The sequence below is a fragment of the Lycium barbarum genome, chromosome 9 (genome assembly GCF_019175385.1).
Source record: "Lycium barbarum isolate Lr01 chromosome 9, ASM1917538v2, whole genome shotgun sequence".
Lineage (NCBI taxonomy): Eukaryota > Viridiplantae > Streptophyta > Magnoliopsida > Solanales > Solanaceae > Lycium > Lycium barbarum.
The window spans coordinates 52,639,784-52,783,962 of record NC_083345.1 but is presented as its reverse complement, the minus strand read 5'-3'; positions in this window follow the sequence as shown (position 1 = coordinate 52,783,962).

The following is a 144,179-nucleotide window of genomic DNA, read 5'->3' as shown; positions in this document are numbered from 1 at the left end:
TGCTGCTGCTCCAATCTCCTCTACATGTGGCGCTGTGGAAGAGCCCTCTGCCGGGGGAAAAACACCAGGAGCAATATGAGCATGGGCCCTGGTAACCCTCTGGGCCCGACTAGTCTCTCCCACAACAGCTGCTTTGGCCTTTTGGGCCGCTGTCGCCTTTTTTGGAGGCATAACTGCAAATGTAACAATTCATTAGGGAGGAATCATCCTGATAACACAGCTCTATCGCACGATCTAAGACAGAAAGAAGGGTAGTATCCTAAATGCCCTGTAGCCTCCTGTTTATAGGTGTGGTGCACAACACACCGATAAACAAGACTCTACTAGACACGGTCTGTAGACATTCCGAGGACAAACCGCTCTGATACCACTTTTGTCACGACCCAACCCCGTAGGCCGTGACTAGTACCCGATCTGGGCACCCGAACGCATCAACCAAATGCTATCTCAAATTGTATCAAACGCATTCTAGTATATAGCAGAAGCCGACAAGGCTTTATTTCCAATTTAGAAAATCTCCAGAAAAATTTCGGCAGAGTTTCCTTTGTTTTACGGACTATCCCATATACCCTGCACGCAGAAAATACCAACAAAGGCCACACAGGGCCAACAAAGCAACATTTAAATATATGCGGACCGGCCGCCGCGGCGAATGGGATCGCCCAAACACAACATAAGCACACAACTGTACAGAAAGACCCCAACCCACAACCATGTCCACAGACCTCTAAACAGACCGACAAAATCATATGACTGGACAGGGCCCCGCCGTACCCATGAACGAGAATATACATATGTAGAAGTGACAGACTATACCAAAAGATGGCTCTGAATAAGAGAGCACTCCAAATGGCAGAATAAGATCCTAAGCGGACGGATCAGCAAACCTGTCGTCTGTACCTGCGCCGCATGAAAACGTAGCCCCCGAAGAAAGGGGATCAGTACGAAATAGGTACTGAATATGTAAAGCCTGAATTACAGAAACAAACCCATAACTGGTGCAGAACATACAGAAAGTAAACGGAAAACCAAAAGTATCAGATACATAATTCCAAAACATGCAGAGTGTGTACAAAATATATGTCATATCAAATCCGGCCCCTGCCAAGGGACTCGGCAGACAGAACGTGGCCACCCTCCCGACGCTGGTGCCACAACACAGAAGAATCAGAATAGGGCATAACCCCGTAGCATAGTATGTCATATCAAATGGACATAGCAAATCATATAGGAACAAGCGGACATGGCACATCATACTCCACAAACCCATGTACGCAAATACCTGCCCCCTCACATCGAGGCACGGCGAACAATGCAGAGGATCACGCTTGACAACACATCCTGGTCCGGGCTCAGTGTGGGAAACATTGGGGCATCCACGAATGGAGTAGTGAGAGACTAATGCAATTTAAAAAATATCATAAATATTTTCAAAGACTCGGTGAAGCGTATCAAAGCCAAACAAATCCAATGGAGTTGGACGGGATCATAATAGATGCATTTCGGATATCATAATAAATTACAGAAGTATAACCTTCCTGAAGTCGTTCCGGGTGTCAGAATAATTTACAAGACTTAATAGGATATTTAAAACAATATTCGTTAGGTAATTAAAAAGGGTAGTCAAACGTTTCTTTCAAAAATCGCTTAAAAGGAAAGCTTTAGTACATTAAGGGCAAAACTGGGAATAGTGGGCCCGCCTTGGGACAAACAAGGCGGCGGGCTCAAATTGTGCCCTCTAAGCTTATGGGGTCACCTAAAAAGGTTCTACAAACATTCTATGACTTTCCAAGTAATTTAGAGCATAGTTGCATTATTTCATGCAAAGCGTACTGAAATGATTCAATTCTACTGAAGGAAAAACTGAAATTTTCTCTTGCGGATTCCGAGGGCCAAGAAGTCTTTCGAGGCCCGAATCCGATTCTAATACACTCAGGCATGCCAAAAGAAGGATCGGAGTAGCTTCACATAACTTTTGAGCTTTGCACGCCTCTCCAAGCTCACTTCCTGTTTCGTCAAAAATCTGCAAATGGTCAAGTTTACCAATTGTGAGTTATAGATTCTACGAATTCAACTTAACTCATATATATCTACCGAAATTTCGGCAGCACCTCCCCTATACATATAACACCCCCAAGAATTCAACTCGGCTCAAAACCATCAACAACAACCCAAACAACAACATCAACACCAACAATAAATATTAGAAACACAATATGGCACCACTAGTTCTACTTGCCGACAATTGCCATAACCTTCTCTCCAACCCAAACTTTCAAACTAATATCAATGATTTCACATCATTATCAATCAAGATTATCACAGTATAGATTTAGAAACATTTCATATCATTTCCTCAAGTTATACACACGATATACATAATACACAACTTTCCGCCAAAGTCATAACTTGCTTAAAACATCAAATCTTTGGCATACATATTCATAACATGTTTCCAACTTCCCAATCCATCGGTGATCATTACAATTGACCACTACATAACTTCATTTTCCTAACATCGGAAAGTCATACTAAAACGACATAAGTTTCTACATTCCATTTCAATACAAACTTATATCATTCTATCTTCATTTACATTGTAAACATCACAATAACACACTATCATACTAAACAACTTAATTCATTACCATTCCAAGTCCACATACCATACGGCCATATGCCCAATTCATCAACTTCAACCAAATTCTTTTCACTTCCAATTCCCATATGCATTTCATCACAACCATAACTAGAATATAACATGAATTCAACACATTATGGCTATTTAATTTATACTTACACACAGCTACACATCATATTCCAAACCCACTTTACAAACTTCCATTTTTCCATACAATCAACACATATCTATATGCTACAACACAAACAAGACTTTATAACACAAGAATAAGGAATAAATTCTCACCTTTTCCTCAAGTCTTCTTCACTTGAACTTGTGTTCACTTTGACGAAATAAGGTCTCCTTTCTCCAAACCAACTACACCAAGTTAACAAGGGTACTAAACTTAGTAGAAATTCAACAAGACAAGAATTTTTGGAGCAATATTTTTAATGGTGAATTTTCCCTAGGGTCACCCGAAACCCCTTTCTCTTGCTCTCTCTTTGTTTTGTTCTTTCTCTTCTAATTTTTCTTGAACTTTCCTATGTATATAATAGTCCCTTAATTAAAATGTCACATGCTTACCATGTGACTTGGGTTTGGGCCAAGTATGTTGGCCGGCCACCCCCTTTGTGTTGGGCCCAAATTTCCTTCATTCATTTTGGGCCCAATGACGTATGGCTCACCTTTTGTAATTCCCGAAACTAATTTCTAAAATTCCAAATTTGCCCTTAGCCTTCCTTATTCAACACTTCCACATTAATATTCTTTCATACACAACTCCTATGTCAAATAAAAATTAATTATGACCTTATTTCTTACAAGTCAAGAATATTTCCAAATGTTTCCAACGTGTTAAAACACGGGATATAACAGGTTAGCCCAAAAGACATCACCCTAAACTCATAATGCCCGTACCGGGTCCTGAACGCAGTCTTTGGAATATCCGCCTCTCTTACCCGCACCTGGTGATAGCCTGATCGTAGGTCTATTTTCGAGAACCACTTAGCACCCACAACTGGTCAAATAAATCATCAATCCTGGGGAGAGGGTACCTGTTCTTTACTGTCACTTTATTCAGTTGCCTATAATCAATACACATCCGCAGCGACCTATCTTTCTTTCTGACAAATAATATCGGTGCTCCCCAAGGTGATGTACTGGGCCTGATGAAGCCCTTCTATATTAAATCTCTCAGTTGCTCCATCAATTCTTTCAGTTCTGCAGGTGCCATTCTGTAAGGAGGAATAGATATGGGCTGAGTGTCTGGCAATACGTCTATAGTGAACTCTATCTCACGCTCAGGAGGAAGGTCTGAAAGTTCATCTGGAAATACATCTCGAAATTCATTAACCACCGGGACTGACTGAAGAGTCGGTACTTCTGCTTTCAAGTCATGCACACGGACCAGATGACAGATATAGCCCTTTCTAACCATCTTCCTTGCCTTGAGGTATGAAATAAACTTACCTCTTGGCGATGCTGTATTTCCCTTCCATTCTATAATTGGCTCCCCTGGGAACTGAAACTGAACTACCTTGCCTCTGCAATTAACTTTAGCATAACAGGAAGCTAACCAATCCATCCCCATAATAACATCGAACTCAATCATATCTAGCTCTATCAAATCTGCCTTGGTACAACGATTATATATGACCACCGAACAATTTCTATACACTTGTCTTGCTATAACAGAATCCCCTACTGGTGTAGCTACCTCGAATGGTTCTATAAATTCAGATTCTATCCCAATTTTACTAGCAACAAAGGGAGAAATATATGATAATGTGGAGCCTGGGTCTATCAATGCATATACATCTCGGGAGAAAATCGATAGTATACCTGTTACCACATTTGGCGAGGACTCCTGATCCTGTCTGCTAGCTAAAGCATATATGCGGTTCGAAGGACCGCTAGAACTGGAAACTCCACCTTGGCCTCTGCCACGGCCTGCTGGTGTCGGAATACCTTGCCCCATAGGGCGCATAGCTACCGAAGAGGATGAACCCGCAACTGATCCAGTAGGCTGAGCTGCGCCACCTGCACCACCCCCAAATCGACACTCCCTCATAGTATGGCCTTGACAGCCACAAGAGAAACAAGCACCAGTAATGCGACGGCATTCCCCCGGATGGCACCTGCCATATCGAGGGCACTGAGATATAGATGGCCTCGTCTGGCCTGAATCCCTGTGCATCTGGAAACCTGAAGTCATGGAGCTTTGACCAGCTCCTGAATATCTTGTGCTATCAAACCTCCTACCAGTGAATCGTGGAGGTGCACTCCGTGCCGGCTGAAAAGGATATCTGTTATGCTGCTGCTGGGGCTGCCCGCCTCGAAACTCACCAGAATACCCAGCTGATCTAACTCTCTTATGATGACCCCTGTCATGCTCTCTATCAGGTCGACTCCCTCTACGTCAGTCCTCAAATCCCTGCGCATATGCCTGTACTCGAGCGATGTCCATACCGGGCTGAGAAGCCATTGCCATACAGCTATCAATCAAGTAATGATCCAGCCCCATCACATAATGATGCACCCTATCAGCCATGTCAGCTACAATAGTGGGCGCGTACCTAGCTAGCGAATCAAATTCGAGACTATAATCTCGAACACTTCTGCCATCCTGTCTCAGGTGTAGAAATCTATCCACTCTGGCCCGCCTCATCTCCGGACGCAGGAAATGGCCCAGAAAGGCCTCCACGAACTCGTCCCATACTGCTGGAGGGGCGTCCTCACCTCTAGATAACTCCCAGGACTCATACCAATTAACCGCTACATCACGCAACCGATATGAAGCCAATTCAACCGACTCAGTCTCGGAAGCTCTAATTATCCGCAACGTACGCAGCATCTGTCAAATAAAATCCTGTGGATCCTCTACGGGCTTTGAACCATAGAACTCTGGGGGGGTTACAAGTCAAGAAATCACGGACCCTCAAACTATCATGTCTGTCTGTATAATCACCTCCAAATCCGTGTCTGTGAGCCTGCCCCGACACTATCCCGGTCAATAACTGGACTGCGTCTCTCATAGCCCTGTCCTCCGCCCCTGGCTCGGGAGCTGGAGGCTCGGGTGCTGGAATTCCAAGAGCTGGCGGTTGAGCTGTCCCCTGATCTGCAGCTGCTGCTGCCCCAGGCTCCTCTGGTAATGGTGGTGTAGCGGAGCTTGCTGACTGGAGCCTAATCTCAGGCGCGGATTGGGCATAAGCCCTAGTGATCCTCCGGGTCTGACTGGTCTCTCCAGCTACTGACTTGCCCTTCTGGGCGGCTGTCGCCTTCTTTGGAGGCATCACTGTAAACATAACAATCCTTTAGGGAGGAATTATCCTGATAATACAACTCTATCGCACGATCTTGAATAAGAAGGGAAGATGACATCCTAAATGTCCTATAGCTTTCTATTTATAGATGTGGTGCACAACACATCGATAAACAAGACTCTACTAGACACGGTCTGTAGACACTCCGAGGATGAACCGCTCTGATACCACTTTTGTCACGACCCAACCCCGTAGGCCGTGACTAGTGCCCGAGTTGGACACTCACACACCTGTTATCTATAATCATCTACAGCTAGCATAGCAAGAACTTATTTATATATAAGGCAAGACGTTATTCTAAAGCTGTCGTATATATGCATATCAAAGCCACCTGTCTCTTGAGGAGTTACAACTTTCAATAGTTTATATCGCACGTAAGCCGGCAAGGCTATTATATATAGGGGAACGTCCCAGTAATATATAAGCCGACAAGACTACCATTATACACAGCTCCCACAGCAAATATATATATCTACGCAAGCCGACAAGGCTACCACTACACACAACATCCCAAACATATATATATACGCAAGCCGACAAGGCTGCCACTACAAATGGGTACGGCCCAAACATAAGCCAGGTCCACACAATGAAACATCAACTATATACAGACCCACACATATGTCTACAGACCTCTAAGAGTAACGACAATATCATATGACGGGACAGGGCCCCGCCGTACCCTGAACAAACATACATATATAACAAAAAGGATCTATACCACAAAGCTAGGCTCCGGAACAAAAGAGCACTCCAAAATAGCTGAATAGATACCCTAGGCTGGCGGATCTCCGAAACGAGCGTCTGTACCTGCGGGCATGAAACGCAGCCCCCCGAAGAAAGGGGGTCAGTACAGAATATGTACTGAGCATGTAAGCATGAAGTACTGTAAAAATCATATCTGAAATGAGGAGTGTAGGACCCAGTGCAACAACCAGAAAGTTATAAGACTTACCTTTGAACATAAATCATATGTGTCATCATCATACCCATATCATTATAGAATTTAATAATCATAGCTAGATAATCGCACTGTATATAAACATATATAACGTGTCCCGGCCCTCTAGTGAGGGGCTCGGTAAATAAAATCATCACATACATGTACATATAACGTGTCCCGGCCCTCTAGTGAGGGACTCGGTGAATAATGATCATATGCCATCCTAGCCATCATCCCCATATCATCACGTCATCATATATATATATATATATATATATATATATATATAACGTGTCCCGGTCCTCTAGTGAGGGACTCGGTGAGTAATGCAGTAAATATACGCACGAAAACGTGTCATGGCCCGGGACTCATTGAAGGATGTAACGGTAAGCACGAGCAGAGTAATAAGCAACCACATACATACAAATCATCTTTTGAGACTCAATAGATGAGTAAACTAATCAGCTCTCAAGTATCAGGATAATAATCATATTAAGTTCTTTCCAAATGTCATTACAAACTATAACAAGGGACATTTCAGGATTCATATACATGTATCAATTAATATAAGATAGCTTGTGAATGTCAAGTACACCTCTAATTATGGAATTTTAGACATCATATATTAGCCAATCATATACTAGGCTCAAGACAATAGCTCGACTATCCTAAAAGTTCTAACATCAAGGAGACGAATAAAAATGATAAGTCATGCTTGGAACTAGAGAGTAGAATTACCCCAAGGCTCATATTATATCTTACCTACATCTAGGACATGCCAAAAGAAAGAAGGGATAGGCTTTACATACCTTTAACGTTTAGTCGTAATACAACTCGTACATGCTGCCCGGTAGTACTTTATCCTATATTAAGATACCAAAACTACGATTAGGCTACGAGGGAATTCAATACGTATTTTAACGTTAATAATCCCTTTTAAACAATTTGACGGCATTTCGTTCGTATTAAAACCAACTACTACCATTAAGCCAATATTGCTAGTCATGCATTCAAGTGTCAACCCAAGACTATTTAAACAAGATGCGAGGGAACTTCGGACAGCCCGTACATTATTCAAAAACAGTCCGACCAACATACCATACAACTCACAATTGTCCAACTCCAACCAAAACAACAACACGTTTAGCAACATACTAACTTCTACAACAGCCCATAATGACTTCACTCCAATTTTTAACCATCAATATGCTCATTCTTATTTTAGAACCTTTTGAAAACAACAATCAACATTCAAAATAAATTAACCCATCCTTTTTACTAAAACAGTCCACGGTTTGGACTGTTTTCCTACTTCAACATATACCATTTCTTTTACTCCTTAACTCACATATTCACGATGCATACAATGCACCACAATGTCCATAACAACAACAACTAAAGCATCAATTAAATCTGTCCACTAATTCTCCTAAACCAGCCCCTACACGGCCTCAACATAACCACATACAAAATTCCATAATTTTCATTCCTTTCATACACACTACAACATTCTAACCATCCTCAATACATGTACAAGAAATTTGAGCATTACTTCATATAAGCCTATCACACACGACTCACTTTGAACTTCAACAACAACAATCCAATACCAACATGCAAAATTATCTACATTCAATTCATCATAAAACACAAGAAAATGATCAACTCTTACCTTGGATACTTTGCCTTTCAACTTGTTCTCAATTTGTACCTTGACTTCTAACACTTGTTCTTGCTATATCAATGGATGCTCCACGTTATTATACACCTCCTAAGGAGTTAAATTGCTTGAGAAACTTAATTTTTTTGATCAATTGGAGCAGCTTCATTCTCGGCCAGCTATGGCCGAGACTCTCCCTCTCTATCTCTTAATTTTTTTGGCTTGTGAAGATGAAATGACTTAGTAGTTGAAGTGTGAATCAACATTTTAATATATATATGCAGTCCATGGGTTGGACATGTGTCCCACCCAAGGTTTAAGCCAATCACATTTGGCCAACTCACGGGTGGGGCCCATACGGCCTACTAAGTGCCTAATTGTGAGGTGATTAAATTTTACTCCCTCTTAATAACCTAATCATGGTAAATTAATCCCAAACGTTCATTAATATTTCTATGCCAAACGAAATTTATAGGCAACTTGTGACGTGAAACAAAATTGGGAGTTAAAGTCTCTACCTCGTACCTTAAAATAGTCTTGTCTTTAACTTGTCGCGTTTAGCTTAAAATATCCCAATGTATAAAAATACGGGATATAACAGCTACCCTGCCTTAAATTTAAGAATTTATCGACCCTAGCTCGCCGAAGTTCTGGAGGCATATAATGATGGAGAAAAGTATCAACAAACTTTTTCCATACCAGGGGAGGTGCATTGGCTCCCGGTGAAGCCATCCAAACCGTGTACCATTGGATCGATACATCTCTCAATATATATGACGCTAGCTCCACCGACTCGGTGTCTGAAACATGTATCAATCGAAGTGTCCTCAACATACCATCTATGAAATCCTAAGGATCCTCCTCCGGCTTTGACCCAAAGAATTCCGGAGGGTTTAAAGTAACGAAGTCACGGGCCCTTGTACTAACAGTCCTATCACCTTGCCCTGAACTTTGCCTCTGAGTCTGGGCCGCAACCAATTGAGTCAACAAATTAATGGCCTCTTTCACATCTTGGCCCGAAGCATCTGGTGGAGGAGCTGGAGCTGGGGCTGAGGCTCCCTCACGCTCCTCAGTAATAGGCACTGTCTGCGAGGACTGAGATTGAGACGCACTCTGGGACTCACTTTCCTCTACTACTGGTGGCAGTGCTCTTTCACCCTGCTTTTCTGCCATTGTCTTGCCCTTTTGGGCTGCTGTAGTCTTTCTCTTTCTAGGCATCTCTGAAATATACAACACACGATTAAGGAACAAGAATTTCTTATATCTTAGCTCTATCGCACGATTCTTATGAAGAAAGAAGGTCATTTATTCCTAATATATCCGCAGCTTCTTGTTTATAAGTGTGGCGCGCAACACACCTATAACCAAGACTCTACTAGACACGGCTCGTAGACACACCCTAGGACTGAACTGCTCTGATATCACTTTTGTCACGACCCGACTAGGGGGCCGTGACGAGCACCCGGTGCTAGCCCACCCGGGCACCCCTTAGCTTACACTTATGCTTACATTGAGGTGAGCCACATAATTAGACATACATTTCCTCTCATCCATCAAACTAGTCCCACTTGGACAATAACATCTTTATATCATCATAGGTATCTATGCCACATCAATGTACATGGGCCGACGAGGACGACAAAATGATTTACAAAACATAGGCCGACAAGGCCAGACATATCTAACCACATACACGTGACTACGAGCCTCTAAGAGGAGTATAAATTATCACATGAGCGGGACAGGACCCCGCTATGCCCATAAATATGTACACAAAAGAATCTATACCAAAAGCTGCGGCTCCGGATGAGATGGAGCTCCGCAATGTAGTCCTTGAATAATAAAGCTATGGATCGAGTCTATCTCCCTGGCCACCTGCGGGCATGACACAGCGTCTACAAACAAAAGGAAGTCAGTACGAAGAATGTACTGAGTATGTAAAGCATGATCAACATCAATAAGAAAGCGTAATAGACAGCATAAACGATAACATAAGATGGGAGATAATAATATCATTGTCATAGCACTTACTTGCTTTCCATAGGGACATTCCATTTCCATCATGTATCCGTATACAAAATCTTCTTCATTCGTATTCACACTCCTATTCATATCGTCTACATTTCATATACATTGCTTATACATAGCCTTTGCACAACATTTACATATCCTTAGCATATTCGTACTCATATTGATGTCATATATATATATATATATATATATATATATATATATATATATATATGTATATATACATACTTATAGCCTTTATATAGCTTTTGTATAGCGTACCCGACCATAAAGGATCGGTGTTTCATACATACTTGGCCAACCAAGGCTCAAGGTCATACATACCTGGCCCTACCAAGGCTTCAGGGTTATCCATACCTTCTGCAGAAGTGCGCGCGCGTTACGTAGTCATATACATACTCTATGCATATTCATATACATACATTCTACCCGGCATCATAAGCTCAGGGTTTTATCATATCCCTTCATAGGCAAACATACATATAATAGCCCATAGGCATCTTAATCATCACATTATTCTCATCATTATTACTATCATTATCACTATCTTCGTTGTTATCATTACATCTATCTTATAGGCCTACTCGTCATACGAGGAACTTAGTACTATCGTAGCACATCAAGCATCGTGAGCTTATTAGCTCGGAAGGCCACTCATTTGAAGAAATCATGGACTTATAGAAGATTTAGACGTTAGGCCAAAGAACCATGCCTTATGAAAGAAGGGTTATCGTTACATACCTTTTCGTTCGACTATATAGCACTTGCGCGTTCTCTTTCAATACTTGCGTTTATACCTTCATCAAGGTCATACTATCGTTAGAATCGACAACTAGCATAAATGGCTAAAGCTAGAGAAAATCGGACAACATCTCCTTTATTTACACAACATTCCTCCATATCGTAATTCAACTCCCAAACGTCAACAATACATTTACAATGTCATAACAATAGCCTTTTATCATTTACACTAACCACATTCTCAATTCACTTCCAATTATCCATATTCAAGATCATAACACACGATTTCGTCCATTCACATACAATGTCCATTTCATGATCTTAACGTCATTTATAACCCATTCATGTCACAACACAACAACAATCATGATTCAATTCAAACTATTTCTCAAAACGTCACTATTTATCATTCATGACCCATTTTGCTATACTCTTCTAAAATCCAAGTATTTCAACTTCGAAATACCTTAAACAACATATAAATACCATAAATCTTACCTTAGATGTTGTAGGAAAAATCCTTAGTTGTTAATACTCCACTTGAACAAAAACCCTAGTTTATCTCCAATGAGATTTCTTGACTTGAATGATCTTTAATGGGTTTGCTTACACTTGATTCACTTGTTTTGTGTTGTTGATCACTAAAAACCCTTGAAACCTTGTGGAATATATGTAGAGAGATTTTTTATAGAGAAGGGGTGTGAAGTAGAAATGAATTGAAATAACCTTGGTCCCTTACATTTATTGAACAAAATCTGTCCCGACCAAATATACGGACCAACATACGGTCCGTATAAATTGTACGGGCGGTATGTTTGGTCGTACATTTTGTCCAGAATCTTTTGCCTTGCTGGGCTGGTTATACGGTTCCAAACATACGGACCATATAAATTATACGGCCAGTATGTTTGGCCGTATAACTCCCAGGGGTTCCGAAGTTCGTTTTGTTGATTCGTTCGATCTCCAATCCTTATGGAACCTTCTTAACACTTGTTCAACAATTCAATACCAATCCAAGGGACATTATCACTCTTCTCCAAGACATCATTCAGCCCTTACTAACTTGTCACTCGTAATTTCATTCCGATGCTTATCAAATACTTTGCCTTCTCTTGGCAATCCTCTTCCCCCATCTCTAACATCTTTGAACTCTCATCTAGAATCATCGAATGTCATCGCTCGCTCATGAAAACATCGTATACTCATACTTCTTACTAGTTCATTCACTTGCGTACCAACGGAAGAGTTTTTGAGGTGTAACATATATGGATCGGGCCGTACGTTCCTCGGCACTATTATATTATATATGGATCGGGCCATACGTTCCTCGGCACTATTATATTATATATGGAACGGGCTGTACGTTCCACAGCACTATCAGTTATATTATGATCTATGCCTAACATACGCCGTAGAGTCAATTTCAGTCATATAGAGTTACGCAGATATTCTCAAATGTTAGCCACACATGCATTCAATTATTGAAACTGGTTTTCATGATTCGTCTGTACTTGATGTTCTTATGCTTTATATACTCAGTACATATTCCGTACTGACCCCCTTTCTACGAGGGGCTACTTTTGATGCCCGCAGGTACAGACGCTTGATTCGGTGATCCTCCAGCTTAGGATTTCCTGTCAGCTACCTTGGAGAGCTCCGTTGTTCTGGAGCCTAGACTTTTGGTACAGATCTTCTGATGTATTTATAGATGGTTGTCCAGGGGTACGACGGGGCCCTGTCCCGTCATATTTCACTGTTAGTACTCTTAGAGGTCTGTAGACATGTGTGTGGGTTGTAAATAGATTATGATCAGCTGTGTCTATATAGTTGTTGCGGATGTTTCTGTTGGTTGTTGCAGCCTTGCCGGCTTGCATATGTTATCGATATGTGGTGACAGCCTTGTCGGCTTGCGTATTATAATGATATATAGAGGCAGCCTCGTTGGCTTGTGTATTTGATTACGTTGTGATTGGTTAAGACTCTGCAGGGGACATATTATCTTGATATTTGACGTTGAGAACCTTTGGGTCTATACCGATTCCTATGCTGTCTATAGTATTAGTCTAATTATGTCTAACAGGTACATGTGGGTGTCCAGCTCGGGCCCACGAGGTTGGGTCGTGACAAATATATTCCATAAACATCCCACTCTATGTTTTATCCAATTTCTCAACCCATAAATTCATTATACGATCATTTAATAACTTTTCTTCCGTAAATGAGCTTAAATCAATATTTATAAGGGAAGATTCATACCTCACTTCCACTAGGACCGTCATCTCCTCAATATTCACCTTGAATCCAAGCCAAGTTTCGTCGCAATACGATATTATAATTATAACTATACGTTGTCCGGACCTAAATCCAGAGATTTCACTTAATTTGCGTGAAAATTTGATAAATGGAAGTTGGGGAACTCTCCAAAATATTTGGGAACTTTTAGGGTGTATTTGGTTTGAAACTAAGAGGGTAAACCCTCTTTTATACTTGGCTAGAGTCGGTTAGCACGACTCAAAAATTGCTCAGCGTGATCGCACGTCATTGTGGCGCGTTCGCGTTGAGTTGTTGGGTTCTCTTCTGTGCGTTCGCGCCACCTTCTTGCACATTCGCGCAGGTTTTATTCCCTACTCTAACAACCCATCTTAAAATGCTCATAATTCTCTATTCCGATGTTGGATCGCGCACGGTTTGTTGTGTTTGAAACTACACTGCATGAACTTCACTTTAGGCTTTTGCTTTGCTTCAAAACTTCACATATAATAAAAGATATTCTTTCCCCAAGTTGGGCCAAAATTGCCCTTCATATTTTCTCGAAAGTTTCGACAAACTTAATTTCCTTAAATCACTTGTCCCCCATTCCTTCCATAGCTTATCATATGAACTTAAACTCTCATAGCCATAAGATAAACACATACAATCTAACATACCTCCTGAAAGGTAGCTCAAATCTCAGTATTAGAAACTACGGGGCGTGACATCTTTCTCCCCATTAAAAACATTCATCCTCGAATGTTAAATTCTCAGGGATCTCTATTGAAATTTCTACATAGTTTCCCCGGTACCTATAATACTACCAACTTGTGACACAGCAAGCTAAAATACACAATACCACACCGGCCACCACAAGTAATAATAACTTTTTAACCACACATAAATAGTAATTCTACCTGTATTATCGGAGGGAAACTGCTCCTGATTCTGATGCCTAGGCAAAGCATATATGCGGTTCTGACCACCGCCAGAGCTAGACGCTCCTCCTCTAACTTTGCCTTTGATAACTGATGTCTAAGGGCCTCATTTTGGGAAGTATACCGAGGAAGCTGAAGCAGCTACTGATCCAGTGGGCCGAGCCATACCACCTCTATCATTCATCGGACAATCCCTCATATAGTGACCTGAACCCCACATGTATAACATGCATCAGAGCCCTGGTGACATCATCCAGAATGTGCTCTACCACACTGACTGCATCGTGGAGGGGTCATCCTCATCTGCACTGATTCTCTCCGGTGCTGAAAACTCGAAGCCCTCGAATTCGGGCCTAACTCAGAATAAGCTGACCTCTCATAACGCGACCTCCGCGATGGTGAAGGAATACTAGTAGCTGATAGTGGGGGCCTAAAACTACCCCTGACATCCTCTAACCGACTAGAAGATCTAGCTCTTTTAGAATGACCCTCATTCAAATCCTCAGACTGCCGTCTCTTTTGATCTTCTAGATTCTGAGCATATGCCTGGATACGGGCGATGTCTATACTGTTAAGTAAAGCAGCTGTTGAACATTCATTAATTAAATGTGGCTCGAGTCCCACCATAAACCGGTGCACTTGATCTTCCATTTCTGCTACAACAGTGGGAGCATACCTAGCTAATGAGTTAAACTGGAGACTGTACTCCCGCACACTTCTGTTCCCTTACCTAAGATTCAACAATCTGTCTACTCTCGCCCGACAAACCTCTGGTGGCAAATAAAGTCAAAGAAAAGCAACTACGAACTTCTACCACATGGGTGAAGGTGCATTAGCCCCTCTGGAAGACATCTAAGCATTTTACCAATACACAGCCACATCCTGTAATCTGTAGGAAGATAACTCTACTAACTCGGTGTCTGAAGCATGCATCACTCGCAACGTTCTCAGCATTTCATCTATAACATTCTGTGGGTTTGCCTCCGATTTTGACCCAAAGAACTCTGGAGGATCCAAATTAAGAAACTCTCGGACTCTGGCACTAACAGCTTTGTCAGTGTAACCTGTACCCTGCCGCTGGGCCTGAGCGGCTCCTATCTGAGTCAACAACCGAATGGCCTCTCGTACCTCCTGGCCTGAGGCATCAGGTGGGGAAACTGGGGTTAATGGAGTTTCGGTATGCTCCTCTGGAGCGGTTGAGGTATATGAGGTCCGAGATGAAACTTTATTCTGGGACCCGCCTTTCTCTATATCTGCCATTGGCTCCCGCTCAATCCTTCTTTCCACCAATTCCTTGCCCTTCTGGGCCGCTGCAGCTTTTCTCTTCATAGGTATTATTGAAATCACAACATATGGTCAGGAAAAAAAGGGAATCCTCATAACATGGTTCTATCGCACGATCTAAGATAAGAAAGAAAGAAAATCTTCCTAAATGCCTTACGCCCCCCGTGTTTATAAGTGTGGTGCACTGCACACTATAAATAAGACTCTGTGACACACGGCTTGCAAACAACCCTAGGAAAGACCTGCTCTGATACCACTTTATCACACCCCAACCCTGGGTAAGGGGTGACTGGCAGCCGGCATCTTACGAAAACCGAGCGAACCAACTTATAACTCGTATTTGCTATGTCTCAAATGGAAAAATAAGACCAAGGGGCTAAATACAAACATAATATCATGCATAAGTATGTATATATATATATATATATATATATACACATACATATATATATATATACAATGGGCCCACGAAGCCGATATAACAACTGGCAAGACATAACTAAGCGGTATACACGACGCTGTCTGCAAAGCCTCTATGAACCAGACTGAAGTATACAAGTCGGGATAGGGCCCTCGACACCAAGTACATATACGACCCAGACTCGGCAATGCTCCCGGAAGCAGGGAGCCCATGTCACGACCCAACCCCGTGGGCCATGACTAGTGCCCGCGCTGGACACTCGTATATGTACCTGTTAGATATAGTCAGACTGACACTATAGTGAATATGGGAATTGACCAGACCCAAAGGTTCACAACGTCACGTATCATGATAATCTGTCTCATGAGGAGTCACAACCAATCACAACATAATAAAATACACAAGCCGACAAGGCTGCCACTATATATCATTATAATACGCAAGCCGACAAGGCTGCCACTACATGTCGATATCATATGCAAGCCTGCAAGGCTACCACAACAAACAAAAATATCCACAACGGACCATATAGCCACAGCTGATCATAATCCATATACAACCCACACACATGTCTACGGACCTATAAGAGTATAGATAGTGAAATATGACGGGATAGGGCCCCATCGTACCCCTGGATAGACATATATATATATATATATATATATATATCAAAACATCTGTACCAAAAGTCTAGGCTCCGGGACAATGGAGCTCTCCAAGACAGCTGACTGGAAATCCTAAGCTGGGGGATCACCGAATCGAGTGTCTGTACCTGCGGGCATGAAACCCAGCCCCCCCGAAGAAAGGGGGGTCAGTACGAGATATGTACTGAGTATATAAAACATGAAATACAATAAAGAGGATCATGACTGAATAGGGATTACAGGAGACAAGTATAATATCCAGAATACCAAAACACTTGCCTTATGAAACATAAATCATGCATGTCAATATCATATATCATACCCGACCCATTACGGGACTCGGTGAATAAATCCATCATATGCCATTCTTGGCGCCATAATCACATCATCATATAATCATGTCATCATGTAATCATATCATATATATATATATACACCGTACCCGGCCCTCTAGTGACGGACTCGGTGAACAATGCAGTGAAACTGTGCACGATAACATACCCGGCCCGGGACTAGGTGAAAGACATATTGAAGCATGCACGAGCAGAGTAGTGAGCAACCATCAACTAAATCATATCTGAGACTCAATATAGTAATCAAAACGAACTACCATTTGGAAATCAAGACAATAGTCACATCAAGTACCTTTCGATTGTCACTATGGATTATATCAAAATGGAACTTCTGGATCATATACACGTCGTCTATTTATTTCATAAAGATCATGCCAAGAGAAAGAAAGGATAACTTTACATACCTGTTATAGGTTAACCATAACCAAGTTCGCTTCGTCGCCCCTTTAGCCTATTTAATATGAAAGTAACGCTATCGTTAGTAAACTATACTTTCTAGCTTATAAATCTACAACCAATCGCTTATAGGAATCATTCTTTAGTTCATACTTTCTTGATTAGGATTCTGTTAGTTAAGAACTTAGCGGAAATCAGGCAGCATTTACCCTATATAACTCGCCTAACCCGAACTTTCAATTAATCTCCTGTTATCACAGCAATACCAACAACGACAGTAATAGAAATATTCATATCAAATCCTTAAAATGCAGCCCATATACAAATCAAACAACCCAATAACCTTTCTTAATCCTTTTCCAATCCAAATCATTAACATCTAAGGTTATACACCAAACAGAACAACATACGCTTTGTATATGATACGTTATACACTTCTTTCTTCAAAATTTAGAAGCCATATCAACGACAACACGACAACAACACGAACAACAACATATGAACATAAACCACACTTTTAATCTTTCAATTCAACCATTCCATATAACAACCACAACTCCTAGTATCAACGAATTCATGCAATTTCTTACTCCTAATTTCATGTAATACAATTTTAATCTTTCAATTACAACACCATTAATCCAATTATACCATAAAATGAGAAAATCTTACCTTAATTTAATCGGAGCAAATTCTACACCCACTTGCACCAATTGCACTATTTCTTCTTCCTCAATTCAATACCCAATGTTGCTATCACCTCCTTGGACTTTCAAATCACCTTAGAATTTAATCTAAACAAGAATAAATGTTATTTTATGGACCATGGCTGGCCGAGAGCTTGCCAGCCATGGTTTTACTCTTCTTTCTCTTTCTCTTAAGTTTTCAATTTTTAGAATTAAAATGATAACCTAAGTTGATCATTAACATAATTTTATATATGGTGTCCCTCCCTTGCACACGTGCCCCCCCCCCCCCCCCCCCCCCGTAATGACTCATCAATTTGTTTTGATTTATATTTTTTTAATTAAAAACTGGTGGGGCCCACTCAAGGTATAATTAACTTAATTAACCTTAATTAATCACTAATCCCTACTTAATAATCTAATCATAGTTAATTAGTCCCTAATCTCCAATAATATTTCTATTCTAATTGAAATATATAAACAAATCGTGCACTAATTAAAATCGAGAATTAAAGGCACTTATTTCATATCGCAAAAATAATCCCGTCCTTAACTTATGTCGATTAGCTTACGAATGATTCGACGTATAAAAATACGGGATATAACAGCCCACCAATCAAAACTAGGACCTGAAAGTAGCCTACTGGGGAAGATCCTCATCTCGTCTGTCTATACCTGCGGGCATAAATGCAATGTCCACAAGAAAGGACGTCATTACGAATAATGTATCGATTATGTAAGGCGGAAATGTAGCATAATAAACATATACTAAAAAGAAGATGGATTAGAATCAACTTGACATTTCTTAGCCACTGATGTAAATATACCTCTTCATACTCTTGCAATCTTCACTATGTCTATGTATTCAACCATGGCCCTGGTTAGATTATTATCATAACGTTATCGAAACATCTGTTGCGGCGTGCAACCCGATCCATGTATAATGCATGTCTCTCTATACTCTCGTACGCTTAACTACATCTATGTACAATACTGTGTCTCTAACTTACTTATCATCCTGGTGCTAACTGCCCAACTGATCAGTGGAAACTACCTGACCAGCCATAGCATGGTGGTAACTGCCAGTCCGATTATCACCTGATAGCAGAGCGCAACTGCCTGACTGATCAATGGTAACTGCCTAACCGGCCGTAGCTCAGTGGTAATAACTGCCCAACTAACTGTAGCATGGTGGTAAACACATATCTGCCCAACCGGCCATAGCCTGGTGGTAATATCTGCCTCACTGGTCGTAGACCAGTGGTAATTATAATCGACAGCATAAAAAAAACTTCTACAAGTAATCTCTATGCACTTCTCATGGTCATCACTTAACCCGTAGGGTCTGCATAATCACATAAGACTTATAAGCACAACTTAGGCCATTAGTACTTCTTCCCGATTAACTAAACCTCAGACAAATCCTGAGATACATCAGAACCCTCTCTTCGAACATTCAATACCTCATTAGGGATCCAATACTACCACTCTATTCATGTCCTATAAAACATTCCTTAAGAACCTGTTCCTAAACATGTTGGATTATTATTATGGAACCATCATCATGAACACATCTCACCTTGATGGAACAAAATTATAAGGTGCGATCAACATCAATGAATAACATCAATAGCCATGAAACAAGTTCAATGATATCATAGGAACATCGGGAAATATGAGCTTTGGTATTTTAGAGATAGGGTAATTTAGAATATCATATATAGGTTCACAACAAAAGAATCATGCCTTATGAAATAAGGGTTTAGCCTTAACATACCTGGAAACTTACTTTCCAACTTTCCAACCTAGGTCCTATCTTGCAATCTATTTACGATCGTTCGTAGTCTTGTAATCTAAATATAAAACCATTCATACTATTGTTAGGCTCACCATCATACACTTGTCTCAAGCCTTTAATTAAAATCCTTTTAGAATCTATCGAAATTTGGGCAGCATCTCCCCTGTTTATATGCCCAGTCCGAAACCACAATCTAGCAACAAACAATAATAACAGCAATACCAGCATCAACAATAATATCATTAATACCAATATATTCCATACACATCCCACATGATGTTTTATTTAATTTCTCAACCCATAAATTCATTATACGATCATTTAATAACTTTTCTTTCTAAATAAGGTTAAATCAATATTTATAAAGAAGATTCATACCTCACTTCCACTAGGACTGCAATCTCCTCAATATTCACCTTGAATCCATGCCAATTTTCGCCACAATACGATATTATAATCACAACTATACGCTGTCCGGACCTAAATTCGTAGATTTACTTAATTTGCGTTAAAATTTGATAAATGGAAGTTGGGGGAACTCTCAAGAATATTGGGGAATTTTTAGGTGGTATTTGGTCTGAAAATAAGGGGGTAAACCCCCTACTCTGCTAGAGTCAGTTAGCACCGACTCAAAAGTTGCTCAGCGTAAACGCACTGCTTTGTGGCGCGTTCGCGCTGAGTTGCTTGGTTCTCCACTCCCCGTTCGCTCAGGGTTAATTCCCTGCTCTGTGGTTTCGGATCAACGTGCGGTTTGTTGTGTTGGAAACTACACTTCATGAACATCACTTTAGGTTTTTTCTTTGCTTCAAAATTTCACATATACTAAAAGATATTCTTCCTCCAAGTTGGGACAAAATTTCCCTTCCTATTTTCTCCAAAGTTGCCACAAACTTAATTTCCTTAAATCACTTCTCCCCCAATCCTTCCATAGCTTATTGTATGAACTTAAAATCTCATAGCCATAACATAAACACATATAATCTCACATACCTCCTGAAAAGTAGCTCGAATCTCTACATATAAAACTACGGGGTGTAACAATAAGCACCAGCGGAGGATAGACCGTGAGCGTGATTGGGGCCATTGTAAGAGGGCTAGATCTTTTGATATTGATGCTGAGTTTAAAGGAAGGTAGAGGCAGCAGCATTCTCGGTATCCATTTCATTCAGCAGGGAGTGCAGCTCTGCGATTTTCAGGTCAAAGATTTGATCGGTACTCTTATTCCAGAGCTGGCCAGAGTTCTAGAACATCAGGTTCTCAGTATAGACTAGAGTCAGGCCAGGTGAGACCGCCTTTAGCACGGTGTGCCCAGTGTGGTAGACTACACTCGGGGCCGTGTCGATTTGGGTCAGATGCTTGTTATGCTTGTGGCCGGCCAAGCCATTTGACGCGGGAGTGTCCGCTGAGGGTTGGTGTAGGTATTGTTTAGCATACAGGATCCATAGCTGGTTCTTCTTCATCTGTACGTCCTCCAGGGCACAGTTTCCAGGCACTAGTAGGACGTGGTAGAGGAAGGAGTGGAGCATCTATTTCTAGCAGTCCTTAGAATCGCATTTATGAATTAGCTGGTAGACAGGATAGTGAGTCGTCTCCTGATGTTGTCACAGGTATATTATTAGTCTCCTCCTACGGTGTGTATGAACTGATTGACCAAGGCTCTGTCTTATCATACGTTACCCCATTTGTTGTTGGCAAGCTTGGGATAGAACTTGAATCGATTAAACTGTTTGAGGTATCTACGCCAGTTGGGGATCCAGTTATAGCTAGGCGAGTGTATCGGGGTTGTGCAGTGGTAGTTTGTAATCACCATACCGTATCAGATTTGATTGAGTTAGACATGATAGATTTTGATGTTATTATGTGTATGGATTGGCTGGCTTCCTGATATGCTAACGTTGATTGCAGAATAAGGATAGTTCGATTCTAGTTTCCTGACAAGCCATTCTTAGAGTGGAAGGGTAATGCTGCTTCGCCGAGGGGCAGGTTTATTTCCTACCTTATTGCAAAAAGGATGATCAGAAAAGGTTATATTTATTACCTAGTTCTGGTCCGGAATGTGCAAGCAGAATCACCGACCCTTCAGCCTATCCCTGTGGTCAATGAGTTCCCAGAGGTGTTTCTGGATGAGCTTCCAGGCATTCTGCGAGAATGGGAGATTGATTTTACAATTGATCTATTTGCAGATACTCAGCCAATATCCATTCCTCCTTATAGAATGGCACCTGCAGAGTTGAAAGAATTGAAGGAGCAACTGTGGGATTTACTTTAGACAAGCTTTATGTCGTGGGGAGCGCCGGTATTATTTGTAAGAAAGAAGGATAGCTCTTTGCGAATGTGTTTTCAGTACATGCAATTGAATAATGTGACCATAAAGAATAAATATGAGCTTCCGAGGATTGATGATTTATTTGACCAGCTGCAGGGTGCCAGTTATTTCTCAAAGATAGATTTCAGATCAGGGTATTATCAGGTGAGGGTGAAGGAGAAAGATATTTCGAAGACGACATTCAGGACTAGATATGGGCATTATGAGTTCCGTCTCATGTCATTTGGGTTAACTAATGCCCTAGCTGTATTCATGGATTTGATGAACCGTGTATTCAGACCCTTCCTAGATCGGTTTTCGTGATTGTATTTATAGATGATATCTTGGTCTATTCATCGTCAGAGGCTGAATACGCAGACCATCTATGTGTAGCGTTTGGATTACTTCGAGACAGAGAGCTATATGAGATGTTTTCTGAGTGTGAGTTCTGGCTGAATTCTGTTTCTTTTCTTGGTCACATTATTTCGGATGAAGGCATTAGAGTGGATACTCAAAAGATTGAAGCTATGAAGAATTGGCCAAGGCCCATGACACCAACGGAGATACGTAGTTTCTTAGGCTTAGCAGGGTATTATAGAAGGTTTGTGGAAGGATTTGCTTCTCTTTCAGCCCCATTGACCAAGCTGACTCAGAAATCTGCTAAGTTTCAGTGGACGGATGCATGTGAGTGGAGTTTTCAGATATTGAAGGACAAGTTGACCTCAGCGCCCGTGTTGACTCTTCAGGAAGGAACAAATGGCTATGTGATTTATTGTGATGCTTCTAGTGTTAGGCTAGGCTGTGTATTATGTAACATGGCAAGGTTATTGCTTATGCTTCTAGACAGCTGAAAAAGCACGAGCAAAATTATCCAATTCATGACCTTGAGTTAGCTGCGGTGATCCATGCCTTTAAGATGTGGAGGCATTACTTATATGGTGTCCATGTTGATGTCTATACCAACCACAAGAGCCTCCAGTATATCTTTAAGCAGATGGACTTGAATCTACGTCAAAGAAGATAGCTGCAGTTGCTGAAAGATTGTGACGTTGATATTTTGTACCATCCTAGAAAGGCTAATGTAGTAGCTGATGCTCTTAGTCGTAAATCTATGGGTAGTTTATCATATGTGCAGCCAGAGAAAAGGGAGATAGCTCATGAAGTTTGTCAGCTAGCCAGTCTTGGAGTTCGATTGATAGACTCAGGTGATACGAGGGTCACTGTCCAGAATACTCTGATGTCATCTTTTGTAGCCGAGATAAAGGAGCGTCAGTATGAAGATCCTGTTTTAGTTCATTATGGGGGTACAACTCCTCAGAAAGAAAAGACACCCTTCGTGATCAGAAGAGATAGACTACTCAAGTAACGAGGTAGATGGTGTGTTCCTAATGTTGCAGGGCTTCGTCCGCAGGTTATGGGGAAAGCTCACTAATCCCGCTATCCTACTCACCCAGGCATAACAAAAATGTACCATTATCTCAAGGAAGTTTATTGGTGGGATGGCATGAAAAGAGACATATATCAGTATTTGTCGCTCAGTGTCCGAATTGTCAGCAAGTCAAGATAGAGCACCAGAAACCCAGAGGGTTATTGCAGGCAATGGAAATTTCGACATGGAAATGAGAGATAATCAATATTGATTTCATTATAGGTTTGCCTCGTACTCAGCGGAAGTATGATTCAATATGGGTCATAGTTGATAGGCTTACAAAGTCAGCCCACTTCATGCCTATCAAAACTACTTATTCAACTGAAGATTTTGCTAAACTCTACCTTAAAGAGATTTTCCCACTCCATGGTGTTCCTACAACCATTATTTCAGATAGAGGAGCGCAGTTCACAGCTAACTTTTAGTGATCTTTTCAGAATGGATTGGGGACTCAGGTGAGTCTTAGTACTGCGTTTCATCCGCAGACAGATGGAAAAGCGGAATGTACTATATAGACACTTGAGGACAATGTGAGAGCTTGTGTTATTGATTTCCGAGGTAGTTTGTTACACCTTGGGAAATTTTCCATTAACGTACAGTGAATAGGCTAGCGAAGGGCACGACGTATACGATGTTTTGATAAGTAATAAATAACATTTGAGGATCCTAATCGAGATCCTAGGACATTTGACGTAAGGGAAGAAGGTTGTCAAAGAAAGTAAAAGATATGTTACGTGTCGGGTAATAATTATGAGCGACAATTTAATGATGGTTTAAAGATGTTTTAGGGACGAGTGATAATGTCCCTTATATTGGTATTGAGGTGTTGAACAAGTGTCAAGAAGGTTCCATAAGGATTAGAGATCAAACGAGTCGACGAGAACGAAATCGGAACTGCTGGGCATTATACGGCCCAACATACTGGCCGTATGTTAGGCCGTATATTTAGCCAAGAGGGGCATCATTCACTGGACAAACATACGGCCATACATACGGCCCGTATAAAATGTACGGACCGTATGTTGGTCCGTATATATCGGTCGGGACAGATTTCATGATTTAATATAAGGACCCCTCTCTCATTTTATTTCATTTCATTTCCACTCTGCTCTCTTCAAGAAACCTCTAGAACCCTCTCCATTATTCATCCACAAGAAACCCAGGGAAATCCATGATCAACTACATCAAAACCACGAAATCAGGTGTATGAAACCTAACAAAAGTTCATCTACAACAAGAAAACTCAAGGGAAGTGAGTTAGGGTTTTGGTGCAAGAACAGAAGTCCCACTTAAGGGTTGTTCATCCATCATCCAAGGTGATTTTTACGATCATTCCATGTTGTTTAAGGTATTGGAAGGCTAAGACACTTGAATTGTAGAAAGATATAGAAAATGGGTTATAAATGTGGGAATAGTGACATTGTTGGGTAAAGGTTTGGATTGAGTCATGATTATAGATGTGTTGTGATAGTAAATATGTTATGAATGACATTTAGAAAATGGAATAAGTATTATATGTGAGAAAATGTAATAATGAACTATGACCATGATTATGGAGAAATTGGAGTGAAATGGCGAAATGCGGATAATGTAGATGAATGATGATTGTTGTCTATTATATTTTGAATGCTATTATGAGTGTTTGGGAGTTGATATAGAATATGGGAAAAGGTGTATAAACAAAGGAAATGCTGCACAATTTTCTTTAGCTTTAGCAAGCGCGTTTAAGCAATCGATTAGCTAATGTTAATGCGACTTCTCTTGAGGGTAGAAACGTGGGCATTGAAGGAGAACAAGAAAGCGATACATTAGTTAAACGTAAAAGGTATGTGAGGCTAGTCCTTTCTTTCTATGGCATGAATCCTATGGCATGACTTTTCCTTGCTCATCATGATTCTCCTACTTTCCGAAAAACTAAGAGTCTATGTTCATGAATAGCTATATGAGATAAGAGATATATTTTGAGCCCAATGATGATGAGGATGAATTTGAGTCTAAAGATTCTAGAGTTCATGATATGATGTTCCTATGAAGTTGATGATATCGTCTATTGTATACACTCACCTTATACACTATTTCCTTCAAGGTGAGGCAGAATGCTTATAAATGCTCCATAATGGAATCGGGGGTTCACGACCTTACGTCACCCTGATAGAGTATAATTGTCTTAAGTTTCCGGTCATGCATTATGGTAATAGTATGACGATAATATGATATGTACATGATGCTATCACACCGGGCCTATATGGCCGGGCAAACACCGCTAAGACGGGCAGCGTATAAACCATGTCCAGATGGCATGAGCAGACACCACTAGTAGGCGGCATGAGATGATACCCCGGACGCGGGAGACCTGGATGTAGGCTAATGGTTATCACACCGTACCTATATGGACGGGCAGATTATACGTTTATGCATACATGATATGATGATGATTATGAAGTAAGCAGCATGCATTATTTCTTTTATAATTGACAGTCAGTTACAGTTGCTCCTCATATGATGCTTCCTTTCTCTCATTGACGTATTATTATTATTTATGCCTCTCATACTCAGTACGATGTTCGTACTGATGTCCGTATTCTTTGGACGTTGTGTTCATGCCCACAGGTAGACAGGGAGGTGAGCTTGATCCTGACTCGTAGGAGCTAGTAGCTGATTTGAGAGCACTCCCTTGTTTCGGAGGTGCTACTTAGTTCATTATTTTGTGTATATGTATACGTATATGTATTTTGGGCACGACGGGGTCTTGTCCCGTCCATATGACTAGTAGTCCAGTAGAGGCTCGTAGATGTGCAGGTGTGGGTAGTATGGTCTCACAATGTTACTATTAGATATGTTTGTATTATTTTGATAGCCGAAGGGCGTATGTATGTACTTATAATATTAATTATATTTCTAAATGAAAAATGAGTTCCTTATGGTTTAAGTATGAATTTGACAAAAGAGCGCTTAATGAGTAGGAGGTGTGACACCTCGGAAATTTCCCCGTAAACGTACAATGAATAGACTAACGAAGAATACGAGTATACGATGTTTTAATCAGAAGGGAATGACGTTTGACGACCCTAAGTAAGATTTCAAAGGCAATGGGAATAAGAGATAGGTTATGCTCCACAATGACTAATTATAGTTTCTGAAGACGTGAAAGTTACAGATTTGCACTATGGCCCAGTCGATCGTAAAATGAAATACGGACCGTAAAGTGGTATACGACCCATAAACTAACATATCGTATTTCAACTTACAAAACATCAACTTTCTGCCAAAGACTTGATTGGTTAAAAACGACTTGAAATACGGACCGTAAACTAAAATAAGGCCCGTAAACTGAGTCGTAAACCACCATGTCCTCAGCCTGACTTTCTTGTTCTGTTATGCTTAAATACGCCCGCAAAATACGGACCGTAAACTGGGTTTACGACCACTGTGCACATCAACTACTGTTCATTTCGGATAAGATTTTAAGTCATTAAAAAGGAGACCCAAGCTCATTAATTCATTTCATTTCCACGATACTCCTCTCTAGAAACCTCTAGAATATTCTCCACTCTTCATCTACAATAAAACAAAGGAAATCAAAGATCAATATCAAGAATCCAAGTGAATCAAGTGTATGAAACTCATCAAAGTTCATCTAAGTTGAGAAATTTCAAGAGAAGCAAACTAGGGTTTTGGTGCAAGAAGAGTAATACCACTCAAGGCTTGTTCCTACAACATCTAAGGTAAGTTATATGGAATTTACATGGTATTTAGGGTATGGAAGAGTTGAAACACTTGGATTATAGAAGGATGTAAGAAATGGGTCATGAAAGTTTGAATAGTAGCAATGTTGAGTAAAGGTTTGAATTGAGCCATGATCATTGACAATTTGTGATTATAAAAAAAGTTATGAGTGACATTTAGAACATGGAATAAGTATCCTATGTGAGAAAATGCAACAATGAACCATGTACATGATTATGGAGAAATTGAAGACAAATTGTGAAATACAGATATTGTAAATGAATGATGAGTATTGTCTATCATATTGAGAATGTTGTTATGAACGTTTGAGAGTTGATATAGAATATGGGAAGAGTTGCATAAGTGAAAGGAAATGTTGTCCAATTTTCTCTAGCGTTACTAAGTTGTTTTTATAACCGCTAGCTAATGATAATACAAATTCTCTTAAAGGTAGAATGTACGCACTAAAGGAGAACAAGCAAGCGACAGATCAGGAAACGACAAAGGTATGTGAGGCTAGTCCTTTCTTTCTAATGGCATGAATCCTATAACATGAATATCTTCCCTCTTCATGAGTTCCTATATCCCAGAGAGTTAAAAGCCTATGTCTATGAATAGCTATATAAGATAAGAGACATGTTATGAACACTATAGTGATGGTGATGAGTTAAAGTATAAAGATTCTAAAATGTATGATATGAGGATCCTAAAATGATAATGATGTTATTTATTTCTCACACTCACCTTTTATGTTAGTTCCTTCAAGGTGAAGCAGAATGTCAAAGAATGCTCCATAATGCAATCGAGGGATCACGACCTTACGTCACCCTGATAGAGTATAATTGTCCTTGAGCCTTATGCATGTACTATGATTAACATATTATGATGAGTATTTTATGATGAGCATATTGTAATATAACACCGCGCCTATATGGCCGGGCAGTCACCGCTAAGGCGGGCAGCATATACACCATGGCCAGATGGCATGGGCAGACACCACTAGTAGGCGGCATGAGATGATACCCCGGACGCGGGCGGCCTGAACGCAGGCTAATGTTATGATTATCACACCGTACCTATATGTACGGGCAACTTATACATTTATGCATTCATGACATGATGATGATTATGAGTAAGCCACCATGCATTATTTGCTTTATACTTGACAGTCAGATACAGATGTTCCATATTGATATTTCTTTTATATCATTGTCTTATTTCATTTTTTATGCCTCTCATACTCAGTACAATGTTCGTACTGACGTCCGTTTTCTTTGGACGCTGTGTTCATGCCCACAGGTAGACAGGGAAGTGAGCTTGATCCTGATCTGTAGTAGCTGCTAGCTGATTGAAAGCACTCCTTTGTTCCGGAGATGCTTGATTATTCTTTTGTGTACATTTGTATATGTATTTTGGGCATGAAGGGGTCTTGTCCCGTCCTTTTGTTTAGCACTCCAGTAGAGGCTCGTAGATACGCAGTGCGGGTTAGATGGTCTCACGATAGGTTATTATGTAGATATATATTATTTTGATGGCCGAGAGGAATATGTATATAAAACTATTTATGTTTCCATATGAAATATGATTTTCCTACCATTTGTGTATAAATGTGATAAAAGAGCTAAATGAGCATGATGAGAAATAGAACGAGCGGTGCTCGGTGGTTAGCCCCGGGTACCCGTCGCGGCCCCCTATCTGGGTCGTGACAAAAGTGATATCAGAGCAGTTCAGTCCTAGAAAGTGTCTACGAGACGTGTCTAGTAGAGTCTTGTTTATGATGTGTTGTGCGCCACATCAATAAACAAACGTCTACAGGCCATTTAGGAAAAATGACCATCTCTTTTCCTATGAGATCGTCTGATAGAGCCATGTATAAGATTTTATCCTCCCTAATTGTGTGTTGTGATTTCAGAATGCCGCCAAAGGGAAAGGTTACAGCCGCCCAGAAAGGCAAGACTACGACAAAGAGGCGGCTAAAAAGAGAGTCTCTGATGAATATTGAAGAGGGTGAATCGCATAATGAGGCCTTGTCTAATGCTTCCTCCACCCTGCCTAATGTGGAAGAAAAAGGAGGAGCTCCAGCTCCAATTCCTCCAGCGGGTGCTTCGGGTCAACAAGTGACCGAGGCCATTCAGTTATTAACACAGTTGTTTGCCGCCCAGGCACAGCGGCAAAATAAGGGCCCAAGTGATCGGTCAGCCAGTACTAGAGCCCATGATTTCATGACTTTAAATCCTCCAAAGTTCTTCGGGTCGAAGCTGGATGAAGATCCGCAAGGCTTTATTGATGAGATGTTGAGGACCCTAAAGATTATTCATGCCTTTGAGACTGAATCCGTGGAGTTGGCCTCTTATAGACTTCGAGATCTGGCGGCATTGTGGTATAATAACTGGGTATTATTGTCACGACCCAACTAGGGGCCCCGACGGGTACGCGATACTTGTACCGAACACCCCCTATCCCGTATCGTACTCTTACTACTAAGTGGGCCGTATAAATAAATATCGTCATGTCTTTTATTAACACTATCATTAATAGCATTATTATAAAGATACGTTAATAAACTTTACTAACTTAATATACAACGACGGGGACAAACAAGGTTATGAACCATCTGACTGTACATATCTGTCTTCGAGCCTCTAAACAAAATACATATGGTAACAAGATGGGTCGGGTGCTGCCGTGCCCGAACATGTACACAAAAAGTACGGTGTAATGCTGCCTGAACATATCATGAGATAGAAGGTAGTCTGTACATCTGAGTGCCCCTTAGGGCGGATGCCATGCATGCTAGCTTTCTAAAAAATATATATATAAGTATCTGTAAGTAAGCTGCCCGACCATATAGGTACGGTGTAAGACTGCCCCGCCATTTAGGCACGGTGTGATCATCATTTGCCCGCGTCCGGGGTAATCATAATCTGCCCACTGCAGTGGTGTGTCTGCCCGGCCACCCATTGGATGGCGCAGTGTTATAAAAAAAAACATACATAATTATAAAGCATGCATGAGAGCCCAAGTGAAAGCTACAACTCTATCGGAGTGACGTAAGGTCGGTAACCTCCTATTACATTATGGAATAATCAGGATCGTCCTGCCTCACCTTGAAGGAACTAGTATTATAAGGCGAGACTGTCAAGGAAGAATGGCATTAAGAGAAAACGTAGAATAAGGTCATAAGCCTTATAAAACATTTATTCATACACTTTAGAGTCTTTAGAAAATAGAGTCGTATATAAGGAATAAAGTTAAAGATCAAGAACTAACTCCATATTCTTATATTCATATTGACTCCTTAACTTAAAACTTTTAGACATAAAACCATTCTTGTTTTAATCATCCTAAACATATTCTCGTCTTTGACATCATCATTATCATTACAAAAACATGTCCGTCGTTGTAGTCATAAAGCTTACAAAATCATAAACCTTTGTTTGGAAAGGTATAGACACTTGGAAAACATTTACGGGTTACTAGTAAGAGATTCATGCCATAAACTCATAAATATCTATCTTTTGAAAACAAGTAAAATACGGGAGCGATCATGAAATCATAGCCACGGGATCATAACATCTAACTTTCGAGGTCAAGGAGATATGGAAACAAATGTGAAATCTTAACGTCGGAATCATGCCTTGAAAGAAAGGGACGAGCCTTACATACCTTGTTCGCCTCCTTAGTCAATTCAACTTAACTCTTGGACTCCTCAAAATCTACGACAATGTTAATGAATACAAACATTAGCTATGAATATCCAAGAATCTCATCCTAAATTAACACTTTGTCTACCGAAATTTCGGCAGCACTTCCCATGTAAATACACCATCCCCAAAATATAACTTGGCCAATTTTTAATCGACAACAATCCGGGAATTCAACCCGGCCAAACTATCAACAACAATGCCAACAATCATACTAATAACTTTAACAATTATCCAAAATACATTCTAACATTAATAATCCTTGCCACACAATTCATTGGCACTTCTTTCACATTCAATTCAATTCGCATGACATTCAAAATAACTCAATCGACATACTACTCAACCCAACACATTAGCAATATCATTACTACAATTATAAGAAACCATACTAATGCCATTCTAACTTTTTCCATAATTCACAAACAACCACAACTTCATTTCTAACCATTGAATCCTCATTTTTCATCATAGAATCTACCATAACAACAATTAAAATTCTACATAAAATCAATTCATCACACCCTACCATTGCACCACTCCATTCGGCCACTACACAAACATCTATATTTCATGAGTTTCACCCATCTTTGTATACCACAACATACTCAAGCACCCATAACATATAAGAAAAGGATTAAACCTTACCTTTTTCCTTTGATTCCTCAGTTGGCTAAAATTGTAAGCTTGCAAAGATATGTATTCTTCTTGCTCCAAAGAACCCTTCACCTTGCCAAGGACCCTTCAATGGATTATTTAGCTAGGAGAAATAATTTAAACAACCTCTTTTTTTTTTTTTTTTGAAAGGGCCGAATGGCCTTTGGCTTATTTTCTCCTTCTCTTCTTGCCTTCTTAGGTTCTTGAAATTTCTAGAGAGCAATATGAGAATTAAGATGACTTAGTCATCTTTTATTACCCATTCATTAACTCTTTTGTGGGCCTAAGCCCACCCATGAGGATGACCAAGTGGCCCATTTTAATTTCCAAGCCCATATATTTTTTTTGGTCTTACAACTCATGAAAAATGATTATTATTATTATTATTATTATTATTATTATTATTATTTTAAATTCCAAATTTACCTTTCGCCTTCCTCCATATTTTCCACGAGTCATATTGCGAATTTCCCTTTTTGCCCCTAACCTTCCCTAATATTTTCCACTTCAAAAACTTCCATACTCAATTTGTATGCTAAGCCAAAATTAAAATATGACCTCGTACTTAACTCCTCGCGATTATCTTAAATTGTCCGAACGTACAACAAAAATGCGGGATATAACAATTATCAAGTGGAGAAAATGCGCCTCCTCCTGTTTTGCAAGAATTCGTAGATGCTTTTATCCGTCACTACTTGCCACCCGAGGTCCGCCGAGCTAGAGCGAATAGATTTCTAAATTTGAGGCAAGGAAACATGAGTGCCCGGGAATATAACCTTCAATTTAATTCATTGGCTAGGTATGCCCCAACTATGGTGGCCGACATGGGAGACTGGGTACATAGATTCGTGAGTGGCTTAGGGCTACATTTATTAAAAAATTGCTTGACAGCTTCGCTACAAGATGGGATGGATATTTCCCGGATACAGGCTCTTGCTCAGAACTTTGAGGGGCGACATCAACCACAAAGGAGTGACCGCGACATTGATAGGAGGAAAAGCAAGAGGGCCAGATCTATGGGAGCGGGCAGTGATTATAGAGGGGGATCAATAAAGACATATTCCAGGTACTCCGGCGAGTCAGTGACTAGTGCACCTTCTCGATTCGCAGGTAGGAGATTTGATCGCTCCTTCCGTTCAGGACAGAGCTAGAGTTCGAGGGCCTCAGATTCCCAGTTCAGGGAAGATTATAGTCAAAGGAGACCCCCCGTACCGCGATGCAGCCAGTGCGGTAGATTATATTCTGGACAGTGTCGCCAAGGTTCGGATGCTTGTTATACTTGTGGCCAAGTTGGGCACATGATGAGAGATTGCCCGTCGATGAGTGGTATAGTTGGGATTCAGCCTACAGGTTCAGCAGCTGGTTCTTCCTCAGTGCGCCCGGTAGGGCAGACTCCTCAGATGTCAGCAGGTCGAGGTAGAGGTAGAGGGGCAGCGTCTACTTCAGGTGCCACTCAACCCCGTGTATATGTTTTAGCCGAGCGGCAGGATCTTGAGTCCTCCCCAGATGTGGTTACAGGTACATTATCTATATTTTCCCGTGATGTGTATGCATTGATAGATCCGGGTTCTACATTCTCTTATATTACTCCATATGTTGCTGGTTGTATTGGGGTGAAACTTGAGCCCATTAAACCTTTTGAGGTGTCTACTCCGGTTGGTTATCCCGTGATAGCAAGACAAGTGTATAAAAATTATGTAATTGTGATATGTGATCGCCAAACCAAAGCTGATTTGATTGAATTGGAAATGTTAGATTTCGATGTAATTATGGGTATGAGTTGGTTGGCATCATGTTATGCTAATGTCGATTGCCGAACGAAAGTGGTTCAATTCCAATTTCCGGGGGAGCCCGTGCTGGAATGGAAGGGTAATGCAGCATCCCCGAAAGGTAGGTTTATTTCCTACCTTAAGGCAAGAAAGATGATAGCAAAAGGCTATATTTATCATCTAGTCCGAGTTCAGGATATCGAAGCAAAGTCGCCAGCTTTCCAATCTGTTTCGGTAGTAAATGAATTTCCAGATGTATTCCCAGATGAACTTCCAGGACTTCCTCCTGAAAGAGAGATTGATTTTTCTATTGATGTGTTACCGGACACCAAGCCTATTTCTATTCCTCCGTATCGAATGGCTCCGGCAGAATTGGAAGAGCTAAAGGCACAGCTGAAAGATTTGCTTGAAAAGGGGTTTATTAAAGCCAGTTCATCACCGTGGGGAGCCCCAGTCTTGTTCATGAAAAAGAAAGACAGATCTCTACAAATGTGTATCAACTATAGGCAATTGAACAAAGTGACGGTAAATAACAAATATCCTCTTCCGAGGATTGATGATTTATTTGATCAACTACATGGTGCCAAATGGTTTTCAAAAATAGACTTGAGATCGGGTTATCATCAAGTGAGAGTTAGAGAAGCGGATATTCCCAAAACAGCCTTTAAAACGAGATATGTCCACTATCACTTCCGGGTGATGTCGTTTGGATTAACCAATGCTCCAGCCGTGTTTATGAATTTGATGAATAATGTATTTAGGCCACTCCTGGATTTAATCGTGATAGTGTTCATAGATGACATCTTGGTGTATTCCTGCACAGAATCAGAGCATGCAGATCATTTGAGAATTATTCTTGGCATTCTCCGAGCTCAAGAATTATATGCAAAATTTTCAAAGTGCGAGTTTTGGCTAAATTCTGTAACATTTCTGGGCCATGTTATTTCAGATGACAGCATTCGAGTCGACACTCAGAAAATTGAAGCTGTGAAGACTTGGCCAAGGCCTACGACGCCTACAGAAGTCCATAGTTTTTTGGGTTTAGCGGGTTATTATAGAAGATTCGTAGAGGGCTTTTCATCTATTTCAGCCCCATTGACGAAGCTAACCCAGAAGTCGGCTAAATTTCAATGGAGAGATGCTTGTGAATGCAGTTTCCAGGAGTTGAAAGACAGATTAACCTCAGCTCCGATCTTAACACTTCCAGAAGGGTCAGATGGCTATGTGATGTATTGTGACGCTTCCGGTGTTGGATTAGAATGTGTCTTAATGCAGCACGGTAGAGTTATTGCATATGCTTTGAGGCAGCTGCGGAAACATGAAAAGAACTACCCAACTCATGATCTCGAATTGGCTGCGGTTATTCATGCTTTAAAAATGTGGAGACATTACTTGTATGGTGTGCATGTTGACATTTACACCGATCACAAGAGTCTTCAATATATTTTCAAGCAAAAGGAGTTGAACCTGCGGCAAAGGCGGTGGTTAGAATTGCTAAAAGATTATGATGTGAATATTTTGTACCACCCCGGAAAAGCGAATGTAGTAGCCGATGCGCTTAGCCGCCGATCAATGAGCAGTTTATACGAAGTTCCTCCGGAAAAGAAAGAGATGGTTCATGAGCTCCGTCAACTAGCTAATCTTGGAGTGCGTGTAATTGATTCGGGTAGTGCAGGGATTGGCATTAACGATCCTACAGTTTCATCTTTGAATATAGAAGTGAAAGAGCACCAATATGAGGATCCTAAACTGTGCCATTACAGAGACATATCCCATGGAAAGGAGAAGTCTCCATTTGAAGTTTCTAGGGATGGAATTCTTAGATACCGAAGTAGGTTATGTGTGCCGAATGTGGCAGAATTACGCCGAGATTAACCCAGGTGCAACCAAGATGTTTCATGACCTTAAACAAATATATTGGTGGGATGGCATGAAGAGAGACATAGCGGAATTTGTAGCACAATGTCCAAATTGCCAACAAGTAAAGATTGAACATCAAAAGCCAGGAGGCTTATTACAAGCAATGGAAATACCTACTTGGAAATCGAAAGTAATCAACATGGATTTTATTGTGGGGTTACCCTGTTCCCATGGCATGTATGATTCTATATGGTGTAATCGTGGATAGATTGATGAAATCAGCCCATTTTCTTTCAGTTAGAACTATGTACTCAAGAGAAGACTATGCGAGGTTATATCTCAAAGAAATTGTGCGACTTCATGGTATTCCATTATCTATTATCACGAATAGAGGAGCACAGTTTACAGCCAAGTTCTGGAAGTCCTTCCAAGAAGGTCTAGGCACTCAAGTGAAGCTTAGCACGACATTTCATCCGCAGACCGATGGACAAGCCGAACGTACTATTCAGACCTTGGAAGATATGCTACGAGCATGTGTGCTGGATTTCGGTGGTAGTTGGGACGACCATTTTCCGCTAATTGAATTCGCATACAACAATAGCTACCATTCCAGTATCCAAATGGCTCTGTATGAAGCTTTATATGGGAGGAAATATAGATCCCCAATCAGATGGTTTGAAATAGGAGAAGCACAGCTAGTAGGCCCCGAATTCATTCAGCAAGCGGTGGAAAAAGTTAAGGTGATCCGCGATCGATTGTTGACAACCCAAAGTCGCCAAAAGTCTTATGCGGACAATCGCCGACGAGACTTAGAATTCCAGGCTGATGATTGGGTATTTTTGAAAGTGTCGCCAATAAAAGGGGTGATGAGATTTGGCAAGAGAGGGAAGTTAAGTCCTAGATATATTGGACCCTATAAAATTATCCGCAAGGTGGGTCATGTCGCCTATGAATTGGACTTGCCTTCGGAGCTTGAATCAGTCCATCCAGTCTTCCATGTTTCGATGCTCCGCAAGTGTATTGCGGATCCCAATACACTTGCGGAGAGATTCAAGATGAAACGCCAACGATATAAGGTATATATATGCTTACTTTTCATGCTTTTGGCCGTGTGTGGCCATAGATATGTTGATATTGTGATGTATCCCTATGAGGCAAAGATATTATGGGTTGTTGTGACAGGATGGTAGTGCCATATTACAGGAAAAACTCTGCTGAAATTTTTCTAGAATCCCCGATGACTTAACATTCGAAGACGAATGTTCCAAAAGGGGGGAAAAATGTTACACCTCGAAATTTTCCCGGTGAACGTACAATGAATAGACTAACGAAGAATACGAGTATACGATGTTTTAATCAGAAGGGAATGACGTTTGACGAACCTAAGTAATATTTCAAAGGCAATGGGAATAAGAGATAGGTTGTGCTCCACAATGACTAATTATTGATTCTGAAGACGTGAAAGTTGCAGATTTACACTTTGGCCCAGTCGATTGTAAAATGAAATACGGACCGTAAAGTGGTATACGGCCCCTAAACTACCATGTCATATTTCAGCTTACAAAACTTCAACTTTCTGCCAAAGACTTGAATGGTTAAAAACGACTTGAAATACGGACCGTAAACTGAAATACGGCCCGTAAACTGAGTCGTAAACCACAATGTCCTCAACCTGACTTTCTGGTTCTGTTATGCTTAAATACGCCCGCAGAATACAGACCGTAAATTGGAATACGGACCGTAAACTGGATTTACAACCAGTGTGCATTTCAACTACTGTTCATTTCAGATCAAATTTTAAGTCATTAAAAAGGAGACCCAAGCTCATTAATTCATTTCATTTCCATGATACTCCTCTCCAGAAAACTCTAGAATATTCTCCACTCTTCATCTACAATAAAACAAAGGAAATCAAAGATCAATATCAAGAATCCTAGTGAATCAAGTGTGTGAAACTCATCAAATTTCATCCAAGTTAAGAAATTTCAAGAGAAGCAAACTAGGGTTTTGGTGCAAGAAGAGTAATACCACTCAAGGCTTGTTCCTACAACATCTAAGGTAATTTTATGGCATTTAAATATTATTTAGGGTATGGAAGAGTTGAAACACTTGGATTATAGAAGGATGTAAGAAATGGGTCATGAAAGTATGAATTGTAGCAATGTTGAGTAAAGGTTTGAATTGAGCCATGATCATTGATAATTTGTGATTATACAAAAGGTTATGAGTGACTTTTAGAACATGGAATAAGTATCCTATGTGAGAAAATGCAACAATTAACCATGGCCATGATTATGGAGAAATTGAAGACAAATTGTGAAATACGGATATTGTAAATGAATGATGAGTGTTGTCTATCATATTGAGAATGTTGTTATGAACGTTTGAGAGTTGATATAGAATATGAGAAGAGTTGCATAAGCGAAAGGAAATGTTGTCCAATTTTCTCTAGCGTTAGTAAGCTGTTTTTATAATAGCTAGCTAATGACGATACAAATTCTCTTGAAGGTAGAACGTACACACTAAAGGAGAACAAGCAAGCGATATATTAGTAAACGACAAAGGTATGTGAGGCTAGTCCTTTCTTTATAATGGCATGAATCCTATAGCATGACTCTCATCCATCTTCATGAGTTCCTATATCCCAGAGAGCTAAAAGCCTATGTTTATGAATAGCTATATAAGATAAGAGACATGTTATGAGCCCTATAATGATGGTGATGAGTTAAAGTATAAAGATTCTAAAATGTATGATATGAGGATCCTAAAATGATAATGATGTTATTTATTGCTCACACTCACCTTATATGTTAGTTCCTTCAAGGTGAGGCAGAATGTCAATGAATGCTCCATAATGCAATCGGCGGTGTTATACCCCGTATTTTATACGTCGAATTATTCGCAAAGAGAATCTACTCAAGTTAAAGACGGGATCATTTTCGGATACGAAATAGGAACCTTTAATTTTCAATTTTTAAATAAAACATAAGTTGTTTATAAATTTATTTAGCATAGAAATATTATTAGAGATTAGGGAATAATTAATTATGATTAGATTATTAAGTAATAATTAGGGATTAATTAATTATCCTAATTATTATTGTGGGCCCTACCCGATTTAAATAAAAAAATAAAAAGAAAAAGAAAAAGAGATGAGTCATACGGGGTGAGGGTACGTGTCCAAATTGGAAGCTTAAGAAAAGGAACAAAATATGCATAACCATGGCAGCCATGGTTCGGCCAGCCATGGTTTTTAAGAAAAAAATTTGCTTTCATGTTGTTGACTGAGTTTCAAATTGAATTACAAGTTCAAGGAGGTGATAGCAACATTGGATATTAAGTTGGAGAAGAAGAAATTGCAAAATTGGAGCAATTGAGCGTAGAAATTCCTCCGAGAAAAATTTGGTAAGATTTTCTTATTTTATGGTGTAATTGTGTTAATAGTATTGGAATGGAATTATTGAAATTGGATTGGACGAAATTGGAATTAGGAAAATGTACGAAATTGTTGTTATATAAAATTATGGGTTGAAATGGATTCAGAAAGGTTGTTGGGTTGTTAGAATTGTTATGGGCTGAATTGTGCGAATTATGTACGTATATCTCTATTGTTGGTATTTCTGTGTTAACAGGAGGATAATTGGAAATTCGGGTTAGGCAAATATACAGAGGAAATGCTGCCCGATTTTCGTTAAGTCCTTAACTAATGAAAAATCATAAACGAGAAAATATGAGTTAAAGAATAAGTTCTATAAGTGATGGGCTACGGGTTTACGAACTAGAAAGTATAGTTACTAACGATAGGCTAAAGGAGCAACGAAGCGAACGAGATTACGATAAATCGTTTACAGGTATGTAAAGTTAACCCTTCTTTCTTTTTGGCATGATCTTTATGAAACGAACAGACGATGTGTATATGGTTCCAAAGAAATTCCTATTCTTAGAGCTACTAGGATGGCTAATATTCTTGATTCCCAGAACTTACTTTATTATGTTTTGATACGTACATATGGTTCCATAGTTCTATTTTGATATAATTCACAGTGACATTCGAAAGGTATTTCATATAACTATTGTGTTGATTTGAAAATGATGTTCGTTTTGATTATTACATTGAGTCTCGGATATGATTTAAATTGCATATAGTTGCTCACTACTCTTCTCGTGCATGCCTTAATATGTCTTTCACTGAGTCCCGGGCTAGGACACGTTTTCGTTCATAGTTTCACTGCATTGTTCACCGAGTCCCTCACTAGAGGGCCGAGACACGTTATATATATATATATATATATGATGTGATGATAAGATGGTGTGATGATGTGATGGTATGATGATGTGATGGTGTGATAATGTGATTATGGCGCCAAGGATGGTATGTGGCGACCTTATTCACCGAGTCCCTCACTAGAGGGACAGGACACGTTATATACATGATATATGATATTGATATGCATGAGTTTCATTTCATAAGGCAAATGTATTGATGTTTTAAAAGTCATACTTGTTTCTGGTAATCTCTATTTCAGTTATGATCCTCTTTACTATATTTCATGCTTTATATACTCAGTACATATTCCGTACTGACCCCCTTTCTTCGGGGGGCTGCGTTTCATGCCCGCAGGTACAGATACTCGCTTTGGTGATCCTCCAGCTTAGGATTCCCTTTCAGCTGTCTTGGAGAGCTCCGTTGTTCCGAAGCCTAGACTTTTGGTACAACCCTTTTGATGTATATATATGTATATGTTTGTCCAGGGGTACGACGGGGCCCTGGCCCATCATATTTCACAGTTGATACTCTTAGAGGTATGTAGACATATATGGGTTATGTATAAGTTTTGTTCAGCTGTGTCTAAACGATGTGTTGTGGATATGTTCGTATATAGTGGCAGCCTCGTCGGCTTGCGTATGATATTGATATGTAATGGCAGCCTTGTCAGCTTGCATATGATATTCATGCGTAGTGGCAGCCTGGTCGGCTTGCGTATCATTTTATGATTTGACTAGTCGTGACTCCTCAGGAGAAAGTTTATCTGGGTATATATATATGAGGACGTTATAAACCTTCAGGGTTCTTCATAAGTTTCCATATTGTTCGTAGTTTCAGTTTGACTATGTCTAACAGGTATGTATACGGGTGTCCAGGTCGGGCACTAGTCATGGCCCACAGGGTTGGCTCGTGACAAAAGTGGTATCAGAGCAGTTCATCCTCGGAGTGTCTACAGACTAAGTCGAGTAGAGTCTTATTTATCGGTGTGTTGTGCACCATATCTATAAACAGGAAGCTATAGGACATTTAGGATGTCATCCTTCCTTCTTATCCTAGATCGTGCGATAGAGCTGAATTATCAGGACAATCCCTTTCTAACAGACTATTATGTTTACAGCTATGCCTCCAAAGAAAGCGACAGCTGCCCAGAAGGGAAAATCGGTAGCAGGGGATACTAGCCAGACTGGGAGAGTTACTAGGGCTCGTGCCCAGTTTATGCCTGAGATTGTGTTCCAGTCCGCGAGTTCTGCTACACCGCCACTTCCAGAGGAACCTAGGGCAGCGACAGCTCCGGGTCAGGGGGCGGCTCCACCGCCTGCTCCTGAGGTTCCAGCACCTGAGCCTCCAGCTCCTCAGCCAGGGGCGGAGGATAGAGCCATGAGATATGCAGTTCAGTTGCTGACCAGTTTAGTGGCAGGACAGGCTCACAGGCATGGACTAGGGGTTGACCAGGCGGATAGACATGATAGTTTGAGGGCCCGTGACTTCTTAAGTTGTAATCCTCCAGAATTTTTCGGGTCAAAGCCCGAGGAGGACCCGCAGGAGTTCATTCAGCAGATGCAGCGTACGTTGAGGATAATTAAGGCTTCTGAGACTGAGTCTATCGAGTTGGCTTCGTATCGATTGCGGGATTTAGCTGTTAATTGGTATGAGTCGTGGGAGTTATGTAGGGGCGAGGATGCTACTCCAGTAGTATGGGATGAGTTTGTCGAGGCTTTCCTTGGCCATTTCCTGCCTCCAGAGATGCGGCGAGCTAGAGTTGATAGATTCTTACAATTGAAGCAGAGGGGCAGGAGTGTTCGGGATTATAGCCTTGAGTTTGACTCGTTGGGTAGATATGCACCTACTATTGTAGCCGATATGGCTGATAGAGTGCATCGCTATGTGATGGGGTTAGATCGTTATTTGATTGATGGTTGTATGGCAGTGGATCTTCAGCCAGGTATGGATATTACTCGGGTACAGGCATATGCACAGGGGGTAGAGGATCGACACAGAGGACGCCAACCAGATATAGATTATGATATGGGCCAGCATAAAAGGGCTAGATCGGCTGGCTATCCTAGCGAGTATCGAGGCGGGCAGCCTCAGCAGCATATCAGGTATCCGTCCCAGCCAGCACAGAGTGCACCTCCACAGTTCACAGGTAGAAGGTTTGACAGCACGGGGTATTCAGGAGCCGGTCAGAGCTCCAAGGCTTCGGTTTCGCAGTCAAACAGAGGTTTGAGTCAGTCGAGGCCATCTATGCCTCAGTGTTCTCGGTGTGGTAGGCTCCATCCTGGGGAATGCCGTCTCGTTACAGGTGCTTGCTTTTTTTGCGGCCGTCAAGGCCATATTATGAGAGAGTGTCTGTATGGGGGCGGTTCAGGTGGTAGGGCTCAGCCTACTGGGTCGGTTGCTGGTTCATCTTCTTCTATAGCTATGCGCCCTATGGGGCAGGGTGCTCAGGTACCAGCAGGCCGTGGTAGAGGTCGTGGCGGAGCCTTTAGTTCTAGCAGTCTTTCGAACCGCATATATGCTTTGGCTAGTAGACAGGATCAGGAGACGTCACCAAATGTGGTTACAGGTATACTATCGATTTACTCCCGGGACGTAGATGCATTAATAGACCCAGGCTCCACCTTCTCATATAAATATCCCTTTGTTGCTAGTAGAATTGGGATAAAACCCAAACCGATAGAACCATTTGAGGTAAGCATTTCATCATATCTTTATGTCCTTAGTTTAGTAGTTCCTAATCAACTATTTGGAAAGGGAATTTGTGGAAGGAAAACTCAAACTTGTGGGCGGTCTTAGATCATGTGTTTCACATGTCGATGATGAAATGCTAAGATAACTTTGTCACGACCCAGCCCCGTGGGTCGCGACTGGTGCCCTACTTGGGCACCCAAACGGACAAACATACCAAATCGTCATATAATAGCTTAGGTCAATTTTCAAATTCATCATTATAAACATATCTGAAAATCATTATCATCTAAAGCGGTCACGTGTACAGAGATATCATATCAGAACAAAAAGGGGCGGCGGAATACACATCGCCGAATATATACACACATATACGAACATACAGGCCATTTAGGCCGCATCAAAATCTGATAGATTGGCGGAATGTACATCGTCGGGCACAAATATCACACGCTGCCTCAAATTGTATCAAACTGTCTCAGACACATTTCAAACACAACCATATATATACATATATATCAGCAACCGACAAGGCTATCAAATGGCGCAACAGCCCAAAATATATACAAATGCGCGCCGACAAAGCGGCCATGGCGAGTGGGATCATACAAATACACCTGTACAAAAGTAGGCACAACCCACATATACTTCTACAGACCTCTAAACAGACCAACCGAATCATATGGCGGGACAGGGCCCCGCCGTACCCCTGAACAAATACATACATATGTAGCGAACGAAGATATATACCAAAATGTAGGCTCCGGAATAAGAGGAGCACTCCAAATGGCAAAAGAGGGTGTCCTAAACTGGTGGATCACCAAACTGTGCATCTGTACCTGCGGGCATGAAACGCAGACCCCCCCCCCCCCCGAAGAAAGGGGGTCAGTACGAAATATGTACTGAGTATGCAAAGCAGAAGATACAAAAAACAAAACTGAGGCATAAACGAAATAGAAGTACAGAACATAAGTGCAAACCCAAAATATCAAAATGTTTACTCTCAAAATATAAGTCATGCATAGGGCACAGAGAATATGGTCACCCGCCTGTCGATGGCGCCATAACACAGCATAACACCAGAAGGTTTCATATCTTCGTATCCCCGTCACATATCATCACAACATATCATAAGCCATATCACAGCATAATTCCATAAACGGAACCCGACCCTATGGCGAGGTCTCGGGAACCGTAACACAGCATACTGCCGAATATATCATAGTGCGCACAATCACAAAACCGGCCCGGGAACCGGCGAACGATATCATAATAATGGGCACGAGCAGAGTAGTGCGGAAACTAATGCAATTTACATATCAAAACATTTATGAAACTGGACATAATCATATGACAACCCGTTAGGCAAACTAGTCCGGACAACTGATCAATACGGAGTTTATCTCACAAAAGTACTTCTGAAATCGTATTCATAGTTCAAAATGTAAATCAGAATATCATGGAGTAATCAAAACACTATTCTTTAATAGCTAAAGTGTCACGACCCGGCTAGGGGGCCGCGACGAGCACCCGGTGCTACCCCACCCGAGCACCCCCTTATCGTACATAACATAACATCTAGGTGAACCATAAGTCAATTCGTGCTTTTCTTATCGTTAATCATATTGATTCCATTAGACGACCATCATCATTTAACATATCATAGGCATTTTTACCACATCATAAGTACAAGGTCGACGTGGCTAACAAAAGATATACAAAACATGGGCCGACATGGCCAAACATCTCTACCCACATACACATGACTACGAGCCTCTAAGAGTATGACATATCGTATGAGCAGGACAAGACCCCGTTATGCCCGTAATTATATACACAAAAGAATAAGTACCCAAAAGCTACGGCTCCGAAAGAAATGGAGCTCTGCTATGCAATCTCTGAATAAGCAGCTATGGATCAAGTCTGTCTCCCTGCGCACCTGCGGGCATGACGTAGCGTCCACAAACAAAAAGGACGTCAGTACGAAGAATGTACTGAGTATGTAAAGCATGATCAACATCAATATAGAAGCATAATAGATATCATATGAAATAGCATAGGAGGGGAGACAGTAATATCATCATCATCATGTCGCTTACTTGCATACATCATCGTTCGTATCCCATAATAATACTCGTACCATACTTGTGCTCATATTCGTATACATGTCCTTATTCGTATTCTTATACATAGTCTTATCACATTCATATTCATATTATATACATAGTCATTTCATATACATAGCATACCTGACCTCATAGGATCGGTGTCTTATACATGCTTGGCCAACCAAGGCTCAAGGTCATACATACCTGGCCCTACCACGGCATCAGGGTTATTCGTACCATCTGTAGAGGTGTGCGCATGTTTCGTAATCGTATACATAATTTATACATAGTCATATACATATAGTCTTACCCGGCATCATAAGCTCGGGGCCTTATCATAGCCCTTCATAGGCATACATATACATATATCGTAGCTCGTAAGCATCTCTAGTCTCGTTTTACTCTCATCATCATTACTATCCTCATCATTATCACTACATTTACATTATAGACTTACTCGTCATACGAGGAATGTAGTATAATCATAGTACATATCAAGGGTCGTGAGCTTATGAGCTCGGAATGTCAACCATGTGAAGACAAAATACTCTTATAGAGAAATTTAGGAATTTGGCCAAGAACCATGCCTTATGAAAGAAGGGTTAGCCTTACATACCTTTCCGTCGAACTATTCTACACTTGCACGTTCCCTTCCAATGCTAGCGTTTATACCTTCATTAATATCATAACAATGACCATTAGTCATTCACATTATCCACATTATCTAGATTCCTCAATTTGCCTCTAATTCACCCACATTCATGGTCATTACACCCATCTCCGACCATTCGTCTAAAGTGTTTAGTTCATGAGCTTAATACCATTTATAACACATTCATATCACAACACAACAACATTCATAACTCAATTCAACTATATCTCAAAATGTCACTATTCATCCTTCATGACCTAGTTGACCTCATTTTCTACAATCCATGTATTTTAATTCTCCAATACCTTAAACATCTTGTAAAAATCATGAATCTTACCTTAGAAGTTGTAGGAACAAGCTTTGGCTGATAATATTCTTCTTTGAGCAAAACCCTAGTTTTTCTCCATTTGGATTTCTTGACTTGGATGATCCTTGATGATTCCCTTATCCTTGATTCACTTGTCTTAATGTTATTGATGGCTTATAATCCTTGATAACTCATATAATAAATGTAGAGAGAATTTTTAGAGAGAAGTGGTGTAATGTTGTAATGAAATAAAATAAGTCTTGATCCTCATATTTAATGAATTGGAAAATCTGTGCTGGGTGAACAGTGGTCGTCTATGGAGGTTTATGGTTCGTATTCCACTTTACGGACCGTCCCTCGTGGTCGTATTTAAGCTTAAGTAGGACCAGAGACTTTGGCCTGCATGCATGGTGATTTACGACCATGGTTTACGGGCCGTAAATCACTTTACGGTCCATCCACCAGGTCGTATTATACCTCTTCCTCAGCTGGCAGAAAGGTGAAGTTGGACATGCCAGTTTACGACTTCAAGTTTACGGACCGTATTGCACTTTACGGTCCGTATTTTGCACTATACGACCACTGGCAGAAGGCTGAAGCTTTTGCATGGCAGTTTACGACCGCCAGTTTACGGACCGTATTGTACTTTACGGTCCGTATTTTGCAATATACGACCACTGGGCAGTTTTTGCCAACTTTCAATTTTTCTTATTTCTCGACTTTTCATTCTAATCATCCACATCCCTTCACATACATTTCCCGTGAAACATTATACACTCGCACTCCTCGCACACATCATTAGTCCATTTACTTGCGTACCAACGAAAAATTTCCGAGGTGTAACATAAAGTCATAAGCAAAAGTCTCTTTTCGATATCGAACAAAGTTAAGTCAATTAGGGAAACGAAGGAGACTCGGGGCTAGAGGGCCCACCTTGGTCCAAGTCGAGGCGGCGTACAAATTTGTACAGACATTTGACCTTATGGAATCAACCATGAAAGCTTAGGGGTGATTCGATCATGTTTACGAAAGTTACGAATGTTTGAACGTTTCTTTTCAACAAAGCATAAGTTTCTAATTCAATTTCACTGAATGGAATAGTGCTAAAAGTAAGCTCGGATTTCAATGAATAGAATGATCCCCGAGGTTCAAACTCAAACCTAGTACATCTAGGACATGCCAAGAGAAGAAAAGTGATAGCTTTACATACCTCACTTGCGCCTTACGCTCGTCCAAACTCAATCCCCGTTTCGTCCAAAATCTACAATTGGTCATAGTTGCCAAATATAAGTTCCAAGCTTTTATGAATTCAAACTTAAATTCATATTGTCTACCGAAATTTTGGCAGCATTTCCCCTATACATATAGCATCCCCGAGACTTAGCTCGGCTCAATATATCAACAACAACAACCCAACAATCCAACAACACCAACAATTACCACAAAACGCACTATAACACAAATAGTCGTCTTTTCATCATAGTTCAACGACTTCCATTCCAACTTCACACTATCAAACTAATATCAACATTTTCCATATCCATTAACTAATTCAAGATTATTCAAACATATTTCCATAGCATTCCAAACAATATTCATGAATTCAAGTGTTTCCGTCAATTCCATATTCCATCCGAAACTCCTACAAATGCGACAAAACCATCACAACACATTTTTCTACTTACAAATTCATAACCAACAACAATAATCCACACTTAGAATCTTACTTCCATAATTATATAAAAATCACATAATTTCCCATAACAACCCACAACCATTTTCAATACCAACTTGATTCATTAAACTCTTATTTACATCACAAACACCACAACAACACAACTAACAAACTAAATGGAACTTAATTCATCTCCTCCCTGCATCACCATGGCTAGACACATACACATCACAACTCCATAATTCTCATCCAATTCTCATCATCATAACATATATACTTATTCCATAACACCAAAGAATAGAAATCTTACCTTTTTCTTCAAACATCCACTTGCCAACACAAGCACTTTCTTGCCTTAAAAATTATACCATGTTGAAGAGCATCCTTGAGTTAGTAGAAATACATGAAGAAACAAATTTTCGGATCAAGATTGAAGAGCTTGGAAATTTTTTCTCTTCTTCTTGAAGGGGCCGAAACCCCCTCCCTTTGTTCTTGCTCTTCTTTCTTTTGTTTTCAAGAATAGTCTAGAATGAACAATGGTCCCTTTATTTATTTAATCATCACATCATGATAACGTCCAAATCCACCCTATTAATTAGAATGGGCACGGTCGTATGCAAATATAATTACCCAACTATGAGTCGGGGTCGAATCCCACAGAGAACAATATGTAGGCGATTAGGAAAAGTAGGAATTTTCACCAATAATAGCTAAAGCCAAACGATGGATAATATTTTGGTTTTGAAGAAAATTATAACTAATGCAAAAATGTAAACTAACCTAGAAAGCAAGTAAAATGATCAATGACCACAAGCATGGATACAAGGGAAACTACGCTCAAGTAACGATCCAATGTACTTCATGATTTACAAATAATGGTGAGTTTATATTACTTAGCCTCGGATAATGACTCTAAATTAGCTTCTTCCGAAGACTAACTAGACTACCTAATTGAATATCCCTAAAGCAATTAGGAGCATTAAGAACACCCGAATATGGCTACAAGTGGTGTCGCCTATCCCTAGGTCGATTTCCATTAGATGAGGGTTAACACCCCAAATTCTTGTTAATTAATCTTTCCCAATCCCGAGTTTGCCTCTTCCAAGTTTAAATCGAAATAAATGGGCAAGTCTTAGGGTTAGCTACTCCCTTAAGAATCATTCAAAATGAGATTAATTAAAGAAACAATAACCCACTTCATTAGGAATAAAATCATTCAACACATAAGCAAAACAAGAGATTCAATCCAAACTTAAACAATATATACTTCCATAAACAAGGTTCAAGTATTGAAATGAAATACTACACACATAAATATTCAATACAAAGCAAGAGTAGAAGAAATGGGTAAAGAATTTCTCATTGGGTGCTTCCAAATCTTCTCTTCCAAGGTGTTGGTGATGAACCCTAGCCTCCAAGAACTTGTGTGTTGTGCCAAAGATGATAATGTTTTTGCCCTAAGCCTCTCTTTTATGCCTCATATTTCAGATTTGCAATTCTGCCCATTTTTTGCGAATCTGTCCCGTTTTTGCAAAACTGTCCAGTTTTGACAGTTTTGCAAATCTGTCCAATTTGACCTCTTTTTGACTTTATTTTCACTTGGTTTCTTCCGATCACTTTTAAATCACATAAACCTGTAAAATAGATGTAAATGATATTAAATGCACTATTTTCTCAAGCAAACATAGCAAAAATATAAGATTAAAGAAGAGATAAGTTGGTAAAATACCAACTTATCAAACCCCCAAACTTAAACTATTGTTTGTCCTCAAGCAATTCAAAACATACAATCTCTTTCGAAGAAATCGACTCAATAGTGCACCAACATCATACCAAGTTAAAAAGTCTACTTTAAGCACAAAAACTTGACTTTGATTGGTACAAACAATTAATTCAAAACATATGAATCACCAACTTCTTAAAAACTCTTCTTTTTTATTTCAAGTGTTCAAACACCACGTTAATCAAAGAGCAATAACGTCATGACACTAAAGCTTCAAAATTTGCCTCATTATCACAAAACAACTTTCTTTTGTTCATTCATCTCAATTGGAAAATGGAACAAATTCACAACTTAAATTCTCATGTGCCCTCACACTCAAGAGAGAATCCCACACTTAGAAATTGTAATTCAAATGAGATATCAAATAGAAAGAATTAACTCTCTCTCTCACAAAAAGATGTTCAAATGCACACAAGTAGTACCATAAGCTTGCCCTTCATGTATTTCTCCACTAATGTAGACACACTTGGTTCAGAATCAATTAGGACTTAAAGGGTTGTAACTTAGGCTTTTGGTTAAGGTAGGGCACAATTTGGGTAAAAGTGACTCAAAACCTCCCTAAGCACTACAATTTTCAACATTCAACGCACACTTCCTTTGAAACTTTTCCACCCCTTTCTTCATTTTTTTCATTTCACCACTTAGTCTTCCCATTAATCACAACTCTTTATTCTTCCTTCATTTTGTTTTCTTTTTTCAAAATAACAAAGAAGTTTTCAATTTTTTTTTCTTTAACCTTTTCACCTTTAAAGTAACTCCCACATAACAACTTTTCCAACCATCACCCCCAAACTTATGCTTTTAGCCTATGTTTGTACTTTCAACGCACTTAAGGAGGTAGAGTACCAAAAGATGGATCAATGAAGAACAAGGTAAAGCTTGTAACATGGTTGTCAAAGAAAAGGTTAAAGGCTCAAAAGGGGTTAACTAGGGAAAACATGCAAAGGTAGGATATTTAAGGCGCAAAAACAGTCCAAGGAAGGCCTAACATCATTTTTTAAACCAAGTGTAGTCTAGGATTTCGCCTTGAAACATATTCCGGGCAAGTTCTAGACCACAAGTAATGCAAAAGAACTCACAAAACCTCACCACACATGGCACATGCAAACTCAAGTGAAATATGTATCCAAAAACCAATTGAACAAATTGAACTCACAAAGTCAATCATAGCCTAAAGAGACTAATTAGTGAAAGTAAGAGCCAAAAATTTAGTCTAAAAGTCACAACAAGAATACTTACTTCAATCGTTTTTTTTTTTTTTAAACCAAGAATTCATACGCCAAGGTTTAAATAAGTTGGTACCAAGCAAGCCAAAATTGGTCAAGGGGAACACCATTTTTACTCCTAAACCACCTAACTAAGAACGGAAATAAAATAATAAAAGTGACTAATCCACAACATGCCAACAAAAAAAAAAAAAATTCAAAACTTTGAGCAAGTTCCATTTATAACAACAACTATCCATAGCTAAACCAACAGTCACAAAATAAGCCCGGCAAGGGCACACAATTAAGCATAACCAAAATATAATGTGTTACCACATGCCACCCCCAACTAAAAATATTGCAGTGTCCTCATTGCACATAATCAAAACAAAACATAAAAATAGATTATTTTTTTTTTGCAACTGGACAGTTTTGCAAAAAAACTGGACAGTTCTGCAGAAACTGGACAGTTCTGCAGAAACTGGACAGTTCTGCAGAAACTGTTCAATTTTGCAAAAAACTGGACAGTTTTGCAAAAACTGTGCAAAACAGTTCTATTAACAGTGCTGTAATTTTCAGGAGCTACTGGTTTGGGGCTGTCCGGAAATCCGACCTGCTCAAAACAACTCCAAAAATTCTTAAACTTTGCAGATTAGTCAAAAACCATAAACTAAACTATTCTAAAAAATAAAATTTCAAAAACGATTTAAATTTTTTAAAACGATGGGTTGCCTCCCACCAAGCGCTTAAGTTAACGTCGCGGCACGACGGTTACCTTTACCGCTTTTCTCGCCATTTGGAGCTTATGAATTGGGCACCCAACTTGGACTCAAGTTTGTGACCACGAGCGGTGGGGGGTGGTAAATATCTGATCACGCCAAGTAAAATATTGTTCATTCTACACTTCTTGGCTTTCAAGTGAGGAATGTCATTTTGCCTTGTTGAATTTTCAAATTGCAGAATATAAGGCTCTTGAACTTTTTGAACTATGACATCCTCTTTTTCCCCCGGATTGGGGTCAACACCAACAATATTGTACAGAACAATGGTTGACTCCCGTTCATTTTTTTCTTTGGCATTCCCAATAAACTCATCTTCATGATTTACCCTTTTATCTTGAGCATTGGGTAGTTCATAATGATTTGCCCGTGGAGGATTTTATTCTTCTTTCATCAAACCAAGTTGGAGACTAGTTTCCAAGTACTCTTCAAAAGCTTTTTGGTTTTCATTACCCTCACCTAGTAGACACTCCATCATGAATTTGAACTCACCAATTTGGCCATGCTCACAATAAAAGTCATTACTAAACAAGTTTTCATGGAAAGATGCCATTTTTTTTATATAAAATAAAACACAGAAAACAACTACACAAATATTTACGGGTTCGGATCAAAGCAAGTTAGCTTATTTCCTAGATTAGCCCAAATACGCCAAATTGTTCCCCGGCAGCGGCGCCATTTTTGATAACGTCCAAATCCACCCTATTAATTAGAATGGGCACGGTCGTATGCAAATATAATTTACCCAACTATGAGTCGGGGTCGAATCCCACAGAGAACAATATGTAGGTGATTTAAGTAGATTAGGAATTATCACTAACAATAGCTATGCCCGAACGCATCAATGGTTGTTTTTGATAAGGTTTTTATAAAATATGGAAATATAAATTCTAATCTACAAAGCAAGTAAATTGATCAATGGCAACAAGAATGGAAGAAGGGAAACTACTTCTCAAGTAACGATCCAATCTATTTCACGAATTGTAAATAATAGCAAGTTTATGTTATTTAGCCTCGGATAATGACTCTAAATTAACTTCTTCCGAAGATTAACTAGACTACCCAATTGAAGATCCCTCAAGCAATTAGGAGCATTAAGAACACCCGAATATGGCTACAAGTGGTATTGCCTATTCCTAGGTCAACTTCCATTAGATGAGGGTTAACGCCCCAAATTCATGTTAATTATTCTATCCCAACTCCGTTCTTCCTCTTCCGAGTTTCAAACAAAGTAAATGGGCGAGTTCAAAGGTTAGCTAATCCAATGAAAACATTCAAGAACAAGAATAATTAAAATAGCAAACACTTACTTGATTAAGAACAATGCAAATGAATAAATAAGCACAACAAGAGTATCAATCTTAATTGTCACCAAGAGATTTCCATCAACAAGGATTAAAAAGAAGAGAGAACATTTTTTGTAGGAACCCTAGCCTCCAACTTGTGGGAGCTGCCAAAGATAATCTGATATTTTGCCCTAGTTTTCTATTTATATGAACTGGGATGGAAGGCATCGTCAAAATCCGAGTTCTGGTCGAAAACGCTGAAAAATCCTTCAATGCGATCGCGCCACGTCACTGCGCGATCGCGTGTAATTGCTTCGTTTACGAATCGCGAACGCGCGAAGAGGAACCGCGATCGCGCAGGGTCACGGACGCGCGTGACCGCGACCGCGTGAACTAACTGCGCGTTCGCGTAGTGTCACGGACGCGCGTCACCGCGAGCGCGTGATCTTGCCGCGCGATCGCGAAGAGCAATATTTCGCGAAAATTTCCAGAACTTCCAGTTATCCCCAGTTTTGCAACTTTTTTGCTTGTTTTCCACACTTAGGCTCTAGGGACCTCGTATAACCTGAAACATGACAAAAACCATGTAAAATAATACAGACTTGCTTAAAAACAAGTAAAACTTATAGTTAAAAAGCATCGATTATGGTGTAAATTCACGCCACATCACATCACTTGAACTAAAACATGGGCTTGGGCTCCTCTTAATGGGCTATGGCCGGCCACCCCCTCACTTTGGGCCTCATTTTTCTCTTATTAGGTTTGAGCCCAATTCATTAGAAATCTTATTTTGTAATTCCCGAACTAATTTCCAAAATTCCAAATTTTGCCCTTGGCCTTTCTGCAACAATATTTCTCATAAATATCACACACATATGTTAGATAAAATAAACATAGCCTTATTTCTTTCAAGTCAAACTCATTTCTAATTTTCCGAATGCACAAAACACGGGATATAACATTCTCCCCCCCCCCCTTTAGAACATTCGTCCTCGAATGTTGGATTGGCCTTATAGGGTCCCACAAGCATTTCGGGGGAGTTTCTTTTTATGAGGCGATGAAAACTCTCGATCACATAGTACAAAATCTTATCTGATAGCTGGTCCTCAAATAATATAATTAACGTAGCAATTTATCTTTTAGTAATCATATCGTTCCTCCATACATGTTCCTTATCTGTCGTTCTGTTTTCTCGATAATTGAATTACTTGGTATTCACATGATTCATCATTCCATACCATAGGTTTCCCTTTTTCCCTGCACTATTACATTCCAGTTCCTTTTTGCAAATAATTTCGTGCTTTGCCCGTCGGCTCTTTTTGAGGCTCTGCTTACTTACGTTTCTTACTTTTCACCTTTCTGACATTTTGATCTCCTTATCTTCCACTCAGTTACTCTCTTTCCTTTTTATAAATTTGGAAAAAAAATTGGGCAGAGGTTCCTCTGTACTTCTTACTATCCCAACAATGCCTCACAGGGCCAACATATATACGTATGTATCATATTGTATCATAGCCACACAAGGCTAATAATTTCCAAGTAGAAGTATGAATATATCGAGACTTACCTCACATACATAACCCAGACGGCACTGGTGGCACTTTCCTTTTTACTTTCCTTTTCGATCTTCACTTTACATTTCAATCATACTTCAAATAACTTCCCCAACATACATCTTTCATACCATTGCTTACCTGTGTACTATGTACCTTCCAATATCATCAGTCGCTGTCCTTTGTCGATACCGTTCTCCAGCTGAAATCAAAGGTTAGTAGAAAGAATTCATTTCCTACGGCTGGCTCTATCGTACGATCTAAGATTCAAAGAAAGGTAACACCCTAAATGTCCTGTAGCCTCCTGTTTATAGATGTGGTGCACAACACACCGATAAACAAGACTCTACGAGACACGGCCTGTAGACATTCCGAGGACAAACCGCTCTGATACCAATTTTGTCACGACCCAGCCCCGTGGGCCGCGACTGGTGTCCTACTTGGGCACCCAAACGGACAAACATACCAAATCGTCATATAATAGCTTAGGTCAATTTTCAAATTCATCATTATAAACAGATCTGAAAATCATTATCATCTGAAGCGGTCACGTGTAAAGAGATATCATATCAGAACAAAAATTCCAAATTTTGCCCTTGGCTTTCCTCCGTATTTCCGCAACAATATTTCTCATAAATATCACACAAATATGTTAGATAAAATAAACATAGCCTTATTTCTTTCAAGTCAAACTCATTTCTAATTTTCCGAATGCACAAAACACGAGATATAACAAACTTGGAAGGGCTTGTTACACTAAAGAATGATTTAGAAAAAGGTGACAAATATGAAGGTATTAATAAGACAGCTTGTGAGATATTAAGGATAAGACTGATCAGAAAAGGTGAAAGGTTAGGTACACCTGCTCCATAGTGTTAGATTAAACCGTAATAAGAATCGTGAATCCTTAAGAATAAAAAGTGTACGCTATAGGATTGGTCACAAATAGGATGTAATGTGAATACCATAGGGATTGTTATAGAAATGAGTAAAGCCTAGCGAGGAAGTAACTAAAGGATATGATGTGTTCAGCGTGAAATGGAAAATCAAATGTAGAATGAATAAGAAAGACTTACAAAGTACTATAGAGAAAGTTCAGAATAAAGATTATATGATAACGAAAATGAAAGCGATCCCAGGAAAAGAAGGAGTTAAGTGAAAAAAGAAATAAGAAGAAAGCGGGTGAGATAGCAGTGTAGTAACAGGTTATGACGTAGCCGAGAACACGAGTAATATAAATGGCATAACTTGTGAAAGACCAAGCTACAGAAAGATGAGCAACAAGGCAGAATGAGTGCCATAAATGACTGGTATGATGAGAACAAATAGGGATGAACAAAATGTGTTTTGAAAGTGAGAAAGGGATTATGTAGAGGTAGTGTTTTCCAAAGGATACAGGAGTAGCATGAGATTTCTCATGCATAAAATAAAAGATGGACATAGACTGGAGAAATGAAAGGAATACTAAAGGAAGTACCCAAGACGGACGTAATTAATTGAATTATGAGTATAGGATGAAAGGGAAATATATAACAACAAACTTAAGGTGTAGTACGATGAAAAGGTGATAAGACAAGACCACTATTAAAATGGATTTGATATGATGTTGAGTAAGTTAGAAGTTAGCGTTGGGTATACAACAAGGGTGAAAGCACATAAGGCATAAAGGAGTACTGCATATATGTGACTTCACCTCGAAAATAGTGAAATCCTTAAAGGACAAGGATTGTGGATTTGCGAAATAACTGATGTAATGTGAGTTTATTAGAGGAAACAGATGATATCTGTTGGGAAAAAGATAGTGTCAGAGGAAAGCTTGGGGCACTTATGATCAGATTATAAGTGCTACCTAATAGAGAATTTGAAACGACTATAAGCACTAGCTAATTACCTATTGGAATGAATGGAATGTGGCTTCGAATAAATTGCTACATTAATTATATTACTCGAGTACCAACCATCAGATAAGATTTTGTACTATATATCGAGAGTTCTCGTCGGCTCGTGATTGTGTTGGGGTTTCATACATGGGTAATTTAAGTTATGGGTGATATAAAGGAAGACATGGATATGGTGCAGTAACCAAATGTATTGGAAAAGAATCATACGAATTTAAAAATTGGAGATGGGGACATAGAGTATAATATAAATAGATAATGATGTGGGTACACCCCAAAGGGAGGAAGCGGATGAGAGAAATGCAAGTGTAAGGTGAAACCAACTGACACTGCAATACATTTAATGTGAAAACTTAAACTTTAAGTGAGATCCCTTGCTGAAACAAGTTAGTAAGATTTGAAAGCCAACAATAAACGGATAGAAGCCCAGATGGTATTTGAGACAGTGCTGAGAATTATTGGTAAAAGATCTTGGATAATATGACATCAGAAGGCGGGATGGTTATAAAAAGGAAGAATACGACAAGAGAATGCAAACGAGTAACGTAAAAGATATTACAACGGATAGCAAGACTATACTGGATTAGAGGTTAAGATGTTGGCAATGGAGTTATTGGCTAAGGATATTTTGACACATAAGTAGCAAAGGAAAAGGGATAGAAAGCCTCTCCTATAGTAGGATATGAGAAAACCAAATGGGGAATAAAGGAACGGAAAGGAGTATGACAAGAAAGGCCACAAACGAGTTTTAGTACGGATATGTGAAGCATAATGAACCAGGAGAAAGAAGGACTACAACTAAGATTGGGCATACTTTATACGAGTTGTACAAGAATAGTTATGCGACCTACGAATATTTGTATGCCAAGGATGAGACCAAGGGAGTACTTGATAAGAAGAGTAAGAATTCAGTAAAACAATGCGGTTGCGATATTTTGGATGCATCAAGGAAAGGTGTAAGATGGTTCGAGGCAAAACTACTGAGATAGAATTAGCACTAAGGGCAAAAGCCATAGTAGAGCCTTGATATCAATTGAAAGAGATAAGAGAAGAATATAGGGTCTGCATAAAGACTAGTGTGGCGACGCTAAGGTATTTTCCGAGCAGATTAGAACACCTACACATACTCGGGTAAAGATTGCAATAGGATGCGTGATAGGAGAACTAAGAGAAAATTTGAGTAATGGGGCAATAGAAGAGTTTGAGTCACAAATAGAGAAACGACACGAGATAATATGTCTAAAGTATTGCCAATTAGGGTAAGGGAAATTACGAAATGACTTAACCGAGACAATCAGAACAAGCGGGTTACTAGTTACTGGATGACAGTAAGGTTATAACATGAAGGGACCATAGCGCTATCTGATAGCCAATCCTAAAGATCGAGATCAAGAAGTAAAAGAAAGTGATAGTTAAATACCTTTAAAAGAAACTCAGAAAGTGAGACATGATGCTGAGGATTTCAGAATACAGACATGTCACGACCCGACTCGGGGCCGCGACGAGCACCCGGTGCTAGCCCACCCGGGCACCCTCTTAGCCTACTCTTATGCTTACATCTAGTTGAGCCACATAATTATACATGCATTTCCATTCATTCGTCAACTAGTCCCATTTGGACAACATCACATTTATATCATCAAAGGCATCTATGCCACATCAATGTACATGGGCCAACGTGGCCGACAAAATGATATACAAAACATAGGCCGACAAGTCCAAACACGTCTACCCACATACACACATGCCTACGAGCCTCTAAGAGTATAACATATCACATTAGCGGGACAGGACCCCGCTATGCCCATAATTATATACACAAAAGAATGAGTACCCAAAAGATATGGCTCCGAAGGAAATGGAGCTCTCTAGGTAATCTCCGAATAGGCAGCTATGGATCAAGTCTGTCTCCCTGTGCACTTGCGGGCATGACGCAGCGTCCACAAACAAAAGGACGTCAGTACGAAGAATGTACTGAGCATGTAAAGCATGAGCAACATCCATAAATAAGCATCGTGAACAACATATGAAATGGCATAGGAGGGGGGGGGGGGGGGGGGGGGGGAGACAATAATATCATCGTCATAGCACTTACCTGCCTTTCGTAGGACTTTCCATTTTTCATACGTATTTGCACACCTACGTCATCATCTGTATTCCATAATAGTACTCATACCATACTTGTGCTCATATTCGTATACATGTCCTTATTCGTATTCTTATACATAGTCTTATCACATTCATATTCATATTATATAAATAGTCATTTCATATACATAACATTTACATAGCATACCCGACCTCATAGGGTCGGTGTTTCATACATACTTGGCCAACCAAGGCTCAAGGTTACTCATACCTGGTCCTACCAAGGCTTCAGGGTTATCCGTACCATCTGCAGAGGTGTGCGCGCGTTTCGTAATCGTATACATACTTTATACATATTCATATACATATATCTTACCCGGCGTTATAAGCTCGGGGTGTCATTATAGCCCTTCATAGGCACATGTAAGTATAATAGCCCATAGGCACCTTTAGCATCATTATTATTATCATCATTTTCGCTACATCTATATCTTATGCTTACTCGTCATATGGGGTGCGTAGTACAATCGTAGCACATATCGAGGATCGTGAGCTTATGAGCTCGGAGTGTCAATCATTTGAATACAACGTACTCATATAGAGGATTTAAGAGTTTGGCCAAGGAACCATGCCTTATGAAAGAAGGGTTAGCCTTACATACCTTTTCGTCGGACTATTCTACACTTGCACGTTTCCTTCCAATGCTAGCGTCTATACCTTCATTAATATCATAACAATGGCCATTAGTCATTCACATTATCCACATTATCTAGATTCCTTAATTTGCCTCTAATTCACCCATATTTATGGTCATAACATCCTACTTCGTCCATTCGTCTAAAGTGTCTAGTTCATGATCTTAGTACCATTTATAATACATTCATATCACAACACAACAACATTCATGATTCAATTCAAACTATTCCTCAAAATGTCACTATTCATCAGTCATGACCTACTTGACCATATTTTCTACAATCCATGTATTTTAACTCTTCAATACCTCAAACATCATGTAAAAATCATGCATCTTACCTTAGAAGTTGTAGGAACAAGCTTTGGTTTATAATACTCCACTTGAGCAAAACCCTAGTTTTCCTCCATTTGGATTTCTTGACCTAGATGATCTTTGATGATGTTCTTGCTCTTGATTCACCTTGTTTTATGTTGTTGATCCTTAAATATCCTTGAAAACTTGTATAATAAATGTAGAGAGAGGTTTTAGAGAGAAGTGGTGTAATGTTGTAATGAAATAAAATAAGTGTTGGTTCCCTTATTTAATGAATTGCAAAAATCTGTGTCGGGTGAACAGTGGTCGTCCATGGAGGTTTACGGTCCGTATTCCACTTTACGGACCGTCCCTCGTGGTCGTCTTTAACCATTTCCAGAACCAGAAACTTTGGATGCATGCATGGTGATTTACGACCTTGGTTTACGGGCCGTAAATCACTTTACGGTCTGTCCTCCTGGTCGTATTTTACCATTTCTCAACTGGGCAGAAAGTTGAAGTCTTGCAAGGTAATTTACGACTGCCAGTTTACGGACCGTATACCAATTTACGGTCCGTATTTTGTAATTTACGACCACTGGGCAGATTTCAAATCTGTAACTTTTCATATTTCTTAGACTTCTCATTTTAATCATCCACATCCATGCACATGCATTGCTCACCTCACCTTGCCTTATCTTAACCAACTTTCTCGTCTTACGTCGGATTCCTTTGAAATTTCGCCTAAGGTTATCAAACGTCGTTTCTTGCTCATGGACATCATGCACCCATACCTATCACTAGTTCATTCACTTGCGTACCAACGGAGAATTTTCCGAGGTGTAACAGGACAGTCACAGCGGAGTAAAGCAAGGATATTAGAGTACAAAAATGATACCCTCTGGGAAATTTCGTTTTACTCGTAGAACCTGTGAAGGGTCTACAGGTTACCAGAGGCATGCAATACTCCAGGGATATTAAAGTCTAATGAATCGATGGAGGATGTCTGAGCGTCACAAGATCGTGTTTAAAGATAAGAAGGTAAAGTGAAGTGAATGATACATCATCTTAAAGGGGTAAGTATAGAAAGAAAAAGAGTCGAGTTATGACTATGTGCACCATGAGTACAAGTTTGAAACAATCAGTGACAATACAACTGAACAGTATGCAGACAAGAAAGACAGTAACATTTCAGCAGAAAAGCTCGCAAAACAACTGACACCCAACTGTGAAATAAAGAGAAGAGTAAAGACAATGACGTAGAATTATTACCTCGGGAAGCAACATAAAGAGGAAATATTACAGGAATGACTATGTAGAGACCTGGAATGTGTTATAGTGAATTATAGTGAATCGATCAATGGAAGAGGTATGTGAAGGGCATAACTAAATAAGAGAACACGTGAGAAAGTATTGGGAATTCAAGACCAGTTTAACAATCGAGGACGAATGTTCTAAAGGGGGGGAGGATGTTATACCCCGTATTTTTATACGTCGAATTATTCGCAAAGTGAATCGACTCAAGTTAAATACGGGATCATTTTCGGATACGAAATAGGAACCTTTAATTTTCAATTTTTAATTAAAACATAAGTTGTTTATAAATTTTATTTAGCATAGAAATATTATTAGAGATTAGGGACTAATTAATTGTGATTAGATTATTAATTAAGAATTAGGGATTAATTAATTAGCCTAATTATTATTGTGGGCCCCACCCGATTTAAATAAAAAAAGAAAAAGAAAAAGAAAAAGAGATGAGTCATAAGGGGTGAGGGTACGTGTCCAATATAAGGACACCATATATATATATGTGTGTGTCAATGACTAAAGTGAACAACTGACTTTCATTTCCAAATTGGAAGCTTAAGAAAAGGAAAAAAATATGCATAACCATGGCAGCCATGGTTCGGCCAGCCACGGTTTTTAAGAAAAAAATTTGCTTTCTTGTTATTGATTGAGTTTCAAATTGAATTACAAGTTCAAGGAGGTGATAGCAACATTGGATATTAAGTTGGGGAAGAAGAAATTGTAAAATTTGAGCAATTGAGCGTAGAAATTCCTCCGAGAAAAATTTGGTAAGATTTTCTTATTTTATGGTGTAATTGTGTTAATAGTATTGGAATGGAATTATTAAAATTGGATTGGACGAAATTGGAATTAGGAAAATGCATGAAATTGTTGTTATATAAAATTGTGGGTTGAAATGGATTCAGAAAGGTTGTTGGGTTGTTAGAATTGTTATGGGCTGAATTGTGCGAATTATGTACGTATATCTCTATTGTTGTTATTTCTGTGTTAACAGGAGGATAATTTGAAATTCGGGTTAGGCGAATATACAGGGGAAATGCTGCCCGATTTTCGTTAAGTCCTTAACTAATGAAAAAGCATAAACGAGAAAGTATGAGTTAAAGAATAAGTTCTATAAGCGATGGGCTATGGGTTTACGAACTAGAAATTATAGTTACTAACGGTAGCGTTACTTTTATGTTAAATAGGCTAAAGGAGCAACGAAGCGAACGAGATTACGATTAATCGTTTACAGGTATGTAAAGTTAACCCTTCTTTCTTTTTGGCATGATCTTTATGAAACGAATAGACGATGTGTATATGGTTCCAAAGAAATTCCTATTCTTAGAGCCACTAGGATGGTTAATGTTCTTGATTCCCAGAACTTACTTTATTATGTTTTGATATGTACATATGGTTCCAGAGTTCTATTTCGATATAATTCACAGTGACATTCGAAAGGTATTTGATATGACTATTGTCTTGATTTGCAAATGATGGTTCGTATTGATTATTCCATTGAGTCTCAGATATGATTTAAATTGCATATAGTTGCTCACTACTCTGCTCGTGCGTGCCTCAATATGTCTTTCACTGAGTCCTGGGCCAGGACATGTTTTCGTGCATAGTTTCACTGCATTGTTCACCGAGTCCCTCACTATAGGGTCGGGACACATCATATATATATATATATGATGATGATGATGTGATGGTGTGATGATGTGATTATGGCGCCAAGGATGGTATGTGGCGACCTTATTCACCGAGTCCCTCACTAGAAGGCCGGGACACATTATATACCTGATATATGATATTGCTATGCATGATTTTCATTTCATAAGGAAAGTGTATTGATGTTTTAAAAGTCATAATTGTTTCTGGTAATCTCTATTTCAGTTATGATCCTCTTTACTGTATTTCATGCTTTATATACTCAGTACATATTCCGTATTGACCCCCTTTCTTCGGGGGGCTGCGTTTCATGCCCGCAGGTACAGATACTCGCTTTGGTGATCCTCCAGCTTAGGATTCCCTTTCAGTTGTCTTGGAGAGCTCCGTTGTTCCGGAGCCTAGACTTTTGGTACAAGCCTTTTGATGTATATATACGTATATGTTTGTCCAGGGGTACGACGGGGCCCTGTCCCGTCATATTTCACAGTTGATACTCTTGGAGGTCTGTAGACATATGTGTGGGTTATGTATAAGTTTTGTATAGATGTGTCTAAACGATGTGCTGTGGATATGTTCGTATATAGTGGCAGCCTCGTCGGCTTGCGTATGATATTGATATGTAATGGCAACCTTGTCGGCTTGCATATGATATTGATGCGTAGTGGCAGTCTGGTCGGCTTGCGTATCATTTTATGATTTGACTTGTCGTGACTCCTCAGGAGACAGTTTATCTGGGTATATATATATATGACGACGTTATGAACCTTCGGAGTTATTCATAATTTTCCATATTGTTCGTAGTTTCATCTTGACTATGTCTAACAAGTATGAATTCGGGTGTCCAGGTTGGGCACTAGTCATGGCCCACGGGGTTGGGTCGTGACAGGGGGATCACGACCTTACGTCACCCCGATAAAGTTTAGTTGTCCTTGAGCCTTATGCGTGTACTATGATAAACATATTATGATGAGTATTTTATGATGAGCATATTGTGATATAACACTGCGCCTATATGGTCGGGCCGTCACCGCTAAGGCGGGCAGCGTATACACCATGGCCAGATGGCATGGCCAGACACCACTAGTGGGAGGCATGAGATGATACCCCGGACGCGGGAGGCCTGGACACAGGCTAATGTTATGATTATCACACCGTACCTATATGGATGAGCAGCATATACATTTATGCATTCATGACATGATGATGATTATGAGTAAGCCAGCATGCATTATTTCCTTTGTACTTGACAGTCAGATACATATGTTCCATAGTGATATTTCTTTTATATCATTGTCTTATTTCATTGTTTATGCCTCTCATACTCAGTACAATGTTCGTACTGACGTCCGTTTTCTTTGGACACTATGTTCATGCCCACAGGTAGACAGGGAGGTGAGCTTGATCCTGATCCGTAGTAGCTGCTAGCTAATTGAAAGCACTCTTTTGTTCCGGAGGTGCTTGATTATTCTTTTGTGTACATTTGTATATGTATTTTGGGCATGATGGGGTCTTGTGTCATCCTTATGTTTAGCACTCCAGTAGAGGCTCGTAGATACGCAGTGTGAGTTAGATGGTCTCACGAGAGGTTATTATGTATATATACATTATTTTGATGGCCGAGAGGCATATGTATATAAAACTATTTATGTTTCCATATGAAATATGATTTTCCTACCATTTGAGTATAAATGTGATAAAAGAGCTAAATGAGCATGATGAGAAATAGAACGAGCAGTGCTCGGTGGTTAGCCCCTAGTACCCGTCGCGGCCCCCTAGCTGGGTCGTGACATAGTGGGGATGATCATTTGCCTCTTATGAGTTTTCATATAATAACAGTTACCATTCCAGTATCCAGATAGCTCCTTATGAGGCTTTATACGGGCGGAGATGTAGATCACCTATATGATGGTTTGATGTTAGAGAGAATCAGTTAGTAGGCCCAGACTTAATATAGCAAGCAATTGACAAAGTGAAAATGATTCAAGAAAGGTTGCTAGCGGCACAGAGTAGACAAAAATCCTATGCAGATAATCGGCATCACAAGCTAGAGTTCGAGGTAGGAGATTGGGTCTTTCTGAAGATCACACCTATGAATGGAGTGATGATATTTGGCAAGAAGGGTAAGTTGACCCCTCGATATATCGGGCCCTATAGAATCATCCATACAGTAGGTAGAGTAGCATATGAGCTGGAAGTACCTTCTGAGTTGGAGTCTGTACATCCAGTATTCCATGTGTACATGCTCCGTAAGTGTATAGGAGATCCCTCAAGAATTATACCGGTAGAAGATATCCAGGTGACCGAGCAGCTATCGTACGAAGATGTCCCAACGGCTATATTGGATAGATAGGTTCGTCGATTGCGAACTAAGGATGTGGCTTCTGTTAAAGTTCTGTGGAGAAATAATAATGTTGAAGAAATGACTTGGGAAGCTAAAGAGGAAATGAAGGCTAAATAGTCGTACTTATTTTTATCATCTCAGGAGGCTCAGACTGAGGCATCATCTCCCCCAGGTATTGGTTTCATTTATAGTTATCGTGATTGGTCGTGTGAGGCCATAGTGTTATATATTTTAGTATGTGGCCCTGTGTCGCATTATTTTGGGTTGCTGTGTACAGGTTGGATGGGATATTTACAGGGGAGACTCTGCCAAATTTTTTATAGGCCATGACTTTTATGACCATTCGGGGACGAATGTTTTTAAGGGGGGAGAATATTACGCCTCTCATTTTCGTTGTAAGAAACCTATGGTTTCATAGTTGAGTATGCCCTTGGAATGGAGATCTGTACCCAAGTTTTCAGATACTAAGTGTATTACCCCGTGTACCAAAGTACCAGCGTGTGTTCCTTGCAATATACAGGATTAAGAGTTAAACGAATCGAATCGATGCGAACCTGAATGACTCAGAAAAATTTGCAAAAACCAGTCATTGTAGACGGACTGTTGTTTCGCACCGTCAACCATGACGCCATCTCTGAATCTCTAGGTGGAAATTGACGGAGCAAGTCGACGGGCCGTTGAGACGTCGACGGTTCATCGACCCACTCGTCGAACCGCACTACTGGAACTTTCTAGTTCCCTCTATAATAATGAAGTCCCACAATTTATTATTCATTTTCCCCATTTCCAAGCTAGATAAAACCCTCAAATATTCCTTCTAATACCTTCCATTGATTTAGTGAAGATTTAGTAAGATCTGAGCCGTAAACAAGAGCTAGTGAAGAAAAAGATTGTTCTTAGGGTTTCGTCAAAGTTTTTGAGCTTTGCAATTGGAGTTTGAGTTTGATCCATGGAATCCTAGACCCCTCATGGTATGTATATGATTCCTACCTTTGTATTTAAATTAATCACCAAGAGTTTTAGTGGTTTTACGTAAAGGGAAGATAGTTATGGAAATGGTAAGTTGATGAAGGGTAAAATTGTGATTAGGGACTGTTTTAAGAGATGATTTGGAATGGATTTGATTATATCTTGATATGTCAGTGTTGATATTGTTGTTTTTAATATTGTGGTTGATGTTGGATTGAATTGGAAGTGGAAGGATTGCTAAGTTTACAAGGGAAATGTTGCCCGCAAATCGTTAAGCTCTTTTTGTACTTAAAATAGTTAGTAAGTGAGGTAAACAATCTAATTATGGCCTATGTTATCTTGATTGTAGACTTAAGAGTTCGAGAAGTAGAAGTTGGACGATTATATACACTTCAAGGTATGTTAAGGCTGCCATTTCTTACATTTTGACATGATATTATGACATGAGCGAACAAACGTGTAACTGAGCTTCCATATTACTCTATTCTTAGAAGAACTAGGAACACCTCAGTCTTTGATGATCCTATACCCCTTGTTATGATTGTGCTTCGGTTCATGGGTCCTAAGATTTCGTGTAGTGATGATGTTAGCTTATACTCATGCATTGCATTCATATATATATATATATATATATATACGCACATTGACCCAAGACCAGCAGGCGTTATATACGCGTTTATCGTATATATATGGGGTATGGGGAAAGGGATAGGTGTTATATACACATTACCATCTGATCAGCTGGTACACAGTGATGATGATTTATGGATCGGGCCGTTCGTTCCTCGGCACTACTATATGGGATATGGATCGGGTCGTTCGTTCCTTGGAACTATCAGTTATATTATGACCTATGCATATTATACGCCATCAGAGGCATCTTCAGTTAAGCAGAGTTATACAGATATGTTCAAATATTCAGTTATACAGGTGCATTCAGACAGTCAGTTTAGCTTATGAGTTTCAGATTTCCTTGATGATTCCTATGTGTATGTTACTCTTGTGCCTTACATACTCGGTATATTATTCGTACTGACTTCCCTATTGTTCGGGGGAGGGGGGTCTGCGTTCTTGCCCGCAGGTACAAGTAAACAGACAAACGGTCCAGCACAGTTGGACCTCCTTTCAACTATAGTCAGTGCGCTCCACTTGATCCATAGATGTAGTCTATTTTGGTATGCCATTTTGAGATGTATATGAATATATGGGTATGGCGGGGCCCTGTCCGATCCTTTCTACAGCTTTATGTTCCGTTAGAGGTCTGTAGATAGTTATACGTAGTTGACACTTGATGTAGCCTCGTCAGCTCTTATTCTTTTGTTGTACAACATATGTGGCGGCCTAGTCGGCTTGCATTGTTATCTTCAGTATATATATACATATGATTTTAATGTATATCTTATGGTATTGTTTTGGTTTAAGTCAGCATAATTTAGTCATCAGTTGTGTATGGGCCACCCTATGTCCAGTGAGCTTCAGGTACAACTATAAGGGTGCTTGGTCGATAGTGGTTAGGCACTCGTCATGACTCATTGGCTTGGGTCGTGATAGAAAGATGGCTCCTTGCGAATGTGTATTGATTACAGACAACTAAATAAGGTGACGATCAAGAATAAATATCCACTTCCAAGGATTGATGATTTCTTTGATCAATTGCAGGGTGCCAAGCGGTTTTCAAAGATCTACTTAAGATCTGGGTATCATCAGGTGAGAGTGAGGGAGGAAGATATTCCTAAGACGGCTTTCAGAACGAGATATGGTCATTTTGCGTTCCGGGTAATGTCATTTAGACTAACTAATGCACTGGCAGTATTGATAGATTTGATGAAGAATGTGTTCAAGCCTTTCATAGATTTGTTTGTGATTGTTTTCATTTATGATATCCTGGTATATTCTCGATCTGAGGCAGAACATGCATATCATTTACGTACCGCTCTTAGAGTTCTTACGACACGGGAGCTTTTTGCAAAATTTTCAAAGTGTGAGTTTTGGTTGAATTCGGAGACCTTTTTGGGGCATATTATTTCAGCTGATAGTATTCGGGTGGATACCCAGAAGATTGATGCTGTGAAGACTTGGCCAAGGCCTACAACACCTACGGAGGTTCGTAGTTTTCTAGGCTTGGCATGTCAGTACAGAAGATTTGTAGAAGGTTTTTCTTCTATCTCTACACTACTGACAAAGTTAACTCAGAAATTAGCTAAATTTCAATGGACGGATGTTTTTGAAAGCAATTTTCAAGAGTTAAAGAATAAATTAACTTCTACCCCAGTTCTGACATTTCTAGAAGGATAAGAAGGGTGTGTTGTCTATTGTGATACTTCAGGCATTGGGTTAGGATGTGTGTTGATGCAGCATGGCAAGGTGAATGCTTAAGCCGTAAGGCAGCTGCGAAAACATGAGAAAAACTGTCCAACCTATGATCTTGAGTTACCTGCGGTGATTCATGCATTGAAGATGTGGAGACATTATTTGTATGGTATCCATGTTGATATTTATATGGATCATAAGATCCTTCAGTATATTTTCAAGCAAAAAGAATTGAATTTACGGCAAAGATAATGGTTGGAATTTTTGAAGAATTGAAGTATATTTTCAAAAGCTCGACGGATTGTTGCAAGCTATGGAAAATCTGACTTAGAAATGGGAAGTGATTAATATGGACTTCATCGCAGTCTTACCTCGTTCTCAGCTTAATTATGATTCTATATGGGTGATTATGGATAGACTTACGAAGTCAGCTCATTTCCTGCCAGTCAGAACTACATACGCAATGGAAGATTATGCAAAGCTTTATGTCAAAGAGATAGTACGGCTCCATGGTGTCCCAGTATTTATTATTTCCAATAGAGGGACACAATTTATCGCCAATTTCTGGAGGTCTTTTCACAAAGGTTTGGGGACTCAGGTGAGTCTTAGTACAACATTTCATCCACAGACTGATAAGCAAGCTGAGCATACCATCCAGTCTCTCAAATATATGCTACGGGCATATGTGTTGGATTTTAGAGGTAGTTGGTATGATCACTTACAGCTTATTGAGTTTGCTTATAACAACAGTTATCATTCCAGCATCCAAATGGCCCCGTATGAGGCTTTATATGGGCGCAAGTGCAGATCGCCAATTGGGTGGTGCGAAGTGGGAGAAACCAAACTAATAGGGCCAGACTTGATCCAGCAAGCCATAGAAAAGTTCAAGCTTATACAGGATTGATTATTAACAGCTTAGAGTCGTCAGAAATCCTATGCAGATAATTATCGACGAGACTTAGAGTTCCAATCTGTTATACCCCGTATATTTCCACGTCAAAATATCCGTAAGAAAACTTAAATCAAGTTAAAGATGGAATTATTTTTCGGACGCCAAGAAAAAAATATAGGAACAATTAATTCCCCAGTTTAATTATCACATATATTATTTATAAATTTTAATTGGGGTAAAATATTATTATTAGAGATTAAGAATTAGTAAATTGTTGCGGAAACTGTATATTATGGTAGCCTTGTTGGCTTGTGCGTAGCTGGGACGTTCCCCTATATATGACAGCGTTGCCGGCTTATGTGCGATATAATCTGTTGAAAGTTGTAACTCCTCAGGAGACAGGTGGCTATGACATGCATATATGCGACAGCTTTAAAGTAACGTCTTGTCTTTATATATATATATATATATATATATATATATATATATATATATATATATATATATATATATATATAAGTTCTTGTTATGCTAGCTGTAGATGATTATAGTTAACAGGGGTATACGAGTGTCCAGGTCGGGCACTAGTCACGGCCTACGGGGTTGGGTCGTGACAAAAGTGGTATCAGAGCGGTTCATCCTTGGAGTGTCTATAGACCGTGTCTAGTAGAGTCTTGTTGATCGGTGTGTTGTGCACCACATCTATAAACAGGAAGCTACAGGACATTTAGGATGTTACCTTTCTTTCATATCTAAGATCGTGTGATAGAGCCGAGACATAGGAAATGAAATTCCTTATACTAACATTTGATTTCAGCTGAACAACGACATTGACAGAAGAAATCGACTGAAGATATTGGAGGTTACACAATATACAGGTAAGAATATTGAAATATGATTGAGATGTAAAGTTGGAAAAATGAAAGAGAAGGTAGATAGGAAGGTATAGCAGGATGGATCGTTAAGGAATCAGGTACGTCTCGAGATGCGATATGACAGGTAAGTCTCGACACCTTTACACCCTCATTTCAAATTGGGAGCCCTGTGTGGCTACGATACGATATGATATATGTGTATATATGTTGGCCATGTGAGGCATTGTTGGTATTTCCTACGTGCAAATTCTGGGATAGTATGAAGTACAGAGGAAACTCTGCCCAAATTTTCCCAGAAATAGGAAAAATAAGGGAATGAGATAAATTCATAATATGTTTGGAGGGTTGATACCGACAAGGTAAATTTATTATGTTGGACTAAAGCTTTAAGAAATACCCCCACGTCATCCATAAGAGGCATCATTCTTATTTAGGAGACCTTGTTTTGAAGAAGCATATACGAGCAGCAGAGTTTGGAATTCATTTGAATGGACCAGAATACCTTTCAGCCATATTTTTGCCTTAGAAAAAGGCTCACGTTAAAGGGAGAAAATGTCCAGCAATTAAGTTTCCCTTTATTGGAAGAGTACAAAGTATACAACAAGTAGTTGGTGAACTAAATGGTTCGCTCACGACCCCAGGACAAATATGGAGGTAAATTATGCGAATCAAGCACTAAGGAGTCCTGTGGTTCTAGTTTCTTCTGCTGGTGGTTGGAGGATGTTTCATAGTAAACTTTTATTAGTTTTTAATCAACTAATGTAAGATAGAATTTGTGGAAGGAAAACTTAAACTTGTGAGCTGTTATGGATTATGTGTTCCACGTGTGGTTGATGAAACGCTAGGACAATTCGGAAGGGCTTGTAATACTAAGGGGTGATTTGGAAAAAAGGTGGCAAATTTGAACAAGACATTTTATTGAAGTATCGGGTGAACTGAGAAGTAGGAGATTCTGTTATAGCAAGGCAAGTGTATAGAGATTGTTCGGTGATCTTATACAGTCGTTGCACCAAGGCAGATCTGATAGAGCAAGATATGATTGAATTTGATGTTATTATGGGTATGGATTGGTTAGCTTCTTGTTATACTAACGCTGATGGTAGAGGTAAGATAGTTCGATTTCAGTTTCCAGGAGAGTCACTTATAGAGTGGATAAGAAATATAGCATCGCCGAGGGGTAGGTTTATTTCATACCTCAAGGTAAAGAGGATGGTCAGAAAAGGTTATATTGAAGTATCGACCGAGCTGATAAGCAAGGATAAGTCACGGCGAGTTTACAATTAAAAGGAATAGTAGTATGATTAAGATAAAAGTACGGAGGAGGAAGAGTTATTACAAGTCATGAAAGTATTGATAAGATAGCTGGTGAGATGTTAAAGGGTAAGATTGATCAGAAGGGGTGAAGCGTTAAAGTACGCCTAATCTACAGAGTGAAATTAAAATATAGTAAGCATCGTGAATAAGATTAAAAAGTGATACGTTATAGGATGGATTACGAACAGGATGTAATGTGAACACCATAAGGATTGCCATAGAAATGAGTTAAGCCTAGCAAGGAAGTAGCTAAAGAATACGATATGATTAGTGTGAAACGGAAAAGCAAATGTAGAACGAACAAGAAAGACTTGCAGAGTTCAATAGGGAAAGTCCAGAATAAAAGTCAAGTGGTAACGAAAGTGAAATCGAGCACAGGAAGAGAAAGAGTTAATAGCAAGAGGAAGATAAGCAGAAAGCGAGTGGGATTATAGTATAGCGATGCGTTATGACATGTATGGCTTGGAAAAACGAGTAATACAAGTGACAGAACTGGGAAAGACCACCCTAAAGAAAGATGAGCAACAAGACAGGATGAATGCCAGAAATGACTGGTATGATAAGAACAAATAGGAATGAGCAGAATATATTCTAAAAACAAGAAAGGGATTATGTAGAAGTAGTGTTTTCCGAAAGATATAGGGGTACCATGAGATTGCTCATGCACAAATAAAAGATGGACATAAATTGAAAAAATGGAAGGGATACTAAAGGAAGCATCCAAGACAGACGTAACTAATTGGGTATGAGTATAGGACAAAAGGGAAATATATAGCTATGAATTTAAGGTGTAGTATGACGAGAAGGTGATAAGACAAGACCACTAGTAAGACAAATTCAACCTGATTTTGAGCAAGTTAGAAGTTAGCATTGGGTATACGATAGGGATGAAAGAGCATGAGGCATAAAGAAGTACTACGGGTATGTGACCTCACCTCGGAATTGGTGAAATCCTTAAAGGATAAGGATTTCGAATTTGCAAAGCAACTGATGTACTGTAAATATAATAGAAGAAACAGACGATATCTGTTGAGATAAAGATGGTGTATAAGAAAGCTTGGACATTTATCACCAGAATATAAGTCCTACCGAATGGAGAATTTGAAACAACTATAAGCACTAGCTAATCACTGATCGGAATAAATGGAATGTGGATTTGGATAAATTGCTACATTAATTATATTACTCGAGTACCAACCATCAGATAAGATTTTGTACTATATATCGAGAGTTCTCGTCGCCTCGTGATTGTGTTGGAGCTTCATACATGGGTAAACTAAATTATAGATGATATAAAGGAAGACATGGATATGGTGATATGAATTTGAAAATTTGAAATGGAGACATAGCGTAGAATAAAAATAGATAATGGTGTGGGTACACCCTAAAGGGGGGAAGCGGATGAAAGAAATGCAAATATAAGATGAAATCAACTGACACGACAACACGATTAATGTGAAAACTTAAACTTTAAGTGAGATCCCATGTTGAAACAAGTTGGTAAGATCTGAAAGCCAACAATAAACGGATAGAAGTCAAGATGGTATTTGAGACAGTGCTGAGAATTGTTGGTAAAGACCATGGATAATATGACATCAGAAGGTGGATGTTTATAAAAAGGAAGAATACGACAAGAGAACAGTAACAAGTAACTTACGAGATATTATAAAGGATAGCAAGGCTATACTGGGTTAGAGGTTACGATGTTAGCAATGGAGTTATTGGCTAATGATGTTGTGACCTATAACTAGCAAAGGAAAAAGGATAGGAAATCTCTCCTATAGTAGGATACGAGAAAACCAAATGGTAAATACAGGAAGGGAAAGGAGTATAGCGAAATAGACAGTAAGTGAGTGAGAGTACAATAAGATATGTCGAGCAGGATAAGCCGGGAGAACGAAAGACTATAACTAAGATTGGATGCACTTGTACAAATTGTACAAGAATAATTATGCAACCTACGAATACTTGTATACTAAGAACGAGGCCAAGTGAGCACTTGAAAGAAGAGTAAGAATTCAGTAACAACAATATGGTTGTGATATTTCGGATTCCTCAAAGAAAGGTATAAGATGGTTTGAGGCAAAACTACGGAAATATAATTAGTACTGAGGGCAAAAGTCGTAGTTGAGACTTTATATCAATTGAAAGATATGAGAGAATAATATAGGGTCAGCATAAAGACCAGAAGGCAACGCTAAGGTATTTTCCGGGCTGATTTGAGCACCTACACATGCTCGCGTAAAGATTGCAATAAGATACGTGATAGGAGAGCTAAGGGAAAATGGAGTAAAAGGGCAATAGAAGAGTTGAGGCAAAAATAGAGAAACGACACGAGATAATATGCCTAAAACATTGCCAATCAGAGTGAAGGAAATTACAAAATGATCTAACCGAGACAATCAGAACAAGCGAGTCACTGGTTGCTGGAGAATAGTAAAGTTGTGACATGAAGGAATCCTAGAACTATTTGATAGCCAATCCTAAAGATCAAAGATCAAGAAGTAAAAGCAAGTGATAGCTAAAACATCTTTAAAAGAAAGTCAGAAAGTGACACAGGATGTTGAGGATTGTAGAGTACGGACTGTTACAGCGGAGTAAAGCAAGGATATTAGAGTACAAAGATGTTACCCTCTGGGAAGTTTCGTTTTACTCGTAGAACCGGCGAAGGGTCCACAGTTGACCAGAGGCATGCGATACTCCAGGGATATTAAAGTCTAATGAACCAATGATGGACGTCTACGCGTTATGAAAATCTTATTTAAAGATTGAGAGGTAAAATCAACGAAACGATACCTTAAGGGAATAACTATAGGAGAAAAAGAACTCAAGTTAAGATTAAGCACACAAGGAAGGAAGTAAGATTTCTACAGCAGGGCTCGCAATACAACTGACAACGGACTGCGAAGTAAGGAGAAAGTGAAGGCAATGACGTGGAATTATTACCTCGGAAACAAACAGGTAGAGGAGATATTATCGGAATGACTATGTAGAGGCCTGGGATGCGTTATAATGAACTAAAGCGAGTCGACAAACGGAAAAGGTATAAAAAGGACATAATTAGGTAAGAGACCACCAGAGAAAGTATTGGGAGCTCAGGATCAGTTCAACATTCGAGGACGAATGCTTTAAAGGGGGGAAGGATGTTATACCCCGTATATTTCCACGTCAAAATATCCGCAAGAAAAATTAAATCAAGTTAAAGATGGAATTATTTTTCGGACGCAAATAAAAAAATATAGGAACAATTAATTCCCCAGTTTAATTATCACATAAATTATTTATAAATTTTATTTAGGGTAAAATATTATTATTAGAGATTAAGAATTAGTAAATTGTGATTGGATTATTTAAGTAGGGATTAGTGATTAATTAATTTAATTATTGAAAGTGGGCCCCACAACACGTGGCAAGCGTTGATTGGCCAACAACAAAGATGGACACATGTCATGGCAAGGGACACGTGTCCACTTTGTGGATGACATATAGAAAGAAAGGCATGACTAGGATCAACATTTTCTTTTCTCTCATTTCATTTTCGTGAAAAGGCAACAAAAGGAAATATGTCCAAGATTGTACATGTAGGGGTGGTTCGGCCATGGCTTCTTTTCAGCCATGGAAGCCTGTTATAAAAAGAAGGGAAGGTTTTTGATTTGCTTAAATTAAATTCCAAGTGAAATACAAGTTCGAGGAGATGATAGCAACATTGGATGTTGAATCGGGGAAGAAGAAATTGCGAAATTGGAGCAATTAAGAGTAGAAATTCCTCCGAGAAAAATTTGGTAAGATTTTCGTATTTTATAGTGTAATTATGTTAATGGTGTTTTAAGGGAAATATTAAAATTAGATTGGACAAAATTGGAATTAAGAAAGTGCCTGAAATCGATGTTATAGGAAATTGTGGGTTGAAATGAATTAAGGAAAATTGGTGGGTTGGTAGAATGTTTATGGGCTGAATTGGGAGAATTTATTATATGTATTGTTATTATTGGTATTTCTGTGTCAACAGGAGGGCAATTGGAATTTCGGGATAGGTGAATATATAGGGGAAGTGCTGCCTGATTTTCATTAAGTCCTTAACTAATAGAAAACCCTAAACGAGAATATATAAACTGAAATATAGGTTCTATAAGAAATGGGCTACAGATTGTGAACTAGAAAAATATAGTCACTAATGATAACGTTATTCTTATATTAAATAGGCTAAAAGAGCGATGAGAAGAACGGGTTACGAATAGCCGCCAACAGGTATGTAAAGCCTATCCCTTCTTTCTTTTGGCATGTCCTAGATATAAGTAAGACATGATATGAGCCTTGGGGTAATTCTACTCACTATTTCCAAGCATGACTCATGATTTTTATTCGTTCTTGATGTTAGAACTTTCAGGATAGTCGAGCTATTGTCTCGAGTCTATTATATGGTTGACTAATATATGATGTATAGGAGTTTTTATTCTTAAAGAATTCCATAATTAGAGGTGTCCTTGACTTTCATAAGCTAACTCATGGTAATTTGATACATGTATATGATCCTTGAAACGTTCCTTGTTATAGTTTGTAACGACATTTAAAAAGAACTTAATATGATTGTTATCCTGATACTTGAGAGCTGTTTAGTTTACTTATCTATTGAGTCTCAAAAGATGGTTTGTATGTATATGGTTGCTTATCACTCTGCTCGTGCTTACCGTTACATCCTTCACTGAGTCCCGGGCCAGGACATGTTTTCGTGCGCAGATCCACTGCATTATTCACCGAGTCCCTCACTAGAGGGCCGGGACACGTTATATATATATATATGTATATGATGATATGATGACATGATGATATGGGGATGGCGGCCAGGATGGCATATGATCATTTTATTCACCGAGTCCCTCACTAGAGGTCCGGGACACGTTATATGTACATGTATATGATGATTTTATTTACCGAGTCCCTCACTAGATGGCCGGGACACGTTATATATGCATATGTACAGGATGATTAGCTAGTTATGTCATTAAGTCCTATAATGATCTGGGTATGATGTTGACACGTATGATTTATATTCAAAGGTAAGCCTTGTGGTTTTCTTGTTATTGTACTGGTTTCAACACTCCTTGTTTCAGTATGAGTCTATTTACTACATTCCATGCTTTACATGCTCAGTACATATTCCGTACTGACCCCCTTTCTTCGGGGGGCTGCGTTTCATGCCCGCAGGTACAGACGCTCGCTTTGGTGATCCGCCAGCATAGGATATCTATTCAGGTATCTTGGAGTGCTCCCTTGTTCCGGAGCCTAGCTTTGTGGTGCAGATCCTCTTTGTTATATATATGTGTTTGTTCAGGGTACAACGGGGACCTGTCCCGTCATATGATATTGTCGTTACTCTTAGAGGTCTGTAGACATATGTGTGGGTCTGTATATGGTTGTCGTTTTATTGTGTAGACGTGACTTATGTTTGGGGTGTACCCATTCGTAGTGGCAGCCTTGTCGGCTCGTGTAAATATATATATTTGTTGCAGAAACTGTATATTATTGTAGCCTTGTTGGCTTGTGCGTAGCTGGGACGTTCCCTTATATATGACAGCCTTGCCGGCTTATGTGCGATATAATCTATTGAAAGTTGTAACTCCTCAGGAGACAGGTGGCTATGACATGCATATATGCGACAGCTTTAAAGTAACGTCTTGTCTTTATATATATATAGAAGTTCTTGTTATGCTAGCTGTAGATGATTATAGTTAACAGGGGTATACGAGTGTCTAGGTCGGGCACTAGCCACGGCCTATGGGGTTGGGTCGTGACACAATCGAAGGACTGGGTATTCTTTAAGGTGTCGCCAATGAAGAGAATCATGAGATTTGGCAAAAAAGGGCAATCTTAGTCCTCGGTATATTGGCCCTTATGAGATTGTACGCAAGGTGGACCAAATGGCTTATGAATTAGATCTACCTTCAGATTTGGAGTTGGTCCATCCGGTTTTCCATGTATTGATGCTTCGTAAGTGCATTGGAGATCGTTCCAGAATTTTACCTGTAGTTGATGTCCATGTCACCAAACAATTATCCTACGAAGAAGTTCCCATTGCCATTCTAGATAGACAAGTTCGGAGACTCAGAACCAAAGATGTAACTTCTGTAAAAGTCTTATGGAGAAACAATAATAGAGAGGAAATGACCTAGGAAGCTGAAGAAGACATGAAATTTAGGTATCCACATTTACTTCCACTCCCAGAAGAGACTCAGGCAGAGACGCCATTGTCCTCAGGTATGTAATGCTTTCTTTTGATGATTTCTTGGTCGTGTCTGGCCATTATTGTTGCTGTTGTTGTTGTTGTAGCCCTGTGAGGCAATATATTTTGGGTTGATTTGATAGGGTAGTAGTGCCATATTACAGGGGAAACTCTGGCGAAATTTTTGTAGAATCCCTAAGAGTCTAACATTCGAGGACGAATGTTCCTAAGGGGGGAGGAATGTTACATCTCGGAAATTTTGAGTCGTCGCATTATGAGTAGACTAATGTAAGCCTAAGGTGGACATGAAGTCCTTATGAGATTAAGGAGAGTATTTGATAACTTTAAGTGTGCACCATAAGATTTCGAAGTCATATGAATCGGGAGAATTAAGTTCGTCGAAGGAAGTAGAATGTGAGTCATGTTTGGGAATATTTCACAACAATTGAGTTATACTTTATTTTAGTGATGTCTTGAAGGGGAGTTTTAGGACCCCCTTAGATGGTTAACGAAGTGTTACACCAGTTCCATGAAGGTTCTATAAGGATTAGAGGTCAAACGAATCGAAGGGAGCAACTTATCGGATGGGAGCAATTTGACGGACCGTAGGGAATTTGATGGACAGTAAAATGGTGGTGCTATACCGTGAAATAGTCACAGTAAGGCCCGCTTAGCTGGGCTGTTTAACGGTGCATTTTGACGAACCGTAGGAATTTTGACGGTCCGTCCAAGTGGGCGTCAGAATGCCCAACGGGGTTTTAAGTGACACTTTATATATTTCATTTTATTTCATTTGGACACATTATTTCCCCAAATCAGATTCTAGAACTCTCCAAAACCCTCTCTCCAAGTCCATAAAGTAATCCAAGCCAAATCTAAGAGAATCAAGAGATTCAAGTGCTAAGAAACTTGCTAGTAACAATATACCCGACTTTTTAATTTAGTTTGTTGATTTGCGTATAGTCAATTTCTATCTTACACTGATTCTAGCAGTTTCTTGACTTCACCACTAATGATTCTTGTTTCTAGCTCCGTACATGCTCTAAAAGATTGCTATTGCTCCGTGATCTGTTTGACATGTGTGTTTGTCATTTCTATTTTTTACCTTGTTTCTCTAGCATATCAGATCTATTTCAGCTTATTTGTGATACCTGGTCATGGTTGGGCTGTATTTGAGATCTAATCTTTAATATAAGTGGTGATGCCTTAAATTCTTGTGTGCACAATTAAGAAGTGCATACAGGAGTACTGAAGAGTTTTCATTAAGTCAGTTACAGCTTTACAGTGCAAAATAAATGCTTTTATTGAAGAATTTTGAGGAAGACTGATAGCTTTCTTTTATGGTTCGCGTTTGCTGCGTCTTTAAGTTCAAAGTTCATTTATTCTTTTATATATAGTTGGTGCTACTGTTATCCTTTTCACAGTTCCTATATATTTGTGGCTATTTCGGTTCAAAGTCTATAACATTTGTTGTTTGCTTCAGATGAACATAATAGTTATTTTACTGTTTAAACTTCGGTTATAAAGGTAGCAAACAGAACCGTGAACACCCTTAACTCTAGCTCTAAATCTAAGGAATTACTAGTGGAATTGCTGCTATGATGATAGAAAAAGCTTTATTGAAGGTAGATAAAAAATAATTTTCTACCAAATGGAAAAAGTCTTAGTGTTGTTAAATCTTGTTGCCTATATATGTGTTTCCAGTTTAGTTTTTGTAATGCCTGGTTTGGAACCAAAAAGAGTTCAAAGTCTCATTTGATTTGGAATACTTCTTGATTTACAAGAGACTTTAATGGAAGTTTAAAAGAATTAACACCTACAGTCGATGGAATTTTTTTTAGTTGGGAACATATAATAGATGGTATTGCCACTGGTAAATTTTTTTGAGGCTTTGCAAGAATACCTTGTTGTTGTTGTTGCTAAGTAATTGCCTTAAGAATACCTCTTGTTGTTGCTACTGCTTGCAAATTTCCACCTGAAGCCTGAACTTGTGAATTAGCACTAAGCTGATCTAACTGACTAGTACCATGTATTTTACCACCTGTAGGAGTGCCATCATGTTTCTTAGTATTGGATTGCTTTTTACAGTGAGAACTTGCCTTTGGAGTTGCATTATCCTTGTGCAACTCCAGCCCTACAGTTCTATTGGGATCTTGATATGCAAAATATATGTCAACCACTTGCTCCTTGTGCTGCTGCTTTTGTGTATTGTCATCAGTTGATGTAACAACCTGCAAATTTCCTTTAGCCTTAGGATCAACCACCTGAATGCCATGCTTTTTAGAAGGCTGCTGTTGTTGAACTACTTATGAAGTCTGAGTGTGTATATCAACATGCAGAGGATCCTGCACAAGATCATGTTCAACATTCTTGCCAGGAACCTTATATTCCTCCACTTGATCACTCTATAACACTCTTTCCTCACTTTCAGTACCAACTTTATTAGTAGTACTAATATCAGTAGCAACAAAGGTATTGGAAGGAATTTCTTGACAAGTCTGATTAGTACGGACAACAATTGGATTAGAAAATGCCTTTTCAACCTAAGTTTTCGTGCCCCCAGGTGGCATGATAATCTTCTTTGGAATGAATACCTTGGCATTCACTTTAAGCTGCTTCATAGTAATGTTCTCATCAATAGGAACTGCAGCCTCAATATCTGCAGTATTACCAACCACAAGAACACCCTCAACCTCTATATGATCTCCACTTCCACCAGTAACACCAGGAGAAACATCCTTTACCAGTGGTGCAACATTGCCTTGCACACCATGCACTGCTTGATTTTTAATAACTGTAGTCGACTTAGTATTATTATTAGTCGACTTGGGATCTGTATGAACTTGAGCCACAAAAGTATCAGGTACTTGAACTAATTGCTTCTGCACAACATCTGCATTTGTCTTCACTGATTCCTTCAATGCAATAAGTTGCTTTGAAGTACCTGCCTCCTCCACATGATATTCATTCCCTTTCTCTATAGCAGCAAACTTATTAGTAGTTTGCACATCATTAGCATTAGGAACTACTGTTCGCACTTCCTTTCCTGTACCACCCGAGACAAGTGCTGCATCTGCAGTTTGTGCACCTTGTTTTTGTCCATCACCATTGCTCTTCACCTGCTTCTTTCCCTTAGCATCTTTCCACTTGTACAAATCGTTAACAATTCAAGATGAATTTTCCAGTAGCCTGCCTCATCATGCCCTTGTAAACAACAATTCTTGCAATCCTTGGGCATGAAATCATATTGTATTCTCACCCATTTAGCCTTGATTGCACCAGTTGTATAGGAATAACCTCAATCTGTACCCTTTTAGGATGATTAACAAGCAAGTCAACTTCTACCTCTACTTTAGCACAACTTGGCCTTGTCTTATTCTTAGTAGCCATATCCAACTTTAAAGGCTTCCCTATTGCTGCTGCCATAGAAAAGGGCAGAGATTGGCCAAAATAAATAGGTGGTAGGGTTGGAAACGAGATCCATTGAACGGTTATAGTAGTCTCTTCCTCAGGATTAAACCAAGGATCCCACTTCAATGTACACATAGGATAATACCATTGCTGCTCGTAGGCCTAAGAGGCCATGAAAGGCCGAAAAGAGCTCAAAGATCTATGGGAGCCGTCAAGGTTTTTTCTTTATATTTCTAACTTTGCCATGGGAAACAACGCCTTAAGTTGAAACACTTCCATTATGCTTGTCACAGTTATTGTTTTAGTTGCGTTTTAAAATAGACTTTGATTCTTTGTTAATGCATCCCGAAACTTTTCTAATTAATTTTTCTTATACTCTTGCAGCCTCGATGATTTTGCTGGATAACACCTAATGAATTTATTAGATTGCTTTTGGGGTAAGCGGTATAACTACTACTAGTGTAGAATTTATATATCTTAACTTACTAATAGTTATTCAAGTCTTTCCGAAATGTTGTACTTACATGTTTTGAAGATTGAATTTGAAAAGTCAAGACGGAAGTTTAGAAGATGCACGAGCTCATTATTTTGCTAGGAATGTTATGCACTCCCTATCGTAGTCTAGCTCGAGTGTTAGCGATGTTTTTTTTCTTAAGGTGTCAAGCAAATATTGAAACTAACATCATGGGATGTTAACAATTTTACTGTAATTAATAACTCTATCTTCCTATTTATATATATAACGCTTTTGTATCTAGATGTTTTAGTAGGAATCCGATATTTATTGATAAAATAATTTTTTTGTGACATCGAGCTTTCGGGACGACTTGTGGTCAATAAGAGACCAGAAATATGGTCGTGAAAATTAGTACAATTATTACAAATAAGCACCAGAAATGCTCGTCTCTAAAGATAATCTAGGACCAGTAACATTTGGTCGTAAAAAGGTTTAACGACTAGAAATCATTTATTTATGATGATATTAATCATCCATTAGGGATGAGATATGTAGTCTCTAAAAGTTTTTAACGACCAGATATATTACCCGTCTCAAAAGACTTTAACGAGCAGATTATTGAACCCGTCGCGGTTGACCTTTAGCGGCGGAGGCTATTACGACGGGTGGCGACCAGCTTTTTCCCGTCGTAATTGCCCCTTTTAGGACCAGATTTGGACTATTAGGGACCAGATTTCCCTTCCTTAAAGGCCATTTTTCTTGTAGTGTGTATGGGTGCTCACTAGGGTTTGAAGAAGTCAAGGATTCCTTTTTGTGTTGATATTGGGGTTTTCTCAAGTGCAGTATCATTATCCAAAGTCCATTCCTACATAATCGAAGGTGATTTTTACACGTATTTCATGTTACTAAAGGTATTGAGTGGTTGAAAGACTTGGATTAGAGAAGAATATAGAATATGAGCTCAAATATGGAAATAAGGGCCTTTTGAGTAGTAAGCTAATTTGAGTCACGATTCCTACTATAAGATGAGTATAATATTTTTATGAACGACGCTAATGACATTAAGGAAGTGTTAGGTGAAGAACGAATATGATGTTGTATTGTACTCACAGTTATGGATGGTTTGAAGGTGAATTTGAGAAGGGAACAATATTTAACTTGGGAAATCTATTGCTTATGATATTATGAGTGTCACTATTGATGTTTGGGAGTTGTTATATTATATGAAGAAATTTGTCGAAACAAACGAAACGCTGCCCTATTTTCGTTAGCCTTTTAGTCGCTTTAGCTTAGCTTAGGCATGTTTCCGATTGGCCTAACCATGGTGCAGATTCCCTTGAATGTAGAATTGTGAGCTCAGAAGGAGAACATTTGCCATTAAGAGTACGCAAAGGTATGTAAGGATATTCCCCTTCTTTCAAAGGCATGACTTCCACATTATGACTGCTTTTCTATATTTCCATGACCTTCTTACATCCCAAAAGATGAAAGTTAAAGATTCTTAAGAGCTTCTTATGAGACAGATTTGAGATATGTTCTATGATAATGATGATGATAATGGTGCTATTATGAGCTTGATAATCTTATCTTTATGATTTCATTGATGTTATTTCTTGTTGTTGCCTCACCTCGTGATATTAGTTCCTTCAAGGTGAGACATAGCGATGATGATTATTCCATAATGTAATCGGAGGTACCCGACCTTACGTCACTCTGATATAGTAACAACTTTTATTTGAGCTCTCATGCATGCCTCATATTTTGTATATGCAAGATTACACCGTGCCAAGTTGACTGGGCAGTCACTACTACGATAGGCGTAGTGGGCAACAATGATGATGATTACACCGTGCCTAATTGGCTGGGTAGACACCACAAGTAGGCGGCTTGAGATGTTTACCCTGGACGCAGGAGGCCCGGATGCGGGCTAATGATGATCACACCGTACCTATATGGTCGGGTAGTTTATATATATGTATGCATGATAAGATGTTTTTCTTTGTTAGCATGCATGACTCTTCCTTAAGAGGCAATCAGTTACATGTTATCTCTTTATCCTGTGTGCTGTTATTTCTCTATTATGTAATTGTACATGCCTTGCATACTCAGTACATTGTTCGTATTGACGTCCTTTTCTTTTATGGACGCTTAGTTCATGCCCACAGGTAGACAGGGGGAAAGACCGGATTCCTAGGAGCCTTATCAGCAGTTGTACAGGAGCACCCCACTACTCCAGAGGTGCAGCCTATTGGTATATTCTTTTGTGTACATATTTTGGGCATGGCGGGGTCCTTTCGCGTCCTTATGATTTCAGTGCTCCAGTTAGTGGATCGTAGATACTGATGTGTGGGTAATAGATGTTATGTGACCTTCTTAGCCTAAATTTTGTACATCCTTTTTATAGCCTTATGGGCCTATGGTTATATATATGTTTTTGGGAGGTATTTGGTGATCATTCATAGTAAGTCTTGATTTGAGAAATTGCATATATATGTTCAGGTTAGGTATCATAGTTAGCATGATGAGTGGTGCTCGGTAGCCAGCTCCGGGTACCCGTCATGGCCCACTAGTTGGGCCGTGACAAAAGTGATATCAGAGCAGTTCCGGCATAGGATGTGTCTACGAGCCGTGTCCAGTAGAGTCTTTTTTATGGGTGTGAAGAGTGCCACACTTATAAACAAAAGGATGCGGGGCATTTAGGAATAACGATCGTCCTTTTTCTTCATAGATCGTGTGCTAGATCCATAATGTAAGATTCCTCTTTCTCTCTAATTGTGCGTTATGATTTTAGCTATGTCGGTGAAGAAGAAAGCGACAGCTGCCTAGAAGGGCAAGACAGCGGCAGGAAAGCGGACTGAACGGGAGTCCCCGGTACAGTCAGGCAGGCTTATACCATTACACTCACGAGCAGAATCTTAGCTTGACCCTACCTTCGCACACATCCGTTACTTTTTAAGAGCCATCCGCCCCACATATATTAAGAAGGGTGAGTCGCATGATAAGGCTCCGTGTCGTACCTTTCACACACCACCAATTTCAGAGGAGCATGAAGGGGCCTCCACTCTAGCTCCAATGCCTCCAGTTCCTCCACCGGGTGCTTCGGGTCAACAGATGACCGAGGCTATTCAGCTATTGACTCAGCTAGTTGCCGCCTAGGCTCAGGGGCAGAGTGCGGGTCCGGGTGACAGAGCCAGCAGTGCTAGAGCCCATGATTTTATGAATTTGAACCCACAAGAATTTTTCGGGTCAAAGCCAGATGAAGAACCGTAGGGTTATATAGATTGGATGTTGAGGACGCTGAGGATTATACATGCTTCAAATACCGAGTCAGTGGAGTTGGCGTCCTATAGATGCGGGATGTAGCCGTTCTTTGGTATAATAACTGGGTTTCTTCAAGAGGGGAAAATGCACCTCGCTCGGTCTGGCAGGAGTTTGTAGATGCTTTTATTCGCCATTAATTGCCACCCGAAGTCCATCGAGCTCAAGCTGATAGGCTTTTGAATCTAAAGCAAGGGAATATGAGTGCTCGGGAATATAGTCTTCGTTTCAATTCATTGGCCCGGTATGCTATGGCCATGGTGGCTGATATGGTAGACCGAGTACATCGATTTGTGAGTGGCTTAGGGCCACATTTGATCAAAGATTGCTTGACAGCTTCACTGCAGGAGGGGATGGACATCTCCTATATTCAGGCTCATGCTAAGAATCTAGAAGAGCAACAGTAGCCGCAAAGGGGTGAGCGTGATATGGATAGAGGGCAAAGCAAGAGGGCCAGATCTGCCGGTGCTAGTAGCGAGTATAGAGGGGGTCAGAGATAGTTATATTCCATATATTCAGGCTAGTCTACGACTAGTGCACCTCCTCAGTTTGCGGGCAGGAGATTTGACCGCCCCATTTATTCAAGACAGGGTCAGAGCTCGAGAGTTTTGGGTTCCCAGTTTTGAGGTGATCCTAGTCAGAGGAGACCACCGTTACCACGATGCAGCCAGTGCTGTAGATTTTATTCTGGTCCGTATCACCAAGGCTCCGATGCTTATTATGCCTGTGGTCAGATTAGGCACATGATACGTGATTGTCCCGCGATGAGTGGTAGAGATAGGGACCAACCTGCAGGATCAGCAGCGGATTCTTCTTCGTCTATGCGCCCCGTAGGGCAGACCCTCTAGACTTCAGCAGGCAGTGGTAGGGGCAGAAGGGTAGCATCCAGTTCAGGTGGCCCTCAGCCCCGTATATATGCATTTGCCAGACGATAGGACCTTGAGTCCTCCTCTAACGTTTTCACTAGTATCCTATCAGTATTCTCTCATGATGATTATGCACTGATTTATCCGGGTTCTACCTTTTCGTATATTACTCCGTATATTGCTGATCATATCGGGGTGAAACCCGAATAATTAAACCTTTTGATATATCTACTCTGGGTGGTGATCTGGTAATAGCTAGACAAGTACACAAAAATTGTACGATTGTGGTATGTGATCGTCAGACTATAACTGATTTGATTGAGCTGGAAATGTTAGATTTTTATGTGATTATAGGCATGGATTGGTTGGCCTCTTGTTATGCTATTGTGGATTGCAGAACAAAAATAGTTCGATTTCAATTCCCGGGAGAACAAGTGCTTGAATTGAAAGGTAATAAAGCATCTCCAAGGGCTAGGTTTATTTCCTATCTCAAAGCGAGGAAGATGATTGGAAAAGGCTATATTTATCATTTGGTCCGGGTTCATGACCCTGAAGCAAAGCTACTGACTCTTCAATCCGTTCTGGTAGTAAATGAGTTTCTGGATGTATTTCCGGATGAACCTCCAGGCCTTCCACCAGAACGGGAAAATTATTTTTACTATTGATGTGCTGTCGGACATTGAACCTATATCTATTCCTCCTTACAGAATTTCCCCTACGGAGTCAAAAGAGTTAAAAGCACAACTGAAGGATTTACTCGAGAAGGGATTCATTAGACCCAGTTCATCGCCATGGGGAGCACCTGTCTTGTTTCTAAGAAAGAAAGATGGTTCTTTGTGAACGTGGATTGACTATAGGCAGTTGAACAAGGTGACGATAAAGAATAGGTATCCACTTCTGAGAATCGATGATTTGTTTGATCAATTGTAAGGTGCTAAGTGGTTTTCAAAGATTAATCTGAGATCGGGGTATCACCAAGTGAGAGTCAAGGAAGAAGACATTCCGAAAGCAGCTTTCAGAACTAGATATGGTCATTATGAATTTCGGGTAATGTTTATGAATTTGATGAACAATGTATTTAGGCCTTTTCTAGACTAATTTGTGATCGTGTTAATTGATGACATTTTGGTATATTCTCGGTCAGAAATGGAGCATGCAGATCATCTACATACTTGTTACACCCCTCGTTTTCATAGTGGTAGAACTTATGATTTCCCATTCGGTAGGCCTTGGGAATTGAGACCCGAGCCCGAGTTTTGGATATAGAAAGTGTCCTACCCCATGTACAATGGTATCAGCAGGTATTCTGGGTGATTTACAGGATTAGAAGTTGAACGAATCGAATCGACGCGATCTGAACTGAATTAGAAAAGTCTGCAGACACCAGTCACGATCGACGGGTCGTCGAACCTGTTGATGGGCCATCGTTGTGTGGCGTCGACAGGGTTTCGCAGCCCTGCATTCTGCAGGCGCAGGTCGACGAGCAGTTAATTCTCCAATTATAAATATGTGGGTCACGAATTCATTTCATATTTTCCTCCTTCGAAAAATCAGAAAACCCTAATACATTCTCTCCTAATATTTTCCATCACATTAGTGAAGATTTGACAAGACCCGGACCTCGTAAACCCGAGATAGTGAAGAAGAAAGGTTTCTTCTAGGGTTTCTTCAAGTTGTGGAGCTTAAGGAATTAAAGTAAAGTGATTCTTGGGATTCTTGACCCCTCAAGGTATGTAAATGATTTCGACCTTTATATTTAAGTTGATTATCAAGAGTTTTAGTGATTCTAAGTCAGGAGGGGGTAGTTGTGAAAGTGGTAAGTGACGAAAGACAAAAGAGTAACTTAGGGTTATTTTAAGAGATGACTGGGAATGGATTGGAATATATTTTGATATATAAGTGTTGTTATCGTTGTTATGGTTTGGTATTAAAGTGAATGAGAAGTTGAGGAGTTGTTAAGCTTATGAGAGAAATATTGTTCATGATTCGTTAAGCTCTCTATGCATCTAAAGGAGGTTAGCAAGTGAAGTACCTAGACTAATGAAGGTCTATGTTTTCATAATTGTAGACTTACAAGTCAAGAAGTAGGAGTTGGACGATTTGATATACGTCAAGGTATGTTAAGGCTATCCTTACCTTCTTTTGGCATGATCCTATGATGTGATCCAACAAACGAGTAAGCGAGATTTCATATTACTCTACTCTTAGAAGTATAGGAGTATTTCAGTCCTTGATGTTCATGTACCCCCTTTATGATTATTCCTTCATTTCATGATGGGTCCAGTTTTATGTATACAGTTATTCATTCATTACATTCATTTATATATATCTATATATATATATATATATATATATATATATATATATATATATATATATATATGTATGTATGTATGTTGACCCGTGACCAGAAGGCGTTATATACGCAATTATTATATGTATATAGGGTATGGAAAGGAGTAGGTATTATATACGCATTACCACCTGATCAGCTGGTGCAGTATTATGATGATATGAGAATCAGGATGCAAGTATCGCAGCAATGTACATGATGATGGCCGCAGAGAGGCCGTTATGATATGAGAAAAGAGACAGGCATTATATACGCGCATATATCAAGCGTTATATACGCACCTATATATAGATGTATGACCTTCGTTGATAGGCACGAGCATGCATATTAAGCGCCCACAGAGGCATTGTTAGATATACAGATTCATGCAGATACTAGTTCATACAAGTACATGCAGATACTAGTTCATACAAGCACATGTAGTCAGTCAATTCAGCTTATGAGTTCATATCTTATCCATGATTCCCATGTGTATATATATATATATATGATGTTGCTCTTATGCTTTACATGATCAATACATTATCCGTACTAACTCCCCGTTGCTCGGGGGGCTGCGTTCATGCCCGCAGGTACAAGGAAACAGACAGGTGATCCAGTTCAGTAGGACCTCTAGATTTAGCAGTGGTCAGTACGCTCCATTAGATCCGGAGCTACAGTCAGTTTTGGTATGCCCCTTTTGAGATGTGTATTCATGTGGGTATGACGGGGCCCCATCCCGTCCTTTCTACAGTTTTTTTTCCAGTAGAGGTCATTAGACAGTTGTATGTATTAGTCAGATGATGTAGCCTTATCGGCCTCTATTCTTTTGTGTACAGTATATGTAGCAGCCTAGATGGTTTGCACTATTCTTCCGCATGATTGTGTATATATGTATGTAGATTGTATAGAGTTTTGATGTTTCCTTTTTATGAGATTAGTTGTGCCATTCATGGGCCTTTGATGTTCAGTATATTTCAGATACGAGTATAGGGGTGTTTGGTCGCTAGAGATCAGACCCCCGTCACAGCTCATCGGTTCGGTCGTGACAGAAGTGGCATCAGAGTTATTTCGTCCTAGGGTTGTCTACAGATCGTGTCTTGTAGAGTCTTGTTTATTGGCATATTGTGCACCACACTTATAAATAGGAGGCAACAGGACATTTAGGATGATGTCATTCTTTCCCTCCTAGATTGTGCGATAAAGCCATGTGTTAGGCGTTTGCTTTCTGATAAATTGTTATGATTTCAGCGATGCCTCCCAAGAAAGCTACAGCTGCCCAGAAGGGCAAGAAAGCCACAGGTGAGGCCACTGGAGCCCAGGATGCGATTCAGAGTGAGGGGCCGTCTGAGATAACGCATACACCGCCTCCATCCCCTGCCCTAGTTCCTTAGCCGGATGCACGGGCCAAGATGTGCGGGATGCCGTACGGTTGTTGACCAGATTGGTAGCCGCCCAGGCTCAGCGGCAGGGAGTCGGTGTTGACCAGGCAGATGGGATTGGTAGTTCGAGGGTTAAAACCTTCATTGGGTTAGGTCCTCCAGAGTTTTCCGTGGTAAAGAAGAATATGGACCCTCAGGATTTCATTGATGGTATGTAGAGAACTTTGAGGGTTATGCATGCGGATGAGGTCGAGTCCATAGAGTTGGCTTCATATAGGCTAGCTGATATTGCAGTACAGTGGTATCAAACTTGGGAGTGATCTATGGGAGAGAATGCCCCTCCAGCAGTGTGGCGAGAGTTCGCAGATGCTTTTATCTGCCATTATTTTCCTCCTGAGGTCAGGCGAGCCCGAGCAGATAGATTCTTACGTATTGAGCAGGGCAGTATGAGTGTCCAGGAGTATTGAGTGTATTTTAATTCTATGGCCAGGTATGCTCCAACCATAGTGGCTGCGATGGAGGATAGATTTCATCGTTTTGTGGTTGGTCTAGGGCAATATTTGATTGATGCTTGTATGACTGCCGCATTATAGCCAGGAATGGATATCTCCCGTATACAAGCATATGCGCAGAATTTGGAGGATCGCAAGCACCAGAGGAGGACAGATCGTGATCGCGACCGGGGCCATGGTAAGAGGTCTAGATCTTTTGATAGTTGGGTGAGTTTAGAGGAGGACAGAGACAGTAGCATCCCCTATATCCTTCCCATTCAGCAGGGAGTGCATCTTCGCGGTTTCCAGGTCCGAGATTTGACCGGTCTCCTTATTCCGGAGCAGGCCAGAGTTCTAGAGCATCAGGCTCTCAGTACTTGCCCGGTGTGGCAATTTACACGCCGGTCAGTGTCGACTGGGATCAGATGGTTGTTATGATTGCTGCCAACTAGGCCACAGGGTGAGGGAGTGCCCGATGAGGATTGGTACAGGTATGGTTCAGCCTACAGGGTCTGTGGCTAGCTCTTCTTCTGTAGTGGAGCGTCCAGCTCGACCGGTCCTCAGCGCCGTGTGTATGCATTGGCTGGTAGACAGGACTGCGAGAAGTCTCCTGATGTTGTTATAGGTATATTATCGGTTTCCTCCCATATTGTTTATGCACTGATTGATCCAGGTTCCACCTTATCATATGTTACACCATTTGTTGCTGGCAATTTTGGGGTAGAGCCTGAGTTGATAAAACCTTTCGAGGTGTCCAAGCTAGTCAGTAATCCGGTTATAGCTAGGTGAGTATACCGGGACTGTGTTGTTATAGTTTGTGATTTCCACACCGTGGCAGATTTGATTGAGTTAGATATGATTGATTTTGATGTTATTATGGGCATGGACTGGTTAGCTTCTTGTTATGCTAATGTCGATTGAAGAACAAAGATGGTTCGATTTCAGTTTCCAGGCGAGCCAGTCCTAGAGTGGAAGGGCAATGCTGCTTCGCCTAGAGGTAGGTTTATTTCCTACCCTAAGGCAGAGAAGATGATCAGAAAAGGGTATGTTTTTCATCAAGTGCGAGTTCAAGATGGGCAAGCAGAGTCGCCAACTCTTCAGTCCGTCCCTGTGGTTAATGAATTCCCAGAAGTGTTTCCAGATGAGCTTCCAGGCATCCCCCCAGAGAAGGAGATCGATTTTTCTATTGACCTATTGCCAGACACCCAGCCAATATCTATTCCTCCTTATAGGATGGCACCTACGGAGTTGAAGGAGCAGTTGAAAGATTTGCTCGAGAAGGGCTTTATCAGGACTAGTACATCACCGTGGAGAGCGCCGGTGTTATTTGTGAAGAAGAAGGATGGTTCCTTGCGAATGCGTATTGACTATAGGCAATTGAATAATGTGACTGTATAGAATAAGTATCCGCTTCCGAGGATTGATGATTTATTTGATCAGTTGCAAGGCGCCAAGTATTTCTCGAAGATAGACTTGAGGTCAGGATACCACCAGGTTAGAGTGAAGGAAGGAGACATTCCGAAGACAGCATTCCGAACTAGATATGGCCATTATGAATTCCGTGTTATGTCGTTCGGGCTAACTAATGCCCCAGCTGTATTCATGGATTTGATGAATCGTGTATTCAGACCCTTTCTAGATTTGTTCGTAATTGTGTTTATAGATGATATTTTGGTCTATTCACCGTCAGAGGCCGATCATGCAGAATATCTGCGTACAGTGCTTGGAATTCTTCGAGGTAAAGAGTGGTATGCCAAGTTTTCTAAGTTTGAATTCTGGTTGAACTCTGTGGCATTTTTGGGTAACATTATTTCAGAGGAAGGCGTTAGGGTGGATGCCTAAAAGATTGAGGCTGTGAAGAATTGGCCAAGGCCCACGGCACCAACGGAGATACGTAGTTTCTTAGGCTTGGCAGGTTATTATAAAAGGTTTGTAGAAGGATTTTCCTCTCTTTCATCCCCATTGACCAAATTAACTCAGAAATCAGCTGAGTTCCAATGGACAGATGCTTGTGAGTAGAGTTTTTAGACGTTAAAGGACAAGATAACTTCTGCACCAGTTTTGACTCTTCCAGAAGGAGCAGATGGCTATGTGGTATGTTGTGATGCTTCAAGTGTTGGATTGGGCAAGGTTGTCGCTTATGCTTCTAGACAGTTGATGAAGCACGAGAAGAATTATCCAACCCATGATCTGGAGTTAGCGGCAGTGATTCATGCCTTGAAGATATGGAGGCACTACTTATACAGTGTCCATGTTGATATCTATACTAATCATAAGAGTATCCAGTACATCTTTACGCAGAAGGATTTGAACTTGTGTCAGAGGCGATGGTTGGAGAGCTTAAATGATTATGATGTGGATATTTTGTATCATCTTGGGAAGACTAATGTAGTAGCCGATGCCCTCAGTCGTAAATATATGGGTAGCTTGTCATACGTGTCGCCAGAGAAAACAGAGATAGTGTTACACCTCTCATTTTCATATGTTGAGTTTCGCCGAATGCGAATTGTCCTAGCCTTGGGAAGTAGGATAAATTTTTCGAGGTCATGGGGATAGACATGTCCATCTTGGGTATATAATGGAGAAAAACCATGTTTAGTAAGCCTCAGGAAGGTTTAAGAATCGCCGGATCATCGGAGTTAAGTTTCGTAGAGAGTTGGGCAAAATGTCACATTCTGGCGCACTTTGTGGCGCAACTTGCGAGCAGTAAACAAGCTTTGTGGCCATGCAGTTGCGCAGCAAAGTGTGCCAGTGAAAGTTTGTGATTCTGCAAGGTCTGGGACACAACATGCGTTTAGCAAAGCATGCTTTGTGTCTAGCAAAGCTTGCCGCATGTTGTGTCGGTCCAGAATTTTCTGGACCACATTAAATTGACCAAACTCGACCAAAAATCATATATTTCACCATTTTGGACATAGAAACCTCTAGAATATTCTCTCTAACATTCATCCACAAGAAAATCAAAGGAAAGCCAAGATCAACCACTTCAAATCCATGAAAACAAGTGTGTGAAACTTAGTAAAAGTTCATCTATCTCAAGAAAACCCAAAGGAAGTGAAGTAGGGTTTAGGTGCTAGAAGAGTATTTCCATTCAAGGCTTGTTCATCCATCATCCAAGGTAAGTTTCATGACCATACCATGTTGTTTAAGGTATTGGAAGGCTAAGACACTTGAATTGTAGAAGGACATAGAAAATGGGTCATAAATGAGTGAATAGTGTCATTGTTGAATAGTGGTTGGGATGAATGATGAATGTTGGTATGTTGTGATCGTGAATACGTTATAAATGGCATTTATACCATGGAATAAGTATTATATATGAGAAAACGTGATAATGAGCTATAACCATAATTGTGGAGAAATTGAAGAGAAAGGGTGAATTGTGATAAATGTAGATAAATGATGATTGTTGGTTGCAATATTGTGAATGTTGATATGAACGTTTGGGAGCTGATATAGAACATCGGAAAAGTAGTATAAACAAAGTAAATGCTTTCCAATTTTCTCTAGCGTTAGTAAGCTCGTTCTTATAATTGTTAGCTAATGTCGATACGAATTCTCTTGAAGGTAGAACGTGTGCATTGACGGAGAACAAGCAAGCACTAGATTAGTTAAACGACAAAGGTGTGTAAGGCTAAACCCTTTCTTCAAAGGCATGAATCTTTCAAGTTTTCCATGATTCTCCAATATGATGGAGCTTATGAGTCTGCAAATGTACCAAACGACATACGAGCATGATAACAATGATGATGAGTTAAAGTATAAAGATTCTAGAGTTCATGATATGATGATCCTATAATGTTAATGATGTCATTGTTATTAACACTCACCTTATACACTATTTCTTTCAAGGTGAGGCAGAATACTCAGAAATGTTCATAATATAAACGGGGGTTCACGACCTTACGCCACCCCGACATAGCCATGATTGCCCTCAAATCCTAATGTATGATCCTAAGGCTAAATGTGAAATGATGCTAAGTCATGATATGTCTACAAGTGGATTAATAATGCTAGCTTATAAATGCTTATGTTATGTATGAAAATGTTGAGCTATGATAAGGTTATGATATGTTCGTCAAATGTGTAATAGTGATGGGTTATGATTGGCTATATGACGATATGATTCCACCGCGCCAATATGGCCGGGCATGTCACCGCTAAGGCGGGCTGCACACAATTCCACCGTTCCTAGATGGCCGGGCATGTCACCGCTAAGGCGGGCTGTTATGTTTACACCGAGCCTAAAGGGTCGGGCATGATCACCACTAGTGGGCGGCATATGATGATTGCCCGGATGCGGGTTAACTACGAGGATTATTATGAGATGATATATGTGATGTGATGATATATGTACCATGATTATGTAAAATATGATATATGTACGAAATGTATTTATCTATGACACTCATGCAGGTTTTATCTTTCTCTTATGGCTCATGATCCTTCTGTTACATTTATTTCATTCCTGTCTTACATACTCAGTGCAATGTTCGTACTGACGTCCATTTTCTTTGGACGTTGTGTTCATGCCCACAGGTAGACAGGGAGGTGAGCTTGATCCGGACTCATAGAAGCCAGTAGCTGATTAGAGGGCACTCCATTGTTCCGGAGGTGCTTATGATTATTCTTTTGTGTACATTCATGTATATTTATTATGGGCATGACGGGGTCTTGTCCCGTCCTATGTCTAGCACTCCAATAGAGGCTCATAGATACGCAGTGTGGGTTATGTGGTCTCACGAGGTTGACATTATGTAAATATATATATATATATATATATATATATATATATATATATATATTATTTTGAAAGCCTAAAGGCTTATGTCTATAAAAGTATTTATGTTTCAAAAGAGGGATGATTTTCTTATAAATTGAGTATGAATTTGATAAAGGAATGTCTAATGAGTATGATAAGCGGTAGAACGAGTGGTGCTCGGTGGTTAGCCCCGGGTAACCGTCGCGGCCCCTAGTTGGGTCGTGACAAAAGTGGTATCAGAGCAGTTCGGTCCTAGGGAGTGTCTACGAGCCGTGTCTAGTAGATTCTTTTTTATGGTGTGTTGCGCGCCACATCAATAAACAAGAGGCTACAGGGCATTTAGGAAAAATGACAATCTTTCTTCTTATTAGATCGTGCGATAGAGCCGTGTATATAATTTTATCCTCCCTAATAGTGTGTTGTAATTACAGAATGCCGCCAAAGGGAAAAGCTACAGCCGCCCAGAAGGGCAAGACTACGGCAAAGAGGCGGGTAGAAAGAGAGCCTCCGATGAATATAGAAGAGGGAGAATCACATAATTAGGCCCTATCAAATACTTCTTCCACCCCGCCTAATGTGGGAGAACAAGGAGGAGCTCCAGTTACAATTCCTCCACCGGTTGCTTCGGGTCAACAAGTGACCGAGGCCATACATCTATTGACACAGTTGGTTGCCACTCAGGCACAGCAGCAGAATGCGGGCCCAAGTGATCGGTTAGCTAGTACCCGATCCCGTGACTTTATGACTTTAAATCCTCCAGAGTTTTTCGGGTCGAAGCTGGATGAAGACCCACATGGTTTCATAGATGAGATGTTGAGGACATTGAAAATTATTCATGCCTCCGAGACTGAATCCGTGGAGTTGGTATCGTATAGACTCCGAGATGTGGCGGTATTGTGGTATAATAATTGGATAGCATGGAGGCAAGAGAATGCGCCTCCACCCGTATGGCAAGAATTTGTAGATACTTTTATCCGTCACTATTTGCTACCCGAGGTCTGCCGAGCTAGAGAGGATAGATTTCTAAATTTGAGGCAAGGAAATATGAGTGCCCGGGAGTATACCATGCAATTTAATTATTTGGCTAGATATGCCCTGACTATGGTGGCCGACATAGGAGATCTGGTACATAGATTTGTGAGTGGTTTAGGGCCACACTTATTTAAAGATTTTTTGACGGCTTCGTTGCAAGACGGGATGGACATTTCCCGAATACAAGCTCATGCCCAAAATTTAGAGGGGCGACAACAAACACAAAGGGGTGATCGCGACATTGATAAAAGGGAAAGCAAGTGGGTCAGATCTATGGGGACAGGTAGCGACTATAGAGGGGGATCGAAGCAGACTTATTCCTGACATTAAGGCCAGTCAGCGGCTAGTGCGCCTCCACGATTCGCGGACAGGAGATTTGATCGCTCTTTTCTTTCAGGACAGGGTCAGTGTTCGACAGCTTCGGGTTCTCAGTTTGGGGGTGATTATGGTGAGAGGGGACCACCAGTTCCACGATGTAGCCGGTGCAGGAAATTACACTCAGGGCCATGTCGCCAGGACACATATGCTTGTTATGTTTGTGGACAGACTGGGCATTTGATGTGAGATTGTCCCTCGCGGTATGGTAGAGGTGGGGTTCAGCCCACAGGTTCAGCAGCTGGTTCTTCCTCAGTGCGCCCGGTAGGGCAGACTCCCCAGATGTCAGCAGGTTGAGGTAGAGGCAGAGGGGTAGCGTCTACTTCAGGTGCAACTCAGCCCCGTGTATATGCTTTAGTCGGACGACAGGATCATGAGTCCTCTCCGGATGTGGTTACAGGTACATTATCCGTATTTTCCCATGATGTATATGCATTGATAGATCCGGGTTCTACTTTCTCTTATATTACTCCATATGTTGCTGGTTATATTGGGGTGAAACCTGAGCCAATAAAACCTTTTGAGGTATCTACTCCTATTGGTGATCCCGTGATAGCTAGACAAGTGTATAAAAATTGTGTAATTGTGATATTTGATCGCCAGACCAAAGCTGATTTGATTGAGCTGGAAATGTTAGATTTCGATGCAATTATGGGTATGGATTGGTTGGCATCATGTTATGCTAATGTCGATTGCCGAATGAAAGTGGTTCGATTCTAATTCCCGGGAGAGCCCGTGCTTTAATGGAAGGGTAATGCAGCATCTCCGAAGGGTAGGTTTATTTCCTACCTCAAGGCAAGAAAGATGATAGCCAAGGGCTATATTTATAACTTAGTCTGAGTTCATGACACCGAGGCAAAGTTGCCAACTGTCCAATCAGTTCCGGTAGTGAATGAATTTCCGGATGTATTCCCAGATGAACTTCCAGGTCTTCCTCCAGAAAGAGAGATTGACTTTGCCATTGATGTGTTGCCCGACACCAAGCCTATTTCTATTCCTCCGTATCGAATGGCTCCGCCAGAATTGAAAGAGCTAAAAGCACAGTTGAAAGATTTGTTTGAAAAGGGGTTTATTAGACCCAGTTCATCACCGTGGGGAGCACCAGTCTTATTCGTGAGAAAGAAAGACGGATCCCCACGAAATGTGCATCGATTATAGGCAGTTGAACAAGGTGACGATAAAGAACAAATATCCCCTCCCAAGGATTGATCATTTATTCGATCAACTACAGGGTGCCAAGTGGTTTTCAAAAATATACTTGAGGTCGGGTTATCATCAAGTGAGGGTTAGAGAAGAGGATATTCCCAAAACAGCTTTCAGAACGAGATATGGCCACTATGAATTCCGGGTGATGTCGTTTGGGTTGACTAATGCTCCGGCAGTCTTCATGAATTTAATGAATAATGTATTCAGGCCTCTCCTGGATCTATTTGTGATAGTGTTTATTGATGATATTCTGGTGTATTCTCGCACAAAATCAGAACATGCAGATCATTTGCGAATTGTTCTTGGCATTCTTCGAGCCCGGGAATTATACGCAAAATTTTCAAAATGCTAGTTTTGGCCTAATTCTGTAACATTTCTGGGCCATGTAATTTCAGATGATGGCATTCGAGTCGACACTCAGAAAATTGAAGCTGTGAAGACTTGGCCAAGGCTTACAACGCCTACGGAAGTTCGCAGTTTTCTAGGAATTGCGGGGTATTATAAAAGATTCATAGAGGGCTTCTCATCTATTTCTGCCCTATTGGCGAAGCTAACCCAGAAGTCATCCAAATTTCTATGGAATGATGCTTGTGAACGCAGTTTCCAAGAGTTGAAAAGACAAATTAACCTCAGCTCCGGTCTTAACACTTCCAGAAGGGTCAGATGGCTATGTTGTGTATTGTGATGCTTCTGGTGTTGGATTAGGATGTGTATTGATGCAACATGGTAGAGTTATTGCTTATGCTTCAAGGCAACTGCGGAGACATGAAAAGAACTATCCAACTCATGATATTGAATTAGCTGCGGTTATTCATGCATTGAAAATGTGGAGACATTACTTGTATGGAGTGCATGTCGATATCTATAGAGATCACAAAAGTCTTCAGTATATTTTCAAACAGAAGGAGTTAAATCTGCGGCAGAGGCGGTGGTTAGAACTATTGAAAGATTACGACATGAATATTTTGTACCACCCCGGAAAAGCGAATGTAGTAGCCGATGCGCTTAGCCATCGATCAGTGGGTAGCCTATGTGAGATTCCTCCAGAAAAAAAAGAGATAGTTCATGAGCTCCATCAACTAGCTAATCTTGGAGTAAGTGTAATTGATTCGGGTAATGCATGGATTAGTATTAATGATCCCACAGTTTCGTCCTTAAAGATGGAAGTGAAAAAACGATAATATGAAGATCCTCAGTTGAGCCATTACAGAGACATATCTCATGGAAAAGAGAAGTCCCCATTTGATGTTTCCACGGATGGAATTCTTAGATACCGAGGCAGGCTATGTGTGCCGAATATGACAGGACTGCGCCGACGAATTCTAGAAGAAGCACATTATTCCCGATATTCTATTCACCCAGGTGAAACCAAAATGTATCATGATCTCAAGTTAATATATTGGTGGGATGGCATGAAGAGAGACATAGCAGAATTTGTAGCTCAGTGTCCAAATTTCCAACAAGTAAAGATCGAACATCAAAAGCCTGGAGGATTATTGCAAGCGGTGGAAATTCCTACTTAGAAATGGGAAGTGATCAATATGGATTTTATTGTGGGGCTACCTCGTTCTCGAGGAAAGTATGATTCTACATGGGTGATCGTGTACAGACTCACGAAAGCAGCTCATTTTCTTCCTGTCAGAACCACATATTCAGCAGAAGATTATGGAAGGTTGTATCTAAAGGAGATTGTGAGGCTCCATGGTATTCCGATATCCATTAGCACGGACAGAGGAGCAGAATTTACAGCCAAGTTCTGGAAATCCTTTCAAGAAGGTTTGGGTACCCAAGTGAAACTTAGCACGGAATTTCATCCGCAGACTGATGGACAAGCTGAATGTACTATTCAGACCTTAAAAGATATGCTACGAGCATGTGTGCTGGATTTCGGTGGTAGTTGGGATGATCACTTACCCATTATTGAGTTTGCATACAACAATAGTTACCATTCCAGTATTCAATGGCTCTGTATGAAGCCTTATATGGAAGGAAATGCAGGTCCCCAATCGGATGGTTTGAAATAGGAGAAGCACAGCTAGTAGGCCCTGATTTGATTCAACAAGTGGTAGAAAAGTTCAAGGTGATCTGAGACCGATTGTTGACAGCCCAAAGTCGCCAAAAGTCTTAGACGGACAATCACTGACGAGACTTGGAATTTCAGGTTGGTGATTGGGTGTTTTTGAAAGTATCGCCAATGAAAGCGGTGATGAGATTTGGCAAGAGAGGGAAATTAAGTCCTAGATACATTGGACCCTATAAAATTATCCGTAAGATGGGTCATGTAGCCTATGAATTGGACTTGCCTTCGGAGCTTGAATCAGTCCATCCAGTCTTCCATGTTTCGATGCTCCGCAAGTGTGTTGGAGATACCATGAGAATTGTTCCGATTGATGATGTCCAAGTGATAGAAAATCTAGCATATGAAGAAGTACTTATTGCCATTCTAGACAGGCAAGTGCGAAGACTTCGAAATAAGGAAGTAGCCTCAGTTAATGTCTTGTGGAGAAACAACAACCGGGAAGAAATGACTTGGGAAGCGGAAGAGAAAATGAAATCCACCTATCCACACTTATTCCAACCCCCAAGAGAGATTCAAGGTGAAACACCAACAATATAAGGTATGTACACTTACTTTTCATGCTTTTGGTCGTGTGTGGCCATAGATATGTTGCTATTATGTTGTGGCCCTGTGAGGCAGTGATATTATAGGTTGTTGTGACAGGATGCTAGTGCCATATTACAGCGGAAATTCTGGCAAAATTTTCGTAGGATCCCGAGTGTTTAACTGTTATATCCCGTATTTTGCGTATTCCGATAATTCGAGATAATTGCGGGAAGTTAAGGGCAAGGCAATATTTTTGACCTTGTTAGCACACAAGTTGTTCATGAAAGTTTTGATGCGGAAATATTAAGAAAGACTAGGGGCAAAAAGGGAAATTCGCAAGACGGCTCATAGAAAATACGGAGGAAGGTTAAGGGCAAATTTGGAAATTGGAAAAAAAATTCATGAATTACAAAACAAAATAAAAAGAGTGGGCTTGAGTCAATGGGCCATTTGGCCGTCCAAGTATGGTGTGGGCCAGGGCCCACATGGAGGCATAAATTAAATAGCCCAAAAGATGACTTATTAGTCATATTATCATCTTCACCCCCTGTAGAAACTTGTAGAATCTTGGAGAAAAAAAGACAAGGGCCATTCGGCCATGGTGGAGGAAAAATTGAGGTCCAAAAATCTTAATCAAAAAATTATTTTCTTCTAGATTTTCTACTAATTGGAAGGTCCTTTTTAGCATGGAGTAATTGTTGGAGTGAACAAAGTATTTGTTGTGCAAGTTGTGGACTCTAGCCAAGAAAGAAGAGACAAATGGAGAAAGGTATGTATTCAATCCTCTTTTACATGTGTTATGGATGATTTGTGCATGTTATAGTATGTAGAAGTGGATGAAATTCATGAAATATATGTGTGTGGGTGTTGGCAGAATAGGAGCCATGTTGATAAGATGTGACGAATTGATTTTATTTAGTATATTGATTGTTGTTGTTGTGGATTCCATGATGAAAATGAAGATTTAACGGTTCAAGTTGGCATTGAAATTGTTTGTAGGTGTCATAGGGGTTAATGCAATTTTAATATGGTTTCTTGTAATTATGAGAAGGAAGTTGTTAATGTGTAGATTGTTGGTGTAGTTCATGAATTTGGAAGAAAAGGATGTGTTGTTGTCTTTGGTGGTGTTGTGAGGTTTCGGGTGGTATTGTGCATTGGTTGGGTTGTTTTGGTCATTGCGCGGATTGTTTGAAGTGTTCTTGAGACTTGTTTGTAAGGTCTTGGGCAAGTATTTGAATGTGTGAGCATTTATGTTGGCTTGATTGTATGTGATTGAATTGAATATAATTGAAATGTCGTCGAATTATGTAAAAGGAGCTACTAATGTTAGAATGTATTTTGAATTAATTGTTGAAGTTGGAGATATGATTGTTGATATTGTTGTTGATAATTTGGCAGAGTTGAATTCTCGGATTGTTGATTGACAAATTGGCCAAGTTAGATTCTCGGGGATGGTGTATTTACAGGGGAAATGCTGCCGAAATTTTGGCAGATTATAAATGAATTTATTTGAAAGACTAAGGCAAGTGTGTGACAATGTGTTTAATGATTGTGTAATCTTCTTGAATGTAGACTAGCGATAGCGAGCTTGGACAAATAAGCGTAGCTAATAGGACGTGGAACAGGTATGTAAAGCTTACCTTTTCTTTCTTTTGGCATGTCCTAGAGCTAAGTAAGCTATGATACTTATCTTGGGGTAACTCTATTCTTAATTCCGAGCTTGTTAATGATTATTATTCACTTCTTGAGGTGAGCATGCTTAGTATAGCCGAGCTTATTGTATGATTGAATAGCAAGAAAAGTCTAAAGTGTTCTGTAAGTAGTAATGTCCCTAACTTTCGTAAACGGTCTCGGATTGCTTGAAAATGGTTGTAGAGGTTCCTATAATGAATAACGTTCATAGCTAACTCGGATTGTTTTGGAAATGCTCGTAGATGTTTCTATAATGAATAACGTTAATAAATTTCATAAGCGAACTCGGATTGTTTTAGAAACGTTCATTGGGGGGGGGGGGGGGGGTTCTATAATGAATGATGTCCATAACGATATTTGAAAGGTACTTGGTATGATTGTTGCCTTAATTTTCCACAAATAGCTTCTGAAACGTTCGTAGAAGGTTCTGTACTTCAAATGCTCATAACTTTCTTGTACTAAGTCGGATTGACCCGAAACTTGTTTCTGAGTTTTCAGGCGTCGGTAAGTATACTTATACATTGAGTCTTGAAAGTTGATTTATGCGCATTTAGGTTCCCACTACTATGCTCGTGCATATGGGTGTTAACTTTCTTATGCTAAGTCGGATTTACTCGAAACGTGTTTCTGGTTTACTAATGATTTCAAGAAAATTAGTTTTGTACTAAAGGAAACATAAAGTTGATTTTTAAAACCACTCCAAAGGGGGTGCGAGATTTTATTAATTAGACTTTCAAAACCATTCTGAGGGGGGTGCGAGTTTTACTATTTAGACTTTCAAAACCACTCCGAAGGGGGTGCGAGATTTTTAAGCCTAAGCCATTGGATGGTTTCATGACGTGACTAAGTGTGCTATATTATATGGCCTCAGCCTACGCCTGAGTGTGCTACGACCTCAGTGTATGTCTGACTGTGCTATGGCCTCAGCTTATGTCTAACTGTGCTATATAACGTATGGCATCAGTTTATGTTATGGATCATTCAAAGTGATACATGATAGTTTTGAGAAAGGGAAGAAGTTCCCGTTTGGAAACTAAAGTTGCTCCGAAGGGAGTCTTTCGATGGTTTTCAAAGGTTTTCATGCATGTGCATATTTACATACATGCCCGAAGGGGCCATCATTGTTATTAAGCTGGAAGTGGCTGCCGGAAGGGGCCACCATCATTATTATTATGCCGGAAGCGGCATGCCCGAAGGGGCCGTGTTATATCCCGCATTTTTGTGCAATCGGATAAATCAAGACAATCGCGGGAAGACAACAAGCAAGGCCTTATTTTTGTTTTGTTTGGCATATGAGTTGCTTATGAAGCATTTGGAAGTGAAAATATTAAGAAAGGCTAGGGGAAAAAGGTAAATTCGTAATATGACTCATGGAAATGTGGGGGAAGACGAAGGGCAAATTTGGAAAATAATTTTTCATGAATTGTAGAACACCAAAAAAAAAAAAATGGGCTTGGAATTAAAGGGGCCATTTGGGCCATCCAATTGGAGTGGGCTTAGCCCATCTAGAAGCTTAATGGATAAATAAAAGATGACTAAGTTATCTTATTCACTTATTTCCCTAGAAATTTCAAGAAGCTCCAAGAACAAAAGAAGGAGGAGAAAAATAAAAGGGGCATTCGGCCACCTTCAACCCCAACAAAAATCTTGGAAAAATTTTGCCAAAAATTATTTTCTCCTAGCCAAACAATCCCTTGAAGGGTCCTTAACAAAGTGGAGTGGTTATTGAAGCAAGAAAAACCAATATTCATACAAGTTGTAAGTTCTATACAAGTGAAGAATCAAGGAAAAATGTGAGGTTTAATCCCTTTTCTTATATGTTATGGGTGATTATGTATGTTGTAGTGTGCAAAAGTGAATGAAAGTCATGAAAATAGAGATGTATGTTGTGGCCATATATATGGTGTTTGGCCGTGCATGTATATATAGGTGTAGGAATAATGATTTAATTATTTTATCTAGTATTTGGTTGTTGTTGTTGTGGGTGTTAGGTTGATAATGAAAATTGGATGATTCTAGTGTAATTGTGGTTTCTTGTGAATTATGGAAAAAGTTAGAATGGCACTGGTGAAGTTTCTTATAATGGTGGTAATGATATTGTTAGTGTATCGGGTGGAGTAGTGTATTATTGAAGCCGTTTGAATATTATGTGAATCGAATTAAATGTGAATGAAGTGTTGTTGAATTGTGTGACAAAGGTTGCAAATAATGGGTTGATTGTTGAAGTTATTAGTTTGATGGTTGGCATTATTGTTGGTAGTTGGCCGGATTGAATTCCCGGATTGTTGTTGATTGAAAATTGGCTAAGTTGAACTTTTGGGAATGGTGTATTTACAGGGGAAGTGCTGCCGAAATTTCGGTAGCCAAGTATTATCTTAAGATTCCAATTCTAAATGCTCTAACCAAAGTTTGGTAAATATGACCAATTTGTAGATTGTGGCGGATTTGCAACTTGAATTTGGAATAGCATAAGGAGCGGAAAGAGGTATGTAAGGCTTTACTCTTCCTTCTATGGCATGTCTTAGATGTAATAGGTCGGATACGAGCCTTGGGGACAACTCTATTCTCCGGAATCCGCACCTAAAGTTACCCCTTTTTCATTCAGAAGAATTGAATTAAAAATTGTGTGAAATGTTGGAAAAACATCCTAAACCTCTAGAACTTGCATAAATAGGACCCGACTACCTTAAAACCCTCACAGGTAACGCCATGACATGTAACATATGCAAATTGTGTACGCTACCTCATTCGGCCTGAGGTGGGCCCATTGTTCTCGGATTTTCCTTATTGTTCCGCTTGACTTATTTTGAAGCAGAATCCAAAGGAAACTTTTGGTCCTTATCCCGGTTATCAAACGATAAGTACTGCACCATTCTAATGGAAATATGTCTATGATGACCATGATAACGATGATGCTAAGGAAGAGAATACGTCTATGATAAGTATGACAAGAATGATTCCATGACTAAGAGTCTTAAGCTAAGGATTCAATATGAGTATGAAAATGTCCAACTAGTTCTTGATCTTTAATTCTATTCCTTGGTCATGACACTATTTTCTAAAGATTTCAAAACATGAATTGATGTCTATGATGCCCCTGGTTTCATACTATGTTATCTTCAAGTGCTATTCTCCGTTGATAGTCTCGCCTTAAAATACTCCTTCCTTCAAGGTGAGACAAAGCGATCCCGCTTATTCCATAATGTAATCGGAGGTCACCGACCTTACGTCCCTCCGATGGATACATGATTTTCTTTGGGCTCTCCTGCATGCTTATATGACATATGTATATGAGATATGAATATGTACATGGGGAAATGGGAAGGGAAACATGTTTCATTGCCACCTGGTCAGCTGGCTTATCATCCCGGACGTGGGATGCCCGGACGCGGGATATATGGGCGAGCCGATGTATTTCGGTGCTATGTGAGCGAGCCGACATTGTTCGGTGCTATGCTATGACCTGATATGATATGACATGATATGATATGACACGATATGATATGACACGATCTCATATGATATGATACGATATGACATGATATGATAAGGCATGACATGATATAAGTTCTATTTTCTATGTCTATGAAAAAGAAATGTTCTTTTTAAAGGGAAGGACAAGCATGCATGATATCCGGCCTGAAAAGGGTATTCCTATGTACAGGTTACTTTCTTGTATCACTATATGTCCTATGATCCCATGATATTGTTAATCATACCTTATGTTTCAGTTTGTATTATCTTCCATGCTTTACATACTCGGTACACTATTCGTACTGACGTCCCTTCTTGTGGACGCTGCGTTCCATGCCACGCAGGTCAGCAGGTAGACAGACTTGACTCCTAGGAGCTTCCTCAGAGGTATTGTAGCAGCGCTCCAATTGTTCCGGAGCCTCCGTTTCTTGGTACTATTTTGTTTATATATGTTCGGGCACGGCAGTACTCGGCCCTTCCTATGTAAATGTGTACTATGTTTAGAGGCTCGTAGAAAGATATGTACAGTTAGATGTTTTGTACTTTTGATGGTCCTCGTCGCTGTGTAATGTGCTAGCAAAGTTTGCTAGCCTATGTTTATAATTATGCTACTAATGTTAATGTTAAGCAGAAAAAAAAATACGGTGATGTTCATACGGCCCACTTAGTAATAAGAATACGATACGAGATAAGAGGTGCTCGGTACAAGTATCGGGTACCCGTCACGGCCCTGGTTGGGTCGTGACAGGCAGTCATTATTATTATGTCACAAGTGGCATGCCCGAACGGGCCAGGACCGTTATCATTATGCCGCAAGCGGCATGCCCGAAAGGGCCATTAGCATTATTATGTCGGACGCGGCATGCCCGAAGGGGCCATCATTGCTATTAAGCCGGAAGCGGCTGCCCGAAGGGGCCATCATTATTATTATTATGTCGGAACCGGCATGCCCGAAGGGGCCAGGACTAGCATTATTATGCCGGCGGCATGCCCGAAGGGGCCATCATTACTATGCCGGAAGCGGCCGTCCGAAGGGACTATTTTATTAGCATGTCGTAAGCAACAAGTGTGTTATATTGCATCATCTACTTAAGGAATGTGTGTTCGCTTACATTATTTACTTAAGGATTGCTTTGAGACCTCGTGTATACATTTATGCTTCTTCCAGCGAAGGCTGCAGGTATTGAGTTTGATTGCGATTTCTCCTCTCCTAAACTAAGCTATGGTTATGATTTGTTACTGCTTTACATATTCAGTACCTATTCCGTACTGACCCCCTTTCTTCGGGGGCTGCGTTTCGTGCCACGCAGGTACACCCAGGTGAGTAGAAGACTTTACTCAAGGTGTTCCAGCGGGATTGGCGAGCTCCATCTCAGTTCGGAGTATTGCCGGGTCAAAGTACTTATGTCATGGTATTTTGTATATGTTATAGACTTTGCAGACAGTGTCCTGTGGATAGGGCATTGAGAAGTGCGAATCATTTATAGATGTTAAAAGAGTATGCATTTTCAGATGATTTCAGTTGGTAAAAAGTACGTAATTGATTGAAAGTTTTTCATAATCTGTATAAAGATAATGACCTCTATTTGGAAAAGTTTCATATTTTTGTAAAGTTTTTGAAATGATAGGTTTTGGTAAAGCGAACGCTCAAGGGTTCGGTCGACTCTGATGAGAGTCGGGTGCCCATCATGCCCTATCAAGATGAGGTGTGACAAAGTGGTATCAGAGCAGGTCGTGCTAGGAGTTGTCTGCAAAGTCGTGTCTAGTAGAGTCTTGTTTATCGGTGTGTTGTGCACCACATCTATAAACAGGAGGCTACGAGACATTAATAGGGTGTCATTCTTTCTTTCATATCTAAGATCGTGCGATAGAGCCCAGTCGTAGGAAATGAAGTCCCTTGTACTAACCTGTGATTCCAGCTAAAGGACGACATCGACAGAAGGAAGCGACTGATGACATTAGCAGTTACAGAGTACAACGGTAAGTAACGGTGCAGAAGAGGCATGTTGGATAAGGTAAGAATATTGAAATATGATTTAAATGTAAAGTTGGGGGATGAAAGTGAAGGTGGATATTAGGGATTGAAAAGGCTAAATTAGTAATTGTTAAGGAGAAAGACGTGTTACGAGAATGTCTAGGAATCTATAAGACTTCGACTTGCCCCAGATCATGTAATGAAGGTCATGAGGTGAGGTGGATACGAATATACCAGCATTAACGCATCGAATTGTATCGTAGTTTCGAGGTTAAGCGTGCTAGGGCGAAAGAAATTTTTGGATGGGTGACCCCCTGGGAAGTGTACCAAAAGTTCTATAAATATAGCTATAAGAGACAAATAGGAAGAACATGTGGGAGTACGAAGGACAAAGGATAATGAGTTGGCACAGTTGATTAGAAAACCCGTGACATGGAATGAGGATTCATGTGAAGACCGAGAAGTTCGATTATAAAGAAAAAAGGGTGAAAGATAGGGAATGGACATGAAGTAAAGGACAACTATAAGAGAGACCCTCCCGAAGTATTATAACACCCCCATAAGGCCAGTTGAACATTCGGGGACAAATGTTCCAAAGGGGGGGAGGATGTTTTATCCCGTATTTTGCGTATTCGGATAATTCGAGATAATTGCGGGAAGTTAAGGGCAAGACTATATTTTTGACCTTGTTAGCACACATGTTGTTCATGAAAGTTTTGATGTGGAAATATTAAGAAAGACTAGGGGCAAAAAGGGAAATTCGCAAGACGGCTCATAGAAAATACGGAGGAAGGTTAAGGGCAAATTTGAAATTGGAAAAAAAATCATGAATTACAAAACAAAAAAAAAGAGTGGGCTTGAGTCAATGGGCCATTTGGCCGTCCAAGTATGGTGTGGGTCAGGGCCCACATGGAGGCATAAAATAAATAGCCCAAAAGATGACTTATTAGTCATATTATCATCTTTACCCCCTTTAGAAACTTGTAGAATCTTGGAGAAAAAAAGACAAGGGCCATTCGGCCATGGTGGAGGAAAAATTGAGGTCCAAAAATCTTAATCAAAAAAAATATTTTCTTCTAGCTTTTCTACTAATTGGAAGGTCCTCTTTAACATGGATTAATTGTTGGAGTGAGCAAAGTATTTGTTGTGCAAGTTGTGAACTCTAGCCGAGAAAGAAGAGATAAATGGAGAAAGGTATGTATTCCATCCTCTTTTACATGTGTTATGGATGATTTCTGCATGTTATAGTATGTAGAAGTGGATGAAATTCATGAAATATATGTGTGTGAGTGTTGGCCAAATAGGAGCCATGTTTATAAGTTGTGACGAATTGATTTTATTTAGTATATTGATTGTTGTTGTTGTGGATTCCATGATGAAAATGAAGATTTAACGGTTCAAGTTGGCATTGAAATTGTTTGTGGGTGTTGTAGGGGTTAATGCAATTTTAATATGGTTTCTTGTAATTATGAGAAGGAAGTTATTAATGTGTAGATTGTTGGTGTAGTTCATGAATTTGGAAGAAAATGATGTGTTGTTGTCTTTGGTGGTGTTGTGAGGTTTCGGGTAGTATTGTGCATTGGTTGGGTTGTTTTGGTCATTGCGCGGATTGTTTGAAGTGTTCTTGAGCCTTTTTTGTAAGGTCTTGGGCAAGTATTTGAACATGTGAGCATTTATGTTGGCTTGATTGTATGTGATTGAATTGAATATAACTGAAATGTCATCGAATTATGTAAAAGGAGCTACTAATATTAGAATGTATTTTGAATTAATTGTTGAAGTTGGAGATATGATTGTTAATATTATTGTTGATAATTTGGCCGAGTTGAATTCTCGGATTGTTGATTGATAAATTGGCCGAGTTAGATTCTCGGGGATGGTGTATTTACAGGGGAAATGCTGCCGAAATTTCGGCAGATTATAAATGAATTTATTTGAAAGTCTAAGGCAAATGTGTGACAATGTGTTTAATGATTGTGTAATCTTCTTGAATGTAAACTAGCGATAGCGAGCTTGGACAAATAGGCGTAGCTAATAGGACGTGGAATAGGTATGTAAAGCTTACCTTTTCTTTCTTTTGGCATGTTCTAGAGCTAAGTAAGCTATGATACTTATCTTGGGGTAAGTCTATTCTTGATTCTGATCTTGTTAATGATTATTATTCACTTCTTGAGGTGAGTATGCTTAGTATAGCCGAGCTTATTGTATGATTGAATAGCAAGAAAAGTGTAAAGAGTTCTGTAAGTAGTAATGTCCCTAACTTTCGTAGATGGTCTCGGATTGCTTGAAAATGGCTGTAGAGGTTCCTATAATGAATAACGTTCATAGCTAACTCGGATTGTTTTGGAAATGCTCGTAGATGTTTCTATAATGAATAACGTTCATAAATTTTATAAGCGAACTCGGATTGTTTTAGAAACGTTCATGGGGGGGGGGGGGGGGGGGGTTCTATAATGAATGATGTCCATAACGATATTTGAAAGGTACTTGGTTTGATTGTTGCCTTAATTTTCCAAAAATAGTTTCTGAAACGTTCGTAGAAGGTTCTGTACTTCAAACGCTCATAGCTTTCTTGTATTAAGTCGGATTGACCCGAAACTTGTTTCTGAGTTTTTAGGTGTCGGTAAGTATACTTATACATCGAGTCTTGAAAGTTGATTTATGCGCATTTAGGTTCGCACTACTCTGCTCGTGCATATGGGTGTTAACTTTCTTATGCTAAGTCGGATTTACTCGAAACGTGTTTGTGGTTTACTAATGATTTCAAGAAAATTAATTTTGTACTAAAGGAAACATAAAGTTGATTTTTAAAACCACTCCAAAGGGGGTGCGAGATTTTATTAATTAGACTTTCAAAACCACTCCGAAGGGGGTGCGAGATTTTACTATTTTGACTTTCAAAACCACTCCGAAGGGGGTGCGATATTTTTGAGCCTAAGCCAATGGATGGTTTCATGACGTGACTAAGTGTGCTATATAATATATGGCCTCAGCCTACGCCTGAGTGTGCTATGGCCTCAGTTTATGTCTGAGTGTGCTATGGCCTCAGCTTATGTCTGAGTGTGCTATATAACGTATGGCCTCAGTTTATGTTATGGATCATTCAAAGTGATACATGATAGTTTTGAGAAAGGGAAGAAGTTCCCGTTTGAAAACTAAAGTTGCTCCAAAGGGAGTCTTTCGATGGTTTTCAAAGGTTTTCATGCATGTGCATATTTACATACATGCCCGAAGGGGCCATCATTGTTATTAAGTCGGAAGCGGCTGCCCGAAGGGGCCACCATCATTATTATTATGCCGGAAGCGGCATGCGCGAAGGGGCCGTCATTATTATTATGTCGCAAGTGGAATGCCCGAAGGGGCCAGGACTGTTATCATTATGTCGCAAGCGGCATGCCCGAAGGGGCCATTATCATTATTATGTCTGACGCGGCATGCCCGAAGGGGCCATCATTGTTATTAAGCCGGAAGCGGCTGCCCGAAGGGGCCATCATTATTATTATTATGTCGGAACCGGCATGCCCGAAGGGGCCAGGACTAGCATTATTATGCCGGCGGCATGCCCGAAGAGGCCATCATTACTATACCGGAAGCGGCCGTCCGAAGGGACTATTTTGTTTGCATGTCGGAAGCAACAAGTGTGTTAGATTGCATCATGTACTTAAGGAATGTGTGTTCGCTTACATTATTTACTTAAGGATTGCTTTGATACCTCGTGTATACATTTATGCTTCTTCCAGCGAAAGCTGCAGGTATTGAGTTTGATTGCGATTTCTCCTCTCCAAAACTAAGCTATGGTTATGATTTGTTACTGCTTTACATATTCAGTACCTATTCCGTACTAACCCCCTTTCTTCGGGGGCTGCGTTTCGTGCCACGCAGGTACACCCAGGTGAGTAAAAGACTTTGCCAAAGGTGTTCCAGCGGGATTGGCGAGCTCCATCTCAGTACGGAGTGTTGCCGGGTCAAAGTACTTAGGTCATGGTGTTTTGTATATGTTATAGTCTTTGCAGACAGTGTCCTGTGGATAGGGCGTCGAGAAGTACGAATCACTTATAAATGTTAAAAGAGTATTCATTTTCAGATGATTTCAGTTGGTAATAAGTACGTAATTGATTGAAAGTTTTTCATAATCTGTATAAAGATAATGACCTCTATTTGGAAAAGTTTCATATTTTTTTAAAGTTTTTGAAATGACAGGTTTTGGTAAAGCGAACGTTTAACGGTTCGCTCGACTCTGATGAGAGTCGGGTGCCCATCATGCCCTATCAAGATGAGGGTGTGACATTAACATTCGAGGACGAATGTTCCTAAAGGGAGGGGGGGTGAATGTTACACCTCTCATTTTCATATGTTGAGTTTCGCTGAATGCGAATTGTGCTAGCCTTGGGAAGTAGGATAAATTTTACGAGGTCATGGGGATAGACATGTCCATATTGGGTAAATAATGGAGAAAAACCATGTTTAGTAAGCCTCGGGAAGGTTTAAGACTCGCCGGATCATCGGAGTTAAGTTTCAGAGAGAGTTGGCAAAATGTCACATTCTGGTGCACTTTGTGGCGCAACCTACGAGCAGTAAACACGCTTTACGGCCACGCAGTTGCGCAGCAAAGTGTGCCAGTGAAATTTTGTGATTCTGCAACGTCAGCAACATAACATGTGTTTAGCAAAGCATGCTTTGTGTCTACCAAAGCTTGCCGCATGTTGTGTCGGTCCAGAATTTTCTGGACCACTTTAAATAGACCAAACTCGACCAAAAATCATATTTTTCACCATTTTGGACATAGAAACCTTTAGAATATTCTCTCTAACATTCATTCACAAGAAAATCAAATGAAAGCCAAGATCAACCACTTCAAATCCATGAAAACAAGTGTGTGAAACTTAGTAAAAGTTCATTTATCTCAAGAAAACCCAAGGAAGTGAAGTAGGGTTTTGGTGCTAGAAGAGTATTTCCATTCAAGGCTTGTTCATCCATCATCCAAGGTAAGTTTCATGACCATACCATGTTGTTTAAGGTATTGGAAGGCTAAGACACTTGAATTGTAGAAAGACATAGATAATGGGTCATAAATGAGTGAATAGTGTCATTGTTGAATAGTGGTTGGGATGAATGATGAATGTTGGTATGTTGTGATCGTGAATACGTTATAAATGATATTTGGACCATGGAGTAAGTATTATATATGAGAAAATGCGATAATGAGCTATAACCATAATTGTGGAGAAATTGAAGAGAAATGGGAAATTGTGATAAATGTAGATAAATGATGATTGTTGGTTGCAATATTGTGAATGTCCATATGAATGTTTGGGAGCTGATATAGAACATGGGAAAAGTAGTATAAACAAAGGAAATGCTGCCCAATTTTCTCTAGCGTTAGTAAGCCCGTTCTTATAATTGTTAGCTAATGTCGATACGAATTCTCTTAAAGGTAGAACGTGTGCATTGAGGGAGAACAAGCAAGCGCTAGATTAGTTAAACAACAAAGGTATGTAAGGCTAATCCCTTCCTTCAAAGGCATGAATCTTTCAAGTTTTCCATGATTCTCTAATATGATGGAGCTTATGAGTCCGCAATTGTACCAAACTACATACGAGCATGATAACAGTGATCATGAGCTAAAGTATAGAGATTCTAGAGTTCATGATATGATGATCCTATAACGTTAATGATATCATTATTATTAACACTCACCTTATACACTATTTCCTTCAAGGTGAAGCATAATACTCATAAATGTTCATAATATAATCGGGAGTTCGCGACCTTACGCCACCCCGACATAGCCATGATTGCCCTCAAATCCTAATGTATGATCCTAATGCTAAATGTGAAATGATGCTAAGTCATGATATGTCTACAAGAGGATTAATAATGCTAGCTTATAAATGCTTATGTTATGTCTGAAAACGTTGAGCTATGATAAGGTTATGATATGTTCGTGAGATGTGTAATAGTGATGGGTTATGATTCGCTATATGACGATATGATTCCACCGCGCCAATATGGCCGGGCATGTCACCGCTAAGGCGGGCTGTACACGATTCCACCGTGCCTAGATGGCCGGGCATGTCACCGCTAAGGCGGGCTGCTATGTTTACACCGAGCCTAGAGGGTCGGGCATGATCATGATATAAGTTCTATTTTCTATGTCTATGAAAAAGAAATGTTCTTTTTAAAGGGAAGGACAAGCATGCATGATATCCGGCCTGAAAAGGGTATTCCTATGTACAGGTTACTTTCTTGTATCACTATATGTCCTATGATCCCATGATATTGTTAATCATACCTTATGTTTCAGTTTGTATTATCTTCCATGCTTTACATACTCGGTACACTATTCGTACTGACGTCCCTTCTTGTGGACGCTGCGTTCCATGCCACGCAGGTCAGCAGGTAGACAGACTTGACTCCTAGGAGCTTCCTCAGAGGTATTGTAGCAGCGCTCCAATTGTTCCGGAGCCTCCGTTTCTTGGTACTATTTTGTTTATATATGTTCGGGCACGGCAGTACTCGGCCCTTCCTATGTAAATGTGTACTATGTTTAGAGGCTCGTAGAAAGATATGTACAGTTAGATGTTTTGTACTTTTGATGGTCCTCGTCGCTGTGTAATGTGCTAGCAAAGTTTGCTAGCCTATGTTTATAATTATGCTACTAATGTTAATGTTAAGCAGAAAAAAAAATACGGTGATGTTCATACGGCCCACTTAGTAATAAGAATACGATACGAGATAAGAGGTGCTCGGTACAAGTATCGGGTACCCGTCACGGCCCTGGTTGGGTCGTGACAGGCAGTCATTATTATTATGTCACAAGTGGCATGCCCGAACGGGCCAGGACCGTTATCATTATGCCGCAAGCGGCATGCCCGAAAGGGCCATTAGCATTATTATGTCGGACGCGGCATGCCCGAAGGGGCCATCATTGCTATTAAGCCGGAAGCGGCTGCCCGAAGGGGCCATCATTATTATTATTATGTCGGAACCGGCATGCCCGAAGGGGCCAGGACTAGCATTATTATGCCGGCGGCATGCCCGAAGGGGCCATCATTACTATGCCGGAAGCGGCCGTCCGAAGGGACTATTTTATTAGCATGTCGTAAGCAACAAGTGTGTTATATTGCATCATCTACTTAAGGAATGTGTGTTCGCTTACATTATTTACTTAAGGATTGCTTTGAGACCTCGTGTATACATTTATGCTTCTTCCAGCGAAGGCTGCAGGTATTGAGTTTGATTGCGATTTCTCCTCTCCTAAACTAAGCTATGGTTATGATTTGTTACTGCTTTACATATTCAGTACCTATTCCGTACTGACCCCCTTTCTTCGGGGGCTGCGTTTCGTGCCACGCAGGTACACCCAGGTGAGTAGAAGACTTTACTCAAGGTGTTCCAGCGGGATTGGCGAGCTCCATCTCAGTTCGGAGTATTGCCGGGTCAAAGTACTTATGTCATGGTATTTTGTATATGTTATAGACTTTGCAGACAGTGTCCTGTGGATAGGGCATTGAGAAGTGCGAATCATTTATAGATGTTAAAAGAGTATGCATTTTCAGATGATTTCAGTTGGTAAAAAGTACGTAATTGATTGAAAGTTTTTCATAATCTGTATAAAGATAATGACCTCTATTTGGAAAAGTTTCATATTTTTGTAAAGTTTTTGAAATGATAGGTTTTGGTAAAGCGAACGCTCAAGGGTTCGGTCGACTCTGATGAGAGTCGGGTGCCCATCATGCCCTATCAAGATGAGGTGTGACAAAGTGGTATCAGAGCAGGTCGTGCTAGGAGTTGTCTGCAAAGTCGTGTCTAGTAGAGTCTTGTTTATCGGTGTGTTGTGCACCACATCTATAAACAGGAGGCTACGAGACATTAATAGGGTGTCATTCTTTCTTTCATATCTAAGATCGTGCGATAGAGCCCAGTCGTAGGAAATGAAGTCCCTTGTACTAACCTGTGATTCCAGCTAAAGGACGACATCGACAGAAGGAAGCGACTGATGACATTAGCAGTTACAGAGTACAACGGTAAGTAACGGTGCAGAAGAGGCATGTTGGATAAGGTAAGAATATTGAAATATGATTTAAATGTAAAGTTGGGGGATGAAAGTGAAGGTGGATATTAGGGATTGAAAAGGCTAAATTAGTAATTGTTAAGGAGAAAGACGTGTTACGAGAATGTCTAGGAATCTATAAGACTTCGACTTGCCCCAGATCATGTAATGAAGGTCATGAGGTGAGGTGGATACGAATATACCAGCATTAACGCATCGAATTGTATCGTAGTTTCGAGGTTAAGCGTGCTAGGGCGAAAGAAATTTTTGGATGGGTGACCCCCTGGGAAGTGTACCAAAAGTTCTATAAATATAGCTATAAGAGACAAATAGGAAGAACATGTGGGAGTACGAAGGACAAAGGATAATGAGTTGGCACAGTTGATTAGAAAACCCGTGACATGGAATGAGGATTCATGTGAAGACCGAGAAGTTCGATTATAAAGAAAAAAGGGTGAAAGATAGGGAATGGACATGAAGTAAAGGACAACTATAAGAGAGACCCTCCCGAAGTATTATAACACCCCCATAAGGCCAGTTGAACATTCGGGGACAAATGTTCCAAAGGGGGGGAGGATGTTTTATCCCGTATTTTGCGTATTCGGATAATTCGAGATAATTGCGGGAAGTTAAGGGCAAGACTATATTTTTGACCTTGTTAGCACACATGTTGTTCATGAAAGTTTTGATGTGGAAATATTAAGAAAGACTAGGGGCAAAAAGGGAAATTCGCAAGACGGCTCATAGAAAATACGGAGGAAGGTTAAGGGCAAATTTGAAATTGGAAAAAAAATCATGAATTACAAAACAAAAAAAAAGAGTGGGCTTGAGTCAATGGGCCATTTGGCCGTCCAAGTATGGTGTGGGTCAGGGCCCACATGGAGGCATAAAATAAATAGCCCAAAAGATGACTTATTAGTCATATTATCATCTTTACCCCCTTTAGAAACTTGTAGAATCTTGGAGAAAAAAAGACAAGGGCCATTCGGCCATGGTGGAGGAAAAATTGAGGTCCAAAAATCTTAATCAAAAAAAATATTTTCTTCTAGCTTTTCTACTAATTGGAAGGTCCTCTTTAACATGGATTAATTGTTGGAGTGAGCAAAGTATTTGTTGTGCAAGTTGTGAACTCTAGCCGAGAAAGAAGAGATAAATGGAGAAAGGTATGTATTCCATCCTCTTTTACATGTGTTATGGATGATTTCTGCATGTTATAGTATGTAGAAGTGGATGAAATTCATGAAATATATGTGTGTGAGTGTTGGCCAAATAGGAGCCATGTTTATAAGTTGTGACGAATTGATTTTATTTAGTATATTGATTGTTGTTGTTGTGGATTCCATGATGAAAATGAAGATTTAACGGTTCAAGTTGGCATTGAAATTGTTTGTGGGTGTTGTAGGGGTTAATGCAATTTTAATATGGTTTCTTGTAATTATGAGAAGGAAGTTATTAATGTGTAGATTGTTGGTGTAGTTCATGAATTTGGAAGAAAATGATGTGTTGTTGTCTTTGGTGGTGTTGTGAGGTTTCGGGTAGTATTGTGCATTGGTTGGGTTGTTTTGGTCATTGCGCGGATTGTTTGAAGTGTTCTTGAGCCTTTTTTGTAAGGTCTTGGGCAAGTATTTGAACATGTGAGCATTTATGTTGGCTTGATTGTATGTGATTGAATTGAATATAACTGAAATGTCATCGAATTATGTAAAAGGAGCTACTAATATTAGAATGTATTTTGAATTAATTGTTGAAGTTGGAGATATGATTGTTAATATTATTGTTGATAATTTGGCCGAGTTGAATTCTCGGATTGTTGATTGATAAATTGGCCGAGTTAGATTCTCGGGGATGGTGTATTTACAGGGGAAATGCTGCCGAAATTTCGGCAGATTATAAATGAATTTATTTGAAAGTCTAAGGCAAATGTGTGACAATGTGTTTAATGATTGTGTAATCTTCTTGAATGTAAACTAGCGATAGCGAGCTTGGACAAATAGGCGTAGCTAATAGGACGTGGAATAGGTATGTAAAGCTTACCTTTTCTTTCTTTTGGCATGTTCTAGAGCTAAGTAAGCTATGATACTTATCTTGGGGTAAGTCTATTCTTGATTCCGATCTTGTTAATGATTATTATTCACTTCTTGAGGTGAGTATGCTTAGTATAGCCGAGCTTATTGTATGATTGAATAGCAAGAAAAGTGTAAAGAGTTCTGTAAGTAGTAATGTCCCTAACTTTCGTAGATGGTCTCGGATTGCTTGAAAATGGCTGTAGAGGTTCCTATAATGAATAACGTTCATAGCTAACTCGGATTGTTTTGGAAATGCTCGTAGATGTTTCTATAATGAATAACGTTCATAAATTTTATAAGCGAACTCGGATTGTTTTAGAAACGTTCATGGGGGGGGGGGGGGGGGGGTTCTATAATGAATGATGTCCATAACGATATTTGAAAGGTACTTGGTTTGATTGTTGCCTTAATTTTCCAAAAATAGTTTCTGAAACGTTCGTAGAAGGTTCTGTACTTCAAACGCTCATAGCTTTCTTGTATTAAGTCGGATTGACCCGAAACTTGTTTCTGAGTTTTTAGGTGTCGGTAAGTATACTTATACATCGAGTCTTGAAAGTTGATTTATGCGCATTTAGGTTCGCACTACTCTGCTCGTGCATATGGGTGTTAACTTTCTTATGCTAAGTCGGATTTACTCGAAACGTGTTTGTGGTTTACTAATGATTTCAAGAAAATTAATTTTGTACTAAAGGAAACATAAAGTTGATTTTTAAAACCACTCCAAAGGGGGTGCGAGATTTTATTAATTAGACTTTCAAAACCACTCCGAAGGGGGTGCGAGATTTTACTATTTTGACTTTCAAAACCACTCCGAAGGGGGTGCGATATTTTTGAGCCTAAGCCAATGGATGGTTTCATGACGTGACTAAGTGTGCTATATAATATATGGCCTCAGCCTACGCCTGAGTGTGCTATGGCCTCAGTTTATGTCTGAGTGTGCTATGGCCTCAGCTTATGTCTGAGTGTGCTATATAACGTATGGCCTCAGTTTATGTTATGGATCATTCAAAGTGATACATGATAGTTTTGAGAAAGGGAAGAAGTTCCCGTTTGAAAACTAAAGTTGCTCCAAAGGGAGTCTTTCGATGGTTTTCAAAGGTTTTCATGCATGTGCATATTTACATACATGCCCGAAGGGGCCATCATTGTTATTAAGTCGGAAGCGGCTGCCCGAAGGGGCCACCATCATTATTATTATGCCGGAAGCGGCATGCGCGAAGGGGCCGTCATTATTATTATGTCGCAAGTGGAATGCCCGAAGGGGCCAGGACTGTTATCATTATGTCGCAAGCGGCATGCCCGAAGGGGCCATTATCATTATTATGTCTGACGCGGCATGCCCGAAGGGGCCATCATTGTTATTAAGCCGGAAGCGGCTGCCCGAAGGGGCCATCATTATTATTATTATGTCGGAACCGGCATGCCCGAAGGGGCCAGGACTAGCATTATTATGCCGGCGGCATGCCCGAAGAGGCCATCATTACTATACCGGAAGCGGCCGTCCGAAGGGACTATTTTGTTTGCATGTCGGAAGCAACAAGTGTGTTAGATTGCATCATGTACTTAAGGAATGTGTGTTCGCTTACATTATTTACTTAAGGATTGCTTTGATACCTCGTGTATACATTTATGCTTCTTCCAGCGAAAGCTGCAGGTATTGAGTTTGATTGCGATTTCTCCTCTCCAAAACTAAGCTATGGTTATGATTTGTTACTGCTTTACATATTCAGTACCTATTCCGTACTAACCCCCTTTCTTCGGGGGCTGCGTTTCGTGCCACGCAGGTACACCCAGGTGAGTAAAAGACTTTGCCAAAGGTGTTCCAGCGGGATTGGCGAGCTCCATCTCAGTACGGAGTGTTGCCGGGTCAAAGTACTTAGGTCATGGTGTTTTGTATATGTTATAGTCTTTGCAGACAGTGTCCTGTGGATAGGGCGTCGAGAAGTACGAATCACTTATAAATGTTAAAAGAGTATTCATTTTCAGATGATTTCAGTTGGTAATAAGTACGTAATTGATTGAAAGTTTTTCATAATCTGTATAAAGATAATGACCTCTATTTGGAAAAGTTTCATATTTTTTTAAAGTTTTTGAAATGACAGGTTTTGGTAAAGCGAACGTTTAACGGTTCGCTCGACTCTGATGAGAGTCGGGTGCCCATCATGCCCTATCAAGATGAGGGTGTGACATTAACATTCGAGGACGAATGTTCCTAAAGGGAGGGGGGGTGAATGTTACACCTCTCATTTTCATATGTTGAGTTTCGCTGAATGCGAATTGTGCTAGCCTTGGGAAGTCGGATAAATTTTACGAGGTCATGGGGATAGACATGTCCATATTGGGTAAATAATGGAGAAAAACCATGTTTAGTAAGCCTCGGGAAGGTTTAAGACTCGCCGGATCATCGGAGTTAAGTTTCAGAGAGAGTTGGCAAAATGTCACATTCTGGCGCACTTTGTGGCGCAACCTACGAGCAGTAAACACGCTTTACGGCCACGCAGTTGCGCAGCAAAGTGTGCCAGTGAAATTTTGTGATTCTGCAACGTCAGCAACATAACATGTGTTTAGCAAAGCATGCTTTGTGTCTACCAAAGCTTGCCGCATGTTGTGTCGGTCCAGAATTTTCTGGACCACTTTAAATAGACCAAACTCGACCAAAAATCATATTTTTCACCATTTTGGACATAGAAACCTTTAGAATATTCTCTCTAACATTCATTCACAAGAAAATCAAATGAAAGCCAAGATCAACCACTTCAAATCCATGAAAACAAGTGTGTGAAACTTAGTAAAAGTTCATTTATCTCAAGAAAACCCAAGGAAGTGAAGTAGGGTTTTGGTGCTAGAAGAGTATTTCCATTCAAGGCTTGTTCATCCATCATCCAAGGTAAGTTTCATGACCATACCATGTTGTTTAAGGTATTGGAAGGCTAAGACACTTGAATTGTAGAAAGACATAGATAATGGGTCATAAATGAGTGAATAGTGTCATTGTTGAATAGTGGTTGGGATGAATGATGAATGTTGGTATGTTGTGATCGTGAATACGTTATAAATGATATTTGGACCATGGAGTAAGTATTATATATGAGAAAATGCGATAATGAGCTATAACCATAATTGTGGAGAAATTGAAGAGAAATGGGAAATTGTGATAAATGTAGATAAATGATGATTGTTGGTTGCAATATTGTGAATGTCCATATGAATGTTTGGGAGCTGATATAGAACATGGGAAAAGTAGTATAAACAAAGGAAATGCTGCCCAATTTTCTCTAGCGTTAGTAAGCCCGTTCTTATAATTGTTAGCTAATGTCGATACGAATTCTCTTAAAGGTAGAACGTGTGCATTGAGGGAGAACAAGCAAGCGCTAGATTAGTTAAACAACAAAGGTATGTAAGGCTAATCCCTTCCTTCAAAGGCATGAATCTTTCAAGTTTTCCATGATTCTCTAATATGATGGAGCTTATGAGTCCGCAATTGTACCAAACTACATACGAGCATGATAACAGTGATCATGAGCTAAAGTATAGAGATTCTAGAGTTCATGATATGATGATCCTATAACGTTAATGATATCATTATTATTAACACTCACCTTATACACTATTTCCTTCAAGGTGAAGCATAATACTCATAAATGTTCATAATATAATCGGGAGTTCGCGACCTTACGCCACCCCGACATAGCCATGATTGCCCTCAAATCCTAATGTATGATCCTAATGCTAAATGTGAAATGATGCTAAGTCATGATATGTCTACAAGAGGATTAATAATGCTAGCTTATAAATGCTTATGTTATGTCTGAAAACGTTGAGCTATGATAAGGTTATGATATGTTCGTGAGATGTGTAATAGTGATGGGTTATGATTCGCTATATGACGATATGATTCCACCGCGCCAATATGGCCGGGCATGTCACCGCTAAGGCGGGCTGTACACGATTCCACCGTGCCTAGATGGCCGGGCATGTCACCGCTAAGGCGGGCTGCTATGTTTACACCGAGCCTAGAGGGTCGGGCATGATCACCACTAGTGGGCGGCATATGATGGTTACCCGGACGCCGGTTAACGACGAGGATTACAATGAGAAGATATATGTGATGTGATGACATATGTACCATGATTATGTAAAATATGATATATGTACGAAATGTATTTGCCTATGAAACTCATGCAGGTTATATCTTTCTCTTATGGCTCGTGATCCTTCTGTTACATTTATTTCATTCCTGTCTTAAATACTCAGTACAATGTTCGTACTGACGTCTGTTTTCTTTGGACGCTGTGTTCATGCCCACAGGTAGATAGGGAGGTGAGCTTGATCCGGACTCATAGAAGCCAGTAGCTAATTAGAGGGCACTCCATTGTTCCGGAGGTGCTTATTATTATTCTTTTGTGTACATTCGTGTATATGTATTCTGGGCATGATGGGGTCTTGTCCCGTCCTATGTCTAGCACTTCAGTAGAGGCTTGTAGATACGCAGTGTGGGTTATGTGGTCTCACGAGGTTGCCATTATGTAAATATATATATATATATATATATATATATGTATGTATATATTATTTTGATAGCCTAAAGGCTTATGTCTATAAAAGTATTTATGTTTCAAATGATGGATGATTTTCTAATAAATTGAGTATGAATTTGATAAAGGAATGTCTAATGAGTATGATAAGCGGTAGAACGAGCGGTGCTCGGTGGTTAGCCTCGGGTACCCATCGTGGCCCCTAGCTGGGTCGTGACAGATAGTCGATGAGTTACATCGATTAGCTAGCCTCGGAGTTCGATTGATTGATTCAGGTAATGCAGGGGTTTCTGTTCAAGACACAACGGTATCTTCCCTGATAGTTGACATAAAGGAGCGTCAGCATGAAGATCCTGCTCTAGTTCATTACTAAGATACAACACCTCAGAAAGAAAAGACACCCTTTACGGTCACAGGTGATGGAGTACTCAGATATCGAGGTAGATTGTGTGTCCTTAGTGTTGCAAGACTCTCTCAGCAGATTATGGGGGAGACACATTACTCCCGCTATTCTATTCATCTAGGCTCAACAAAGATATACCATGATTTCAAGGAAGTTTATTTGTGGGATGGTATGGAAAGAGATATAGCAGAATTTGTCGCTCAGTGTTTGAATTGTCAGGAGGTCAAAATAGAACACCAGAAGCCTGGAGGTCTATTGCAGGCTATGGAGATCCCGACATGGAAGTGGGAGGTAATTAATATGGACTTCATTACAGGGTTGCCCCGTACACAACGGAAGTGTGATTCAATATGGGTCATAGTTGATAGGCTCACAAAGTCAGCTCACTATCTACCTGTTAGAACTACTTTTGCAGCCGATGATTATGCGAGGCTTTATCTTAAGGAGATTTTACGACTCCATAGTGTTCCTCCAGCTATTATTTCAGATAGGGGAGCACAGTTCATAGCAAGATTCTGGAAGTATTTTCAGCGGGGATTGGGGACTCAGGTGAGTTTTAGCACCGCATTCCACCCCAGACAGATGGAAAAGCAGAGCGTACTATACAGACCCTTGAGGATATGCTCGAAGCTTGTGTGCTTGCCTTTTAGGGCAGTTGGGAGGATCATTTGCCTCCTATCGAGTTCGCATATAATAACAGTTACCATTCCAGTATTCAAATGGCTCCCTATGAAGCCTTATATAGGCGGAGGTATAGATCGCCCATAGGATGGTTTGATATTGGGGAGAATCAGTTGCTAGCCCAGACTTAATTTAGCAAGCAGTTAATAAGGTGAGGGTAATTAGAGAGAGGTTGCTAATAGCCCACAGCCCACATAAATCTTATATGTATAATTCGCGATGTAAGCTAGAGTTCAAAATGGGCGACTGGCTGTTCCTGAAAGTTTTGCCTATGAAGGGAGTGATGAGGTTTAGAAAGAAGGGTAAGCTGAGCCCTCGATATATTGGGCCATATAAGATCATTCGTGTAGTGGGTACAGTGGCATATGAACTAGAATTGCCTTCTGAGTTAGAATCGGTACATCCAGTATTTCATGTATCAATACTTCGTAAGTGTATCGGAGATCCTTCAAGAGTTGTACCAGTGAATGATATCCAGGTGACAGAGCAGTTATCGTACGAAGAGGTAACAATGGCTGTATTGGACAGGCAGGTCCGTCGGTTGCTGACCAAAGATGTAGCCTCCGTTAAAGTCTTGTGGAGGAATAAGAATGTTGAAGAAGTTACTTGGGAAGCGGAAGAAGCGATGAAGATTAAGTACCCGCATTTGTTCCCAGCAGTACAGGAAGTGCAGTCGGAGACATCACTTTCCCTAGGTATTGTTTTCATTTCAGTTATCGTGATGTGGCCCTATGAGGCATCATTTTGGGTTGTTATGTACAGGACAGATTGATATAAGTACAGGGGAAACTCGGCCAAATTTTTTTAAAACCAAGGATTGTTCAAACATTCGAGGACGAATGCTCCTAAGGGGGAAAGAATGTTACACCCCTCGTTTTCGTAGTGGTAGAACATATGATTTCCTAGTGGGGTAAGCCTTGGGAATTGAGACCCGAACCTGAGTTTTTAGAGATAGAAAGTGTCCTACTCCGTGTGCAATGGTACCAGCAGGTATTCCTGGTGATTTACAGGATTAGAAATTGAACGAATCGAATCGACGCGATCTGAACTAAATTGGAAAAGTTTGCAGACACCAGTCACGATCAACGGGTCATCGAACCTGTCGACGGGCCGTCATTGTGCGGCGTCGACAAGGTTCCGCAGGACTGCATTCTACATGCGCAGGTCGACGAGCATGTCTACGGACCATCGACACGTCGACCGGTCGTCGACTCGCTCGTCGAATCGGACCAGTGAAGCAGTTAATTCTCCAAGTATAAATATGTGGGTCACGACTTCATTTCTTATTTTCCTCCTTCCAAAAATCAGAAAACCCTAATACATTCTCTCCTAATATTTACTATCACATTAGTGAAGATTTGACAAGACCCGGACCCCGTAAACCCGAGATGGTGAAGAAGAAAGGTTGCTTCTAGGGTTTCTTCAAGTTGTGGAGCTTAGGGAATTAAAATGAAGTGATTCTTGGGATTCTTGACCCCTCAAGGTATGTAAATGATTTTGACCTTTGTATTTAAGTTGAGTATCAAGAGTTTTAGTGATTCTAAGTCAAGAGGGGGTAGTTGTGAAAGTAGTAAGTGACGAATGACAAAATAGTAACTTAGGGTTATTTTAAGAGATGACTGGGAATGGATTGGAACATATTTTGATATATAAGTGTTGTTATTGTTGTTATGGTTGGTATTAATATGAATGAGAAGTTGAGGAGTTGTTAACATTATGAGAGAAATATTGTTCATGATTCGTTAAGCTCTCTATGCATCTAAAAGAGGTTAGCAAGTGAAGTACCTAGACTAATGAAGGTCTATGTTGTCTTAATTGTAGACTTACAAGTCTAGAAGTAGGAGTTGGACGATTTGATATACGTCAAGGTATGTTAAGGCTATCCTTACCTTCTTTTGGCATGATCCGATGATGTGATCCAACAAGCGAGTAAGCGAGATTTCATATTACTCTACTCTTAGAAGTATAGGAGTATTTCAGTCCTTGATGTTCATGTACCCCCTTTATGATTATTCCTTCTGTTCATGGGTCCAGTTTTATGTATACAGTTATTCATGCATTACATTCATTTATATATATATATATATATATATATATATATATATATATATATATATATATATATATATATATATATATATATATATATATATATTGTGACCCGTGACCAGAAGGCGTTATATACGCAAGTATTATATGTATATGGGGTATGGAAAGGAGCAGGCGTTATATACGCATTACCACCTGATCAGCTGGTGCACTATTATGATGATATGAGAATCAGGCTGCAAGTATCGTAGCAATATACATGATGATGGCCGCAGAGAGGCGGATATGATATGAGAAAAGAGACAGGTGTTATATACGCGCATATATCAGGCGTTATATACGCACCTATATACAGATGTATGACCTTCATTGATAGGCGCGAGCATGCATATTATGCGCCTATAGAGCCATTGTTAGATATACAGATTCATGCAGCTACTAGTTCATACAAGTACATGCAGATACTAATTCATACAAGTACATGCAGATACTAGTTCATACAAGTACATGCAGATACTAGTTCATACAAGTACATGCAGATCTTAGTTCATACAAGTACATGCAGTCAGTCAATTCAGCTTATAAGTTCAGATCTTATCTATGATTCCCATGTGTATATATATATATATGATGTTGCTCTTATGCTTTATATGCTCAGTACATTATCCGTACTGACTCCCCGTTGCTCGGGGGGCTACGTTCATGCCCTTAGGTACAGGGAGACAGACAGGTGGTCCAGCTCAGTAGGATCTCTAGATTTAGCAGTGGTCAGTACGCTCCACTCGATCCAGAGCTATAGTTAGTTTTGGTATGCCCCTTTTGAGATGTGTATGCATATGGGTATGACGAGGCCCTGTCCCATCCTTTCTACCACTTTTATTCCAGTAAAGGTCTGTAGACAGTTGTATGTATTAGTCAGACGATGTATCCTTGTCGGCCTATATTCTTTTGTGTACAGTATATGTAGCAGCCTGGCTGGTTTTCACTGTTCTTTCGCATGATTGTGTATGTATGTGTGCAGATTGTACAGAGTTCTGATGTTTGCTTTTTATGAGATTAGTTGTTCCATTCATGGGCCTTTCATGTTCAGTATATTTTAGATACAAGTATAGGGGTGTTTGGTCGCTAGAGGTCAGACCCCGTCACGGCTCATCGGTTGGGTCGTAACAATACTTTCCTTGAAATTCTTCGGACTTAAGAATTATATGCGAAATTTTCAAAATGTGAGTTCTGGTTGAATTCTGTGACTTTTCTGGGCCATATTATCTCTGCTGACGGCATTCGAGTTGATACTCAGAAAATTGAGGTTGTGAAGACGTGGCCAAGGCCTACAATGCCTACCGAAGTCCGTAGCTTTCTGGGATTAGCAGGCTATTGCAGAAGATTTTTGGAAGGATGTTTTTCTATTTCGGCACCCTTGACATAGCTAACTCAAAAATCCGCAAATTTCAGTGGACCAATGCTTGTGAGCGTAGCTTCCAGGAATTGAAAGATAGATTGACTTCAACCCAATTCCTGATACTTCCAGAAGGATGTGAAGGCTATGTTATTTATTGTGATGCCTTCGGTGTTGGGTTATTGCCTATGCTTCCAGGAAGCTAAGGAAACATGAGGAGAATTATTCATGCGCTGAAAATATGGAGACATTATTTGTATGGTGTTTATGTTGACATTTATACAGATCACAAGACTCTCCAATATATTTTCAAGCAAAAGGAGTTGATCTACGGCAGAGGCGATGGTTAGAGCTGCTGAAAGACTATGATGTGAATATTTTATACTATCCCGAGAAAGAAAATGTTGTGGACGATGCTCTTAGCCAAAAATTCATGGGCAGTTTATGTGATATTCAACCGGAGAAGAAAGAATTAGTTTGTGAGCTCCACTAGCTAGCTAGCCTAGGAGTTCGTTTAATGGATTCAGGCAATGCAGGAGTCGATATTCACAACCCAGCTGTTTCATCCATAGATATGGAAGTGAAAAAGCGTCAATATGAAGACCCCAAGTTGAGTCACTATAGGGATGCCCTTCCTTAGAAAGAGAAGTCACCATTTGAGGTTTCTGCAAATGGGATCCGCAGGTATCGAAACAGGCTATGTGTCCCGGATGTTGCAGGATTATGTCGACAGATTTGGGGAGAATCCCATTACTCCCGTAATTTCGTTCATCTAGGAGCGAAAAAGATGTACCATGAACTCAAGTCAATGTATTGGTGGGATGACATGAAGAAGGATATAGCAGAATTTGTAGCTCAGTGCCCAAATTGCCAACAAGTGAAAATCGAGCATCAGAAGCCAGGAGGATTCTTGCAAACTATGGAAATTCCACCTGGAAGTGGGAAGTGATCAACATGTATTTTATTGTAGGTTTTCCTCATTTTCGGCGTAAGTATGACTCCATTTGGGTAATCGTAGACAGACTTACAAAATCAGCTCATTTTCTTCTAGTCAGAACTACATACTCAGCAGAAGATTATGCAAAGTTGTATCTTCAAAAGATAGTGCAACTTCATGGTGTCATGGTATCCATTATCACAGATAGAAGAGCACAATTTACTACTAAATTTTGGAAATCCTTTGAAGAAGGTTTGGGAACTCAAGTAAGACTCAACACAACATTTCACCCACAGACGGATGGGCAAGCGGAACGCACTATTAAGACCTTGGAAGATATGTTTCTGGCATGTGTATTAGATTTAAGAGGTAATTGGGATGACCATTTGCCACTTATTGAGTTCGCATATAATAACAATTATCATTCCAGTATCCAGTTAGCCCTGTATGAAGCTCTATATAGGAGGAAGTGTAGATCGCCAATTGGATGGTTCGAAGTAGGAAAGACACAATTAATAGGTCCAGAATTGATTCAGCAAGCAGTGGAAAATATCAAGCTTATCAGAGACCAATTGTTGACAGCTCATAGTCGCCAGAAAAATTATGCGGACAATCATCGACGAAACCTGAAATTCAAAGTTAATGATTGGGTATTCTTGAAAGTGTCGCCAATGAAAGGCGTAATGAGATTCGGCAAGAAGGGAAACCTTAGTCCCCGATATATTGGACCTTACAAGATTATGCGCAAGGTAGGCTAAGTGGCTTATGAACTAGATCTACCTCTAGAGCTTGAATCAGTTCACCTGATTTTCCACGTGTCGATGCTTCGTAAGTGTGTCGAAGATCCTTCCAGAATCACGCCCATAGACGATGTTCAAATTACTGAGAAATTGGCTTATGAAGAAGTACTTATTGCCATACTAGATAGGCAAGTGCAGAAACTTTGAACTAAGGACGTAGCTTTGGTTAATGTTCTGTGCACAAACAATAATAGAGAGGAGATGACTTGGGAGGCAGAAGAAGACGCGAAGTCCTGATATCTGCAATTGTTTCATCCCCGCCCGCCAGAAGAAGTTCAAGATGAGACGCCATTATTATAAGGTATGTAATGCTTTCTTTTTATACTTTTGGTGGCGTGTGGCCATGTTTTGTTGCCATTGTCGTTGTAGCCCTGTGAGGCAATGTTATTTTGGATTGTTGTGATAAGATGGTAGTGCCATATTATGCCATATTATAGGGAAAACTCTGGCAAAATTTTTGTAGAGTCCCCGAGGACTTAACATTCGAGGACGAATGTTCTTAAGGGGGGGGGGGGGAGGGAGAATGTTACACCTCAGACATTCTGTATTGTCGTACTGTGCATAGACTAACGTAAGCTCAAGGCAAACATGAAGCCCTTATGACATTAAGGAGAGTATTAAGTAGCTTTGAAGTATATACAATAAGATTTTAAAGTCATATGACTAGGAGAAACTCAGTTCGTCAAGGAGGAGTGAAGTATAAGTTGTGTTTGGGAAGGTCTCACAAGTTATCGAGTTAAGGATTATTTAGTAATGTCATGAGAGGAAGTTATAAGGCTCCTTAGATGGTTAATGAAGTATTAAACAAGTACTAAGAAGGTTCTATAATGATTAGAGATCAAATGAATCGACAAGAACAAATTCGAGAAGAGGGTGAGTTATACAACCAATTATTCATGCGCGGATAAATTTATACGGTCTGTATAACGGTCCGTATAACAGTCACAGTGAAGGGTCATCACTAGATAGATTATACGGTCACTTATACGGACTGTATAAGTGTCCGTATAATCCATACCGGGCAGCTTTTAAATTTTATAAAAAGAGGACCCCAAGTTCTTATTTCTCATTTTCACTCATTCTCTACACTTAAAGAGAGCTATGGAATATTCCATCCACCATACTAACACAAATACAAGGGTCAAATCAAAGATCAAACACCAACAATCAAGTGAATCAAGTGTATGGGTGCTCAATAGGGTTTGAAGAAGTCAAGGATTCCTTTTTGTGTTGATGTTGGGGTTTTCTCAAGTGGAGTACCTTCATCCAAAGACCATTCCTACATAATCAAGGATGCGTTTTACACTTATTTCATGTTACTAAATGTATTGAGTGGTTGAAAGACTTGGATTAGAGAAGAATGTAGAATATGAGCTCAAATATGGAAATAAGGGAATTTTGAGTAGTAAGCTAATTTGAGTCATGACTCCTAGTAGGAGATGAGTATAATCTTGTTATGAATGATGCTAATGACATTGAGGAAGTTTTACTCATAGTTATGGATGGTTTGAAGGTGAATTTGAGAAGTGCACAATATTTAACTTGAGCAATCTATTGCTTATGATATTATGAGTGTCGCTATTGATGTTTGGGAGTTGTTATATAATATGGAGAAAGTTGTCGAAACAAAGGAAATGCTGGTCAATTTTTGTTAGCCTTTTAGTCGCTTTAGCTTAGCTTAGGCATGTTTCCAATGGCCTAACCATGGTGTGGATTCCCATGAATGTAGAATTGTGAGCTCAAAAAGAGAACGTTGGCCATTAAGAGTACGCAAAGGTATGTAAGGCTAGTCCCCTTCTTTTAAAGGCATGACTTCTATATTATGATTTCTTTTCTATATTTCCATGACCTTCTTAAATCCCAAAAGATGAAAGTTAAAGATTCTTAAGAGCTTCTTATGAGATATAGATGAGATATGTTCCATGATAATGATGATGATAATGGTGCTATTATGAGCTTGATAATCTTATCTTTATGATTTCATTGATGTTATTTCTTGTTGTTGCCTCACCTCATGATATTAGTTCCTTTAAGGTGAGACATAGCGATGATGATTATCCTATAATGTAATCGGAGGTTCCCGACCTTACGCCACTCCGATAGAGTTATAGCTTTTACTTAAGCTCTCATGCATGCCTCATATTATGTATGTGTAAGATTACACCGTGGCTAGTTGGCCGGGCAGTCACCACTACGATAGGCATAGTGGGCAGCTATGATGATGATTACACTGTGTCTAATTGGCCGGGTAGACACCACTAGTGGGCGGCTCGAGCTGTTAACCTCAGACGCGGGATGCTCGGACTCTGGCTAATGATGATCACACCATACCTATATGGTCGGGCAGTTTATATATATGAATTAATGATATGATGTTTTTCTTTGTTAGCATGCGTGACTCCGCCTTAAGAGGCAATCAGTTACAGGTTATCTCTTCATCCTACGTGCTTTTATTTCTCTATTATGTTATTGTACATGCCTTGCATACTCAGTACATTGTTCGTATTGACGTCCTTTTATTTTATGGACGCTGTGTTCATGCCTATAGGTAGACAGTGGGACAGACTGGATTCCTAGGAGCCTTATCAGCAGTTGTACAGGAGCACCCCACTACTCCGGAGGTGCAACCTATTGGTATATTCTTTTGTGTACATATTTGGGGCATGGCGGGGTCCGGAGTGCTATGTGACAAAAAGGTGCCACCAAAACTTAAGGGCAAGTTCTACAAAGTGGTGGTTAGACCGACTATGCTGTATGGGGCGGAGTGTTGGCCAGTTAAGATCTCTCACGTTCAAAAGATGAAAGTTGCCGAGATGAGAATGTTGAGATAGATGTGTGGCCACACCAGGAGTGACAGGATTAGGAATGAGGATAGTCGGGATAAGGTGGGGGTGGCCTCGGTGAAAGACAAGATGCGAGAAGCGAGATTGAGATGGTTTGGGCATGTGAAGAGGAGAGATACAGATGCCCCAGTGCGGAGGTGTGAGAGGTTGGCCATGGATGGTTTCAGACGAGGTAGGGGTAGGCCGAAGAAGTATTGGGGAGAGGTAATTAGACACGACATGGCGCAATTACAGCTTACCGAGGACATGACCTTAGATAGGAGGGTTTGGAGGACCCAAATTAGGGTAGAAGGCTAGTAGATAGTCTCGTTATCCGTTCTTATTAGTAGTCGCATTATTGCAATATAATTTCTTGTGCTCCGATTTCTGCTATTATCTGTTATTATGTGTTATTTCATGTGCTTTGGTTATCCTGTGTCATCTGCTCTGATTTCTGCTATTATCGGTTATTTTCTGTGCTCTGATTATCCTGTATTATCTGTGTCGCTTGCATTATTTCATTTCCATATCGCTTTAAATCTCTTGTCCGAATCTCTTAACCTTATCTAACCGTATCTGACTTCTTTTTATGCTTTTATTGAGCCGGGGGTCTTTCGGAAACAGCCGTCCTACCTTGGTAGGAGTCAGGTCTGCGTACACTCTACCCTCCCCAGACCCTACGATGTGGGATTTCACTGGGATGTTGTTGTAGTTAAAGGCTCGTAGATACTGATGTGAGGGTAATCGATATTATGTGACCCCCTTAGAGTATGTTTTGTACATCCTTTTTGTAGCCTTATGGGCCTATGGTTATATATATGTTTTTGGGAGGTATTTAGTGATCATTCATAGTAAGTCTTGATTTGACAAATTTCATATATATGTTCAGGTTGGGTATGATAGTTAGCATGATGAGTGGTGCTTGGTAGCCAGCTCCGGGTACGCGTCATGGCCCATTAGTTGGGCCGTGACACATAGAATAATTAGCTCAACCCTAGAATGAATCATCTAAATCCTCTCGATCAACATAAGAGTCTATGACATCCTTTACTTCCACATATAGCAAGTACCCCTCAAAACTAAGTCTTGCATGACCAAAGTGTTCCATTTTCTTTCATAGTTTCCATAAGTCTTTCATCAATCATTTTTGACTATTTCCATCATGTATGAATGCAGGAATGAGAAATCAGTGCAATGAATGTAAATGAATATGCTATGAAGATCACAAACACCATAAGTTGTATCAAATCTTGCATAACTTTGTTACCTTCAGTAAATCATAATCAAGATCTCGTTCGTGCCTTATCACAAGTACAGATACAGTTCAAGCCTAATCTCATTATCTGATCACAATATGAATCTAAACATATTTCCAATTTAAGAGTCAATATGGAACATGATCAGCCAATAATATCAAGGTCAATGAATACATGGCACCATGCCACAATTCCTAACAAGACTCATATAAATCACTCAACAACAACAAAGATATGTAACCATCTCAATCAACAAGAAGAGTATACATTGACTCCTTCCTTCTCATATCTGTCACGACCCGACTAGGGGCCGTGACGGGTACCCGGGGCTAACCCCTGAGCACCACTCATTCTACTACTGATCATACCCATTTAGCGTTCTTTTATTAAATTTATACTCAAACCATAGAAAAATCATTTTTCATTTGGAAACATAATTACTTTTATATACATAATCCCTTCGGCTAGCAAAATAATAATACATACATGTTAGTAGCATCGTGAGACCATACTACCCATACATGCGTATCTACGAGCCTCTACTAGAGTACTAGACATATGGACGGGACAAGACCCCATTGTACCCAAAATACATACATACATACATACATATATATATATATATATATATATATATACACACACACACACACACACACACACACACAAAAGAATCCACAAAATAGCACCTCCGGAATAATGGAATGCTCCTGTCAATCTACTGATAACTCCTACGAGTCTGGATCGCCTCCCTATCTACCTGTGGGCATGAACACAGCGTCCAAAGAAAATGGACGTCAGTACGAAAAATTTACTGAGTATGTATGGCATATACAATAATTATATATATCAATGAAATACGGAGACATCGAATAAAAAGTGATTTGTAACTATCTGTCACTTAAAACTGAAGTAATGCATGCTAACTTACTTCATAGTCATCATCATATCATGTATGCATATGTATAAGCTGTCCGACCATATAGGTACGGTGTGATCATCATTAGCCTTTGTCCAGGCCTCTCGCGTCCGGGGTACCATCTCATGCCGCCCACTAGTGGTGTCTGCCCATGCCATCTAGACATGGTGTATACGCTACCCGCTTTAGTGGTGTCTACCCGGCCACTAGGCGCAGTGTGATATCATCAACATGTTCTCATCATAATGCATGCATAATAACTAAAATATAGCTATGCTTTATCGAGGTGACATAAGCTCGTGAACCCTCGATTCCATTATGGAACATTTATAAATATTCTGCCTCACCTTGAAGGAAATAGTATATAAGGTGAGTGTATACAATAAACAACATCATTAACTTTATAGGAACATCATATCATGAATTCTAGAATCTTTAGACTTAAGCTCATCGTCGTCGTTGTTGGGCTCGTAATGTATCTCTTATCTCATGTGGCTATTCATGAACATATATTTTTGGCTTTCCGGGATGTAGAAGATTCATGGAGAAGAAGGAAAAATCATGCCATAGGATTCATACCATAGAAAGAAAGGACTAGCCTCACATACCTTTTTCGTTTAACTAATCTATCGCTTGCTTGTTCTTGTTGGATGCCCACGTTTCTACCTTCAAGAGAATTTGCATTAACATTAGCTAATTGATTACTTAAACGTGCTTACTAAAGAAGAAAATTGGGAAGCATCTCCTTTGTTTATACTACTTTCTCCCTATCATATATCAACTCCCGAATGTCGATAATAACATTCATAGTATCATCATCAATGACTTTAGCCAAATTCATCATTATACGATCCCCACAATTTCCTCTCAAGGTCATCCATAGTTATAATCATAACACCACGTTACATTATTTCTCATCTAATGTTTTTCTCATGCTCCTAACATCATTCATAACGTAATTACAATCCCAACGTATCAAGAATCATGATTCTTATTAATCTACTATTCACAATTTTCACTAATCTCATATTTTGTAACCCATTTTCCATCTTCTTCCATAATCCAAGTGTTTCAACTTTTCAATACCTTAAACAACATAAAATAATCATAAAACTCACCTTTGAATGTGAAGGAACGGGTTTTGGGTGGCAATACTTCACTTGAAGAAAACCCTAGTTTCAACTTCCAAGGGATTTCTAACTTCCATAACCCTAGCAAGCTTCTATATGCTTGATTTCCCTTGAATATTGGTGTTTGATCTTTGGTTTCTCTTGATTTTTATGTTGAAGATGTTTATGGAATACTCTAGAAGCTTGGAGAGAAGTGGAGAAGTGGAAAAGAATGAGAAAACAAAGTGGGAACATGTATTTATAATTGCAACTTAATCAGTCCGTCGGGACTTATACGGACCACTTATACGGTCCGTATAAGTGTCCGTGGTTCACCACCTTGGAAAACATTGTTGCTGTTGGGTTATACGGACCATTATACGGTCCATATAAAGTTCCACGGGCCGTATAATGTGGTCGTGTAACTCACAGTTTTTCTGAAGTTGTCCTCGTCGTTTCGTTTGATCTCCAATCCTTATACAACCTTCTTAACACTTGTTTAATGCTTCATTAATGATCTAAACATCCTTATAACTCGCCCTCAAGGCCTTACCAAACAATCCTTAACGCAATAATTTACGAAACCTTTCCTAAACCCCACTTATACTCCACTTGTCCTTACTAATCCTTATCTTATCAATTCATATGACTTCAAAATCTTAACGTATGCATTCTCAGACCACTAATTATCCGTCTTATAATGTTAAGAACTTCATGTTATCCTTAAGCTCGCGGTGGTTCATTCACTACACGACGACATGAAATTTCCAAGGTGTAACACTCTTCCACCCCTTTTGGAACATTCGTCCTCGAATGTTAAGCACTCGGGAATTCTACGAAAATTTCGACAGAGTTTCCCCTGTAATATGGCAGTACCGTCCTGTCACAACAGCCCACAATAATATTGCCTCACAGGGCCACAATACAATATCAATACATTTATGGCCACACATGACCAAAAGCATGAAAAGAAAGCATACATACCTCATAATGTTAATGTCTCATCTTGAATGTCATCCGGGGGTTGGAATAAGTACGGGTACTAGGATTTCATACTCTCTTCTGCTTCCCAAGTCATTTCTTCCCAGTTATTATTTCTCCACAAGACTTTGACTGAAGCTACTTACTTATTTTGAAGTCTCCGTACTTGCCTGTCTGATATGGAAATGGACTCTTCTTCATATGCTAGCCTTTCTGTCACTTGAACATCGTCTATTGGAACAATTTTCGTCGGATCTCCAACACACTTGCGGAGCATCGAAACATGAAAAAATGGATGGACTGACTCGAGCTCTGAAGGCAAGTCCAATTCGTAAGCTACATGACCCACCTTGCGGATAATTTTATAAGGTCTAATGTATCGAGGACTTAATTTCCCTTTCTTGCCAAATCTCATCTCCCCTTTCATTGGCGACACCTTCAAAAATACCCAGTCATCAACTTGAAATTCTAAGTCTCGCCGGCAGTTGTCCACATAAGATTTTTGGCGACTTTGGGCTATCAATAATCGGTCTCGGATTACCTTGACTTTCTCTACTGCTTGTTGAATTAATTCAGGGCCCATCTGCTACACTTCTCCTATTTCAAACCATCCAATTGGGGATCTACACTTCCTTCCATATAAAGCTTCATACGGAGCCATTTGGATACTGGAATGGTAGCTATTGTTATATGCGAACTCAATCAGAGGTAAGTGATCATCCCAACTACCACCGAAATCTAGTACACATGCCCGTAGCATATATTTCAAAGTTTGAATGGTACGTTGGGCTTGTCCATCGGTCTGCGGATGAAATATCGTGCTAAGCTTCACTTGGGTACCTAGACCTTCTTGGAAAGATTTCCAGAACCTGGCTGTAAATTGCGCTCCTCTATCTGTGATAATGGAGAGTGGAATACCATGGAGTTGCACAATTTCTTTGAGATACAACCTCGCATAATCTTCTACTGAGTACGTGGTTCTGACCGGAAGAAAATGAGCTGCTTTCGTTAATCTGTCCACAATCACCCATATATAATCATACTTTCCTCGAGAACGAGGTAACCCCACGATAAAATCCATGTTGATCACTTCCCACTTCCAAGTAGGGATCTCCATTGCCTGCAATAATCCTCCCGACTTTTGATGCTCAATTTTCACTTGCTGGCAATTTGGGCATTGAGCTACAAATTCTGCTGTCTCTCTTCATGCCATCCCACAAATATATCAGCTTGAGATCGTGATACATCTTTGTTGCACCTAGGTGAATAGAATACCGAGAATAATGAGCTTCTTCTAGAATTCGACGGCGCAATTCTGCAACATTCGGCACACATAGTCTGCCTCGGTATCTAAGAATTAAATCCATAGAAGTTTCAAATGGAGACTTTTCTTTTCCATGAAGGGCATCTTTATAATGGCTCAACTGAGGATCTTCACATTGACGCTCTTTTACTTCCATATTCAGGGATGAAACTGTGGGATTATTAATACTGATTCCAGCATTACCCGAATCAATTAGATGTACCCCAAGATTAGCTAGCTAGTGAAGCTCATGAATCATCTCTTTCTTTCCCGGAGGAACTTCACATAGGCTGGACATTGATCGGCAGCTAAGCGCATCAACTACTACATTTGCTTTTCCGGGGTGGTATAAAATGCTCACATCATAATATTTCAATAACTCTAACCACCGCCTCTGTCGCAGATTTAACTCCTTCTGTTTGAAAATGTATTGAAGACTCTTGTGATCTGTATAAATATCGACATGCACACCATACAAGTAATGTCTCCACATTTTTAATGCGTGAATGACTGCAGCCAATTCGACATCATGAGTTGGATAGTTCTTTTCATGTTTCCGCAGCTGTCTCGAAGCATAAGCAACGAATCTACCGTGCTGCATTAACACACACCCTTACCCAACACCGAAAGTATCACAATATACAACATAGCCATCCGGCCCTTCTGGGAGCGTTAAGACTGGAGCTAAGGTTAATCTTGTCACGACCCAACCCCGTAGGCCGTGACTGGTGCCCGAACTGGACACCCGTATACGTACCTATTAGATATAGTCAAACTGAAACTATGAAGAATATGGAAACTTACGAAGAACTTCGAAGGTCCATAACGCAGTCATATTTATATATACCCAGATAAACTGTCTCCTGAGGAGTCACAACTGATGAAATCATAAAATGATACTCAAGCCGACAAGGCTGCCCTCACAGACGAACATATCCATAGCACAACATTTAGACACAGCTGAACAGAACTTATACACAACCCACACATATGTCTACAGACCTCTAAGAGTACGAATAGCGAAATATGACGGGACAGGGCCCCGTCGTACCCTTGGATAACATATACATATATATATCATAATATTAAAACCAAAGTCTAGACTCCGGAACAACAGAGCTGTTCCAAGACAGCAAAAAGGGAATCCTAAGCTGGCGGATCACCAAAGCGAGTATCTGCACCTGCGGGCATGAAATGCGCCCCCCCCCCCCCCCCGAAGAAAGGGGGGGTCAGTATGGAATATGTACTGAATATGTAAGGTAGTACTAAATCATAAAACAAGCAAAAGTGCAAAAGTAAGCAAGTTTAGAAAGCAACCCGAGAGTAACCTGGCACAACATTTTGAACCATGTCATGTGGTCCCTTACACAAATTCTAGCATACACAATATAAATATAGAATATCCTACTCATAGCCGCTTCCGGCTAATAACACAATAGTCCCTTCGGACGGCCGCTTCCGGCTAGTATCACAATAGTCCCTTCGGACAGCCGCTTCCGGCGTAGTCATGATGGCCCCTTCGGGCAGCCGCTTCCGGCTTAGCTAGGGTGGCCCCTTCGGGCAGCCGCTTCCGGCTTAAGAATATCACAGATACATATCAAGACATAATATAGTAAGTTCTGAGAATCAAGGACATTAGCCATCCTAGTGGCTCTAAGAATAGGAGCTTATATATGTATCGAATTGAAGAAGGAGGCTCAATCACTTGAGAGTTCTAACATCAAGAAGTGAATAAGAGTTATAAATCAAACCCTAAATCTATGAATAGAATTTCCCCAAAGTTCATACCATTCATCACTTAGATCTAAGACATGCCAAAAGAAAGAAGGGACAGCTTTACATACCTGTTAGCGACTATTCGTAAATCCGTTCGCCTCGTCGCTCTTTCAGCCCATTTAATATAAGAGTAACGTTATCGTTAGTAACTATACGTTCTAGTTCATAAATCCGTAGCCCATTTCTTATAGAACTTATCCTTTAACTTATACATTCTCGTTTAGGGTTTTCCATTAGTTAAAGACTTAACGAAAATCGGGCAGCATTTCCCCTATATATTCGCCTAACCCGAATCTCCAATTATTCTCCTGTCAACACAGAAATACCAACAACAACGATATACACACAAAATTCCCATAACTCAGCCCAATACAATTCTAAATCCATTTCAACCCACAATTTCACATAATAACAATTTCATGTATTTTTCTTACTTCCAATTTCGTCCAATCCAATTTTAGTCCTTCCATTACAACACCATTAACACAATTACACCATAAAACAAGAAAATCTTACCTTAATTTTTCTCGAAGGAATTTCTACTCTTAATTGCTCCAATTTCGCAATTTCTTCTTCCCCAATTCAATATCCAACGTTGCTATCACCTCATTGAACTTGTAAATCACCTTGGAATTGATTCAAAGTAAGATTTTTTTTATATATATAATCTGCCATGGCCATAAGCTTCATATTTTCTTTCCTCTCAATTAAGTTTGGAAAGTGAAGATGAATGCACATCTTACAAGTCATCCAATTTACTCTTATATGCTACACTTGTGGACACGTTGCTGCCACTGATCATTGCCCACTTGGTGCCACGTGGCAGCCCGTTAATTTTTTTGGGTGGGGCCTACTCCTATTAATTAAATTAGTTAATCACTAATCCTTTATTAAAAAATTTAATCATATTTAATAGTTCCTAATCCCCAGTAATATTTTTACACTAAATAAAATTTATAAACAATTTATGTTCTAATAAAAATTGAAAATTAAAAGATTTCTATTTCGTGTCCGAAAATGATTCTTCATTTAACTTAAGTCGACTTGCTTGCAAATAATTTGACGTATGAACATACGGGGTATATCATCCTTCCCCCCTTTAAAACATTCGTCCTCGAATGTTAAACTAATCCTGAATTCCCAATACTTTCTCAAGTGGTCTCTTAGTTAATTATGCCCTTCACATACCTCTTCCGTTTGTCGACTCGCTTTAGTTCATTATAACGCCTTCAAGGTCTTTACATAGTCATTCCGGTAATATTTCCTCTTTCTGTTGCTTCTCGAGGTAATAACTCCACGTCATTGTCTTTACTCTCCTCTTTACTTCGCAGTCCGTTGTCAGTTGTATTGCTTTTCCGCTGAAATCTTACCTTCTTCTTGTGCTTCTCCTATAGTTATCCCCGTAAGGTATCGTTTCTATATCTTACCTCTCAATCTTTAAATAAGCTTTTATAACGCGTAGATGTCCCTCATCGGTTTATTAGACTTTAATATCCCTGGAGTGTTGCAAGCCTCTGATAACCTGTAGACCCTTCGCAGGTTCTACGAGTAAAACGAAACTTTCCAGAAGGTAACATTTTTATATCCCAATATCCTTGCTTTACTCCGCTGCGACAGTCTGTATTCTAGAATCCGCAGCATCATGTGTCACTTTCTGACTTTCTTTTAAGGTCTTTAACTATCATTTGCTTTTATTTCTTGATCTCGATCTTTAGGGTTGGCTATCATATAACGCTAGGGTCTCCTCATATTATAATTTTACTTTCATCCAGTAACCGGTAACCCGCTTGTTCTGATTGTCTTGATTAGATCATTTCGTAATTTCCCTTACCCTAACTGGCAATACTTTATGCGTATTATCTCGTGTCGTTTCTCTATTTTTGCCTCAAACTCTGCTATTGCCCCTTTACTCAAACTTGCTCTTAGTCCTCCTATAACACATCTTATAACAATCTTTACACGGGCATGTGTAGGTGCTTAAATCTGCCCAGAAAATACCTTAGCATTACCACGCTAGTATTTATGCAGACCCTATATTCTTCTCTTATCTCTTTGAATTGATATCACAGCTCAACCATAGCTTTTGCCCTCATTACTAATTATATCTTCGTAGTTTTGTCTCAAACCACCTTATACCTTTCGTTGATGTATCCAAAATATCTCAACCACATTGTTGTTACTGGATTCTTACTCTTCTTATCAAGTACTCACTTGACCTCGTTCCTAGTATACAAGTATTTGTAGGTTGCATAACTATTCTTGTACCATTCGTACAAAGTGCATCCAATCTTAGTCATAGTCTGTCCTTCTCCTGGTATATTCTTCTCTACATATCTTATTGTACTAAAATTAACTTGCTGTCTATTTCGCCATACTCTTTCCCCTTTCTCTATTCACCATTTGGTTTTCTCATATCCAACTATAGGAGGGATTCCCTATCCCTTCTCCTTTACTACCTATATGTCACAATATCATTAGCCAATAACTCCGTTGTCAACATCTTAACCTCTAATCCAGTATAGCATTGCTATCCTTCAGAACATCTCTTAAGTTATTCGTTACCATTCTCTTGTGGTATTCTTTCCTTTTTATAAGTATCCACCTTCTGAGGTCATATTATCTAAGGTCTTTGCCAATAATTCTCAGCACTGTCTCAAATACCATCTTGGTTTCTTTCCGTTTATTGCTGGCTTTACTCATTTCTATGACAATCCTTATGGTGTTCTCATTACATTTTGTTCGTAATCCATCTGATAACGTAACACTTCTTAATCTTCTTCACAATTCTCAACATGTTTTAATTACACTCCGTGAACTAGGCGTACTTAACCCTTCACCCTTTCTGATCGATCTTACCCTTAGTATCTCACAAGCTGTCTTACTAATACCTTCATAACTTGTCATAATTCTTCCTTCTCTGTACTTTTATCTCAATCATACTACTACTTCTTTTTCTGTTTCTAGGAAAGTTTGGCAGAGTTTGCTCTGTAGTTCTTACTATCCCAAAACCTGCACGCAGGAAATACCAACAATGCCTCACAGGGCCAACTTATATACGCATATATCGTATCGTATCATAGCCACACAGGGCTCCCAATTTCCAGTAAAAAGTATAAAGGTGTCGGAACTTACTTCGCATATCGCACCTCAAGACGTACCTGATCCTTTAACGATCTGTCCTATTATACCTTCCTATCTACTTTCTCTTTCATTCTTCAAATTTACATTTCAATCATATTTCAATATTCTTACCTTATCCGACATGCCTCTCTCACACCATTGCTTACCTGCGTACTGTGTAGCTTCCAAGACAGCAGAAAGGGAATCGTAAGCTGGCGGATCACCAAAGCGAGTATCTGCACCTGCGGGGATGAAACGCAGCCCCCTCCCCTAAGAAAGAGGGGGGGGGGGGGGGGGTCAGTACGGAATATGTACTAAATATGTAAGGCAGTACTGAATCATAAAAAAAGGAAAAGCGCAACAGTAAGCAAGTTTAGAAAGCAACCCGGGAGTAACCTGGCATAACATTTTGAACCATGTCATGTGGTCCCTTACACAAATTCTAGCATACACAATATAAATATAGAATATCCAACTCGTAGCCGCTTCCGGCTAATAACACAATAGTCCCTTGGGACGGCCGCTTCTGGCTAGTATCACAATATTCCCTTCGGACGGCCGCTTCCGGCGTAGTCATGATGGCCCCTTCGGGCAGCCGCTTCCGGCTTAGCTAGGGTGGCCCCTTCGGGCAGCCGTTTCCGACTTAAGAATATCATAGATACGTATCAAGACATAATAAAGTAAGTTCTGAGAATCAAGGACATTAGCCATCCTAGTGGCTCTAAGAATAGGAGCTTATATATGTATCGAATTGAAGAGGGAGGCTCAATCACTTGAGAGTTCTAACATCAAGAAGTGAATAAGAGTTATAAATCACACCCTAAATCTATGAATAGAATTTCCCCAAAGTTCATACCATTCATCACTTAGATCTAAGACATGCCAAAAGAAAGAAGGGACAGCTTTACATACCTGTTAGCGACTATTCGTAAATCCGTTCGCCTCGTCGCTCTTTCAGCCCATTTAATATAAGAGTAACGTTATCGTTAGTAACTATACTTTCTAGTTCATAAATCCGTAGCCCATTTCTTATAGAACTTATCCTTTAACTTATACATTCTCGTTTAGGGTTTTCCATTAGTTAAAGACTTAACGAAAATCGGGCAGCATTTCCCCTATATATTCGCCTAACCCGAATCTCCAATTATTCTCCTGTCAACACAGAAATACCAACAACAACGATATACACACAAAATTCCCATAACTCAGCCCAATACAATTCTAAATCCATTTCAACCCACAATTTCACATAATAACAATTTCATGTATTTTCTTACTTCCAATTTCGTCCAATCCAATTTTAGTCCTTCCATTACAACACCATTAACACAATTACACCATAAAACAAGAAAATCTTACCTTAATTTTTCTCGAAGGAATTTCTACTCTTAATTGCTCCAATTTCGCAATTTCTTCTTCCCCAATTCAAAATCCAATGTTGCTATCACCTCATTGAACTTGTAAATCACCTTGGAATTGATTCAAAGTATGATTATTTTTTTTTATATATAATCTGCCATGGCCATAAGCTTCATATTTTCTTTCCTCTCAATTAAGTTTGGAAAGTGAAGATGAATGCACATCTTACAAGTCATCCAATTTACTCTTATATGCTGCTGCCCTTGTGGACACGTTGCTGCCACTGATCATTGCACACTTGGTGCCACGTGGCAGCCCACTTGGTGCCATGTGGCAGCCCTTTAATTTTTTTTTTGTTGGGCCTACTCCTATTAATTAAATTAGTTAATCACTTATCCTTTATTTAAATTTTTTATCATAATTAATTAGTTCCTAATAGCCAATAATATTTTTACACTAAATAAAATTTATAAATAATTTATGTTCTAATTAAAATTGAAAATTAAAAGATTTCAATTTCGTGTCCGAAAATGATTCTTCATTTAACTTGAGTCAACTTGCTTGCGAATAATTTGACGTATGAACATACGGGGTATAACAAATCTGTCCTTCAACTCTTGGAAACTGCATTCACAAGCGTCATTCCATTGAAATTTAACCGACTTCTGGGTTAGCTTCGTCAATGGGGCTGAAATAGACGAAAACTCTTCTACGAACCTTTTATAGTACCCTGCCAATCCCAGAAAACTACGGACTTCTGTAGGCGTCATAGGCCTTGGCCAAGTCTTCACAGCTTCAATTTTTTGAGTATCAACGCGAATGCCATTATCTGAAATAACATGGCCCAGAAATGTCAAAGAATTCAGCCATAACTCGCACTTTGAAAATTTTGCATACAATTCTCGGGTTCGAAGAATTCCAAGCACATTACGTAAATGATATGCATGTTCTGATTCTGTGCGAGAGTATACCAGAATATCATCGATGAATACTATCACAAATAAATCCAAGAGAGGCCTGAATACATTATTCATCAAATTCATGAACACTGCCGGAGCATTAGTCAACCCAAACGACATCACTTGGAACTCATAGTGGCCATATCTCATTCTCAAAGCTGTTTTGGGAATATCTTTTTCTCTAACTCTCACCTGATGATAACCCGACCTCAAGTCTGTTTTAGAAAACCACTTGGCACCCTGTAGTTGATCAAACAAATCATCAATCCTTGGGAGAGGATATTTGTTCTTTATCGTCACCTTGTTCAACAGCCTATAATCGATGCACATTCGTAGCGAACCATCTTTCTTTCTCACGAACAAGACTGGTGCTCCCCAAGGTGATGAACTGGGTCTAATAAACCCCTTCTTAAGCAAATCGTTCAACTGTGCCTTTAGCTCCTTCAATTCCACCGGAGCCATTCGATAAGGAGGAATGGAAAAATCACCGTATCCGGCAATACATCAATAGCGAAATCAATCTCTCTTTCTGGAGGAAGGCCTGCAAGTTCATCTGGAAATACATCCGGAAATTCATTCACTACCGGAATGGATTGGAAAGTTGGCGACTTTGCTTCGGTATCATGAACTCAGACTAGGTGATAAATATAGCCCTTAGATAACATCTTTCTTGCCTTAAGGTAGGAAATAAACCTACCTCTTGGTGATGCTGTATTACCCTTCCATTCAAGCACGGGCTATCCCAGAAATTGAAATCGAACTACTCTCATTCGGAAATAAACATTAGAATAACATGAGGCCAACCAATCCATACCCATAATCACATCAAAATCTAACATTTCTAGCTCAATTAAATCAATTTTTTTCTGGCGATTGCATATCACAAGTACATAATTTTATACATCCATCTTGCTATCACGAGATCACCAACCAGAGTAGATACCTCAAAAAATTTGATTGTCTCAGGTTTTACCCCAATAAGACCAGCAACATACGGAGTAATATAAGATAGGGTAGAACCCGGATCTATTAATGCATACACATCATGGGAAAATACAGATAATGTACCTGTACCCACATCCGGGGAGGACTCGAGATCCTATCGTCCGGCTAAAACATACACACGGGGCTGAGTGGCACCTGAAGTAGATGCTCCCCCTCTGCCTCTACCTCGACCTGCTTGAATCTGGAAAGTCTGCCCTACCGGGCGCACTGAGGAAAAACCAGCCGCTGATCCTGTGGGCTGAACCCCAACTCTAGCACTCGTCGACGGGCAATCTCGCATCATGTGCCCAACCTGGCCGCAGGCATAGCAAGCATCTGAACCTTGGAGACACTGTCCGGAATGTGGTCTACCGCACTAGCTGCATCGCGGTACTGGAGGTCTCCTGTTACACCTTAGAAAATTTCCCGTTGGTACGCAAGTGAACGAACTAATGATGTGTGCGAGGAGTGTTAGTGTATAATGTTTCATGATCAAGGTGCGTAAATGGACGAGAATGATTAGAATGAAAAGTCGAGAAATGAGAAAAATTGAAAGTTGGCAAAACTGCCCAGTGGTCGTATAGTGCAAAATACGG